The sequence below is a fragment of the Hemiscyllium ocellatum genome, chromosome 3, assembly GCF_020745735.1.
Source record: "Hemiscyllium ocellatum isolate sHemOce1 chromosome 3, sHemOce1.pat.X.cur, whole genome shotgun sequence".
Classification (NCBI taxonomy): domain Eukaryota; kingdom Metazoa; phylum Chordata; class Chondrichthyes; order Orectolobiformes; family Hemiscylliidae; genus Hemiscyllium; species Hemiscyllium ocellatum.
Window position 1 is genome coordinate 138,665,342 of NC_083403.1, and position 144,179 is coordinate 138,809,520.

The following is a 144,179-nucleotide window of genomic DNA, read 5'->3' on the forward strand; positions in this document are numbered from 1 at the left end:
GCCTGAAGGGTGGAGAGATAAGTGAGAGGAGGGTGGGGGTGGGGAGAAAGTAGCATAGAGTACAATAGGTGAGTGGGGGAGGGGATGAAGGTGATAGGTCGGGGAGGGGGAGGATGGAGTGGATCAGTGGAAAAGAAGATAGGCAGGTAGGACAAGTCATGGGGACAGTGCTGAGCTGGAAGTTTGGAACTGGAGTGAGGTGGGGGAAAGGGAAATGAGGAAACTGTTGAAGTCCACATCGATGCCCTGAGGTTGAAGTGCTCCGAGGCGGAAGATGAGGCGTTCTTCCTCCAGGCGTCTGGTGGTGAGGCCACCAGGGATATATTTCCCTCCCCACCTCTTTCCGCCTTCCGCAAAGACCGTTCCCTCCGTGACTACCTGGTCAGGTCCACGCCCCCTTTACCCGTCCTGGCACCTTCCCCTGCCACTGCAGGAATTACAAAACCTGTGCCCACACCTCATCCCTCACCTCCATCCAAGGCCCTAAAGGAGCCTTTCACATCCATCAAAGTTTTACCTGCACATCCACCAATATCATTTATTGTATCCGTTGCTCCCGATGCGGTCTCCTCTATGTTGGAGAGACTGGACGCCTCCTAGCAGAGCGCTTTAGGGAACATCTCTGGGACACCCGCACCAATCAACCACACCACCCTGTGGCCCAACATTTCAACTCCCCCTCCCACTCTGCCGAGGGCATGGAGGTTATGGGCCTCCTTCACCGCCGCTCCCTCACCACCAGATGCCTGGAGGAAGAACACCCCATCTTCCGCCTCAGAACACGGTGGCACAGTGGTTAGCACTGCTGCCTCACAGCGCCAGGGACCTGGGTTCAATTCCCACCTCAGGCGACTGACTGTGTGGAGTTTGCACGTTCTCCCTGTGTCTGCGTGGGTTTCCTCCGGGTGCTCCGGTTTCCTCCCACATTCCAAAGATGTGCGGGTCAGGTGAATTGGCCATGCTAAATTGCCCGTAGTGTTAGGTAAGGGGTATATGTAGGAGTATGGGTGGGTTGCGCTTCGGCGGGTCGGTGTGGACTTGTTGGGCCAAAGGGCCTGTTTCCACACTGTAAGTAATCTAATCTAATCTAAACACTTCAAGCCCAGGGCATCAATGTGGACTTCAACAGTTTCCTCATTTCCTCTTCCCTCACCCCAGCTCCAACCTTCCAGCTCAGCACTGTCCCCATGACTTGTCCGGACTTGTCCTACCTGCCTATCTCCTTTTCCACTGATTCACTCCACCCTTCCCCTGACCTATCACCTTCATCCCCTCCCCTACTCACCCATTGTACTCTATGCTACTTTTACCCCACTCCCACCCTCCTCTCACTTATCTCTCCACCCTTCAGGCTCTCTGCCTATATTCCTGATGAAGGGCTTTTGCCCGAAACATCGATTTTACTGCTCCTCGGATGCTGCCTGAACTGCTGTGCTCTTCCAGCACCACTGATCCAGAATCTGGTTTCCAGCATCTGCAGTCATTGTTTTTACCTAGTAGATTTGAATCTAAATTGCTGTTATGTCTTTGATCACTTAGAATGGGTTGCAAGTTTTGATTGATTAATACGTAAATCCCAGAATTTCTTTCATCATTGTTCCATGAAAACTTAAGGTTTTATATAAACAAAGGTGACATCTCAGCTCAGACAATGCATTAAAGGTGTGAGATTAGAGTCTGTTTGTATCCAACCTTGACTCAGACTGGTTCTATTTCCAAAGTATAAATTTATAACATGTCATATTGACTGACTGCCTCCAGATTGTGTGCTTTTTGAACAAAATAGAATGTATTTGCAAATACAAATGTAAATTCACCCCATAGACTTAACTGTGTGTGTGAGGAAGAGGGAAAGTGTGTATGTGTGAGTCTGTGTGTAAGGGAGGGAGTGTGTGTGCGTGTATGAGAGACTCTGTGTGAGTGTGACCATGTGCGTGTGTGAGAGAGTGTATACTATAGTGGGGATACCTGTAGTGTGAATGTGTTGCTGGTCAAAGCACAGCAGGCCAGGCAGCATCTCAGGAAGATGCTGCCTGGCCTGCTGTGCTTTGACCAGCAACACATTTGCAGCTGTGATCTCCAGCATCTGCAGACCTCATTTTTTACTCGATACCTGTAGTGTGACATGAACCCAAGGTCCCGGTTGAGGCCATCCTCATGGGTACCTTGGCTTTCAGCCTCTGCTTGGCCACTCTGCGTTGTTATGTATCCCAAAGTTTGCCTTGGTGGATGGTCACCCGAAGATCCAAGGCTGAATTTCCTTGTCTGCTGAAGTGTTCCCCCACTTTATGAGGAGAGTAGGTTGGGCTTAATATGTAGAAGAATAAGAGGTGATTTTATAGGAACATACAAGGTTCCTAGGGTGATACAGTGTAGATATTTGAGAGTCTAGAACCAGTGATAATACCACTAGGCCACTGCTTCCCTTTTATTCCGTGATATGATTTCTGAGTCTACAGCTAAATAAAAAAGGCACCATACTGCTCATCTCTATCAACAATCACATGTTGTCTTTGAACTTCATTTCGACAAAGTTACAGTGGCTTGACCAGAATTAACTGCACAACTTTTCTGAAAGATACAACCAAAATTAAGGCGCTCCTAATAAAAAAAATTCAAAACAAAAAGCTAGCAGATTTGAATGATAACACCAGCAGTATACATGCAAAAGATGACTTTGTTATTTGTTTAAAGCAATGCAAATTGCTAGGTAGAATTTAACAAAAAAAGGAATGAACAATTTAAACTTCCTTCTCCAGGTGACTAATGCACTCCGCCAGGTTTGCTGGAGGCTAGAGCAGTGCAGAACTTGTCTCCTTCTGTGTGGTGTGGGCGGTAAAGTGTTGGCTCGGCTGTGACGCTCGAAGCTGGGAACTACATTAGTCGGGAGTTCTGTGAGATCCACTCAGTTAGAGGCGGCTTCACAAATTGTCAAAGAGGCTTTCGTTTGCGGGGAGTAAAAGATCAGGCAAAATGAAGACGCCAAGTTTCAGTCTGAAGTTTCTTTTGGCGATGGGATTGCCTTTTGCCCTTTTGGTAAGTGAAATTCTGTATTCAGACACTTGTAGAAAAAATGTCATTAAAGTCGAAAGTGATTACACTCGCATAGGCTAGAAACATAGAGTACATACTTGAATACTTTCCCCTCTAGTTCGATTGTAAAAATGGTGGCTGATAGTATTTAACTCGCCAAAAGGAATGTTTATTTGAATAGGCTTCCACGGGATAAAAGAGGATTAGGTTCCGAGCTCAGTTCATTTCGAGTCTGTAAAGCATTGTGCCTGAGCCTGTACTCTCAGCTCTGTCTGAGAACCGCGGAGCTGCAGTTGGCCAGAGTTACCTGGATATCTCAGTATGGCTCGAAAGAGTGCACTAGACAGCTTATTTCATACAACAACAGAAACATGCAGTCAGCCAGAGCAGACCCCTAAACAGAGGTACACAGCCCAAGGAATACTGTGCATAGAACGGAACTCGAAACAACCACGTCCTGTAACCGCAGACACTCGCAGTAAAGACAGACTTGTGAATTCGGTGAGGCAGGAGTTGATTTGGTGTTAAAGATGGACAGAACATGCTCACTTATCAGAATGATAAATCCCAGATTCCATCTCATAAGTGATTCCATTTTACAAGGAACGTGAAATGCTGTTCAATGTCAGTGAGAACACACCTTGCTTTCCAATTGGCTTTCCTGCTGCTATATTAATATTCACTTGTTGGGCTACACTGATCTACATCACTTTGGGCAACTCTAAACCCCACATTCGGTGAAAGCACACGCCTTATAGCCTGTGTGAGACATGAGTGGAGATTTTACCTGGGACATGATTCAAATCTTAATCTGAGTGGGACTCTGCTGAGGTGTCAGATAGACAATTGTCATTGAAAGCCGTGCTGTCTAAATAGGAACAAATAAAAGAATTTCAACTTGTTTCTATTTGCTAACAGTTTAAGAATTCACAATGTTACAGTAGTGTCAGACAACTCTGTCAGAAATGCGGGAATATGATTACAATAATATAAATGATATTAAAGTGTTTAACTATGTACTTTATTAAAGTGTTTAACTATATACTGTACTCTGATGAGATCACCATTTTCAAAGGCAAATTCAACAAGACATCATATCAATAAGCCTCAAGAGTTAAGCTGAAGGAAATTGGCACTATCTGCATTCTTTCAAAAGACCTCTGAATCCAAGCAGCATTTATTGAAGTGTTTTCTGATTTCAAAATGCTAACAATGTATTATCCCTTTTCAGCTGCTCTAAGTTGCCAGATCAATGTGGGTGTGGAGTGTGCAGGTATCAATTAGCCACCCACTATACGTTCTAGTTTACTCCACCAATGTGAACGCCACTGTACATATATGTTCATATATACCACTGTAAATATAGGGGCTATACATGGGCTAGGGTTGCATATAGAAAGCAGAATTTGGATTGCTAGACTGAGCAGAGAAAGTGTGAGGAGGAGGAGGAGCGATCAGCCATACTTTTTAGCCACTTGGTGGGAAGGAGAAAGAGCTGGGAAATAGGAAATGCTGGAATACCTGGTCTGAAGGCTGCACCTGGAGGGGGCCGGAGAAGCAAGAGATTCTAATGGTTAAAACAGAGCTGAATCCTGCAATGCCACATTGACTGGCTTGGGAATGTGGTGCTGGTGGTGTGCACAGAGGCAGAGTGTTTGGTTTTGAATGTCATTGACCTCTCAGGCTCTGACACTTTGTGCAGCTATGTTTGGGTAGCACACACTGCCCAGCCCTGCCTGCACATGCAGGAGCATTGCAAGTTCTGGAAAAAGCCAGAGTATTATTTTATGAGATCATATACCTGTAATGAGAGTATACGTGTCCTAACCTTTCAAAGTATAGAATGTTCAGACGTGTCTTACTGTACAGAATGTTTTAATTTGTTTTGAGGACCTGCCAAATATTTTATCCTCAGATTACTGTTTCTAAGTATTATAGTAAATTAGCTAAACCATCCAAATTGATATTATTGGATATGATATGGGAGGTTACTAAAAATATGTACTTATGTTATAGGATTGGGTTCTGTAGTTTGAAACATTTCTCGCTATCTCGGATTATTCATTAATATCCCTTGTTTTCCTATATTATATTCTGTGCAAGGACTATCATTGAAAATGCACAACCTAAATTCAGTTAATTGGCTTAATTATTAACCTGAGCTGGCCATAGATTATAGTGGATCTATACCGAGGGGATATATTTCAGAAATCCCGAAGGAAAAGCATGAGGGAAATGGATGTGAAATGCTGTTCAATGTCAAAGGTGGCTGACAGAATGGTTAGGTGGGGTTTTCTCCTTTGTCACACTCTTATACCAAATAATCGGTTATGGACTTTATGAATTTAATTTAGTTTAATGCTCCTGTTTGTGTGATGTCTTGGTGTCCTTCCTTTTTGAATGTTGAGTGTTTAAATGAATCTGCATGAGAGTTTGTTGGACAGTATATGTTGTGGCAACAATGTTTTAACCTTGAATTCTGGAAATGGAAGGAAGTAGAACTACCTGTTCGGAAGGATTGAAGTTGTCCCCAGTCAGTTCCACATGGGAACATACTAAAGTACAGACATGAATAAGACATTGCAAGTCATCTATCTAGTCCCAAATATAGTGTTGAGCGATTGAAAATACATTAAAATTACTTTTTGTAAAAAAAGTTTTCATTTTTCCAATTAAAATGTGCGATATCATTTAGTTCATAAAATATATCAAGCATGTTCCACATTTTAATAGCAACAACTTTGAAGTAAAATGATTCTGAATACACTTGGAGCTGTAACAACAATGTGAAGCAAATTACCACTAATTTTACAGTGTGAATTCCATCTAAGACTGCACTCAGCTCCATAAATTGTGCTGCACCAGCTATAGATATGTACACACTTGGCATCTGGTACTTACTAAACTTGGGAATATGAACTAGAAAGTTGTCATTGAGTCATAGAGCTGCATAGTATGGAAACAGATCATTTGGCCCACTAAATTAATTATGGAGCATTTCTGTCTTTCTTATAAAAGTCTAAATACTGTAACAAACTCAGAGCCTAACAACAGTTCTCTTCAGTTGATAGGTCTTTGCTTATTTTACTTTTCAGATTATCACTCTTGTAATATTTTGCTGCAGTGGTGTTATACTTACATGCTAATGTTATTGACCAATTTGCAATTGTTATTTTCAAACACATCATTTAATGCAATTCTAAAGAGTTTAAGGTTGCTGACTTGGGGGGAAGAAATTGAAACATATAGGTGGTTTGAATCAATTTTACATTATGCATGTTTAAAGAGAGGAGAAGCAATAATCTCATTGGAGTCACTTATGTGATTCTGACTCTGAGTATCTGTGGGAAAATAACAAATGTTTTTGTAAATCTACCACTAGGTGGCAAGCCTTGTGATAATGATCAACGTGTTGTCATAATTTTGAAGCCAGGTGTGGGTGGGTGGTTGGGTGTCTGTGTGTGTTTTGATGGGAAAGAAACATATTTTTTCACTTACTTTGAACCCCAGTACTTCCTGGTGCTAATTATTTTCAGTGAGATTTGGCATCTATTTCAGCAGAAAACTAAGCTAATTCCAAATTGCTCCTAATGCTCTTTCATCTGCTAATGTAGATTATTGTAGGCTGAGAGTATTAATCGGCTTTTCTATTAAATCTTTCTCACAAGTGAAAAACAAATTCATGCACATTCAACTAGGTCTTGAACAGTTGAATCTGCTCATTTATTCAGCAGCATTGATAAGTGAAGCAACTTAGGTGAATGCTGATCTTTCAAACTGTTTCTTATTAGTGATGGCTGACAGCAACTTTTATTCTTTCATACATCAATCTTTTTTAAGGGTGTGGTGCTTAATCCACACAAAAACTATTCTCCAATCAAGAAAGTATTTGGTTTATTGCAATAGGCAAAATGAAAATCCTGATTGGTTGACTTAAGAATGGTGAAAAGAAAAAGTACATTTGATGAAAGGAAAACCAAATTAGATTAATCTAAACTTGTCTCAGAATCACTAATCTTCACAGGCATACTCTATTTGAATATGTCAATAATATGTGGCTATTTATGCTTTGTATCCCTAGTTGACAGTTTTAGGGAAGGGACATACTAGCCATGATCTGAAAGGACATTTTACTATGGTTCTGAATTATTTTCTTTTCTCTTGGCTTACATATAAAAGTAAAAAGTGAAGTCTGCAGATGCTGGAGATCAGAGCTGAAAATGTGTTGCTGGTTAAAGCACAGCAGGTCAGGCAGCATCCAAGGAACAGGAATTCGACGTTTCGGGCCAGAGCCCTTCATCAGGAGTCACAGCCTTTCCTGATGAAGGGCTCTGGTCTGAAACGTTGAATTTCCTGTTCCTTGGATGCTGCCTGACCTGCTGTGCTTTAACCAGCAACACATCTTCAGCATTTCATATAAAAGTTCCATGTTTTATCAAACTTTCTATTAAAGCTGGCAAAACTTATTTAAGGGGATGAAGTGTCCTCAGAATGGGGTTTTCCAAATTAACAGGCCTTGCAGAGCACCTTGCTTGAAAGGAGATCAAATCAAACGACTTAGATTAATAGCCAGTTCAATTTAATTTCAGATTCTGGGCTTTTAACAATATTAACAGTACTATGAGTTGTTTGCTACTTGTTGTTAAGGTCACAAATAGGGGAGGTGATGGCCTAGTGGTGTTGTTGTTGGACATTAGGCCAGAGCTCCAGGTAATCTTCTGTGAACCCAGGATTGAATCCTGCCGCAGCAGATGGTAGCATTTGAATTCAATAAAAATCTGGAATTAAGAGTCTAATGATGCGGGAAAAAACCATCTGGTTCATTTATGCCATCATGTGACTCCAGACCCACAGCAATATGATTCAATGCCCTTGGGAAATTAGGAATGGGCATTACCTGAATGTTGACCTAGCCAGTAATGTCCTCATTCTGTGAATAAATAGAGGGGGAAATAAAAAGCAATTTAATAACTCAAGTTTTATGTCAAACAGCACAGAAACAAACATCGGTCCGACTTCAAGCCAGCTAACTTTCCCAAACTAAACCTGCCCAATTCCCTCTAAATCTTTCCTGTTCATGCACTGTCTAAATATCTTTTACATGTTGTAATGGTACCTGTATCTACCACTTTTCCTGGCAGCTCATTCCATTTATGAATCATCCTCCTTTGTGAATAAGTGGCCCCTCAGGTCCTTTTTAAATCTTTCTCCTCTCACTTAAAAATATGCCCCTTAGTTTTAAACTCACCAACTGTATCCACCTTTTCTATGCCCCTCATGATTTTATAAACCTCTGTAAAGTCATCTCTCAACCTCCTACGTTCCAGTGAAAAATGTTCCAGCCTATTCAATCTATTTTTATAATTCCAACCCTCCATTCCCAAAAACATTGAGGTAAGCCTTTTATGAACCTTCTCCAGTTTAATAATATCCTTCCTATAACAGGGCAATCAGAACTGCACACAAACCTCCATAAGAGGCCTCACCAACATCCTGTACAACTTCAACATGACATCCCATCCCCTATACTCAATGGTGTGAGCAATGAAGGCAAGCGTGCTAAACACCTTCTTAAGCACCCTGTCTACCTGTGATGGAACTTTCAAAGAATTATGAATCTGAACTCCTAGGTCTCTCTGTTCAACAACATTACCCAGGGTCCTACTATTAACTGTAAAAGTCCTGCCCTTACTTTTTATTTCCAAAATGCAATATCTCACGTGTATCCAACTTAAACTCCATCTGCCACTCCTCAGCCTATTGACCCAATTAATCAAGATGACCAACAAGGTTTTTGGCACAAGCCATTCTTTAAGGGCCTCCAAGTCAAATTGCCGAGAAATTCACACAAGACGTTTTCTGTTTGGCCTAACATTGAGTATTTAGCCATTCCCAAATTACTTGACATCCATAACTTCAAAAGCTAAGGGTTGGGACCACCCAATAATGAGTGAGAGTAAAGCTAGAATTCACCCAGTTAAAAAAAACTTACAAATTATTCATGACTGAACTATTCATTACAGAATTCATTGCCATTACTTGTTCAGAAATAGTTCACTCATTGTGATATTGATTTGCAAAAGCTTTCCAAAGCTTTGTGATTAGCTCTGAGCTGTGTTGACCAGGTCATTCCAAGTATTATCAATGAACAGGTTAGCTGGTCAACAATCTAATGTCTGAAGTTCCTTAGACTTGGTTGTGTCAGGCAGTGGCACACTGAATGGACCACACAGGATTCATTTCAACTTAATTTTCCATTGAGAATTTTATCATATTGAGTTAACTCAACACTCTCAAGAACCTTACTTTTCTATTGTCACTCATATCTGCAAGTTTGCCTTTGCATGCAGAACTCCATGCAACGGATGGATGTTCGTCATATGAGAAAACCTGAGAGTGTTAATCAATATAATTCCAGATAGAACAATTTAAACATTTTAGTATTCTCTTCAGCAGCTTGCATTAAGCCTTCTACATTTGAGCAGCTGTGTTATCAGTCACACTCATATTAAAGAATGAAACTGTAGAAATATTTAAGTAATCTTGTTGTTTGCTCAACCTGGGTAGAATTCATATTTTTATGGAGTCCATCCAATTTATTTCAAGAGAGTGAATAATTGTAGGTGAAACCATTTCCTTTCCATACCTCATTTCTAAGAATACTCAAGCAAAATCTCAGCATATTATTGACGTGAAATCCAAATCTTCAGTACAGTCTTCAAAATTGATCAGAAAAGATTCCCGATTGACTGAGAACCACTAATTACCACAGGCAGTATAGCATCTTTAAACTTAACAATTGAGTTGGATCTTTGTCACTTTGGTTTGAAAGGGCTGTTTATGTTTAAAAGCTACAGGACAGCATCTAAAATTTGGACAGGATTCAGCGTAACTTTAACTGACTGTTAAATTGTTTATTCATATTTTCCAGGAACTGAACACATTTTGAGCAATTAGTTTTGGGCTAATGTGCGCAAAAAGCTGCTGATCCAAAAAATAACCTTGAAATGCGTTTTTTTTATCTGTAGCAATATAGATTAGTGTCTTCAGTGTGCACATAATGGAACCAGAACACTGTGAACTGTCAAATGTTTTCGGCAACAGAAGAATATTATCCCTAAGTGCTGACAGTAAGCCCTGTAGCTCAGACAGTAGGCCCTGTAGCTCAGACAGTAGGCCCTGTAGCTCAGACTTTGCAAGTTTACCACTTTAACAAGATACATTAGTTCCTATCCATTCCTTCTTTCTGCTCACTGTATTGGACTATATTTGTTCTATGCAATGTTTGTGAGGAAATTTCCCAGTATTAATGAACTCTCGTGATTTTCTGTTATATTTCCTCACAGGTACTTCTTATATCTTGAAGTTATGATAGTTTGTATTTTTTTGTCTGCTGTGATTTTATTTTAGAAATGTCATGGAGTGTCCAAGTCATGCAGCATGGAAAGTAGACCTTCGGTACAACTTGTCCATGCCAACCAGTTATCTCAATCTGACCTAGTTCCAGTTGACAGCATTTGGCCCATATCCCTCTAAATTCTTCACATACCCATCTAGATGCCTTGTAACTATTGTAAATGTACCCATCTTCACCACTTCCTCTGGAAATTTATTTCACATAGAGGCACCACCCTCTATGTGAAAATGCTACTCCTTAGGTCCTTTTTAAATCTTTCCCCTCTCACCTCTTGTTTTGGACTCCCCTCACAATGGGAAAAAGACATTGGCTATTCATCCAATCCCTGCCCCTCGTGATTTTATACCAGCCGCTGACTCTCCAGAGAAAGAAGTCCCAGCCTATTCAGTCTCTCCTTGTAGCTCAAACCCTCCAGTCCCAGCAACATCCTTGTAAATCTTTTCTGCACCCTTTCAATTTTCACAACAGTCTTCCTGTGGTAGGGATAGTAGAATTGTATGTAGTATTATAAAAGTGGCTTCACCAATGTCCTCTATAGCTGCAACATCACATGGCTGGCACAGTGACACAGTGGTCAGCACTGCTGCATCATAGCACCAGAGACCCGGGTTCCCACCTCAGTCTGTGTGGAGTTTGCACATTATCCCCGTGTTTGCGTAGGTTTTCTTCAGGTGCTCAGGTTTCCTCCCACAGTCCAAAAATGTGCAGGTTAGGTGAATTGGCAATGCCACATTGCCCTTAGTGTTAGGTGAAGGGGTAAATGCAGGGGAATGGGTCTGGGTGGGTTGCTCTTTGGAGGGTTGGTGTGGACTTGTTGGGCTGAAGGGCCTGTTTCCACACTGTAAGTAATCTAATTCCAACTCCTATACTCAATGTCTTCGATATGTAATGACTTTAGTTCTTTATGGATAGTGATTATTAAAAGCAACCAAACTAAAATTAGTATCATCTCACTTGTGTCTGTGAGATTATTTTCATTGGTCATTGTTATAAATCAGGAGTAATATAGTGCCAATATAATCCAGTTAGAAGCAAAGATGGTGGTAGTGTTCCAACCTCTAATCCAGGAGGCCAGGGTTCAAGGCCCACCTGCTTCAGAAGTGTGTCATAACATCTATGAACTGGTTGATTAAAAATGCCTATTAATTCAGTTGCCTGTGTGAGGTGGCCAGAAAAAAAATCATTGATGTCAGCTTGGAAAGGAATGATGATGGAATTTTATCAAAGTGGAATAGGAGGCAAGAAAAGGATTGTACTGTAAAATAGTGATATTTAAACAGTGTCCTGATTGCTTTAGATATAAAATATAAGGGTTTTAGCAACTAGCAATTTTGAATTAGAGCAAGGGATGTGTTTTCTTAACCATCATTGAAAATGTATGATTTAGATTGATCCATTAGTTGTGAACCATCAATATCTCCTTGGTGAAGGGTAAATGTTATAACTTCATGTATATAATGGCATGGAAATTGCAGTGGTAATGATGGCAAGTCTGTCAATGTTAGCTGGTATGTTGACTGAAGCTGAACATGTGTGAAATATAATGTAGAACTCCAGAAGCTGCTGTTAGTGATTCTACACTTCTCCAGAGAATATTTTATTGAAACACCCCAAGGCTGAAAAAAATTGGAAAATCTTATGATCTGACAAGAACTTTCATTTTTACACTAATAATCTCACTGCAAAAAAAAACCCTTGAAAAGATTACATCTTGTTGATTGAAATGTGACTGAGCTCTTAAAAGCACATTAAGTTAATAATTACTGCTAACAACTCTCACTGATCATGAGAAGCTAATTATTTATTTGTGGAATGTCAGGTTCGGTGTTGTGCTGGTGGAAATGATAAATGGGCAGGGGAAGCTGATTGAATACTCAATGTGATTCAATCTTTGCCAGTTTTTTTCTGCAATCACAGTTGCTGCTTATCAAAAACATTGCCTTCAGTGACTGCAAGTTTAAACTTACATCAGAGAAAGGGAAAACCATGCTACAGTGGGCAGTTCTCCTCCAGGTCTGCAGAGATGCACTTAGAGTCATAGAGATGTACAGCATGGAAACAGACCCTTTGGGCCTATACTTGTTACACTTGTTTTTTTTTAATGCTAATGATTTGAAATAAAAACCAAAGGTGTTGTGGAAACCCAACCAGGACTGGCAGCATCTATGGAGAGAGAAACAGTGTAAATGAGAGTTAATGAGCCCAACAAAACTTCTCTGGAACCAGGTCAATGTTAACTCTGTTATGTTTTCCACAGATGCTGCCACATCTGTTGATTTTATCCAATACTTTCTGTTTTAAGTTTTTCTCAACTTATTTGTCTGACTTTGAGGAAATTTTTCAGATCAATCTGTATTGCCAGCATTTAGAAATGATCTTCTTTCACTAAGTACATTTTTTCAGTTTTGTTTTGTCCCCTTTTACTTTTTCGACCTTTAGTTCTACCAACATCGCTCCCTAGAACTCATTTCTCATGTCTAAACCTTGGTAAGAGTTTGTAAACAATTCAGTTATGGTAAGAATCACAACTCAGATGTTCCCTACAAATGGGGGCATTCACTTTCACTTTTCAGGTAGCCCTGATTAGATTAGATGGCAAGCCCTGGCTCTTTGTTCTTCAGGTCCATGATATCCCAAAAGGTGGTGCTGACTCAAAATCAATGAACTGTGTGCAAACCTTCAGTATCACGAATGACGTTCTTTCATAGTAGAGTATTTGGTATTGTAAAAGTGAGGCATATTGTACTACATTACCTAAGTTAATTTTTAAAAATGCTTTTAAGACTTCTTCTTTATATCAAGTTAAAAATCACACAACGCCGGGTTATAATCAACAGGTTTATTTGGAAGCACTAGCTTTCAAAGCGCTGCTCCTTCATCAGATAGTTGTGGAGTATGAGATTGTATGACACAGAATTTGTCTCCTGTTCTAAAGTGGCTGCATCAACCCTGAGTCAGTTTGCTTCTTGTGTATGTTGGCTACTGTAGGGGCAAGATCATTTTGTCAGCAATCATTTAGCAGGTTGTTTTTTTGCAGTTCTTTTTCTTGACCTTATCTTTATCCTCATTTTTGAAGATAGGAGCATTGGACCGAGGTGAAGGAACAGGTCGTTCAGCTCTTTGAGCCTGCAACACATTCAATGAGATCTTGATTTATCTGGCTGGGTCTCAATTCCACTTTTTTGTTAACCACCCTTCAGTACTGATGTCCTTATAGAAAATGTTGGGATTTCCTTTTATTTAACAAGACTGGACCAAGCAAGAGCAAGCAGACCAAGCAGATTTGGAGATGCTGGTATTGGACTGGGGTGTACGAACTTAAAAATCACGCAACACCAGGTTATAGTCCAACAGGTTTATTTGGAAGCACTAACTTTCAGAGTGCTGCTCCGCAACCACTTGAGGAAGGAGTGGCGCTCCGAAAGCTAGTGCTTCCAATTAAATGTGTTGGACTATAACTTGATGTTGTGTGATTTTTAACTTTGTACTCAGACCGGCAGTTTCTAAATTAAACTCCGCCTGACTGTCAAACAAGTGCAACTTTAACAGTTAGAAATGATTGAATTAAAATTAAGCTTTATAGTGGGCGGTTTCAAAAAATACAGTTGTGAACTCTAGGCGATGAAGTGATTTTTGAGGAGGAATAAAATGCAAGAAACCTCATCACTGTAGAAATGTGGTGAATAATTGCTTATTAATTAATTGCTCTCTTGAGCCAACTTCCCTTCTCTACTTTGAGGTGTTTGCGTATGTGGACAGGAGAAGGAAGAAGTGATGTGTGGAGGTTGCTGGATAGGTGGGTGAAGAAGGAATAGTTCCAGGAGTTTTGATACACACTGCTTAATTACATTATTCGCCAATAATACATATCGAATTGTTACTGGGATCACAATACATTCAGCAGGTTGGTATCCATGGAACATGCAGAGTGAAGATGAAGTTGGATGAATGCCTAGAGGAACAAGATGAGCTGCTGCCAATTAATTGCACTGACTATCATGATGGGAAAGGCTCCATCTAGTTTCTTGGGAAAGAACTGGAGAATTAGAAGTGAGATATGGAAGTTGTGAGTTGGGCTAATGATGGAGTGCAATGCATTAAAGTACGCTAATAATGGGATTCTGAAGTCACTGTGTAAAACTCAAAACAAATAAATTGGAAAGCAGTTTCTTGGCATTGAGAATTCAATGTTTTCATTCTGTCATATTTTGCCAACTGTCTCGCTGCTGCCCCACTGATCAAGAACTGAAAATTCCACCCAATACTTTTCACTTCTGTAAGGGAGCCATCTGTGATTTGAAACAAAATGTTTGATCTTATGTGATTTAAGCATGTTAGTCTAATAGAATCAGGTCAACTTAAATGAGCTGAAAGATTATATGTATGAATAAAGGCAGATACTCAAACTTAAAACGTAAAATCAGTCCCAGTTAGTGAAACACAATTATCCTTTGTTCACATTTTATTATGCACAGTTGAAGAGCACTTAATTAAATGCTTTTTGTATTCAGAAGTGATTGAAGGGTGACATAGAATCATAGAATCTCTACAGTGTGTAAACGGGCCATTCAACACATCAAGTCTACATCAACTCTCCAAAGAGCATCTCACCCAGTCCCACATCCCTACCCTATCCCTGTAACCCTGCACTTCCCATTGGCTAAACCACCTAGCCTGCACATCCCTGGACACTACAAGAGATTTACCCTGGCCAATCCACCTAACCTGCACATCCCTGGCCACTACATGTGATTTACCATGACCAATCCACCTAATATCTTCATACCGCAGATTCACAGAACAGCTGTGTTGCCTCAATTTTTTTTTATTTAACTTATTTTTCTAATTAACCTGTTCAGCGATATTATTAGACACCTCTGGAGTAGAGGGGACTTGAATCTGGGTCTCTCAATCTTGGGGTAGGGACACTACCACTGCAGCACAAGAGGGGCCTTACATGTTGCCTCAAAGGCTCCTAATACAAATAATTTGAACTGTTGAATAATACAATTTATATTAAAATGCGACATCAGTAATTCAGCAGTGCTGAAGTGAAACCCTGATGTTGTGGTTCTCTCCTTAGAAGGAAATGTGCACATTTTTGTAATTTTGCAATTCCCAATCTCTGGCTAGAGCACAAACTCTTAACAGCTAACTGATTGCTGAGCTTTTTCCCTTTATCTCAATGAAAGACTATAATAAAGTATTTAAGATGTACAATGTTCAGATTTATTAAAAGCATGTGCTTATATATGCACTTTTGACTTGTGAACCTTGGTCATAATTTTTGGACTTTTAGAAAATCAAGAATTTTGGCTATGGGAAAGCAATAGCAAATACATAATTAATACATTTTGCACTGTTCCAGTTGATGAAGGCAATCAGTTATGAGTCTTAATTTTATAGTTATAAAGTTCACTGGCTTTATTAAAGAATAGTTCAGCTTGTCTTTCTCTCCCTGCCAAACCTTTTCCTTGTAGCCTGGTAAATCTCTCCTCTTCAGGTAATTATCTAATTCCCTTTTGAAAATCACAGTTGAACTTGTTTTCACCACATTGTCGGTGGGAACAGTTTATCCCTGTCTACTCTGACTGGAATACTTCTGATTTTGGATATCAAATCTCCTCTTTTCTAAGGTAAACAGCTCCAGTTTATTCACATAACTGAAGTTCTCACCCTGGAACTGTAAATCTTTTCTGCACCCTCTCACTAATTTTAGTTTTGTACTCCTTGACTCTATTTATGAAGCTTAGGAATCTGTATGTCTTAGTAGCTGCTTTCTCAACCTGTCCAACCACCTTCAGTGATATTTCCACTAATCCCTCTGTTCCTGAACTCCCTTCAGAATCGTAATCTTAATTTTATATTCCCTTCTTTGTAATTTCTACCAAAACGTACCACTTCGTACTTTCCTGCATGAAGTTTCATGGTTGCATATATTCCATCGGCCTATCTATATACTCATGAAGTTAATCACTACCCTTGTTACAATTCATAATCTTTCCAAGTTTTGTGTCACCTGCAATTTTCATAATTCTGTCTGTCATGCCTAATTCTAAGTTCTTAATTATATATCAAGAAATGCAGGTGTCCTAATAATGAGCCCCAGTGTATCCCTTCCCACAATCTGAAAAACAATGCAACTAGTCCCTGTTTCCTATTATTTAAGCAACTTCCTGTCTGTGCTGCTCTTTATTCTGTGGAGCTGAACTTTTCTGAAAGATCTGTAGATTACTTTGTCTCAAATGTCTATTGGAAGTCCATGTCCACCACATCACCCCCACTATCATCTGTTACCTCATCAAAAACAATCAAGTTAGTCAGACATGATTTGCTGTTAACATGTTGTTTTTCCTTAATTCATTTATATTTGTACAGTGACTGTTAATTTTGTCCCAGATTATTGCTATCGAAGCTTTCCCAACACTAAGATTGTATTTGTTGGACCTATTCTTACAACGTTTTTCGAACACATATGGAACATTGATAATACCTCAAGATTCTGGCTCCACAACAGTTTCTGAGGAATATTTTAAGATCACAATCTGGGCTTCTGCAGTTTTTACCCTTAATTTCCTCAATATCCCTGAATGCATCTCATCAACTTTATATGCAACTTACCTATCTGGCACTACTTAGCCCATCCTGTGTCACATATGTATCAGAGTAAGATCCTAAGTCTATCAATATATTTGATTGTATTATTGTATTCATAACTGCTATAGTGATTTTTGAAAGTAAAGAATGTGATCTTGATTGGATCAATTTTCTCAGGAGTAAAAGCAGAAGAGGCTGGTATTTTGTTGGGCAGGTTTAATGATGTGTGGCCATTCTAGTTTTCTTTCATTCACTTGGAGTTGAAAATTAATCACTTTTTTTTATTTAGGTGACAGATCCTTAGATGTCAGGTTTTTTTTGTCTGGGTTCAGCTGATGTGATTATTCTAGAAGACACATTCTAAATTTTTTTGGAATTAGCAGGGATTGCATTTAGTCGATTTAGCTCCCTTGCAGGGTGGATGGTCACAGTGTACTCCCATATCATGTAACTTTGTGCTGTTCACCTGCCTGCATGGGGGTTCAAATGTAAACTTCTCAGTTGTGCAAGTGATAAGCGATTATCTTCAAGGGCAATCATTTGGCATCTGCTGTGTTTACATGGTTCCAAGATAACCCACATGATAGAGGAAGCGAGGAACCATTTTAAGCAAATTTGCAATATTCCTCAACAATGATAAATATTGATCCTCCAGTCAAGCAGAACCTCGAGAGTGAAGGCTGATACTGGGATTGAAACATAGAAACATAGTTGTTGGGAGCAGGAATAGGCAATTTGGTCTCTTGAGTCTGCTCTGTCATTCAATATGATTTTGGATGATCATCAAGCTTAATGCCCTAATCCCACCCTCCCCTCATATCCCTAGATCCCTTTAGCCACAAGGGCTTTATCTACCTCCTTCTTGAAAATACAGAATATTTTGGCCTTGACTACTTTCTGTGGTAGTGAATTCCACAAGCTCACCACTCTCTGGGTGAAGAAATGCTTCCTCATCTCAGTCCTAAAAGATTTACCCTTTATCCTTCACCCTTGGTTCTGGACTCCCCCACCATCGAGAACATCCTTCCTCTAGCTAACCTGTTTAATCCTGTCTGAATTTTGTAGGTTTCTATGAGATCTCCCTCTTTCTTCTAAACTCCTGTGAATCCAATCCTAACAGACTCAATCTCTCCTGATATATCAGACCTGCCCTCCCAGGAATCAATTAGGAACGAGGCTGTTTTCTCATAGCTTTAAGCCAAAGGGTGGATAGATTAGGTCTTTCCTTTGGGAAACCTCCCAATGCTCTGCTCAATCAAGCTGTATGACTCTAGCTGGCTCTCATCCAGCATAAGTTCATAAGATATATGAGCAGCATTAGGCCATTCAGCCCATCAATTCTGCTCCACCATTCCATCATGGCTGATATGTGCCCCCATTGTCCTGCCTTCTCTCCATATCCCTTCAACCCATTACCAATTAAAAATCTGTCTAATTCTGCCTTAAATTTACTCACTGTCCCAGCATCCACCACACACTGGGGTAGCAAATTCCACTGATGAAAGGATATTTGTATCTCCTCTATCAACCAGGGCTTCAGTTTGGCTTGAAGACATTAGATTCTGTCAGTGAAGAGCCAGACCTCATCCATCCAAAGGAAAGACCTCATCCATTCAACCTTTGGCTTAAAGCTATTGAGCCCAAAGAAACTCTGCATTGGGTGGGGTCCAGATTCAACAACAGATGATATTAGACCTAAATTCTGTGAAAAGTTTGGGAAAACTCAGGTGAACATCACTTACACCATGCCTAGATTTACCTGATCATTATGCTTAATTCTGTGGATTCAGAATTTCCAGTGAAGTCATCTGCCACTTAGCAAACTTAGGCAAGCTGACCTTCAACCCACATTGCATCTTCAAAACATTCCTGAACTTGTGCCAGGTTTGAATGGGTTAAAGGAATCAACTTCATATTTCTGGTCTGTGGTGCCCATATTCAGAAACTTAAATATATTTCCAATAGGTTTGTATCATGACAATGTCAGAAACTTGCATGCAAGATGAAAAAAAGCATTACATTTTTTGTAACAAAAACAGAAATTGCTGGAAAAACTCTGCAGATCAGGCATCATCTCTGTGGAGAGAAAGCAGAGTTAACATTTTGGATCCAGTGACCATTCTTCAGAACTGATGGTAGCTCGGGGAAGGTTGTACTTATGCAGAAGATAGGGTGGAGAGGAAGTGAGAGAAGACACAACTGGTGGAGATAGAGCCCAAAGAGAGAGATAAACAGTTGGGCAGACACAAGAGTGGGTAAAGGTCAGCCTGGGAGAATGAATAGCTGCTAATGGGGACCATTAGTGGCTGACCATGAGTTAATTCCTAGGATGATGATATCTGCTTGTACAAAGGGGCATAGCTGCAAATTGAGGGGTGATAGATTTAAGACAGATGTCAGAGGCAGGTTCTTCACTCAGAGAGTGGTAAAGGCGTGGAATGCCCTGCCTGCCAACGCAGTTAACTCAGCCACATTAGGCGCATTTAAAGAGGGCTTGGATTAGCATATGGATGACTATGGGATAGTATAGGGGGATGGGCTTAGATTAGTTCATAGATCGGCATAACGTTGAGGGCCGAAGGGCCTGTTCTGCGCTCTATTGTTCTATGTTCTATGCTATGGTAGCAGCCCATGTGATGACAGGACCTGGTGTGTGGGGCTTGGGGTAAAAGAACTGGGTGGGGTTGGAGGGGTGGTGGGTGGGTGGGGTGCGGCAGTGTTAAAGCTCTAAAATTGTTGAACTTACATCGAAAGTTGTAAACATTTCTGGACCTGTTGTGTATAATTGATAATTTGATTGATTTAGACTTCAATTTTCATGCATAATGTGGGGCATGATGAAGGAATATGACATAGATTTGGCACTTTCTTTGGACATCGTATATTCACAATGATTTCCACTTGATTTGTGCCAGGTTTTTTTTCTCATGTACGATCATGTACCCAGGTGGTTTTCATGACATTTTGACTTGCAGACACAAGCAGCTTGCTGAGTTAGGTATTATCACAAAATATGGGGCTGCAGTGTAGATTTCCATCAGTTTGAATTAGTTGTTCTGTTTAAACATGCTTTGAGTTATGTTTCCATGTGAGGCAGCTGACCAAAGAGAAATGTGAACAGTGCAAGAAAGTGTTTCTTTATCAAACAGTCATTAAAGGTTACATTCTGAGTCATACCTTAAATCATCTTGTCTCTCTCATAATTTTAGGATTATTTCAACTGCACCCAACAGTGAATTCCCATTCTAAAAAATATCTTAGTTAAGGCAACCTTAATTAAAACCAAAATACATTGTCTAGTTATTGAATAGATTTTACATTTTGTAATTTGATATTGGATTGTAAAGCATGCAAATGCCATCAGAGGGAATTAATGTTCATCCAAAGCTATTGACCTTTTGAAATGGCAGCACCTGAAGCAGTTGTGTTGGCAAAACATCACTTTAATGTATCATTTTAGATGCATGTTGCAATGGAAAAAGTTATTTTAATCCATCTGTGAAAAGCTGATGAACTGAAAGGAGCCATTTAACTCAACAAACATTTAAGCGGTTACTTGCTGCATTTGGGGCTCCTAATCTAATGCTGCCTGCAAATGATTCGCCTTTTCAAACAACTATCCTTTCCTTTCTTTGAAAAAAACCTTAGTTCTGCTTTGACGTTATTTTTATTCTTTCACTGGACACGGGTGCTACTGGAAGGTCTGTAGACCATCCCCATCTGTCCTTGAACTGAGGGGATTGCTGGGGCATTTCAGAGGGCAGTTGAAAGTCAACCCCTTCACTGTGGGTCTGGAGTCACATATGGGACAGAGCAGATATGTTGGGCAGATTATAATAAAGTAAAAAACTGCAGATGCTGGAAGTCTGAAACAAAAACAAAATTTGCTAGAGAAACTCAACAGGCCTGACAGTATCTGCAGGAAGAAAGCAGAATTAACGTTTCAGATCCAGTTAACCCCTGGCCAGAACTGATAGTAGCCAGGATAAGGTGCCATGTAAGCTGAAGATAGGGGTTGGGGTGGGGCAGTAGGTGAAAAGGTAAGCAGATAGTTGGAGATTGAGCCCAGAGAGAGAGGGAATGATGGTTAGGCAGTCAAAAGGAAGGATGATTGTCAGCCTGTGGGGAAGAAAAGCTAATAACGGGGACCGTGAGTGGGTGAAAATGGGTTGGTTGTGCTGAAAGGACCTGGAGTGTGGAGGTGAGTAAAAGACATGGAAGAAAGTGTTCAGGCTCTCAAATTATTGAACTGGGGCAGCACAGTGGCTCAATGGTTAGAACTGCTGCCATGCAACACCAGGGACCTGGGTTTTATTCCAGCCTCGGCGACCGTATAGTGTTTGTACATTCTCCCTGTGTCTGTGTGGGTTTCCTCCCACAGTCCAAAGATGTACAGGGTGTGGGGTCACAGGGATAGGGTAAGGGAGTATGTCTGGGTGGGATGCTCTTTGGAGGAGTGGTATGGGCTAATGGCCTGCTTCCACTCTGTAGTGATTTTATGATTATACTGACGGCTGCAGAGTCCCCGAACAGAAAATAGGATGTTGTTATTGAGACAAATTTCCATCTCTGTAGGGCACTAGAAATGTACAGTTTTTTGCCATAAGCTACTGTACCCAGCCTTTTTTGTGATGATTAACTTGAATCCCTGTTTTCCTTTGAATAGTAATTCAGAAAAAATGCAGTGTTTAGATCTTATAAATGTTAAGCTTTCATGGAGTTAAGAAACCTGGTCTCAGTGACTGATGTACGGACAGGAAGTGATACAAGTATATTCAAGCTTCAGCGAGTCAGAACATGGGTTTTTGAACCATTGGGTGGTGGCAGCTGGAGTGTTATTGTGAAACAGAAATGGATCATTGCAGGTTATTAAGTACTGTAACAACAATCCACCCATCTTAGTTGTTTGACGATCAAAATGTTAGTCAGCAGTGAGATTTACATATTACTAATGTTGCTAGGCATCCTGAACAACAGAGGATATTGTGACAGGCCTTGGCTTGTGAATATAGGTGTAGTTTTGTACTAAGGGCAGGTGCATTTAGGGTACAAATGCAATGCATTTACAGGAGGATCAGGTAACTGTTTGTCGAGCCTTATACACTTGTAGCTGCATGCCCTGAATTTCTGTGGTAAACTGTAATCATGTATACATGCAGCATAATTCTTTCTTGAATCTTTGCAATGGAAAACGTAACTAGGGTTATACCCTGCAATGATATGGCTGAATGAAATCTTCAGATGACCACTGCTGTCACCATCATATGGTGCTGTGGTCATTGGTCAGAACAATTTGGGATGCCTTTGATTGATTCACCAGTCCTTCTGGGTTTAGTCTGAGGTACCAAAACCAAATGAGGAAGAATGAGCTGACAAGGTCTTCAGCAGAAGATAGACTCAGGAGAAAGTGAGTACGGCAGATGCTGGAGATCAGAGTCAAGAGTGTGATGCTGGAAAAGCACAGCAGGTCAGGCAGCAGTCGAGGAGCAGGTGAATCAGTGTTGCAGGCATAAGCCCAACAGTCTCTAGATCCCTGATGAAGGGCTTACGCTCGAAATGTCGATTCTCCTGCTGCCTGACCTGCTATGCTTTTCCAGTGCCACACTCTCAACAGAAGATAGACTCAGTCTTGATGAACAGAATTATTTTATTACATGCTAATTAATAGCTAGTTGCATTACACCTGAGGTGGTCTCACAAGACATCAGGCTCAATTTAAGAGTAAGTACACATTACTGCTATGTAACATTAAAATTTGGAGAATCTGAACAGCAACAATTCTGGTTAGCTATGCACGTGGACAGTCCTTTATATCTGATAGGTTAAATATAAAGTCACCATAATCCTACTGGACCATTACAGAATGAGATGCCTGATGGTCACCACGTTTCTCTGTCAAGTAGAGTGTTTGAGCAGCAGAGTTCTTCATTTTATCCTCAGGCAAAGTGAGAATTAAACCCACACTGTTGGCCTTATTTTACATTGTGAACCAGACACTTAAGCTAACACACCAATTCAGCTCACAATGTCAGTTAACTCTTTTGGGCACTAACTGACTTACACAACAATATGACCATGAAGCTACTGGACTTGACAATTTCAAAAATCATCCTAAAACACTTTGGAGAGCGCACGGTCCCCAACTAATTTAGCAAATAGTCATCAGTGAAGTTCTGGTTCATCTCTTTTACAAATGTACAGCTGGCATTGCAATGGGCTTCCCTCTATAAGTGTAATTTAGTTCATGATAACATCTAATTACAACCCCACCTCATCAACTCAAAATGTAAGGCAACAAAACCAGAGAACTATATTCGATTGAAAAGGATCAAGTATGGCAATGAGTTTATCTGAGTTTAGGAACAATGCATTCTATAGACAATGGAGGGAGTGAACATTAAAGGTGCCAATCAAGCCGGCCATTTTATTCTGGATAATTTGGAGCTCCTTGATCATTGTTAGAGCAGCACTCTGCCATAGACAAGCAGAGTATTTTCTCACATCCCTAACTTGTAGAAGGTGGAGAATCTTTGAGGAATCAGGAGATTGGTTGCTTGCTGTAGAAATCCAGCCTTGGACCTTTCTTTTATTTCAAAATTAAAGGCAAGCAATAGATAAACATATGAGAGAGAATAGAATAGAATAAGATAATATGTTAATATTGTGAGGTGAACTAAAATGGTAGGAGGAGTCTTGTGTTGGGCATAAACACTGTCACAGACCTGTTACAATAGACAAACTATTTCTGTGCTGTAAATTCTACATAATTTAAAATACTCTTTAATTTGAGAATGGCAGACTAATGTTTTAATTAGGGTGTAACATTCAACAACAACAACCTGTAATTATGTGGTGCCTTTTACATAGTGAAATATCCCAGGTCATTGCACCATGAACAAAAGATGGATATTCAGCCGTGGGAAAATAAGGAGAAATGAATTAAAGTGGTGAGTTTTAAAAGGGTGGAAAAATTAGGGAAGGGAATTCCAGAATCAAGAGCCCAATGGCTGAAGGCAATGGGTAAGATGGCAAACCAGAGAACCTGAGAGTTTGAGGGACCTGGATGATAAGAAATTAGAGTGGGCAAGGTCAGGAACGTAAAGGGTTTGGTATTAAATGTAGTAAATCTCCATGAAATTCCTTGATTATGTTCTGTTGCTCAGGTGTCTAAATTAAATAATTTGTATACTACTGGTTAACTTCAGCAGCAAATTCACTTTTCGAAAGTACATGTTATACTTGGATAACCATGACACTGGCTGACAATTTTTCATTTTCCTCCTGAATTCTTCTAAGTTTATTTTGGTAGTTTTCAAGCAGACATCTGCTCAGGAAGAAGAATGCTAACATGGCTAGTCTCACAGAATCTTTTTAACATTGATCCTCCCCTGACAGGAAAAACTTACCACTGAGAGGCACTGGTTTAATGAGAGGACTGTGAAGTTGCATGATTAACTTGAAAGAAAAGGAAGTATAATGTGAATGGGAGGGTACATTTGAATTTTTTTGATAAGTGGAGACGATGGTCTAGTGTTGTTATTGCTCGGCTCTTTATTCAGAGACCCAGGTAATGTTCATGGCTGATGGTGGAATTTGAATTCCAGAAAAATATGGAAGTACAAGTCCACTGATGAACATGAAACCATTGTTCATTGTCAGAAAGTCCGTTGGGTTTACTATTGTCCTTTAGGGATGGAAACGTTAATCCACACCTGGTCTGACCTACACATGACTCCAGATCGATAGAAATATGGTTGATTCTTATCTGCCCTCTGGCTAATTAAGGATAGCGATAACTGCTGGTCTTGCTAGCAATGTTCATATTGCCGAAACAATTTTTTAAAACGACTCACATGCTTGGTTTGTATCACATGGGTCTGTAATTTGCCTGCTTGGAGCAGTGTTTTTCAAACAGAGGGTTGAATACAGTTCCTACAAAGTGGAAGCAAGCCATTGGACCCATCGAGACCACACCTACCTTCCAAAGAGCATCCCACCCAGACCCTACATTTGCCATGACTAATCCACCTAACCTGCACATCTTTGGACTGTGGGAGGAAACCAGAGCACCCAGTAGAAGCTCATGCAGACACAGGGAGAATGTGCAGACTTCACACAGACAGTCACCTGAGGCTGGAATCAAACCCAGATCCCTGGTACTGTGAGGCAGCAGTGCTAACCACTGAGCCACAGTGTCGCCCTGTGTGGGTTATAAAGGTCATCACCCAGGTGGGACCCCAAGAATTGACGTGCTTGCCTAAGATCTGCAAGCACAGGCTTCTCACTAATAACTGCATCTTTTCTTTATAATTTATACTAAAGCTTATTTGTAGAAAGATAATTTTAATTTTTAAGGCTCTTAAAACTTCCCATTAATCATTAATCCAATGCTAAAATGAATGTAAATGTAAAATAAATTTCTTGGTAAAAGTGGAGTTATATTTTAATCCGAGTGGGACCAGGGCTTTTCAACAAAATCATGAGTGGCATGTAAGATGTGAAAAGTTGAGAGCTGCTGATGTAGAAGATTTGAAGAACCAGATGTTGAACGAGCGCAGTTTCTGCTACAGAATTATATTGTTTCAAAGTCTGAGTTCGTGCTTCAAAGCTTTTTTTGGATACAAGGTTGAGAATATAGAGCAAGCTGATGCTTTCAAAGGAATGCTGAATGCGACAAGCCTAGACTTATTTAGTGTGTTCTAACTATGCCCCATCATCAGTGACATAAGTTTCCTTGCTGAGATTTCTTCCTTGCCTTCCATATTAGATCAGCACTCTGTCCTGGATTAATTCCAAGGAAGCTTTATAATGTGCACTGGAACAGGGTGAGGAGGGATGGAATGAAAGAAACTGATATCCAATCATAATGCAGATAACCATGTTAACAGCTGGGTCATTTTTGGAACAGCTATTGCTCAGTTGTAGTTGAATATGACTTCATTCCACGATGAGATAGGATTACACATAGGAATGAGCATTGTTATGGCCAGGTAAATGTGGGTGGTCAACCCCCTTATTTTACACCCCTCTCAGTCAGCATAAATATTTTGATTTCATTTCTAGCTTGGAAGCAACACATTTCAATTAAATGGTCATTAACTAAATCAAACAAATGAGCCAAATTATAAGATTTCCTTGAGTGAAAGAAAGCGCAAGTTTATTACTAATTATCCCGAAAAAGAGAGCCAATGTGGGATGTAAGTTTAAAGTGGGGGGGGTGTCTAATACTGACAGGATGTTAAAAGCAATTATATTTCAAGGTTTATTATTATTTAAATGGTGAAAAATCACAGCACGCTGCTGTGCAGAGGGACCCGGGCATTCTTGTGCACGAATCATAAAAAGTTGGCTTGCAGATGCAGCAGGTAATTATGAAGGCAAATGGAATATTGTCGTTCATTGTTAGAGGGATGGAGTTTAAAAACCGGGAGGTTATGTTGCAGCTGTGTAGGGTGCTGGTGAGGCCACACCTGGAATATTGTGTGCGGTTTTGGTCTCCTTACTTCAGCAAGGATGTACTGGCAGTGGAGGGGGTGCAGAGGAGGTTCACTAGGTTGATTGCAGAGTTGAGAAGGTTGATTTATGAGGACAGATTGAGGATACTGGGGCTGTACTCATTAGAATTGATAAGAATGAGGAGGGTCTTATAAAACATATAAAATTATGAAGGGAACAGATAAAATTGAAGCAGGGAGGTTGTATCCACCAGGGGTTGAAGCTCGAACTGGGGTGGGGGGTTTGGGGTGGGCATAGCGTCAATAAGGGGGAGCAGATTTAGGACTGAGTTGAGGAGGAAACTTATTCACCCAAAGGATTGTGAATCTGTGGAATTCCCTGCCCAGTGAAGCAGCTGAGGCTTCCTCATTGAATGTTTTTAATGCCATGATAGATAGATTGCTGAACAGTAACGGAATGAAGGGTTATGGTGAGTGGGTGGGTATGTTGAGCTGAATCCATGAAACAATCAGCCAGGATCTTATTGAATGGCAGAGTAGGCTCAAGGGGCCAGATGGCCTACTCCTGCTCCTATTTCCTGGGTCCTTAAGTTACCACCTCATATTTCTTTTTCACTCTCCCTCACTGCTCAAAGCAGCTGTTGCAGTGAATCCTTTTGTGTATTCTTAAGTGTGTTCTATTAACCTTCCAAATAGACAGTCATGGGTAACTCTTTGATGTCCAATGTGTGCAACATATCATACAGTATGGATTAAACAGGGGATGCATGTTTTTTTTAAGCTAACCTGGCTGACTGGTTTCACTTTCTAGATATCGTGATAATATTAAAAATCACACAACACCAGGTTATAGTCCAACAGGCTTAATTAGAAGCACACTAGCTTTTGGAGTGACACTCCTTCATTAGGTAATAGTGGAGGGCTCAATTGTAACACAGAATTTATAGCAAAAATTTGCAGTGTGATGAAACTGAAATTATACATTGTAAAATTGATTGTCTGTTAAGCCTTTCATCTGTTAGAATACAGTGATGGTTTCACTTCTTTCATGTGTACATCACAAGACCTTTTTTTGAAAGTTGCATTCTCGGGTTAGCTGTTAACAATGGTGATAGCTAGACAATACGTTGAAGGTGTTAGCCCCCTGTGTTCTCAATGTATAATTTCAGTTACATCACACTGCAAATTTTTGCTATAAATTCTGTGTTACGATCGAGCCCTCCACTATCACCTGATGAAGGAACGTCGCTCCGAAAGCTAGCGTGCTTCCAATTAAACCTGTTGGACTATAACCTGTTGTGTGATTTTTAACTATGTACACCCCAGTCCAACACCGGCATCTCCAAATCGTGATAATATTAGTGTAGCTTGTTTTGTTTGTTTCACTTGGGCCCCCAGAACTTGGCTCAGTGTGTGGCCAAATGATCACAGCTGCCATTTTAGGTCAGTATTTGTCCTAAAGATCATTTTAGGTCATGAAGGTCTCAGCTATTAAAACCATATGATTGAAGTTGAATATTGATAGTCTACTATAAATCATTCCATTTCCCCACTGTGCTTGTTCATTACAAAAGGGATAGGTAAATGTTGTGCATATGCCTCCATACCTTCTGTACTATTTCTTCCAACTGAAAGCTGGAGCCCCCAGGGGATCTATGCAGCCTAATTGAGCAGACCATGTGATCTCAATAATGCATCTTCCTATAGAAGGTATAGAACTAAGAAGCATCCTAAGGTCCATTGGAAATGTAAGGAAAACAGACATAGAGCTAGAAGAAGAAAGATTAAGAGCTGTGACCAAAGGCTTGATCAAAATAATGGCTGTTAAAGTGAGTGAGAAACTGAATGAGATTGTAGATGCTGAAAGGTCAGAGTGAATAGAGTGTGGATCTGGAAAAAGCACAGCAAGTCAAGCAGCATCTGAGGAACAGGAGAGTCAATGTTTTGGGCAGGATCCTTAGAGGATGCCCACTTGAGGAGTTTTCCTCCTCCCTCTGCAAAGATCTCAGTGGGTCTGCCTCCCACTGCAACCCCCTGGTCATCCCCTCCACTCTGAAGCTCTTCCACCACCCAGTCCTGTTAAAGGGTCCTGCTGAAATGTTGACTCTCCTGCTCCTCAGATGTTGCTTGACCTGCTGTGCTTTTTCCAGCCCCACACTTTATTGACTAAAACAGAGTATGAATTTAGGTAGGGAATTCAAGATGAAATTAGATGACAAATTTCACACATGCTGACAATTGGGTGAAAGTGTAGAACAGCTACACAAGGATGGATGTTTGTACTGGTATAAAATATCAGAGATTATTCAGATGATTTATTTATTACCTAGCTTAGACAAAATGAAAACCGAGAATTAGGCCATCACTTGCCAGTAAATTAGTATTTTGTGTATCAGTTGAAGCATATGGCATAAACTAATATCTGTGGGTTTCTTTGCAGTATTGGTCACTGCATATCAGACCACTTCCTAAAATAATACAATGCAGAAGGAGCTCAGTTGGCCCAATCTGCTTACATTTTCTCTTTGATAAAACTGTCCAATTAGTTCCCAAGAGCTTTGTTAATATTTTCACTTTTAAGTATATATTTAATTTCCTTTTGAAAGTTGCTATGGAAGTTGACCACCCTTTCAGGCAATGCATTCCAGATTATGAAACCTCACATAAGAAATTCTCCTCATCTGTAATCCATCAGGCAGCTTGGCTGACAGTAATGGATGGATCTTAACATCCTGCAGCTAAACTATTGAGAAGATCAAAGCTGTTGTCTTTGATTCCTTCTGTTGACTGACTCCAGTCTCCTTCTTCAGCAACTTGCTTATGCCATAGCAAGCTGTTCATGATTTCAGCATCCATTTCAGTCCTAGCATGAAAATGGTTGAATATTAGCAGCACATTAGTTGACCCCACAAATACCAATGAAAGTAATCAGCCAGAAGAATTGTGCAAAGTGACATTATGTTGCATGTATATTCTCCTTCAAGTACTATTGACCTTGTGGTCAGACTGTACTCACCGACTTTGAATCTTGTGAAAACATGGCTCAATTAATTGCTCAGGCATGGACAAATGAGATAATAAATTTAAATTTCTGCGTATTATCTGCAAATCAGTTAGGATTTCAGAGTTAGTGCAAAAGACCAAGGGCCAAATCTTCTGGAAACAGCAATGACTGGGTCACATAGTTATTGGGGAAGTTGGTAAATTGATAGGGTGGTAAGTGAGTGTTGTATAATGCATTGATTCTGAAAGAGTTAGTGTTGAGGCTGCCTTAAACTGTGCCGAAACAATCAGATTTACTTAATATTGTCACTTGTACCCAGGTAGTGTGAAATGTAGATAATGTTGCCATTTTCTGGCACCCATCTCGGATTGCAGAGTAATTTACTGAATAAATTGTACAAATGGCTAAAAAAAAGGAATAAATTAATATTAAATTGATATTATTTAGGTGGAAACAGCTTCAAATGTTCAAGCAATAGAACCTGTAGCTGTTGCTATCATACAATTAACTATAATGAAAATAGAAGTTGCTGGAGAAATTTGGCAGGTCTAGCAGCATCTGTACAGAGAAAGCAGAGTTAACATTTTGGTTCCAGTTACCCTTCTTCAAACTAATGGTAGCTAGGAAAAGCTGGTAGAAAAGATAAAGACAAGGAAGTGGTGGTGGTGGGAGGGGAGGTGCTGGGTAGGAATGAGCAGATAGATGGAGATGGAGCCCAAGAGAGAGAGAATGACAGTTCAGGAAACAAGGAAAAGGATGACAGTAAACCAGAGGAAAAAAATAAAAAGCTGATAATGGACATCACAAGTAGATGAAAATGGGTTGGCTGTGCTAAAAGGTACCTAGGGCCTGGATTTTGGGGGTGGAAAGGACATGGAAGGAGTTGTTCAGGTTCTAAAATTATTGAACTCAATATTGAATCCTAAAGGCTGTAAGGTCTCCAAGCAGAAAATGAGATGCTGTTCTTCCAGCTTGCATTGAGCTTCACTGGAGCACTGCAGCAAACCCGAGACAGTGATATTGGCCAGGGAATACATGGTGTGTTAAAGTGGTAGGCAGCTACATTGAAGTATATCTTCTCATGCAAGACAAGTGCCTCTGTCCATTAAATTCAAGTGTGATTTATCCCTCACTATTGCTAATTGAAAATGCCCTTTGGTTCAGTACACAAGTATCCCCAGCTTTTTGAACATTTGCTTTACACAATTTCACTTTTACAAAAAAGCTACATTAATACCTGTTTTTGCAAATTCGAAGAGGATTTCTGCTTTTACGGATACATTTTCCCATATAAATCACTCACCTTCACTTTACGTCATTTTTGGCTTACAAAAGGCTTCGGATAGCGGGAATTACCTGTATAAAGGAGAAATGTTGGATAAAATGACCACGAGCAGGTCCAGGAGAAAGTGAGGACTGCAGGTGCTGGAGAGTTAAAAGGTGTGGCACTGGATAAGCACAACAGGTCAGGCATCTTCAAACTGATGGTAGCTAGGAAAAGGAGTTGGAGAAGATAAAGACAGGAAGTGGTAGTGGTGGGAGGGGAAGTGATGAAGAGCTTATGCCCAAAACATCAACATTTCTGCTGCTTGGATGCTGCCTGACCTGCTGTACTTTTCGACATTAGTAGGTCCAGGCAGCCAGCAGTGGAGGGAATCATATTGCCTAACTCTCAGCTCCTCTTATGCAGTTATGTCCATGCTCAGGTGTGCCCTGGCAATGATAGAGAACTTGAGAAGCAATGGGCAACAAAGGGATTGGGATGAATCATCACCCCAGACAGCATTATGTTGGTGCGGTGATAATGCCATTGGACTCTATTTGCCATTGAGGGAGTGCAGCAGAGATTCACTACGCTGATACCAGGGAAATCAGGAGTACTCCATGAGGAGAGACTGGTTTGACTGAACCTGCATTCAGTAGAACTTGGAATGATGAGAGTGGACCTGATTGAAACATATAAAATTCTAACAGGGTTAGGCAAACTAGATGTGGGGAGGATGTTTACCCTGGCTGGGGATGTCCAGAACGAGGAGTCACTGTCTCAAGGTATGGGGCAGACCATTTAGGACTGAGATGAGGAAAGGTAATGAACAGATAATGAGCCTGTTGAATACTGTACCACAGAAGACTGTGGAGGCCAAGTCAGTGAATATATTCACGAAAAAGATTTTAAAGTCGTCAAGAAGTATGGAGTGAAAGTGGGAATATAGTTGAGGTAGAGAATCAGCCATGCTCCTACTGAATTGTAGAGCATATTCAAATTGATGAATGGTCTGCTCCTAGTTTCTCAGTTTCCCCTCCTAGCTGCACACTAGCCTGACTTCTAACTATATCCCTGTTCCTTCATTGTCATTGGGTTAATGATCTAAAGCTCCCTAACTAACGGTGCTGCAGACTACAGCTAGACCACATGGACTGCAATGATTCTATAAATACCTAACATCACCTTTTAAGGACAGTTAGGGATAGGCACCAAATGGTATTCTTTCCAACAACACATGGATCTTGAACAAACAGCAAAACATTCAATTCACTGGTTACTAATCACTGTATATGAGCATGACAGGTTGTGAATTTGTAATGGAACTAAGTTATAATGTAGTTGATCAGTTTGACAATAAAGCATGTAACTCTATTTTAGATGGCAACTGAGCATGCTTAAGTTTTGATATGTATTGATTCCACTTTGGTAATACCTTAGGGGAGCTGGAGTTACATTTGAATAATTTGCAAAATGCTTTAAAACCACCAACTGTTTTATGAAGCTTTAACGGTTTTTGATTCAATAATATCGACTTGAATCAACTAAAGATTCCAGAAACTGAAGTGTATCTTCCTGTTTCTTTACCTAGCAAACAGGAGGTTCAATTCATGTATAATTTATTCAACAGAGTCTCTAAAATCTGAACTTTGCGATAAATAGCAGAGCAGTGAAAAATAGGGACTAAGGTGTAAATTGTCATTTGGTTGGATTGCATAATCTTTCTGCCAAACATTTCGCTGCTTTTTAATTTATGCTTGTAGTTCACAATTATTGAAACAATACCAAACCTTCGATAATGGAGTAACCTGGTAATCCAGGAAATAATAGCATACTTCTGTTGTGCCATTTGTAGGTGGTGTCAGTTTAGTGGTTATGTTACTGGACTGTTAATCCAGAACCTCAGGCTCATTTTTCTGGAGATTTGAATAGATTTGAATCCCACAATGGCAGATAATGAAATTTGAATTCAATAATAAAAAGCCTGGAATTAAATTTTGCCCCACAGTGACCAGGTGTTCATTGTTGAAAAGACCCCTCTGCTTCGTTAATGGCATTTAGGGAAGGAGATCTGCTGTCCTTATCTGTTCTGGCCTAATGTGACTCTAGACCCAGAGCAATATGGTTGGTTTTTGTTCACATTTACATTCTATGAATAAATTTTTTAAAATGCAGCATGTCAGTGAACAGAAGTTCTAACGTTACAGCACAAACCTTCATTTGTCTACTGTCCATCTCTTTCATTGACTAACTAATTTAAACCCGGAATTTATATTTCAAATGCTTATGCACTTCTTTTTATCTTTTATAGTGTAATTTACTTCTGCTTTACGCTGGCCACAATTTTTATTGTTTTTTTTTGGTAGTTGGGGAATTGTTTTGAGGGGTTGCAGTATCTATTGCTCTCTGAACGTCATTTACTTAATTTGTGACTCACTGAGCATGTTGATCTTGCAAGTAACTGCGATTAATCCATGAAGGTGAATTTAGGTTGAAGCTTTTGTTTAGTGGGCGGCACGGTGGCACAGTGGTTAGCACTGCTGCCTCACAGCGCCTGAGACCCGGGTTCAATTCCCGATTCAGGCGACTGTCTGTGTGGAGTTTGCACGTTCTCCCCGTGTCTGCATGGGTTTCCTCCGGGTGCTCCGGTTTCCTCCCACAGTCCAAAGATGTGCGCGTCAGGTGAATTGGCCATGCTAAATTGCCCGTAGTGTTAGGTAAGGGATAAATTTTTTTTTAGATTAGACTTACAGTGTGGAAACAGGCCCTTCGGCCCAACAAGTCCACACCGACCCGCCGAAGCGCAACCCACCCATACCCCTACATTTACCCCTTACCTAACACTACGGGCAATTTAGCATGGTCAATTCACCTGACCCGCACATCTTTGGACTGTGGGAGGAAACCGGAGCACCCGGAGGAAACCCACGCAGACACGGGGAGAACGTGCAAACTCCACACAGTCAGTCGCCTGAGTCGGGAATTGAACCCGGGTCTACAGGCGCTGTGAGGCAGCAGTGCTAACCACTGTGCCACCGTGCCACCCATCAGGGTAGGGGTATGGGTGGGTTGCGCTTTGGCAGGTCGGTGTGGACGTGTTGGGCCGAAGGGCCTGTTTCCACACTGTAAGTCTAATCTAATCTAAATTTGGGAATGGCGATAGATCGAAGAGAAGGGTGGAGTGGATAAGTGGGAAGGAAGATGGACAGGTCAGGCAGGTCATGAGGGCAGTGCTGAGTTGGAAGGTTGGATCTGGGATAAGGTGGGGGAGGTGCAATGAGGAAACTGGTGAAATCCACATTAATCCCTTTGGTTGGAGGATCCCAAGGTGGAAGATGAGGCGTTCAATGCAATTAGGGAGGGAATTCCAGGATTTTGACTCAGCAACAGAGAAGGAATTGTGCTTTATTTCCAATTCAGGAAGATGAGTGGTTTGGAGGGGAACATGAAGGTTGTGTTCCCATGTATCCGTTTCTCAATATGTAAAGAAGGCAGTCCACATTATCAGAAGTCACACAACACCAGGTTACAGTCCAAAAGGTTTATTTGAAATCACAAGCTTTTGGAGCGCTGCTCCTACATCAGGTGAGGTGTCCACCCCAGTGCAACACTGGTATCTTCACATTCAGAACAAGAGCAATCATTGGCAACAATTCTCCAGTCCCTCCTCTTTTATTTACCTCATGCCGGGACTCGAGACTCATGTGAGCACTATTCTGTTGGACCTTCTTTTATTTTAAATAGGAAGCTGCTGGATAAGGTCTCTCTCTCTCTCTCTCTCTCAAAAAGGCCTTTACAAACCTTAATGGAGTATGGCCTTGGGATGTGCCCTTCTTTCTTTTCATGACCCTGACCTCAGGCTAGGTCCTTCCTGATTGTAACTGTAGAGGGTAATAATTCTGACATGAGTTAATGTTGGAGATTGTATTAACCTTCATTTAATCTGATGATGTGTCATGGTCATGATGTGAGAATCAAACTGTCTAGCATGAGGTTACACTGGAGACAGACGCATTATCTCTGGTTACTGGTAGTATACATGCTTCTGCTCATTAAGCCTTAATAGTAGTTTATTGTCTACCACTGATAATTAGGTAGGCACTTGGACTCAGCAGAGAATTTTAGTTAGAACAAGCTGAAGCATCAAATAATTTAACAAGGGCCATTCTGACACAATGGTAATGTCCCCACCTCTTAGTCAGGGTGCCTTGGTTCAAGTTTGTCCTGCTCCAGAGGTGTGTTATAACATCACTTACAAGTTAATGAAAAATATCTAGAACGTTAATTTATTCATCATTTCAGCTTGTTGTATTTAATAAGGGCATTTGTGGCAAAATGATAGTGCACCTCTCTCTGGACCAGGTGGCCTGGGTTCAGGTTTTTTACAGTGTGAAATAAAACCTGTGAACACGTTGATTAAGCATTACTATAAATTGAGAGATTAGTGTCAGTTATAAGATGATCTTGCGGTGCAGTGGTAGTGTCTCTGTCTTTGGGCCAGGAGGCCTGGTTTCAAGTCCCACTTGCTTCAGAGGTATTCGTTACATCTCTGAACAGTTATGACCCTGATAAATAGGAACAAGTATAGGTCATTCAGCCTGTCAAGCCTGCACCGCCATTCAATGGGATCATGGCTGATCCAACGTTCCTTATGCCAACTTCACTGTCCTCTCCCAGTAACCCTTGATTCCACAATTAATCAAGAACCTATCCATCTCAGCCTTAAATGTAGAGAAGGGCTCTGTCCCCATAGCTGTCTGTGGCAAGGAGTTCCAAAGATTCACAACCTACTGAGAATATGGGGTGACACAATGGCTCAGTGGTTAGCATTGTTGCCTCACAGCGCTAGGGACCTGGGTTCAATTCCAGACTTGGGTGTCTGTGTGGAGTTTGTACATTCTCCCTGTGTCTGAGTGAGTTTCCTCTGGGTAATCTGGTTTCCTCTCACAGACTGAAGATGTACAGGTTAGGTAAATTGGCCATGCTAAATTGTCCTATAGTATCCACAGTTGTGCAGGTTCTGTGGACTAGACATGGGAAATGCTGGTAATGAGGATGGTTGGCGGGTGTGTGAACCCTCTTCAGATGGTTGATGCAGTCTTGATTGGCTGGATGACCTCTATCTGCATAATAGGGATTCTATGAAAAATTCCTCTTCATCACAGTCTTAAATTGGTATCCCTTTATTTTGAGACTATGCCCTATGGTCTAGACTCTACCAGGAGGGGAACTAATATCGCAACATCTACCCTGTCAAGCCCTTAAGAATCCAATATGTTTCAATGAGATTGCTGTTCAATCTTCTAAATTCCAGTGAGTTGGTCCCAACCTGTTGAACCTTTACTCATAAGACAACTTCTCCATTCCAGGGATCATCCTAGTGAACCTTCCCTGAACTGCCTCCAATGAAATGATGTTGTTCCATAATTAAGAGACTAAAACTGCTCACTGTACTCCAGATGTGATCTCTGTACAGCCTCATGTACAGTTGTAGTAAGACTTCCCTACTCTTGTACTCCAAACTCCTTGAAATAAAGGCCAACATTCCATTCGCCTTCCTGATTTCCTACTGCACCTGTGTACTAGCTTTCTGTGGTTTTGTATTGCAGATTTCTGCAGCTTCTCTCCATTTGAATAAATACACTGTTCTTTTGTTCTCTCCAAAATGAACAACTTCATATTTTCCAATATCATACTTCACTTAACAATTACTTGTCCACATACATAATCTATCATCATCTCTCTATAAACTGTTTGAGTCCTTTCTACCTGTTTTCGTGCAATCTTCAAAATTTTTTTGTTTTGAGATTAGATTATATTCCGTACAGTTTAGAAACAGGCCCTTTGGCTCAACCAGTCCACATCGACCCTCCGAAGAGTAACCTATCCTGACTAATGCACCTAACACTCAGGGCAATTTAGTATGGCCAATTCACCTGACCTGCACATCTTTGGACTGTGGGAGGAAACCAGAGCAAACCCACGCAGACACGGGGAGAACGTGTAAACTTCACACAGACAGTCGTCCGAGGCTGGATTCGAACCTGGGGCCCTCGTGCTGTAAGGCAGCAGTACTAATCACTGAGACACCTTTATGAATGGGGAATGGTTTTCAGTCAATCAATTTGAATGTTAGGAGCTATAATTAAGTTAGCTAAAGGAGAATCTGCAGGTTAATGTATTTGTTGCAATACCTTCACTTCCTTCCTCCAAGTCATCAATATGTATTGTTAACAGTTGTGGGCCCAGCAATGATCCCTATGGAGGCCACTGGTTGCAAGTTACCAACCTGTTTCCTACCCATTAGCCAATTCTCTATCCATGCCATTGTACTATCTCTAATACCATGGGCTCTTATCTAATGACTTAATGTTTTGTGCACTGCCTTGTCTATTGTTGCCAGGAAGTCTAAATACAACACGACTACTCGTTCCCCTCTATCCATTCTGTTCAGAAGTCTAGATGACTCTTCATCAGAGCTCTGAGTCATCCAGACTCTAAGCGTTAGCTTGCTCTCTCTCCATGGATGCAGTCTGACCTCCTGTGATCTTGAGTATTTCCTCTTGTAGCTTTGTGTAAGTTTTGTTTGCTTACACTAGTGTGATATTATGTCACACTAAAGGTTCTTATATAAACACAAATTAATGTTGTACACACATAATTGAAATTCTGTGATAGGCTGACAACGGAACATGTGTTAGAATAAATAGGTATCCTTAAGCATTGTCCATTCATCTCTAGAACTCAACTTTGGATTACTGAAATTCAGCTTGTTTGTATTGGCTGCTAACTTTGGCCAGATGTTTTTAATGTGAGAGTTTTATAATCTAAATTTAGGTGTGTCCTTGTTTCTGCAGGTAGAAGGCAGGAATTTTGTATGTTACGTGTACTAAAGTATGGTACTAGAAATGTTTGTAAGAAATTAATTCCTTCCCTTTCTGTACAGAAATTAATAATTTGATAATATCTCATTATTAATATGTGGCTTTTAAAACTTTGATGTTGTGTAACTTATTATGAGCTGAAAATGTGTTGCTGGAAAAGCGCAGCAGGTCAGTCAGCATCCAAGGAGCAGGAGAATTGACGTTTCGGGCATGAGCCCTTCTTCAGGAATTAGGAGAGTGTGCCAAGCAGACTAAGATAAAAGGTAGGGAGGAGGGACTTGGGGGAGAGGCTTTGGAAATGCGATAGGTGGAAGGAGGTTAAGGTGAGGGTGATAGGCCGGAGTGGGGTGGGGGCGGAGAGGTCAGGAAGAGGATTGCAGGTTAGGAGGGCGGTGCTGAGTTCGAGGGTTGGGACTGAGACAAGGTGGGGGGAGGGGAAATGAGGAAACTGGAGAAATCTGAGTTCATCCCTTGTGGTTGGAGGGTTCATAGGCGGAAGATGAGGCGCTCTTCCTCGTGTTGCTATGGTCTGGCGAAGGAGGAGTCCAAGGACTTGCATGTCATTGGTGGAGTGGGAGGGGGTGTTGAAGTGTTGAGCCACCCACCCCCGCCCCCACCCCCACTCCGACCTATCACCCTCACCTTAACCTCCTTCCACCTATCGCATTTCCAACGCCCCTCCACCAAGTCCCTCCTCCCTACCTTTTATCTTAGCCTGCTTGGCACGCTCTCCTCATTCCTGAAGGACTCATGCCCGAAATGTCGATTCTCCTGCTCCTTGGATGCTGCCTGACCTGCTGCGCTTTTCCAGCAACACATTTTCAGCTCTGATCTCCAGCATCTGCAGACCTCACTTTCTCCTAACTTATTATGAGGCATGCCAATATTTTGGTTTCCAAATCCATCAGACACATTTAGATTATTAAATTCTGTAGCCATTTTGTGGTCACATTTTGAAATCTAATTAAAGATGCTGAGTGCTACCTTAAAAATATGTCAGATTTTTATCTGTCATTTTATTTCAGAAACTAAAATGTTGATTTTAGAGTGGTGCTCACACTGGCTTTTAAAAAACAGATTGCATACTCTGAAAAGAGATTCCACAATCATTGGCATTGTGACTTTGAGGGAACATTTCAACATTGTAGCCTTAATTTTCACTTGAGGAGATGGCCTCATGATATTGCTGCTAGGCTGTTAGTCCCGAAGCTGAGATGATATTCTGCAGAGCTGGATTCAAATCCTGTCCATGGTACATGGTGGAATATGAATTCAATGCACATCTGGAGTTAAGAGTATAATGATGACTATGACTAGATTGTCAGGGAAAGCTCGTCTGATTTACTAATATCTACTAGGGAAGGGAACTGCCATCCTTACCTAGTCTGGTCTATATGTGATCCAGATCCACAGTAAAGTGGCTGACTCTTAACAATTAGCAATGGGCAATAAATTCTGACCTAGCTAGCAATGCCCTCATCCTGTGAATGATTTAAAAAATCAGATACCTTTATTGTGTTCTAGATAGAGAAATGTAAGTTTGTAGGAGTAAAATACTTTCTTCAAAAGGTACGTCACAATTAAATAAATTAATCTTTGGCTGCATTTAGCTAGTTTTCCTGTATGACCTTACCTCAGTAACCTTTACACAGATCCAATTTTCTGAAGCCTTATTGAGGTATCGTTTGATTGTTAGTCTGAAGTCCATTGCCACTCCTTGCTTGGCACAATGTATTTACCATTAAACTGTTTCTGATAGTGTTTGCAGAAAGAGAATGTTTGAAGTACAAAGTTTATTTACTGTTAAATGGTAAATATTAACACTATGTATTTCAATTTAACCTTTCCATAGAATTTGGGTTGTAGTCTTTTACTGTAGACTTACATCTTCAACTTCCAGGAGTTTTTTATACATTTCACAATTTTGGAATTCTGTGGTTCCGTGTTGAGTCTTCTGAAGAACCAACATCATTAAAAATGCTAATTTTCTGAACATTGCCTCTTTAATGTTCATAGGACCTTGTGGTTAACATTGGTTACTGCATTTCCTACATCAAAACAGCAAGAATGTTTCAAAGTAATTAACTGGCTGCGAAGCATTTTGGGACCTCCCATGTTCTAAAAAGATGCTGAACAATTTTAAGTCCTTTCTTCATAAAACCTGCAAAGCAGTTTACTGGGAATGTGTGTTGTACTAACATGAATGTGTTTGGGAACTGACAGTGCACAGAAAATTTAAATCCTGCAACCCCATGTTCAGAATTAATTTTAAAGTTTTAGCTCTTTAAATTCTGTTTTTAACAAAAGCAGCCTAAGCCTTGCCTGGTATTAGTCTGTGATAGCTTGCCCTCTGAATGTAATAACCCAGTGCATAAAACTTTTTTGATATTTAGTGCTGCCAAAATATGTGTGCTGCTTTATAATTGCAAGGTTTTATCAAATATTCATAACTCCCTCTTTGTGATAGTATTTGTGTGCAATACTTTATTTATGCCATGCAAAATGCAGATATGCAAATGAGATGGCAATAAGATGCTTCAAAGTCCCTATAATACTGCCTGCAATCTGATCATCACATTGATGTTAATGCTTTAAATACATTTATTTATCTGAGCTTCTATTTCTGGATTGGGTGGGACAGTGATTAACACTGTTGCCTCATAGCATCAGGGACCCATGGGTGACTGTCTGTGTGGAGTTTGCACATTCTCTCCATGTCTGCATAGTTTTCTCTGGGTGCTCTGGTTTCCTCCCACAGTCCAAAGATGTGCAGGTTAGGTGGATTGGCCATGCTAAATTGCCTCAAAGTGTCCAGAGATGGGCAGGCTAGGTGGATTAGCTGTGGGAAATGCAGGGTTATAGGGTTGATGTGGAGGAGCTGGTGTTGGACTGGGGTGGACAAAGTTACAAAGCACACAACACCAGGTTTTAGTCCAACAGGTTTATTTGGAAGCACTAACTTTCAAAGCACTGCTCCTTCATCAGGTGGTTGTCACCTAATCCTTTCACAACCCCTCTGAAAGCTACTGCTTCCAAATAAACCTGGTATTGTGTGGATTATAGGGTGTGTGGACTTCAGAGGGTCAGTGTGGACTCTGTGGGCTGAATGGCCTGCTTCCACACTGTAGGGATTCTATGATTTAGCAGATAAATGTCTTGATTCTGGAAGTGGGCTTCACAAATTAGAAAACTGCTAAGTTCAGGATCTGCTTGTGTTGGGTTAACGATAATAATGTTGCTTTAGTTGACTTCAATGCCTCTCGGCATTGATACACAAAGTTACCCCAGGCACTACACCTGGCAGAAAATATGTGTATGTTTGCAGTTTTGTGACAAGGCATCTCGACACAGTATTGGGTATGATCTAGATGAGATGAAGATCATTAGTTTCCTATCTCTACTATTATTTAGGAAGTGAATAGGTGACAGCAATAAACAGGATGTTAATTCCAATAATATTCTTCTAGCAGAAATAGAAACCTCTTAAACTATAGTCTGACAATTTTAATTTTTGTCACACATTAGGATAGAGAAGTGTCCTGTGAATTAAGCTATTTTAAAGAGAGTTGAAGAGATTTGTTCTGAAGCTTTAGGTAAAAGCACCAAAATATTATGAAATACTCAAACTGGCAGCCAGATGCTTGTATACACTGGTGAATTCTGAAGGAGTACATCACTGTAGCCTTCCTGTGTGTACCGTGCTCTCTGTACAAGTGGGTCAAAGTTATTTTAAGTCTAAAATAAATAAAAGACAATTTTAAAGCTAAAGGCTGTTTTGTAAGGATATTGCAAACAATTTAACATTTTCTCAAAACTTTTTTAAAGGATGATTGGTTAAAATGTTGTGCAGGGAGTGAAAAATACAAAGATACAAAAGAAGATGCTGCAGCAGTCTGAAGCTGTATACAACATCTGGCCGGTTGTATTTGATTGGATTGGTTGAAACTTGTATCTTATGGCAAAAATAATGTTTGGTCCATTCCCTCCTGCTAGTGGCCCTTTGGAAGACCTAACCCCTTAGTCCACTTTCCAATCCCAGGGATCTTATTATAAATACTTACTCACTTCTTTTGTTAGAGCAGATGAATCTACGCCGAAGAATTGTACATCAAACTAAAAACTAACCAATATCAGACTTTATTCCCTCCCTTTTTCCCTGAAAAGAGCCCCATAAAAGTGATTAGCCGATGTAGCATCTTGTGTGTTTTGGGAGCAGAAGGGAAAATGACTCAGTAAACAGGAAGAGATACTAGTTTTGAAGTGAAACCACATATATTGCATGATTAGTCAGTATGATTTTAATTACCATTACTTTGTCTGAAATGGTTTATTTAATGTCTGCAACTGAGCTGTGGTAAGTACTGTGGAACAGATTAGCTTATTGTATTTCATTTAGGCTTGTTCCGATGTAGAACCACAAAAAGAGATTTAACCACTTCAAGTCCCTTATCTCACTGAAATGGAGATTTTCGGTCACAATCTCCCATTCAAAAATGATTTTACCCTTTTTATTCATTGCTGCATAATGCTTTAATATTATCAAAAATAAGACATAACAAGGTGTTTTGGACAACTTTTCCTTTGTTACGTCCAGGCCTGAGTGTAGGTATAAAGATTGTAAACACTGTGAAACTAAGGTTCAATTGGGAAGATTAAAAATTCCTTTATTTTTAATTTCACAATATTAATATAATCTTCTTTGAAATAGGCAATGTCTTCAACAAAGGTGCCAGAAAGCCTAGGTGACTATGAAATAGATGGATCTGGCATCGAGTCTGAAGATGATGACATCTATTCTGGCTCTGGCTCTGGTGGTAAGTGATTTTTTTTTGTCTCAAATAATGTTCCTGGATGTTTGACTTAAAGTTTTACATTTAGATGCAGATAAAGTTTAGCCATAATCATTTTTTTATAAAATGATCAGGTGTGGCACAATGTTTGATTGGATGCTATAATCCATAAAGAATTGTTTTTATCACCGTTTGCACATTCTTGCCCTCTACCCATCGCCATCTCTAAAGCAACACAAATATTTAAAACCTTTTCAAAATGTAACTATTTCTGTTAGGAAGTAGGGAAAATTGAGTACTGTTCAGCCAACTATTTCGATGTGCATAGTGCTGTTTGTATACCTCTTTGACTGAGCCTCCAATATTTGGGATACACCAAGAAAAATGTGCTGTTATGAGTCATTGAATCCGTATGATGTGGAAGCAGGTCATTCTGCCCATCTAATCCCTCTAAAGAGCATCCCATCTATCCCAGTAACTCAGTATTTCCATGTCTAATCCACCTAGCCTGCACATCATTTAGCATGGCCAATCCACCTAACCTGCATATCTTTAGACTGTGGGAGGAAACCAGAGCATCTGGGCAAAATCTGCACAGACACAGGGAGAATGTGCAAACTCCACACAGGCAATCTCCCAAGGCTGGAATCGAACCCGGGTACCTGGTGCTGTAAGGCGGCAGGGTGAGCCAGTATTGCCACCCCTAAATTTAGTGAGTGTTTTGTAAGCAATAACAAAGAAAACAGAAAACAAATAATTGCAAGAAAAGGATTTCCCAACTTCTTGTGGGATCTTCCCATTCTGTGACATCTGGTTACAAATCCCTGGACATCCACAAAGATTTCTAAGGTATGTAATCACCCCGGTCATGTGATGTTGTTACCCTGATCATGATGCAACGTGTAAAGAAACCAATGTACAACATTCATTCCCATTCTCAGTGAGGAACAAAACTCCATTGGTGACTGTTCTGTCTGACCTATCACCTTCACCCCAACGCCATCCACCTATTGCACTCTCAGCTAGGTCCCCCCAGCCCCATCCCTTCCCGTTACCTCTCCACCCCATTAGCCTCATTCCTGATGAAGGGCTTTTGTCGATTTTCCTGCTCTTGGATGCTGCCTGACATGCTGTGCTTTTCCAGCGCCACGTTTTTGACCCTGATTGTATGATAATGCTGAGCAACAGCAACCAAAACCAAAACAACCAAATTGTCAGTCAAAAATAACTTATGTTCTGATCCAGATAGGTATCCAATCACCAAATCAGAATGAGTTGTCAAATCTCCAAAACAGTGTGGAGTCATACAGGCATGCAGCACATAATCTGGCCCTTTGGCCCAACATGTCTATGCTGCCCAACAAATAATAAACTACACTAATCCCATTTACCTGCCATTTTAAGTACTTATCCGGATGCTTCTTAAATGCTACAAGAGTGTCTGCCTCCATGACCCTCTCAGATAGCATGTTCCAGAGTCTACCACTCTCTGAGCGAGAAGCTCTTTCTTCAGATCCCCTTTAAACCACTAACTCGTCACCTCAAAAATTTATGCTCTCTGGTCTTGAATACTCCTGCTAGGGGGAAAAGATTCTCACAATTTACTTTGTCTCTACTTCTCATTATTTTGTATATCTCAGCCAGATTCCCCCTATAGCCTCCTGTGCTCCAGAGAAAGCAAACCTAATGTATCATGTCTTTCCTCATAACAGAGACTGTTCAAACCCAGGCTACATCCTGTGCACCCTCTCCAGTGCAACCATGTCCTTCCGATAGTGTGCAACCTGAACTACATGCAGTGTTCCATCGGTGGCCTAACCATGTTTTATAAAGTTGTAACTCACCCTCGTGGCTGCTACTTTCTACCCCTGCCACCCACCCCCCCATACCCCCCGGTTAATGAAAGCAAGCATCCCAGATGCCTTCTTCCCCATCCTGTCCACCTGTGCTGATACCTTCAGGGATCTATGCACTCGTGCACCAAGGTCCCTTTGTTCCTCAGTGCTCTGTTGGAACCTAACATTCATTGTGTATGTCCTTCCCTTTTTAGATTCTCAAAATGCATTGCCTCACACATATCAGGATTAAATTCTACCTGTCATTGGTGTATCCAATTTACCAGCTGATTAGACTGTCATTCTCACTATCAACAACACTAATTTTCATGTCATTTGCAAATTTACTAATTGTTCCTTTTACATTCACATCTAAGTCATTAATGTAGATAACAAACAACAGGAATCCCACCACCACTAGTCATAGGGTTCCAGTCACAAAAATGGACCTCCACCTTTGCCTCCTATTTGCAAGCTAAGTTTGGATCCAGTTTGCCAGCTTGCATTGCTAGGGTCATGATTATGATGTCATCACAATAATCATATATAGTTATCAGTCTCCACCGTACTGAGCTCTGTCATCTTGCAGCATGACATGCTACAGTACATCCAAATGGCTTAGATATAACCCAGACATACAAGTATCTGTTATTACAATCTATACATGTGTATATCAGGCACTGTGACGAAAGTTCATTGATTCAGTACCATATGACTCTCATTTCATCCTTATGTTACAGGAGCTAATGTGTATTACAGCATAATAGTTGCAGATCATCCATCTTTAATGGCCCATCAAGTCAGTTCCTGTAACATTTATGACAGATAAGAGCTTCTCAGTGCACTAGGCTTCTGAAAGTATCACTAAATCATTATTTGTCATACAGTTAATTGCAGAAGTATTTTGTCCAAGTAAAAATCTAAACACTGGGAAACATAGGATATTTTGCCATGCACACTGGATAGTTTTGGTGCATGAATTGTTCACCAAAGTTGATTTGCTGCAGCACAGGTTTAGATGACAATGTAATCCAGTGGTCACAGAATTTATGATTTAGTGCTACCTCTACACAGCAGTACCCATTTCAATAGCCTTCATATGAGTATCAAATCCTGATTTATATAGAACAAATGTTTAGCTACGTGATAGTTGAGCAGGATTTCCTGACTTGATCAAAGAGTTAGTTTCTCGTTGTTTTCATTGTTATTCGACTCTGGCATGATAGCAATGCCTTGATAGAAGGTGAAATTCTTTCAGAGACACTAATTTAATATCGAATATGAGTTTAGAATATTGCAACAGAAATGGATGTTCCTCTAAGTGTTCCATTTTTTTTCCCCTGTAGATGGCTTTATGCTAAGAAATTTTGATGTGGAGCATACAACGACTTTTCGCACACTTCCTTCAACAACTTCAAGTAATTTCCATTCATCAAGCCAAGTAGCCATGACAAGTGATATGATCACAGAAGCAGATGTGAATATTTTACTGGTGCATCATGACTTACCAGTAGTTGATACAACTATTGGAGCCACAGTGACGAGTAGTAAATCTGCAACTTTTATTCCACAAGGCACTGATATTCATCTTGTTCCTGAAAACAACACTAAAAGTTTTCTGGCACGTGGAGTTGGATCCAAACATGATGTTACTGAAGTGAGCAGTGCCAAGCCTACTGTTTATGCCACATTACCAGAGAATGCAGTTACTGTTGTCGATGATGAATCCTTAGCTGTCACAAAGATGTTTGCAGCAAATGAAATGACAACCATGGTGGGTCAAAATTCTGAACAATCTGAAAAGGTGAGTTTGAAAATAAAATCCAATTTTTACTGTGAAGTTAGTTCTCAGATCAAGCAATACATGCAAGTTCAGTTTGTTAAAGGAATAGACTAAATAAAAATGACTACTCACATATTAATCATCACAGAATGAAATTTCAAGACCAATTATATTTTATAAAAATTAAACATCAGGCACTCAGTGCCTTAATAGGTTTTCCTTAAATTCTTTGAAATTTTAATTGAATTTTTAATCTGAAAGCGTTAAAAAGTGCAAATCTGCTAAGTTTCAAGTGTACTTTTAAGACCATTACTGCATCAAACATTGTGATGTCAAAATATCCTAACTGGGTTTTGTCCGGCAAGGTAAAATGTGAAGTGTTTTTAATTTTCCCCTCCGCACAAAGCACTAACTTAAGTGTTGCTAGATCTCATAGAGTCATAGATGTTTATGCCATGGAAACAGGCCCTTCAGCCCAACTTGTCCATGCCGCCCAGTTTTCTCAATTAAACTAATCCCATTTGCCTGCATTTGGTCCGTATCCCTGCATACCCATCCCATTCACGTAACTGTCCAAATTTATTTCTTAAATGACAAAATTGTACTCACGTCCACCATTACCCTCGGCAGCCTGTTCCAGACATTCACCACCATCTGTGTGAAAACATTCCCCTGTGGACCCTTTTGTATCTCTCGCCTATCACTCTAAACCTATTCCCTCTAGCTTTAGACTTCCCTACCATTTCTGGAGTATTAGCCAAACAATCACTTGATGTGTCAGCATGTAGTTGAAGGAATCAGAATTAGATTTGATACTGCCGACAAGTACATTCTTTGGCATGCGTTAATTAGGACAAACGGCCTTTCTCCCCCGACCAACTGAAGTGTCTTACTGCTCCCTTGATGAAATCATGCTGAACATCTTCCAGGGCTACACACCTGTATATCCCAATGTGAATTTATCCATTCAGTAATCTTCTTCAATTGGATTTGCAGAGTGAAATCCAACTTTGGTCTACAAGGGTGGATGTGCCACAATGGTAATACAATAAACCAGTAATCCACAGACGCAGCTGCGGGCACAGCTTCAAGTCCCACCAACTGATTAATTAATAAATCAGGAATGTAAATCTAGTTTCAATGATGGTGACTGTGGCAACTGTCAACAAAAAAAGAATCTTGTTCATCAATGTCCATTAAGGAAGGATTACCCCTATGTGTAACCAATGTGGTTGATTCTTATCCAACCTCTGAAACAACCCCAGCGAATCACTCAATTCGAAAGCAGAAATGGGCAACAAAATCCTGACCTTAATAAAAACTGAAAGATCTGCTGATGCTATAAATCAGAAACAAAAACAGAAATTGTGGAATTTTTTATTTTGAAGCTTCTGTCTGCAATTTGCAATAACTCGAATTTAATAAAACTTTGATTATTCCTAAAATTTTTGCCTGATTTCTGTGAGGAGCTCACAGCACCAGGGTCCTAGGTTCGATTCCAGCCTTGGGTGACTATCTGTGTGGAGTTTGCACATTCTCCCCGTGTCTGCGTGGGTTTCCTCCGGGTGTTCCGATTTCCTCCCACGGTCACAAAGATGTGCAGGTCAGGTGAATTGGCCATGCTAAATTGCCCATAGTGTTAGGTGCATTGTCAGAGGGAAATGGGTCTGGATGGGTTACTCTTCGGAGGGTCGGTGTGGACTTGTTGGGCCGAAGGGCCTGTTTCCACACTGTAGAGAATCTAATCAAATCTAATCTAAGTGGAGAGTGAGATAGTTGATGAAATGCAAAAGAACAATGCAAATGAGATTGATATATATACTTCACAGATTTAAAAGAAAGTAGAACTGTTCTAAATTAGTGCTCAACATATCAGGCAGCATCTGTGAAGAGGAATCAGAGTTACTGTTTCGGGTCTGGTGACCCTTCCTCAGAATAGTTGTGAGGAAGGGTCTCTGGACCCACAATATAAACTCTGATTTCTCTTCACAGGTGCTGCCAAAATATTGGCCTTATCAGTGATGGTCACAACCCAAGAAAATAATTTTAATAAGTATGTACATTTACAAAAACAGGTAGTTTTACTGCTTTAAATGATTCGTACACAAATTGGGCCCATTTTAGCAAAGATGTTTTTCCTCCAAGTATCAACTCCCAGTCATTTGCAATTACGCAGATACAAAATTTGTCATGAATCAGTACAACATAATTTAATTGTAATTTTAAATGTACTTTAGAAAAGGTTTTTCACATTTAAGTGCGATACCTTGCTAAAGTTTGAAACAACTGAATCATTAATAATTTAATCGAGCACCTAATTTTAAATTAATAAAAATGCATTTTAATAAGTTAGAGTTATTTTCTAATAAAAACATAAAGTACTGGAGATGCAGAAAATCTAAAATGAAATAAAAGTTGACGGAGAATTTGATCAGGTCTGACAGCTTCTTTGGAGAGAGAAGCAGAGTGAATATTTTGAGTCTGGAATGACTCTTCTTCAGAACTGATGCTGGCTGGAAAGTTATGGGCTGTTTTGCTGCTGCACTTGGCCCTCCTTCTCCTTTGTCAACAGCATAAAGTCTATTATTTTCCCTGAAAAAGATTGATTTTGGTCTCAAAACATTAACTCTAGTTTTCCTCCCTGCAGATGTTGCTGAGATTCTCTTGCGCTTCTGTTCTTATAAAATTTAGTTTCTAGCTAAATTGGAAAACAGTCGTGTATACCTGAGTTTAAAAAAATTTAAAATGTTTAACTTTGTGATTTCGTGCCCAAAAGATCCTGTTTAATTTTAAAATCTTCACGAACATTTGAACAAGCAGTTAATGGAAATTCCTAGCGGCGATAAATTCATCCTGGAGTAGCAGTTTTATGGGAAGTGTCTGTTTTGAGTGTGATGTGTTGAAAACTAACTCAAAAGAACACAGACACTTTACTTGAGCATCAGTTACATAGATTTTGACTGAATTGTATCATAAATAAACACTATTATGCTGAAACTTAAGGCTTTACAATTTTCACATAAAGGGATTCTTTGTTTGTTGATGTAGGGGTACATGCACTGAAAAACACCGTTACCTATACTCAAAAATTGCAGATCAGGAAGATGATTTTCACTTTCAGCAAATATTGATACACATTATAAATACCGTACTAAAAAGCCCTTGTGGAATCTTTATTTTGAAGTATCTGTGTACTATTTGCAATAACTTGAATTTAATAAAACTTTGATCATTCCTAAACTTTTTGACTGGTTCCTTTTAGGAAGTGAAGAACGAGATATTTGATGATTTACAACTGAACAATGCAATCACTGAGAGTGATATATACTTCACAGATATAATAGAAAGTAGAACTGTTCTGAATCAAAACCACATTCTAGATACAAAAACATCTATTGAGCCACCGCAGGAGAGATACTCTCATGAAGCCAGTGCATCTGGGAGCTTTCTGGAACGAAGGGAATTGTTGGCAGGTACGCATGTTACATTTTTTTGTGCATCCATTGTTTCTCACGCAATGCACACATACAGAAACTGCTGCAAATACATTAGTACGTGTAAAGGGAAAAGATACTTTTGCATTTTCGGATGTAAGGTATTGATCTGAGCAAATCTTCCAAGTACTCCACATGACAAACATCAAACTTTTGCTGACAAACCTACTTTGTTTCTGTCATTTAATCACAGATTTCACAAAATATTTTGTGTGCTGATTGAATGTCTAACATTTCTGTATAACACAAATCTTAGTTTAACAAGCATTTCTGCCAAAGACTGCATTCTATGAAACCAACAATTAAGTAAATTACGCAGACCCTTTTAAAAGGAGTGATAGCACCAAAAATGCAATATGTATCACTGGAGGCATTCACTGCAGCAAGGAGTGAAATGGGAAGCCCTATTTGATGATGCTGGGAACTATGGGCTGCCTTATGTTGGGGCAGGAAGGCAGTGAGATGGCGAGAGGGACAAAGAGTGGCAGATAAACGTTTAAAGAGGCAATTATTGTCTCATTCAACCGAGTTTGCTGATTTTCTTGAGAATTGAATGTCAGGTGCATTGTCAGTTTCCCAAAAATTCAAAAGATGGTGGCATTCTGATGAAGCTTCCCATCCAAAGAAGGAAGTTAGCTATTCAGGAGCTGTCTTCCATTGGTGTGGAAATGTTTCCAGAAGAGGAGGGAAGGCCATCACTGAGATGAGGGGCAGATCAAATGATCTGATGGACAGCTTAAAAAAATTGTCTGGTGGTTACCTTGCAGTGAAAGAGGAAGGGACAAACTGACATAGGTGGGATCAGGAAGGCCTGGGTCACATTGGGTAACATCTCCTACAAAGGCAGCAACCGGTAAAGTGGAGAGTGGGATTAAATTATTCCTGAGATTCATTCATTCAGTTCTCCTGGACAGCAAAGCCAAAGAGGAGAGATGCAGAGGGAGAATGGACTAGCTACTGGGGGCACCAACAATGGAGATGTAGCAGCAATTAGGGGTGGGCATTAAATGATGATTTAGCCCCCAGGAATGTGTGAAAGGATGCCAAATGCAGCAGGAGTGAGTACCAGGAGAGGGCACATTGCATCTCCAAAGCTTTCAGTTGACCTTTTCATAAGATGACACCTATGCATATCGGTAAATCCCAACATTGCTGATTTCTACTGCTGAATCTGTCCAGATTTCTTTAATCAGGCTGAAGGTCCTCTTCCTTTCATGGGTGATTTGTGTTTCCTTCTAGTCTTGTGCAACCTTTAAAAAAATTGAGATGTTAAAACACGTGGAAATATTTAAAGGGACAAAAACATGTTGGCATATGGTCCCTTTTTATTTGCTATTTCAGATGGACTCCCCATTTGCACTAAGATGAACAGTCCTGTTATCAGTACTTTCAAACATTCTAATCCCAATTCCCACACTAAATTGTTTGTGTGGTTATTAGTTTTCTGCCTGCCTGGTTTCTTCCTGATGAAACAGATTCTGAGGACCAGTCAAATAAGAAACATTGGGAACATTGACTGTCCAGTGGTGCATCTATTGGTATTTAGTATGCACTAAACTGCATGTATAGTTGTTGAAACATGATCTCATTGTGTTTCCTTTTGGGGGAAGTGATTGTGTCTTTGCAAGTTCGGAGAGATTTGGGATTTGCAAACTATCTTCTTCCCGATAGAAACCTCTCAGGTGTGAATATTTTAGGTTTTTTTCTAACATTTGATTTTGTTTCATTTCATATTCCAGCAACTGTTGCTTCAGGATTTGTGGGACTTGTACTTGCTGTTCTACTTGTTGCGGTGCTCGTGTATCGAATGAAGAAAAAGGATGAAGGAAGTTATACGTTGGATGAATCCAAGCAACTACCAAATGGAGGCTACCAGAAACCACAAAAGCAAGAGGAGTTCTATGCATAAATGTATTTCTAAAAATGTTATCTATCAATCTTTTATGCAAAATGAACACTTTTTTTTCTCTTGCCTGGATTAGAAAGTGAATCTGAAAAAAACCCGCCAGTCTAGCCTCTATTACCATGCCACAATGATTGTATTTTTTGACAGTTCTGATACAGACAGAGGTAGCACGTTTGTCCTGCAACGAGATGTCTTGCCATTTGGCTTCATGGGTGAGGAGACTTGGTTAAATTTTCACTGCAATTTTTAAGTTGTAGAATACAGCTGCCTTTTGAAATGGTGGGATAAAATAGCTTGGCTTTAAAAAAAAACACTTAGGATAAAAAACCCAGCTGGGAATGCACAGTACAATATTGTAAAGCCACAAACTGCCTAAATCTTGTAAATGTTATTATTGTAAAAGGATCAGCCAAATGAGAGGGGTAAAAATGACATGGGTTCTTGTACTATTGTGATTTCAAGTTGTATGGAAGTTGACCCTATGTACCTATTGAGATAGGTTTACATTAGAGATTCCTAGTGAACTTGGTCATGCATTGTTTTTAGTTGTGTGTTACAATTCATAGAAAAAGATGCATTTAAATTTTTAAAGAGGTTAACTAAATTCAGGCATTCCTTCAGTTCAATTGGAATTGAAGGACTAATTGGTAAAATGTAGTCCATTCTAAATACAGTAAACTTTGTGTTATCTGGCACTCTTCCCTTTCGTTCACCTTAATTTCTGACAGGTCCACGTTTTAAAAGCTACTCAATGTCCAGTTTATGCATATTAACAACAACAATGGATTGTAAACCTGAAGAAATCGTTCTTCATCTTTACATTGAAATGATTAATGTTTTGCGTCTGTTTTGGTTATTCACCATTTGGAGTAACCGATGGTGAAGCTGATTTCTTTACAATAGCTGGTCTGAAAGTCATGCTGTCAGTTGTAGTGATTCCACTATGCGGCAGCCCCGTAACAGCCACCCTTCATCTGCTGTCTCCTCTCAACTCTTCAAAGACAACTCAGCACTTTGCCCTGAACCTGGAATAACGTAGCACCCCATTAACTAACATTTTAGATGAAATGGCACCGACCATTCCCCTAGAGTGCCAGATAACCTGCATTTTACTGTTGTTTAATTGATCAAAGTGTGGGGACGGCCGAGGCGGGAAGGAGTAGTTGAATGTTGCTTTGTGAGTTAAGTATACTTTTGGTCCTGAAACTTTCAGTTAATTCCTGCAGTCGATATGCTTTTATACTGTAGCAAGTCATTGGAGCGTCTAAACCCTTTTAAAGAGCTGGGCCTCTGAAATTAAATGAGGGGATGGGGTGGGCGGGTGGTGTGTTGGGGAGAAAGGTTGGAAGTTCCATGGTCTTACATTGACAGGGTTCATACATGGGTGTTGGGGGCTCAAACAAGGTGAAGTGTGAGTTGGCTGCTGCCTACTTGCCTGTCCTGACCTGGCTCCCATTTCCCAGGCGGCAAAGGAGTTGCCAGGCAACCAGCCTGCACTTGGACCTGACGAATAGCTGGTTAAGTGGCTCATCTTGTCTTTGCTGCTGTTCCACCGACAGCAGAGGAGGTCCTTGCCAAGTGGATGGCAAGGCAGCTGTTGTAGGGTAAAGATGGGGAAAACCCATTTAGGGGTCCAATGTCTATTGGATGAACAATCCTCAAGATCATTGCCCTGAATCATCTTCATTGGTTTTACAATCCTCACCCCCACCCTCCTACTGTCACCTCTCTCCCCCTTCCCAAGTGGATTCTTCCAGCCAAGCCCTGGATGTACTTGAGGTCCCTTCCATGAGCTCATCTTCCTCAGGGAATGCTTGTAGACCCAAAAGTGGCCACTATTTGGAACTGGCAGTGCCGAGACTGTTTGGGCGATTGGATTGGGCCCTCAGCTTTCCCGGGGTAGGCCTTGCTCCCTGGGTTAAGGTGACATCTCACCTTTACCCAATTACCATGATGCTTTGGGGCAGCCAGTATTGGTGGGAATACAAGCTCCATGAAATGTCAGGTGATGTGGCAGGAAATCCCACCATCTCAACCATCCTGCCCTCAGTAATGTTCAGTGTTCATCCACCCCAATTCTTTTTTTTGCACAGACGAGTATTTTTGTTCTTCTTGATATTCAGTGGTGTTGATCTTTAATTTAAATAATTGAAATTGATCATTTTCAGGCATACCTCTGTTTTCTCCCTGAAAGCATAACGCAATTACTCCATCTAATCTATCCAAAACACTATGTTGAGACACTATAAGGTCCACATATGAAATACAGTCACCATTTATACAGTCAAATACAGCCAAGTGAAATGTCTTGCACCTTTTATACATATTGTGTTAAAAAAAAGAGCTGGGATTTGAACTAGCAGTCAGTGATATGGTTCTTTCTCAGCTGCTGCACAGTTCCTCCTATACGTTTCTGCATTCCTGATTTATATTTCTAACAATGGAACAACTTAACGCGGTTTTAAACTTATGAACAAATGGGTGTATAAAGGAGACAACTGTATATGCCTCCCACTGTTTTTGAATCACTGCCATTTTGAAGAGTTGGGTAAATGGAATTTTGTAAAGTTGAACTGTAATTGCAATTTCATGACTCAGCAGTTGAAGATCTGCATTTTCTAAAGTTAACAAAAGAATAAACCAAATATAATTATTTTTGTATGATAGAGCTAGTCATTAATCTTTGTTTAGAATCATTTATGACTAGCAAACTGGCTAGATGTCAAAGGATTTGGTTAAATGGTGTTTGTGACTTTGTGACTCTTATCATGACTGTTGAACTTTATTCTGACCTTTCATTCATGCTTTCTATTTATTAACTGTGTTGTTTCGATATGTATCAGACAATAAAAGAACACAGAAACAATTCATTGTCAATAATTTATGAAAACATTTAACTTAAACCTGAAAATTAAGTTATTTGAGAGCTCCTTTAAGGTTGCGTACATATATTTCAGGATTTTCAGTTGTAAGTTTCCAAAGAAGTGCAAAATAAACTATCAGACTAAATAGGTTTATATTGCTTAGCAAGATTTATGTCACTGGTTAAATGCACAAAGGTAAGACACAACAAGCGACTTAACCAAATACAGAAGTATACATCTGTACAGTTGTTTCCTGTAATCTGAGATACAGCAAGAGTTTAAGTGAAGCAATCAGACCCTTACTGTCTTGGAGACTTCCACATTAAGATGCAGTATGTGCAAAACTGTAATCCAAAAAATCCTTTGTGCAATATCAGAGCCATCAGGCACATGATATAAACTGTGAACTGTTTTTCCTGCTGTTGCCCATCTTTTAATTAAGCTTTAGAGATTGTGCAGTGAAGTATTAATATCCCTGACATGGTTGTTGTCCTGCATATTTTACCCAACGCCTCACATTGAGAGATTGCAATGATTTATTCCCCTTTTTTCTGACAATCTGTATGAACATATCAAACAAGTCATTCTAATTCTCAAGTAATTGTTGACTTTAGTTTCTCAACAAAGCACTCAAAACACAAAGAGTTTAATTTTCAAACATACACTTGCAACACAATGTGATAACTAGATCAAGCTGCATGTAGCTGAATATCTGAATAATTTGCTTACCACATGAAAGCTCAACTAAAAGTGGGATCATATCTTGAACTCTCAGCAATCCTGTTTGAAGCTGTTCCTTTCATTGATGCAAATACACGCACACACACACACTCCCTATTTATAGAGTCATAGAGATGTACAGCACGGAAACATACCCTTCGGTCCAATTCATCCATACTGACCAGATATCCCAACCCAACCTGCCAGCACCAGGCCCATATCCTTCCAATCCCTTCCTATTCATATACCCATCCAAATGCCTCTTAAATGTTGCAATTGCACCAGTCTCCACCAGTTTCTCTGACAGCTCATTCTATGCATGTACCACCCTCTGAGAAAACTTGCCCCTTTGGTCTCTTTTATATTATTCCCCTCTCGCCCTAAACCTATGCCCTCTAGTTCTGGACTCCCCCATCCAGGGAAAAGACTTTGTCTATTTATCCTATCCATGCCCCTCATGATTTTATAAACCTCTATAAGGTCACCCCTCAGCCTCTGCTGCTCCAGGGAAAATAGCCCGAGCCTATTCAACCTCTCCCTATAGCTCAAATCCTCCAACCCAGGCAACATCCTTGGAAATCTTTTCTGAACCCTGTCAAGTTTCACAACATCTTTCCGATAGGAAGGGGACCAGAATTGCACACAATATTCCAACAGTGGCCTAACCAATGACCTGTACAGCCACAACATGACCTCCCAACTCCTGTACTCAATACTCTGACCAATAAAGGAAAGCATACCAAACACCTTCTTCACTATCCTATCTATCTGCGACTCCACTTTCAAGGAGCTATGAATCTGCACTCCAAAGTCTTATAAAAATTGCAACTTAAGTAGATGTGGTAGAAACGGAAGAGCATAGTCCTGCTAAAATTGTTGGGTCTAAAGATGCGATAGGTGAACCCATTGTATCAGTTGACGAATTGGAGTTTAGATCTTTTTAGATCAGGCATTTCAATGCCCTAGTAGTTAACATTTCTGCCCTCGGAAAAAGACTCCAATTATCCATTCTATTCACACCTCTCATAATTTTGTACCCAATATTCCAACAGTGGCCTACAGCGCCTGTACACCTGCAACATGACCTCCCAATTCCAATAGTCAATTCTCTGACTAATAAAGGAAAGTGTACCAAATACCTTCTTCACTATCCTATCTACCTGCGACTCTACTTTCAAGGAGCTATGAGCCTGCACTCCAAGGTCTCTTTGTTCAGCAACACTCCCTAGGACCTTACCATTAAGTGTATAAATTCAACTAAGATTTATTTTCCCAAAATGCAGCACCTTGCATTTATTTAAATTAAACTCCATCTGCCATGCCTCAGCTCATTGGCCCATCTGATCAAGATCCTGTTGTAATCTGAGGTAACCTTCTTCGCTGCCCACTACACCTCCAATTTTGGTGTCATCTGCAAACCTACTAACTACACCTCCTATGCTCACATTCAAACCATTTATACAAATGGAAAAAAGTAGAGGACCCAGCTCCAATCCTTATGGCACTCCACTGGTCACAGGCCTCCAGTCTGAAAAATAACCTTCCACCACCACCTTCTATCTTCTACCTTTGAGCCAAATGGCTAGTTCTCCTTGTATTCCATGAGATCTAACCTTGCTAACCAGTCTCCCTAGTTCAACACCTTACTGAAGTCCATATAGATCGCATCCACCTCTACCCTCATCAATCCTCTTTGTTACTTCTTCAAAGGTCTGAATCAAGTTTGTGAGACATGATTTCCCATGCACAAAGCCATGTTGACTATCCCCAATCAGTCCTTGCATTTCCAAATACATGTAAATCCTATCCATCAGGATTCCCTCCAGCAACTTGCCCACCACCGACATCAGGCTCACCAGTTTAGAGTTTGCTCTTACCACCTTACTTAAGTAATGGTTCCACGTTAGCCAACCTCCAGTCTGCTGGGCCCTCACCTTTGACTATCGCTGATGCAAGTATCTCAGCAAGGGGTTTGGTAATCGCTTCCCTAGCTTCCCAAGAATTTTAGGATACACTTGACCAGGTCCAAGGGACTTATCAAGCTGAATTGAATTGAATGGAATTGAATTGAATTTATTGTCACGTGTACCGAGGCACAGTGAAAAGCTTTGTCTTGGTGAGCAATACAGGCAGATCACAGAGTTAAGTAGCACAGATATAAATAATAGGCAAACAGCAGCAAAAGTGAAAATTCAGTTACAGGCAAATGTTAAGAGTTTGTGAGTTCATTCAGTATTCTAAAAACAGTAGGATAGAAACTGATATGAAACCGACTGGTGCGTATGTTCAGGCACCTTTATGTGTTTCAAGATGTCCAACCTTTCCTCCTCTGTATTACGGATATTTTTCAAGATGTCACCATCTATTTCCCCATGTTCTATATCTTCCATGTCCTTCTCCACAATAAACACTGATGCAAAATACTCATTTAGTATCTCCCCATATCCTGCGGCTCCACACAAAATTGTTCTTACATTGAATGGGTTTTCTTTTTCCTGCTCTATGCGTGTGTTGGCAGGCAGGGAGGGGATTGAGCTTGGCAGGATGAGTGCAGATTAGATTAAGTCTGGGGCAGGAAGGAGTTAGGTTGACTTTTTTTTGCCCCATCTACAATGGAAGGTCTTCAGTGATAATTAACAGGCCTCCTCCTACTGTGGCCGGTATTGATCTCATTGCAGTTGGAACTGTCACCATATGATATGTTCAACAAGTAAACTGGAGTGGGCAACTTGTCATCGCCCTGGGGGTGTAGACAGATTCTTGATGCTGAAGGAGATGCAGGAATGTAGAGTCGAGGTTAAATCACATTAGCCGCGATCTATTCGGATGGAAGGGCTGAGTGGCCTAATGTGTTCCTTGCTTGTATGTTCATTTTAATTATTTATCAGAATTCTATTTATTGGATCTCTTTCCGCCAGTATGTTGGAATTCAGGAACAGGTGCTCGACTGAAAAGCCTGTACAAATGATTGATAATAGCTTTTTAATATTTCTGACATAAACATATGAAATCAGGTCAAAATTGTAATCTGCTGAAGAACATCCAGCCTCGATATTGAATCTAATAACTTCAGAACTCAACTGCATGATGCCTGTCCTCTATTTCTCTTACATTCTCTCCTGCTCTACCCACCACAACCCATCCAGCCTTGCCTTGTTTACTTTGAACTCCTAGAATCCCTACAGTGTGAAATAGGCTACTTGGGCCAACAAATCCACACTGATCATCTGAAGAGTATCCCACCCACACCCATTACCCTTTCCTAAATACTCTACATTTCCCCTGACTAATGTACCTAACCCACCCCTGGAGACTATGGGGTACTTGGCATGGCCAACTCACCTAACCTGCACATCTTTGGAGTGTGGGAGGAAACTGGAGCACCCGGAGGAAACCCATGCAGACACGGGGAGAATGTGCAAACTCCACACAAATAGTCACCTGAGGCTGGAATCAAACTCGGGTCCCTGGCACTGTGAGGCAGCAATGCTAGCCACTGAGCCACCGTGCCACCCTACTTAGCAGGGAAGGTCAATTCCTGTCCTTTCACACTTTAATATACACCCTTTTCAATCTTATATCCTCCACTAGTAACAGTCCCTTTTGTCTTTTACACTGGGCTTCTGTTTCAATGACAAGACTAAAAATAAGGCGAAAGTGAGGACTGCAGATGCTGGAGATCAGAGTCGAGGTTAGAGTGGTGCTGGAAAAGCACAGCAGGTCAGGCAGCATCCGAGGAGCAGGAAAATCCTGATGAAGGGCTTTTTGTCTAAAAATAACGTTGTCCAACTCCTTTCAGTTCTGAAGGAAAGTCATATCGGATTCTAAACTTTAACACATCATCTCTCTCTACATGTCGCCAGAACTGCTGAATTTCTTCTGCACTTCCTGTTTTTATTTCCGATTTCCAGTTTTCTCAATATGTCATCTTTAAACTCAGCTCTCATCAGTTTTAGCTTTTTCTCTGTGCAGTGGATCTGCACAGATCCACTTCCAAGGCCAATGTTGGTGGTGAATGCCTATCTCCCAGAGAGTCCCATGTTCTCCCAGGCCCTACAACCCTGTTCCTGATGTATCACCTTTCCCTTCTTTATCATCCTTTACCCTCTGCTGTCAATTAGTTCCACATTGATTCCCTCCATCTATCTACTCCATAGCATCCCCCCAATACACCCCAAGATGTGCATTCCACTGATCTCCAATGCTGACCAAGGCCCATGTCCTAATGGTACTGAGATATATCCCACCAGTTCAAGCAGGATGACTGGCCATACCCAGGCCCCAGGACCGTTAGCACAAGTTAACTTTCTCTCATTGTACTGGGACTCTAACTGGCAGCAACTCCCCATTGTTTTGACGGAGGCTGACTCCATCTTGGTATTTGAAATGTGGTCGTATAAACTGCTGGCAGTTGAGTTTGACTTGCACAGTGCTAGACAGCACATGTCCACCCTTAACTGATGAGCGCTGAGTTTAAAGGCAATGGGGTGGAGGGGCAGGGGGCGGACAGTGGTGAGAATATCACAGTCAGGCCTTGCCTGTTATTTGTTGTGTCCAGCATTTCTCTCAATGGCCTGTCAATAGCTAAACATCGCCTGCAGATGGAAAATAGTTGGGGCCGCAACTGGACTGGGGCAGTGTCAAACAGGCACAATCCATTAATGGAGATTCTTCATGGGGCAATTAGATTAGATTACTTACAATGTGGAAACAGGCCCTTCGGCCCAAGAAGTCCACACCGTCCCTCTGAAGAGCAATCCACCCAAACCCATTCCCCTATACCATGTGCAATTTAGCATGGCCAATTCACCTAACCTGCACATCTTTGGACTGTGGGAGGAAACCCACGCAGACACAGGGAGAACGTGCAAACTCCACACAGTCACCCGAGGCAGGAGTTGAACCCGGGTCTCTGGTGCTGTGAGGCAGCAGTGCTAACCACTGTGCCACTGTGCTGCCCATGCATCATGCATGTGCAGATTGCATGTTCACATCATTTGCAATCATGTCATCATGAAAGGCATACAGTGTGTAAGTACCGGACATGGGCAATGTCAATGTGTGCCTTTGGTCATGCAGTTAGACTTCTCTGAAGGCATCACAGAGGCACCACCAGGTCACAATGCACACAGCTAACACAAAGCCATTTCGGGTGCACTGGGGAATGAAACTGGTTCCCTTTCTGCCTGAAATGTAAATACAACACAAGTCACAAAGGCGTCTTACATGGGTGCTGTGGAGAAAGTGAGGACTACAGATGCTGGAGATCAGAGTGGAAAAGTGTGGCACTGGAAAAGCACAGCAGGTCAGGCAGCATCCGAGGAGCGGGGGGGGGGGGCACAGGGGGAGAACAGTTTGTGGTATTGCTATCTATTTGTCACATGACTGATGGCGCATTCATTGAGGTCCAATGTCAAAGCGTCAAGATGAGTCAATACATGGCCTTCCTTCCCAAATGTTCCATCTCTCAGTCTATGGAGGAATATGCTCAATTGGCATAAGTTACATGGAGAGATTACACCAATTAGGTTGGTTTTGTCCATTCTTTAAAAGACTAAGAGGTGATCTGATTAAATATTAACAGGAAAAGACAGGTAAAGATAAAACTATTTCCACTGATGGGGGATTCCAGAACTAAGGGGCATAGTCTGAAAATTAGGGTCAGATCATTCCAGAAAGATATTAGGAAGCAATGCTACACACAAAGGGTGATAGATGTTTGAAACTCTCTTCCAGAAATGATAAGATGCTGGATCACTTGTTAATTCTAAACTTAAAATAGATAGTCTTGTTCATCAAAGGTATGAAGGGTGTTGGGCCAAAGGCAATACAGCCATCTATCAGCCATGATCTCATTGAATGGTGGACCAGACTCAAGGGGCTGAGTGGCCTGCTCCTATTTCTATGGTCCTATTTGTCCTCAACGCTATGAACCTGTTGTGTTCCTAATGTTTCCACCATGGATTTATTGTGAATGAGACTGATGGCTCCAGCCACAACAGGGTTATTGTTACTGTTGTTGCAGGGAGATGGAGGCCGAACCAACGTGCCAACCAGCTCTAGGCCAATGCCAACCTGCCATTGAAGGCAAACACACTCCATCACATGAAGAGTTTGCAGTTGAGGGTCCCTTCAGGATATACAGGAGAATCCAAATCTTTCATCCTTGATGCCATTTTCTTGGTGTGTCAGTTCAGGCTGTGGATGTCTCAGGACAAGTGTGGCTGAACTGTATCAACTATTGGAGTAGGACCTGTGTCCTGAAGGAGTTGGTAGCCATTCTATCCCAGTGTCCATCAGGTGACTGCTACACGGCCAAGTCACACATCTCACCAGTCCTTAGTCACATCCCATCTTTTGGCTCTCTAATTTGAGGTTACTCTTTCCCTAGTGCCCACCGTAATCTCTCGATTGTCCCTCAACAAATGCATTAAGACTGTGACTGATGCGATTTGTGCCTGATGACATCACTTCCTGGTGTTTCGTTGTGACCAAGTGCAGTCTGGGTGGTAGGACTTTGGCAATTCCCCATGGTCAGGACAAGGTCAACTGTATTCACATCGTGCTGAGAGGGTCATATCATAGGTGGTCAGTAGAAAAAGATTCCATTACATCAATGTGCAAGTGATCACTTAGAGTCATAGAATAAAACAGCATGGAAACAGACCCTTCGGCCCAAACTGGTCCTTGCTGACCATGGTGCCCACTCAACTAATTCCAATTGCCCACATTTGGTCCATCTCCCTCTAAACCCTTCCCATCAATGTACCTACCCCAATATTTTTCAATGTTGTTATTGTACCCGCCTCAACCACTTTCTCTGTCAGTTTATGCCATATACACACCGCTGTCTGTGTGAAGAAGTTGCCCTTCATACCTCCCAACTGAGGTGGAGTGTATGTATGATACATCCCCCTGTTCTCCCAGGATTGTGGTGGGACTGCCTGCTGAGACTGCCTGCTGAGGCCCTCGGGTGAACTCTGACACAATCCTTGCATATTGTTCTCACACAACTGGAGCACTTGTTGGAGTCTGATGTTGCTGCACCCTGTTATGTAAAATTGCACAAAGCAGAACATTTAATGCAAGCTGTGTGACACTTTCCCTGTTTGTCTGTCTGGTACACCTTGTGAAATCGCAATTATCTTTCCCAGGTACTTTGTTGCACATGTGTCTATTACAGCAACTGCAGGCAGATAACGCATTGCTGTAAGGAGGCTTTGTGGTTATGCAGCAATGTTCTGTAATGTTTTTCTTTACCTTTTGTTTGGGGGGGAATGGCTTCATATATATTACCACACCATGGCCACACCAACTGAGTGAAACACATGAGAGATCAACAAACAATGATGTCATGCTGCTTAGCTCTTAGTTTCTGTGTTTCTAAGAGGAAGTAATTTCTTAATAATAAAATAAAGTTTGAATTTTGGTAACAAGTGTCATGGACAAGAGAGGGATGGGGTGAAATAAAATGATGCTTGCTTTTCCTGTTAACTCTGATACATAAATAAACCAACAACAAATCCTTTAAGATCATTGAAGCCATACATTATGGTAGCAGGCCATTTAGCCCATCGAGTTCACACTGACCATCCAAAGGGTCCAAATCCAAACCCACTCCATCCCTGCATTTCCTATGGCCAAGCCACCTAACCTGCATATCTTTGGACTGTGGGAAGAAACCGGAACACCCGGAGGAAACCCACACAGACATGGGGAGAATGTGCAAACTCCACACAGAGAGTCACCAAGGATGGAATCGAACCTGAGTCCCTGTAAGGTAGCAGTGCTAACCACTGAGCCACCACGTCATCTGATGAAATCAAAGATGCTTGTACTAATAAAGCATTCAAAATGCAGAGGAATTGCTTCGCTAATCCATCCACACACACACTCAGGAAATTATTATAAACAGGATAGGAAAGGTGATAAGATTTTTCATCCAGTAGATTTTCTACTTGCAGATAAAGTTTGTTTCTCATTCCAGCAAGGAGCTTGGAGACAGTGACGGAGGATGCACAGTGGGCAACTAAAACTCAGCCTGGAGTACTGATCCCAAACCCCATCCCCTAAAGGTCAAATGCAACTGCCTTGGAATCCAAGAGTTGTATATTTCAGTATCTCAGTCAACTCAGAATTCAGTCATGTGAGAAAGACTGGTATTTCAGGTGCTGTGGGGCAATTGTGGTGGGCGGATTTAAAGAATATGAGGTGATGAGGAAGGTATAAAAATATTAAGACTATCATTTTACGGTAGTTGGTCTTGATGCTTTCCTTGGTCAGCTCATCTCTGAGTCTTTTTGTCATCTTTACCTGGAATTCCAGACAATGCAGGGGGATCTTAAGCTTCTGGAAATGCAATCATGTGATTACTTTGGCCATTTTCAGCCCAGCTGATCGTTTTTAAAAGAAACAGCATTTAAAGATGAAAGACAATACAGGTTTCTTTGAGAGTTTTCTTTGTACTTTGTGGCCACGACATGTGCTTTTCCCGAAACTTGTGAACTGGCCCACCACCAGTGGAATATACAGATTTGGCCTGTAATAATTCAACTGGCAACTTCTAAGATTTCACAACCTTTCATACTGCACAGTGCAATGAAGTGGGTGATTTTACCAGTAAATTGTTGTCTTCCAGAGGTGCAAACAGCTACACATATAACAGCATTTTTCACAATGATGACTCCTGATTGGAAGGCCTCTCCAACAGATTTGTGAGGAGGTTCTTGGACAATTGTATCATATCATATTGAACTGTCATCTGACCCAACAAGTTCTTTAACTTGTTATGGACCAGACCAGACCAGACACCACCCACCAGAAAATGTTTTAAGAAGGTGGCCTAGACTTTAACTGTTTCTTATTTTAAAGGTAGATGTGAAGTGTCAGTTCCAGCTGTGCTGTGACTGGTCAAACTGCTCAATGCTAAGGAAAACACAATTTGTTTAAATATTGTAGCTAAAATAAAAACAAAAGAAAAAGTAATTTAGAATAACAATTATTGGGAAACTTAACAGAATAATAGATACAGCACCTGTTCTGTACCAAAATAATAACATCCCATAAACACATCCTTTGGCAAAAAGGCAAACTCAGACACAGATACTTGCATGCAGTTCTCCAATCCAGGAGGAAATAACAACAGGAGAGATTTCAGGGGGACAAAGAAGCAGCTAGCAATCATTCACTGAAGCTTCCAACTCTTCTGAGACCCCAAACAGTTTCTGATGCTCAAGCTAAAATAAACAAAAACCTGGTCTCTGAGAGCTGGCCATACCCATTCACTGCTTCCATTGTTTCAACTTTTTAAAAAACCTAAAGACCTCACACATTGTTTACTTAAGCTGCCTTCAGTCACCAGTTATGCACCTCTGCCTTTACAAACTCGATTAAAAAAAGCAGGACAAAATAATATTTTAAAGTGACAGCATTGTCACAAACTAAATGTACTGTAGAGATTCGAGACCTTAAAAAAGCAGTTGAATGGACAGAACTGACCTTGCTTCATAAGAACATAGGAATTAGGAGCAGGAGTAGGCAATTCAGCCTTTTGAGCTCACTGAGCCATTTAACATGATCATGGCTGACCTTACCCTGGTCTCAACTCCACTTTCCTGCCTGCTCCCCATAGTCCTGTATCCGGCTTTTCATCAATCACTGAATTAAGTGTAGGTCCCCTCATGTGAAAGAGATTATGACACATTTGGAAAATAATGCCTGATATCATTGCAAAGTTATGTTGTCCTAAGTGCTGTTTTTATGGTTGGCAAGAAGGGATCTAGAGATATTCACTAGAAAATAAAACAATGCCCTAATTGCAAAAATGATATACATTAGTTTCAGTATCTTTGATTGTGAGCTGAAGTGGGGGAAAAAACTGGTTTAAAGACCAAGACTTGTTGGAGGTTTGGTGCACTTGTTAAAAGCTGGTTACCTAAGCCTATAGAGATAGGAGCAGAAATTAGGCCATTCAGCCCATCGAGTCTGTTCTGCCATTCAGTCATTACTCAACCCCATTCTCCCACTTTCTCCCTGTGACCCTTGATCCCCTTGATACTCAAGAACCGGTCCATTTCAGTTGTAAATGCACTCAATGAAATACCTGACACTCATTGTAACTACTGTTTACACTGTTGTGTGCTCAAGCTGTGGCAGGTGGAGGTGGAAGGTTTTCCGCAAATTGCACCATAAGACTAAAAGAGATAAGAACAGAATTAAGCCATTTGTCCTATCGAACTTGCTCCACTACTTTATCATTAGCTAAGGGGCATGTACAAATGGAGCTTTGGTCTGCAACACATAGCTGATTGGTCTGTGCATTAGTGATACGCCATCAATAATAATTGACAGCTAAACAACTTGACAGCATGGATGTTTGGGAGAAGCCATTGGATCTCCACAAGGACAGGATCTGTCTCTTTTCACTGCAGTAAAAGCCACCTCAAGCCTGAAGAATGCCAACTTACAGTTGTGGTGAGCAATATCTCCTAACCAATAACCCGGAGGCTTTATAAGTGTGAACCCACCATGCTGTACCTTCTGCAATCAAGTAAAAATATCTGGAGAAGATGGATCAAGGACAGCATGACCTGACAAGCGAAAAGTACAATCTCAGTGAACCCTGTGAACTGGGACCATTCCACTACCTTCCCAGACCTTCATTCTGCTTATCGCACCTGACTTGTTTTCCTGCCAGTGCCTGTGGGTTTGAATGTGTAGGGAGAGTCTATAAGGGGGTTAGAATTTTCACTTGTAGGGTTATAGGTTGATGGTTCATGATTAGGAACAAAGGAAAAGGAATAGGCCATTCAGCTCCACAGGCCTGTTCCACCATTTAATGAGCCAGCAGCTGATCTGTGGCCTAACTACCATATAGCTGTCTCTAACTCATACCTCATAATTCCTCTGCTTAGCAAAAGTGTATCTCTCTCAAACTTAATTTTAGCAACCGATCCAGCATCCACAGCCATTTGTGAAAGAGTGTTCCAACTATCTTCGAGTAAAAAGTGAGGTCTGCAGATGCTGGAGATCAGAGCTGAAAATGTGTTGCTGGTTAAAGCACAGCAGGTCAGGCAGCATCCAAGGGATAGGAAATTTGACGTTTCGGGCCAGAGCCCTTCATCAGGAAATGATGAAGGGCTCTGGCCCGAAACGTCGAATTTCCTGTTCCTTGGATGCTGCCTGACCTGCTGTGCTTTAACCAGCAACACATTTTCAGCGCTGTTCCAAATATCTACCACCTTGTGTGTGTAGAAGTGTTTCTGAACATCTCCCCTGAATGGTCTGGCTCTAATTCTCAGACCATGCCCCTTAGTTCTTAATTGTCCAAACAGTGGAAATAGTTTATCTTCATCTATCTTGGCTTTTACCGTTAATATGTTGAAATCTTTGATCAGATCACCCCTAAACCTTCTAAATTCTAAAACTTGCCTAATTTGTATAGTCTCTTCTCATAACTTAAAGGTGCCATTCTTGCAAACCTATGTTGTACTCCCTCCAAGGCTAATTTGTCCTTCCTAAGGTGTAGTGCCTTGATCTGCTCACTGTACTTCAAGTGGGCTCTATCAGTTGATGTTTTGTGTTAGTGCAGCATGCCTACTCTGTCCTTATACTCTAGTCCTCTAGATATAAAGGCACCTGTTTGTGAAATTTTAAAGACTTATGCCTGAACCCCAACTCTCTTTGGACATCCACTTCCTACCATCTAGAAAGTGCCCTGATCTATCCTTTATTGTTTACCTGTAGTTAGAATCTATTTATTCATAATAAATAACGATTCTTGTTTAGTACAAAAACCTTGTCTGTGTTTTCTGTCATTCTGGTTTTGCACATCAGGAAGTCTTTTGTGTACTTGTAAAATGCTTAATTGCTGTGAAGACTCTGGTAATAGTGGGATTGGACTTCCAGTACTGTCTTATTGAGGTGCAGCATAATTTGATCCATATCCATAGTTTTAGATCCATACATTACCAACTTCAGAATGGACATAGTCTGCGGGAATCACACTGAGAAGGGCCAATGTGCATTTTGGTCTTTCACATTCAATTCAATGACAAGAATCCAACACAAACTACTGACTTCAAGACATGCTAAAAATTATTTTTCACAGTTTCGAATTAAGCGTGAAAATAAAAGGCTTCCTCCAGCTCCTGTTCAAGATCTGAAAAGGAACAATGGGGTGAATTAGTGCCATAAAAAGAGTCAATATGGGACAGTTTAGGTTTATATTATCATGCCACTGAATAATCTCGAGGGACACTCAGTCCGAAAACAGGCTGGCCATTCTGCAAAAGTGCCTCAAATGCATTAAAATAATGATTATGATGATGAGTAAAAATAATAAACAATAGGGTAGATGTTGGCCTAGTTGTATTATTGCAAGACTATTAATCCAGATATCTAGGTAATGTTCCAGAAATCTATATTCAAATCCTGCCATGGCAGATGGTGGAATTTAGTTTTAATAAAAATCTGACTCCTAGAATGAGGTGACCTTTGAGACTCCTGTTTATATCTGTCAGCCAGGACTCCTTAATTGGACCAGGTTAAATTCCCCGGTCAGGGAACTCGTATTTTATGATATCCACCAGGCTAACCTTGTTGCAATCATTGCATGCACAGATTGGTGGTGGTGAGGGGCACTTTGGGGAAAGGGAGGGATAAGTGTTGGTAGGGAACATGATGAAGGTAACCACCCTTCTCTCCTCACAAAGCATCGTTATGAACAGTGGAACCTCCCTTCACATCTGGACAGACTAAATTGATCCAACGTTTCACACTCCTGCCACTCTCAGCAGGAAATATTGCTGCTGCATCCTGCCATTATTGTACAGGAGCCAGTCTGGAGCAATATAGATTTGATGTTAGCATCTGTCAAGTCTCATGCTGCAGCTCCTCATAGAGATGGAATAACTTCCTGTTTGTCTTAGAGCCTGCCAGTCAGATTGTGTCTGAGTGAAAAATCTGAGCTGATATTTTTAATGCAATCATTTAACCTGCAATATTATTATCAAAATTAATATAATTGGGGTACATAAAAATATTCAACACAATGCATCAAGAAAATAACTCAAACAACCACATTTTTGTCATGTGTGACTTCTAGCTACAGATAGTTAGCCCTTTGACTTTATCAGACAACATTCAAGCTGTTGCAGTGAAAAGTCGAGTTTCTATCTTCTGGAAGGTACAATGCTAATGTTTCAAATGTGTCTGCTTAAATTTGACATAGTTTCTGCTGTGGAACTGAAACATTCAAACTCTTAAAATGTTTCACAACATCTGCCATTGGATTTGGTTAGTAACAAATGTCTACTAATCTCAAAGGTGTATATAATTGCTCTGTTTCATAACACAGTGGTGAGCAAAGTTCGAAACTAAGATAAGGTGTGCACCATCCTTGCTCGACTTGCTGCTAGGCTGAAGTAATTGTTGAAAGTATGAACAATATCCCATTCATTGTGAGCTCTGCTAAGAAATGTTTAACTACTGTATGAATACATTAATTAATATGACTTGGGTATATGGTGATGCATACCCTATTTAACCTGTTCTCCAATTTGCCAAACCTTTGGCTCAGTGTTACTGATATATTAATCGTGCATACGTGACCAATCGCCTTGTTCTCTATTATTTTCCACTAACAGCAGTGAAAGTGAGACGTTATTTTGACCTGCACTTAAAGGGCATATGTAAGAATGCTGTGTGAGAACTAAGAAATATGATGACACAAACCCATAACTGAATCATTTTATTGAGCTCATATAGTTTTCATTGTGATATAATTTTGTAGTATTATAATTTTTCATTAAAATGGTTTTCATTTTAAATTGATGGTTCAAAATAGTTTCCTCTCATGTCTTCGAGTGCAATTTCAATTTCAAACAGGCATGACCCTAATATAATAATAATGAAGTGTACTTCCATGAAATGCAGCTTTATAATTTATCTTAGCATTTAGGTTTAGAATTTTACTAAATTGAAGGGTTTCCAAAAAGGCTGTCAGAAAGAAAATATTCATTTGTAACTTTCCACAAATGTAAACATTGCAAAAAAAATCCAAAAAGATTTTAACACCATTCATTTTGCAGCAAAGGTTTCTTGCAATATTTTTAAATGCTTGCTTTGAATGTAAGAATCATTTCAAAACACACAGTGGTGTCATTTCTGATATAATGTTCTAACACTGGAGACCATTCAAGTCATAGAATCATAGAGATGTACAGCATGGAAACAGATCCTGCGGTCTAACCCGTCCATGCTGACCAGATATCCCAACCCAATCTAGTCCCACCTGCCAGCACCCGGCCCATATCCCTCCAAATCCTTCCTATTCATATACCCATCCAAATGCCTCTTAAATATTGCAATTGTACCAGCCTCCACCACTTTCTCTGGCAGCTCATTCCATACACGTACCACCCTCTGTGTGAAAACGTTGCCCCCTTAGGTCTCTTTTATATCTTCCAACTCTCAACCTAAACCTAAGCTTAAAAATGTGTTGCTGGAAAACTTGGTTGATGATGCTCTCCACCACATCTCCTCCACTTCCCTCTCCTCCGCCCTTGAACCCCACCCCTCCAATTGCCACCAGGACAGAACCCCACTAGTCCTCACCTACCACCCCACCAACCTCCAGATACATTGGATCATCCTTCGTCATTTCCGCCACCTCCAAATGGACCCCACCAACAAGGATATATTTCTCTCCCCACCCCAATCAGAGTTCCGGAAAGACCACTCCCTTTGCGACTCCCTTGTCAGATCCACACCTCCCACCAACCCTACCTCCACTCCTGGCACCTTCCCCTGCAACCACAAAAAATGCAAAACTTGCACCCACACCTCCCCCCTCACTTCCCTCCAAGGTCCCAAGGGATCCTTCAATATCCATCAGAAATATACCTGCACCTCCACACACATCACTTACTGCATCCGCTGCACCCGATGTGGCCTCCTATATATTGGGGAGACAGGCCGCATACTTGCAGAATGTTTCAGAGAACACCTCTGGGAGACCCGCACCAACCAACCCAACCGCCCCGTGGCTGAACACTTTAACACCCCCTCCCACTCCGCCAAGGACGTGCAGGTCCTTGGCCTCCTCCATCGCCAGACCATGGCAACATAACGCCTGGAGGAAGAGCGACTCATCTTCCACCTAGGAACCCTCCAACCACAAGGGATGAATGCAGATTTCTCCAGCTTCCTCATTTCCCCTCCCCCCACCTTTTCTCAGTCCCAAACCTCGGACTCAGCACCGCCTTCTTGACCTGCAATCTTCTTCCCGACCTCTCCGCCCCCACCCCCTCTCCGGCCTATCACCCTCACCTTAACCTCTTTCCACCTATCGCATTCCGAACGCCCCTCCCCCAAGTCCCTCCTCCCTACCTTTTATCCTAGCCTGGTTGGCACACCCTCCTCATTCCTGAAGAAGGGCTTATGCCCAAAATGTCGATTCTCCTGCTCCTTTGATGCTGCCTGACCTGCTGCACTTTTCCAGCAACTCATTCTCAAGCTCTAAACCTACGCCCTCTAGTTCTGGACTCCAACCCCAGGGAAAAGACTTTTTCTATTTACCCTAACCGTGACCCTAATAATTTCGTAAACCTCTATAAGGTCACCTCCAGCCTGTTCAGCCTCTCCCTATAGATCAAATCCTCCAACCCTGGCAACATCCTTGTAAATCTTTTCTGAATCCTTTCAAGTTTCACAACATGTTTCTGACAGGAACAAGACCAGAATTGCATGCAATATTCCAAGAGTAGCCTAACCAATGTCCTGTACAGCTGCAACATGACCTCCCAACTCCTGTACTCAATCATCTGACCAATAAAGGAAAGCATACAAAATGCCTTCTTCACAATCCTATCTACCTGCGACTCCACTTGCAAGGAGCTATGAACCTGCACTCCAATGTCTTTTTGTTCAGCAACACTCCCTAGGACCTGACCATTAAGTGTATAGGTCCTGCGAGGATTTGCTTTCCCAAAATGCAACATCTCGCATTTATCTGAATTAAACTCCATTTGCCACTTCTCAGCCCATTGGCCCATCTGGTCAAGATCCTGTTGTAATCTGAGGTAACTCTCTTCGCTGTACACTACACCTCTAATTTTGGTGTCATCTCCAAACTTTCTAACTGTACCTCTTATGCTCGCATCCAAATCATTTATATAAATGACAAAAAGTAGAGGACCCAGCACTGATCCTTGTGGCACTCCACTGGCCATGGGCCTCCAGACTGAAAAACAACCCTCCACCACCACCCTCTGTCTCCTACCTTTAGGCCAGTTCTGCATCCAAATGGTTAGTTCTCCCTGTATTCCATGAGATCTAACCTTACTAATCAGTCTCCCACGGGGAACCTTGTCGAATGCCTTACTGAAGTCCATATAGATCACATCTACTGCTCTACCCTCATCAATCCTCTTTGTTACTTCTTCATAAAACTCAATCCAGTTTATGAGACATGATTTCTCACGCACAAAACCATGTTGACTATCCTAATCAGTCCTTGCTTTTCCAAATACATGTACATCCTGTCCCTCAGAATTCCCTCCAACAACTTGTCCACCACCAACATCAGACTCACTGGTCTACAGTTCCCTGGCTTCTCCTTACCACACTTCTTAAACAGTGGCACCACATTAGCCAACACCCAGTCTTCCGGCACCTCACCTGTGACTCTCGATGATACAAATATCTCAGCAAGAGGCCCAGCAACCACTTCTCTAGCTTCCCACAGACTTCTAGCATATACCTGATCAGGTCCTGGAGTTTTATCCACCTTTACCTGTTTCAAGACATCTAGCACTTCCTCCTCTGTCATATGGACAATTTTTAAGATGTCACCATCTATTTCCCAACACTCTATATCTTCCATATACTTTTCCACAGTAAATACTGATGCAAAGTATGCATTTATTATCTCTCCCATTTTCTGTGGCCCCACACAAAGGCCGCCTTGCTGATCTTTGAGGGGCCCTATTCTCTCCCTAGTTACCCTTTTGTCCTTAATATATTTATAAAAATTGCTTTTTCTTAACCAAACCCTCAATTTCTTTAGTCACCCAGTATTCCCTATACCTACCAGCCTTCCCTTTCTCTCTGACAGGAATATACTTTCTCTGGATTCTCGTTATCTCATTTCTGAAGGCTTCCCATTTTCCAGCTGTCCTTTTACCTACGAACATCTGTCCCCAATCAGCTTTTGAAAATTCTTGCCTAATACTGTCAAAATTGGCCTTTCTCCAATTTAGAACTTCAACTTTGAGATCTGATCTATCCTTTTCCATCATTATTTTAAATCTAATAGAATTATGGCCGCTGGCCCCAAAGTGCTCCCCCACTGACACCTCAGTCACATGCCCTGCCTTATTTCCCAAGAGTAGGTCAAGTTTTGCACCTTCTCTTGTAGGTACATCCACATGCTGAATCAGAAATTGTCTTGCACACACTTAAGAAATTCCTCTCCATCTAAACCCTTAACACTATGGCAGTCCCAGTCGATGTTTGGAAAGTTAAAATCCCCAACCATAACCACCCTATTATTCTTACAGATAGCTGAGATCTCATTACAAGTTTGTTTCTCAATTTCCCTCTGACTATTAGGAGGTCTATAATACAATCCCAATAAGGTGATCATCCCTTTCTTATTTCTCAGTTCAACTCAAATAACTTCCCTGGATGTATTTCCGGGAATATACTCCCTCTGCACAGCAGTAATGCTATCCCTTATCAAAAATGTCACTCCCCCTCCTCTCTTGCCTCCCTTTCTATCCTTCCTGTAGCATTTGTACCCTGGAACATTAAGCTGCCAAGTCCTGCCCATCCCTGAGCCATGTTTCCGTAATTGCTATGATATCCCAGTCCCTTGTTCCTAACCATGCCCTGAGTTCATCTCCATTCCCTATTAGGCCCCTTGCATTAAAATAAATGCAGTTTAATTTATCAGTCCTACCTTGTCCCTGCCTGCCCTGACTGTTTGATTCACTTCTGTTCTCAACTGTACCAGTCTCAGATTGATCTCTTTCCTCACTATCTCCCTGGGTCCCACCCCCCACCTTACTAGTTTAAATCCTTCCGAGCAACTCTAGTGAATTTCCCTGCCAGTATATTAGTCCCCTTCCAATTAGGTGCAATCCGTCCTTCTTGTACAGGTCACTTCTACCCCAAAAGAGATTCCAATGATCCAAAAATGTGAATCCTTCTCCCATAAACCAGCTCTTCAGCCATGCATTCATCTGCTCTATCCTCCTATTCCTGCCCTCACTAGCTCGTAGCACCAGGAGTAATCCAGAGGACCTCCTTTTTAAATTTCGGCCTAACTCCCTGCAATCTCCCTTCAAATGTCAACCTTTTCCCTTCCTATGTCGTTGGTTCCAATGTGGACAATGACTTCTTGCTGGCCCCTCTCCCCCGTGAGAACATTCTGCACCCTTTCTGAGACACCCTTGATCCTGGCACCAGGGAAACAACACACCATTCTGCTCTTTCACTGTTGGCCACAGAAACGTCTGTCTGTACCTCTGACTAAAGACTCCCCTAACATAATTGATCTTTTGGAAGCCAACATACCCCTCGTTGCATTAGAGCCAGTCTCAATACCAGAAACTTGGGTGTTCCTGCTACATTCCCCTGAGAATCCATCATCCCCTACATTTTCCCAAACAGCATACCTGCCTGAAATGGATATATCCACAAAAGACTCCTGCGCTAGGTGCCTACCTCTCTTACCTTTCCTGGAGTTAACCCATCTATGTGACTGTATCTGAGACTTTCCCCCTTCCTATAACTGCCATCCATCACATACTGTTGCTGTTGCAATTTCCTCATTGCTTCTAACTGTCTCCAACCGATCTATTCAATCTGATAAGATTCGCAGTCAACAGCATTTGTGGCAGATATAATCCGCAGAAACCCTTAAACCCTCTTTAAACTCCCACATCTGACAAGAAGTACATATCACAATATTAAAGGTCATTGTTTCTCCTTCACAATCTATAGACCCAGAAAATAACATCATCTTATTCCTCTATAAACACTGCCCCGGGTTAAATTAATAGTTATGGCTTATATTTTAAGTTTAATCAAGAGACATGTCTCCAAAAACATATAATCAAGAAAGAACCCACTCTACTCACTACTGCAGATTCTCTGTAGGCCACACTTAGAACAACGATTAACTGATCTGATTCTGTGCTGTGAACTTCACCCAACAGTTCCTCCAAGATTAGTTGTGAATTTCACTGTTTGTTAATTTTCACAGATGCACTCCGATGTCCAACGATGCATGAATTCAAACAGCAAAGGCAGTAACTGTGCAGGTTCTCTCTCTCTCTCTCTCCTGCAATGACCTCATCATGTGCATCCTTTGTCTGTTCTTCTCCCTTTTAAAACTGCAGGTGTTTTGGCATTTTTTTTCTTTTATTTCTTCCTCTTCAATAAAGAAACACAACATTAATTCAAATGTATCCACTGAAATGCATATATTCATGTGTTAAATTTCATCTCACATGCCACTTGGATTGTGGAATAGCTTGGTATTTAGAGGAAAATGATGACACCTCAGAAGAGGTTTTCTTGACAGGAAAATCACAAATTATGGTTAATTCATGGTCACGACTGGGACATTCACAGTTTGCTGCAATAATAGGATGAATTCAAACAGAAAGGGAGCAGTCTAACAAGCAGCATAAACACTGTTGGGTAAGAAGACCTGTTAGTGTGGTATACGCTCCACATAATTCCAACTAATTAACTGACCTTAAGTTGAAATAGGTTCAAACTGCACCTATTTGTTTGGTGTAAGTTCCTGTTAGGTTAATGATGTGTACAAATTTGGCAAAAATGGAAGATTTGGGTTACAGTAAAAATTCAAGTAGAATAGCTTTGCATAGTTACTGTTAATTCAAAATTAAGTTTTCAAATCAGTACAAAGAGCACTTTGTTTAAAATTCATCTTTATTTATAGAGAGTGATTTATATGATAATGGGCAGTTTAAACATTAATTTACACTTCAATGTTGTTTTGTGTGGGTGAGTGAAAAAGAATTCAACCTTTGCAAAAATCCCAGGTGAATCATTCTCAGTTTGTTTTGTGAGTAACCAGTTGACCTGCATGTTACTTGAATCAGAATGAATTCACGGATTATGATTTACTTGGGCAACGTTGAAAAGAAAGTGAATGTTTATCTTAAAGCAAGTTAATGGGGCAAAAGAACTAAATACAGGGGCTTTTGAAAGGAATCCTGACAGGAACCACTGAAACTACAGGACATTTGAAAATCATTAAACAAAGAAGTGGATGTTGTTTAAAATATATAGCTCTCACTTTCTCCCAGTTCTTCAAAATACACTGATCTTGTTATGTAATACAATGAGCAGCAATACCATAAAGTTAGTGCCTTTTCTTTCAATGATTTTAATATGTTGTTATCCTATTTCAAGTGCTCACCTCATAGACTGTAGACTATAGACATTGAAGCAGAAACAGATCATTCAACCAATGCGAATTCTCAGCCATTCAATGAGATCTTGGCTGATCTGATAGTCCTCAATTCCAATTTCCTGCCTCTTCCCCATAACTCATGATTCCCCTACTGATTAAAAACCTGTCCAACTCAAAGCCTTAAATATTCTTAATGACCCAACATCCAGAGCCCTCTGCAGTAAATAATGGCACAGATTTGCTACCCTTTGAGAGAAGAAGTTCTTCATCTCTGTCTTAAATGGGTGACCCCTTACTCTGAGATTGTGATCACTGGTCCTGGACTCACCCACATGGGGAAGCTTCCTCTATATATTGATCCTGTCAAGCCTCATAAGGATTTTGTATGTTTCATTCAGGACTCCTCTCATTCTTCTAAACACCAATATAAGAAAATCTCTCCATACTCCCATTCACGGTCTTATCTTTCAACCAAATCATTCTTCTAAACTTCAATGGAAATGCTCAGCTTGTTCCACCTAACCTCATAATATTCCTAACCATTACAGATGATTACAACTGCTCAAACACATTGGCATCCTTTCTTGAATAAGCAGACCAAAACTGCCCCCAATTGCTCATCTCAAATGCCTGGATTCAATCTCCACCTCAGCCTTCTCTCCACTGGTCCCAGCTTCTCTCAGTCTCTCTGTACAAACTGCAAACCTTTGGGGAGAGAGAACAGAGCTTTACAATGATTGGATTGTCGTCAGATACAGTTTTTCGATGTTTACACCGGCTAAAAGGTGCATTATTATGGAAAGGGCATGATGGATTTCCTCTCTGCTTTTGGGTTCCTGCTGACACGTCATTATATGATGTTCAGGCACTCTCTGTGATCTTACTCAAGAGATGCACGTTATATTTAATATAATTAAATATAATTATGTTTATGTCTGAACCTTGACATTGAATCAAGGATACAGAAATGTCACTAAGTCTTGAAAAAGTTTTGAGTTCACAAAGTCAAAACCATGCTTGACTCCATCATAAACAAATGTCAACTGAGAAACATTTGGAATAATGTTTGGCTTTGTCCTCAGTCATGCACTTCCCGAGAAGTTGTTTAAGAGGCTGCATACAATTTCTTTCATTTTAAAACAAGAATGCTGAAGCTATCCTGTCAGAAATCTGTTAATTCAACACAAACTGAGAATCAATACCAAGGACCTTCTGGGCTAAACTATTCATTGCAAAAATACATTGAACTCACCAAACAAGTTGAAGGTGCATTTGTATATTCTACATGGCTTCATAATTTGAAGCCATAAAATGATACAACCCAAAGGAATCCATTCAGCCTATTGTGTCAGAGAGTCATAGTCAGAGTGATGTACAGCACAGAAACAGACCCTTCGGTCCAACTCTTCCATGCCAACCAGATATACGGACCTAATCTAGTCCCATTTGACAGCATTTGTCCAATATCCCTCCAAACCCTTCCTATTCATATACCCGTCCAGATGCCTTTTAAATGTTGCAGTTGTACAAGCCTCCACCACTTCCTCTGGCAATACACATACCATCCTCTGCGTGAAAAAGTTGCCACTTAGGTCTCTTTTATATCATTCCACTCTCACCCTAAACCTATGCCCTCTAGTTCTGAACTCCCCCACCCCAGGGAAAAGACTTTATCTATTTATCCCATCCATGCCCCTCATGATTCTATAAATCTCTATATGGCCACCCTCAGCCTCTGATGCTCCAGCCCCAGTGTGTTCAGCCTCTCCCTATAGCTCAAATCCTCCAACCATGGCAACATCCTTGTAAATCTTTTCTGAACCCTTTCAAGTTTCATGACATCCTTCTGATAGGAGGGAGTCAAGAATTACACACAATATTTCAAAAATGGTCTAACCAATGCCCTGTACAGCTGTAGCACAACCTTCCAATTTCTGTACTCAATGCTCTGACCAATATAAGAAAACATACCTTCTTCACTATTCTATGCAGCTGTGACTCCAATTTCAAGGAACCATGAACCTGCACTCTAAGGTCTCCTTATTCAGCAACACTCCCCAGAGCCTTATTATTAAATGTATAAGTGCTCCCCTGATTTATTTTTCCAAAATGCAGCATCTCACATTTATCTAAATTAAGCTCCATCTGCCACTCCTCAGCCCACTGGCCCATCTGATCAAGATCCCATTGTACTCTGAGGTAACCTTCTTTGCTGTCCACTACAGCTCCAATTTTGGTTTCATCTGCAAATTTCCTAACTATACCACCTATGTTCACATCCAAATTATTTACATAAATAGTGAAAAGCAGTAGACACAGCACCGATCCTTGTGGCACACCACTAGTCTCAGGCCTCCAGTCTGAAATGCAACCCTTCACCACCACCCTCTGTATTCTACCTTTGAGCCAATTCTGTCTCCAAATGGCTAGTTTTCCCTGTATTCCATGTGATCTAACCTTGCTAACCAGTCTACCATGAGGAACCTTGTGGAGTGCGATACTGAAGTCTATATTGATCACATCTACCACTCTGTCCTTATCAATCCTCTTTGTTACTTCTTCAAAAAGCTCAATCAGGTCCGTAAGACATGATTTCCCACATGCAAAGCCATGTTGACTATCCGTAATCAGTGTTTGCCTTTCCAAATACACGGAAATCTTGTCCCTCAGGATTCCTTCCAACAACTTGTCCACCACTAATATCAGTATCACTAGTCTATAGTTCCCTAGCTTTTCTTCACCATCTTTCTTAAATAATGGCACCACGGTAGCCAACCTCCAGTCTTCCAGCACCTGATGATACAAATATTTCAGCAAAGGGCCCAGCAATCACTTCCCTAGCTTCCCACAGAGTTCTAGGGTACAGCTGGCCAGGTCCTGGGGATTTATCCAACCTCATGTGTTTTAAGACAGTATCAGTGATGTCCTTTTTAAAAAAATGGTACTACACCCCTGTTCATTCCCCTTGTATGAAAAAAGGAGAAGCATGATGGAAGATGTTGCGTATGTGATTGAAAGGGGTAATACTGAGGGATGGCATACGCATTATCCGTTATGATGACCCCATATGGAACTTGTCAGCAGAACAACTTAGGATCTCGAAAGTGTGAAACCTAACATCTGGTCCTCATTAAAGTCAACTAGTTGTAACTAGTTGTGAACATGTAATAAATTTAATTTTGACAATAAAGCGACGGATGATACAATGTATCTGGAGGTTGGTGGGGTGGTAGGTGAGGACCAGTGGGGTTCTGTCCTGGTGGCGATTGGAGGGGCAGGGCTCAAGGGCGGAGGAGCGGGAAGTGGAGGAGATGTGGTGGAGAGCATCGTCGATCACGTATCGGGGGAAATTGCAGTCTTTGAAGAAGGAGGCCATCTGGGTTGTTCGGTATTGGAACTGGTCCTCCTGGGAGCAGATGCGGCCGAGACGAAGGAGTTGGGAAAATGGGATGGCGTTTATACAGGGGGCAGGGTGGGAGGAGGTGTAGTCTAGGTAACTGTGGGAGTCGGTCGGTTTATAGTAAATGTCCATGTTGATTCGGTCGCCCGAGATAGAAATGGAGAGGTTTAGGAAGGGGAGGGAGGAGTCTGAGACGGTCCAGGTAAATTTGAGGTCAGGGTGGAAGATGTTGGTAAAGTGGATGAACTGTTCAACCTCCTTGTGGAAGCACGAGGCAGCACCGATACAGTCATCGATGTAGCGGAGGAAAAGGTGGGGGGTGGTGCCAGTGTAGTTGCGGAAGATGGACTGTTCCACATATCCTATGAAGAGACAGGCACAGCTGGGGCCCATGCAGGTGCCCATGGCTACTCCTTTGGTTTGGAGGAAGTGGGAGGATTGGAAAGAGAAGTTGTTCAGAGTGAGGACCCTCAAAGACCGAAATTTCCCTGCAGATGTGATCGACAATGCTCTCCACCGCATCTCCTCCACTTTACACTCCTCCACCCTTGAGCCCAGCCCCTCCAATCGCCACCAGGACAGAACCCCACTGGTCCTCACCTACCACCCCACCATAAGACCATAAGACGATAAGATATAGGAGTGGAAGTAAGGCCATTTGGCCCATCGAGTTCACTCCACCATTCAATTATGGCTGATGGGTATTTCAACTCCACTTACCCGCACTGTCCCCGTAGCCCTTAATTCCTTGTGACATCAAGAATTGATCAATCTCTGCCTTGAAGACACTTAGTGTCCCGGCCTCCACTGCAATCTGCGGCAATGAATTCCACAGGCCCACCACTCTCTGGCTGAAGAAATGTCTCTGCATTTCTGTTCTGAATTTACCCCCTCTAATTCTAAGGCTGTGCCCACGGTCATAGTCTCCTCGCCTAACGGAAACAATTTCCTAGCTTCCACCCTTTCCAAGCCATGTATTATCTTGTAAGTTTCTGTTAGATCTCTCCTTAATCTTCTAAACTCCAATGAATACAATCCCAGGATCCTCAGCTGTTCTTCGTATGTTAGACTAACCATTCCAGGGATCATCTGTGTGAATCTCCGCTGGATAAGCTCCAGTGCCAGTATGCACTTCCTGAGGTGTGGGGACCAAAACTGGACACAGTACTCCAAATGGGGCCTAACCAGAGCTTTATTAAGTCTCAGTAGCACAACGGTGCTTTTATATTCCAACCCTCTTGAGATAAATGACAACATTGCATTCGCTTTCTTAATCACGGACTCAACCTGCATGTTAACCTTTAGAGAATCCTCGACTAGCATTCTGAGATCCCTTTGTACTTTGGCTTTCTGAATTTTCTCACCGTTGAGAAAGTAGTCCATGCTTGTATTCTTTTTTTCCAAAGTGCAAGACCTCACATTGAATTCCATCAGCCATTTCCTGGACCACTCTCCCAAACTGTCTAGATCCTTCTACAGCCTCCCCACTTCCTCAGTACTACCTGCCTGTCCACCTAACTTTGTACCATCGGCAAATTTCGCTAGAATGCCCCCAGTCCCTTCATCCAGATCATTAATATATAACGTGAACAGCTGCGGCCCCAACACTGAACCTGTGGGACACCACTTGTCACCGGCTGCCATTCTCTGCCTTCTGTCAGACAGCCAATCCTCAATCCATACCAGTAGCTCACCTCGAACACCATGGGCCCTCACCTTGCTCAGCAGCCTCCCGTGTGGCACCTTATCAAAGGCCTTTTGGAAGTCTAGATAGACCACATCCACTGGGTTTCCCTGGTCTAACCTACTTGTCACCTCTTCAAAGAATTCCAACAGGTTTGTCAGGCACGGCCTCCCCTTACTAAATCCATGTTGACTTGTTCTAATCCGACTCTGCTCTTCCAAGAATTTAGAAACCTCATCCTTAATGATGGATTCTAGAGTTTTACCAACAACCGAGGTTAGGCTAATTGACCTATAATTTTCCATCTTTTGTCTAGATCCTTTCTTGAACAAGGGGGTTACAACAGCAGTCTTCCAATCATCCAGGACTTTCCCTGACTCCAGTGACTTTTGAAAGATCTCAACCAATGCCTATGCTATTTCCTCAACCACCTCCCTCAGAACTCTAGGATGTATCCCATCGGGGCCAGGAGATTTGTCAATTTTAAGACCTTTTAGCTTTTCTAGCACTTTCTCTTTTGTAATGGCAACCATACTCAACTCAGCCCCCTGACTCCCTTTAATTGTTGGGATATTACTCATGTCTTCCATTATGAAGACTGACGTAAAGTACTTGTTAAGTTCTCCTGCTATTTCCTTATCTCTCATCACTAGGCTTCCAGCATCAGTTTGAAGTGGCCCAATGTCTACTTTTGCCTGTCATTTGTTTCTTATGTATTGAAAGAAACTTTTACTATCATTTCTAATATTACTGGCTAGCCTACCTTCATATTTGATCCTCTCCTACTTATTTCTCTCTTTGTTATCCTCTGTTTGTTTTGTAGCCTTCCCAATCTTCTGATTTCCCAGTGCTCTTGGCCACTTTATAAGATCTCTCTTTTTCTTTAATACATTTCCTGACTTCCTTTGTCAGCCATGGCTGTCTAATCCCTCCCCGGATAATCTTTCTTTTCTTGGGAATGAACCTCTGTACAGTGTCCTCAATTATACCCACAAACTCCTGCCATTTTTGCTCTACTGTCTTCCCCGCTAGGCTCTGTTTCCAGCCTATTTTCGTCAGTTCCTCTCTCATGCCCTCATAATTACCTCCATATATATCGTATCGTCCGTCATCATTTTCGCCACCTCCAATTGGACCCCACCACCAGGGATATATTTCCCTCCCCTCCCCTATCAGCATTGCAAAAAGACCACTCCCTCCGTGACTCTCTTGTCAGGTTCACACCCCCCACCAACCCAACCTCCACTCCTGGCACCTTCCCCTGCAATCGCAAGAAATGCAAAACTTGCGCCCACACCTCCTCCCTCATCTCCCTCCAAGGCCTCAAGGGATCCTTCCATATCTGCCACAAATTCACCTGCACCTCCACACACATCATTTACTGCATCCGCTGCACCTGATGTGGCCTCCTCTATATTGGGGAGACAAGCCGTCTACTTGTGGAACATTTCAGAGAACACCTCTGGGATACCCGGACCAACCAACCCAACCACCCGTGGCTCAACACTTCAACTCCCCCTCCTACTCCACCAAGGACATGCAAGTCCTTGGACTCCTCCATCGCCAGACCATAGCAACACCACGGCTGGAGGAAGAGTGCCTCATCTTCCGCCCTGGAACCCTCCAACCACAAGGGATGAATTCAGATTTCTCCAGTTTCCTCATTTCCCCTCCCCCCACCTTGTCTCAGTCCCAACGCTCGAGCTCAGCACCACCTTCCTAACTTGCAATCTTCTTCCTGACCTCTCCGCCCCCACCCCACTCCGGCCTATCACCCTCACCTTAACCTCCTTCCGCCTATCGCATTTCCAACGCCCCTCCCCCAAGTCCCTCCTCCCTACCTTTTATCTTAGCCTGCTTGGCACACTTTCCTCATTCCAAAGAAGGGCTCATGCCCGAAACATCGATTCTCCTGCTCCTTGGATGCTGCCTGACCTGCTGCGCTTTTCCAGCAACACATTTTCAGCTCTGATCTCCAGCATCTGCAGTCCTCACTTTCTCTGGCATTTTAAAACTTCCAGCACCTCCTCTTCTGTCATGTGGAGCCATCACTATTTATTTCTCCAATTTAGCTAGCTTCCATGTTTTTCTCCATGGTAAATACTGAGGGGAAATAATCATTTAGTATCTCTCCATTTCCTGTGGTTCCACACATTGACGGCCATGTTGATCTTTATGAAGCTCCATTCCCTCCCTATGTACTCTTTTGCCTTTAATGTACTTGTAGAATCTCAGGAAAATTATCATGAATGCACATACTGTTTCATGGAAATTCTTTTGAAGTTAACAAATAAAATAGATAGGGCCAGAATTTTAACAAGGTTCCATTACTGTGCTTGGGGATCATGGTGTGTCATTATCTGACACCTGATTGAAGTAATATATGCTGCCTGTCCACCTACATGATTGCAGCATGCTGCACTGTGCTGCTCAAAGCTGAGTACTTCAAGCCTATGCTTCTTAAAGGGAGCTGCACATGCTGACTGCAGCAGTGACTGGAAGCTAATTGTGAGCAGGGTAAAGTCAGAGTGATGGAGCAAGAGATCAGACAGAAGACTCAGATGGTCACTGATGCAGCCAATGTGACATAAAATTGAAGGTACATTAACTTTGACAGGGCTGTCTTGGTCTTGCTCTTTGGCTTTAAGTTCAGTTGGAGGGATTGGCACAGTTGACTGAAAACAGTAAAACCAGAACAAACTGTGTTGAGGAGAGGCAAGGACAAATGCTCTTTTCTCCTCCACCCTCTGTCACCTCGGTTCCATCTTTAGAGCTCCGATGACTGAGAGCAAACTGCTTGCTCGAGGTCCTTGAAATTCACTCATTCCTTCCAAAATTTCAGCAGCTCTCCAGTTGGACTAAAGAGGCTCCTGTTACCTCCCTCAGGAATGCACTAATTCCATTAGCTCTGCAACAGTGAAAGACAGGCAGAATGGCCTCAATTAAACACTGAACTCTGATGCCTTAAAATAGCACTTGCAAGGAAGTGTAGAGGAGGGAGAGCAGGGAGCGATGGGTGAGTTCCTTATGCAGATCTTTTCATTTTCAGTTGCAAATTTCAAACAATGTTAACAGGTTCTGTAAAGTCTAAAATGACAGGGGAGGTGTCAAGTCAATATGAGATACTGGCTACCTATCACACAACACCAGGTTAGAGTCCAACAGGTTTAATTGGAAGCACACTAGTTTTCGGAGCGTCGCTCCTTCATCAGGTTCTCCAAATCATATCTGTAAAATGCGCAGCATGCTTGTGCAAGTGGCTTTAGACAGTGTGGTCATCCTGTGCCATGCTAGCAGTCACTGGGAGCAAGGTCCCATCATTCTGTTCACTTTTGGACCCCACAAATGCTGAACCCAGTGAAACTACAGAAACATATTTTACAATAGCCCACAATGCTTTAACACATCAGAGTTAAAGGTAAATTTAATTCTCCAGCTCTTATTTTCTATTTTGCTATGAATCTAATCTCTGATTTATACTGCAACAAAATTGGCTGTCAGTGTTTTCCCATGCAGAATTACCTGGCTATATTTGTACATAATTATTACATTCCTCAGAAATCTTTTGCATGCTCTAACATATTTGACTCAGCTCTGTAATAAGAAACCTGGTCATTTGCTGGAGTTGAACATCTGAGAAGTTCAATTGTAGTTTAGAAAAATCCTGCCACAAAAATAAAGCCATTACAAAGAGTGGATTCATGCTGATTATCATCTGATGGCCTGTGCAATTTATGAGATGTATTTTACAGCACCTTGAGAGAATCAATTTAAAGACAACACAAAAGGCACTGTATGGATCTTTTCTATTAACATCCTGAATAAAAATGCCCCTTGCCGTATCAGTTTTACAGTATCAGAGCTATCAAGGTCCAACAATCTGTTCTGTAAGTTACGACCAAGAAGCATATTAGAGAAGGAAACTATTCAAACCACAAGAGCATGTTTGAGTGAAAAAAACTTGTCTTTCTGTGACATTAATTTTATTCCAATATGGAGCAACTTTTCACTGTTGCTTTTCATTAAGTACTTAGATAATTCTGATGTGATACATACTAGTGTACAGAATTCACCACTGTCTTCAATAATGTTCACAATTTGTATGATGTTCATTTTGTGCTGATTAGATTATCAAATCTTGACTTTCATATTTCCCAAACAGAGCCTTGCACAACTTATTCCAATTAATATATTGTTCTGAGATTGTGACAAAGCTAAATAAAAGTGCATTTTTTTACAATGAGGAATACTTCATCTTAATGAACCTATGTAGAGCAGCTATGTTATGGTAAAGTGGAGAGAATTCTTTCTTAACCTTCTAGCTACCCAGTTGTACCTGAATATTGAATTTTTGAGCCCACAATAGATATTACAATAATATCGATTAATGCTGTTGGATTTCTTGAGAGGACCATTTACTTTTCTTTCTAATTGTCCCTCTAAGTAAACAAGTCTAATTTGTTAGTTCTACTGTTTGTTAAGAGAATGTTAAGAAATGATTGAATGTAATTTCTACCTAAATCTCTGTGACCAGATTCTTAAAGGAGCAACAATTTTTAATGTTCTTCAGAGCTGACATTACAATGACAGGCACATAAAGTCATACAAAACAGACAAAAAGACACACTTGCCCCTTTTCTGTTGCTTGTAATGTAAGATAGTGACAAATTTACAACAGTATGTAACTGAGTGAGTTAAATATATGATGCTAAGTAACTAGTTGGATCAAAAATAAACAAATAATATGCCAGAAATACAAAGTGGATCTGTTATCAACAATAAAAGCAGCAATATCCACAACTTGCCTTTATATAGCAGCTTCAATGAGATAAACCATTCCAAGACACTTCGCGGGAACATTATCAAACAAAATTTGACACTGAACCAGATAAGGAGATAAAAGGGCAGATCAGACGAATTGGGTGCAGGATGTTTTGAGCCATATCCACCATCTTAGTCCAAGAGGGAGCTACTAAGGAATGCATTAAAGGACGAATGCAAGGTGGAGGCTTGTAGGGAAGGAACTGTCGTACTGAGGGTCTTAGCAGGCATTGGCATGGTTACCAACAGTGGAGTGATTAAAAGTAGGATGCCCCAGAAGTCAGTATTGGAAGAGCAATTTTATCTCAGAAGATTGTAATGCTGAAGATACAACAATTCTTTGGAAGAAGATGGCTGGCATAGACCAGAGTTCCTGAGAAGGACACTGTGAAGGATCCCTACCTAGAATTATGCTGTTCATTTTATACTGCATTTCCGATATATGACGCACAAGGATGTGACACGTTGATCCTCGTACTGCTGGGTTTTATGATATTTCATCCTGCTGTATTACTTCTGGAATGTTGCATACAATTCTGGTCTCCCTCCTATAGGAAGGATGTTGTGAAACATGAAAGGGTTCAGAAAAGATTTACAAGGATGTGGCCAGGGTTGGAGGATTTGAGCTACAGCGAAAGGGTGAAAAAGGCTGGGGCTGTTTTCCCTGGAGTGTGGCAGACTGAGGGGTGACCTTATAGAGGTTTATAAAATCATGAGTGGCATGGATAGGGTAAATAGACAAGGTCAATTTCCTGGTGTGATGGAGTCCAGAACTGGAGGGCATAGAGTTCAGGTGAGAGTGGAAAGATTTTAAAAAAGACCTAAGGAGCAACTTTTTCACGCAGAGTGAGGTGTGCGTATGGAATGACCTGCCAGAGGAAGTGGTGGAGGCTGGTACAATTAGAGCATTTAACAGGTATCTGGATGAATATATGATCAGGAAGGGGTTGGAGGGATATGAGCCAAATGCTGGTAAATGGGACTAGATTAGGTTAGGATATCTGATCGGCGTGGACAAGTTAGACTGCAGGGTCTGTTTCCATGCTGTATGTCTTTATGACTGTTTGATTCTATGGTTCTCTGCCCAGATGTTGAGCATTTCCAGCAGTTTCTGTTTTATTTCACCTTCCCAGCGTCTGCTATATTTTGTTGTCATATTAGGGACATATGTTACAAAGGGATGGTTTGCGAAAGAGATATTTTTTTGGTCTGCCGCCTGCATTATTGAGCTTTCGCCTAACCTGAATAAACCAAGGCGTTTGGTGTGCTTTATGGAGAGTTGCTCTGCAGGTTTCGGTAAAGTACATCCAGCTGCCTGGAGCAGTGATCTGCTCATTAGGAACCATTGTTCTTATTATCTGTCATCAAGATGTTGTGGCACTTTGGGTGTGGTGGATCCTGGAGTCAATTCCATTGTGGTTTTTAAACTAATTGCAAGTTATGCAAGAAAAGGAACAGAAATTAATGTTTCCCACAATAAGTCTTTCAACCTAAGATTCTATTTCATCAGAATAGAAAGACATTGACATTGTAGACCAGGGCTGATTGCTGCATACCTTGAATTTCCTGCTGGAAAACATGAAGCACAGAAGAGTAGTTCTCTTGGAAGCAGAGGTCCTTTTTCTCCTTTAACTGGACGTGGATTGAAGGCTGCTTCTGCAGTTCAATGCAGTCATGTTTGTAGCTAATAACAGCTATGTAAAAAGTATATATTTCTTTCCAAAGGTAATGCCCACAATGTTTTCAGCACTGCTACAATGGTAGGAAATTCAGGAACCCCAGGAGGAATGGAAAGTTGGACAAGGCTTGCAATTGTTGGATGTGGCCTCCCCCTCCCCCTGAAAAGCTTCTAGAGCAATCAATCAATTCTGAGCCCAGATAAAGCTCTTAAGGTTAGAAAAAACAAGGTTGGAGAGAGAATTCTCCCACATTCGAAGGCCTATGAATTCCATCTCCTTTTAATGCAGCAGTCCGGATGACAGGAAGAATACTGCATTGAGGTCAGTCTCAGGGGAACGTAGCACAAACAGCCAAGTTTCTGGTATTGAGATTGGCTCTAATGCAACGAGGGGTATGTCGGCTTCCAAGAGATCAATTGTGTTAGGGGATTCTGTAGTCAGACGTAGAGACAGACGTTTCTGTGGCCAGCAGAGAAAAAGCAGAATGGTGTGTTGTTTCCCTGGTGCCAGGATCAAGAATGTCTCAGAGAGGGTGCAGAATGTTCTCACGGGGGAGAGGGGCCAGTAGGAGGTCATTGTCCACATTGGAAGCAACGACATAGGAAGGGAAAAGGTTGAGACTCTGAAGGGAGATTACAGAGAGTGAGACAGGAATTTAAAAATGGAGGTCCTCAAGGGTAGTAATATTTGCATTACTCCCAGTGCTACAAGCTAGTGAGGACAGGAAAAGGAGGATAGAGCAGATGAATGCATGGCTGAGGAGCTGGTGTATGGGAGAAGGATTCACATTTTTGGATCATTGGAATCTCTTTTGGGGTAGAAGTGACCTGTACAAGAAGGACAGATTGCACCTAAATTGGAAGGGGACTAATATACTGGCAGGGAAATTTGCTAGAACTGCTTGGGAGGATTTAAACTAGTAAGGTGGAGGTGGGGGGTGGGAGGGGGTGGGACCCAGGGTGATAGTGAGGAAAGAGATCGAACTGAGACGGGTACAGCTGAGAACAGGAGTGAGTCAAACAGTTAGGGCAGGCAGGGACAAGGTAGAACGAATAAATTAAACTGCATTTATTTCAATGCAAGGGGCCTAACAGGGAAGGCAGATGAACTCAGGGCATGGTTAGGAACATTGGACTGGGATATCATAGCAATTACGGAAACATGACTCAGGGATGGGCAGGACTGGCAGCTGAATGTTCTAGGATGCACATGCTACAGGAAGGATAGAAAGGGAGGCAAGAGAGGAGGGGGAGTGGCATTTTTGATAAGGGATAGCATTACAGCTGTGCAGAGGGAGGATATTCTTGGAAATACATCCAGGGAAGTTATTTGAGTTGAACTGAAAATAAGAAAGGGATAATCACCTTATTGGGATTGTATTATAGACCCCCCAATAGTCAGAGAGAAATTGAAAAACAAACTTGTAAGGAGATCTCAGCTATCTGTAAGAATAATGGGGTAGCTATGGTAGGGGATTTTAATTTCCAAACATCGACTGGGATTGCCAGTGTTAAAGGTTTAGATGGAGAGGAATTTGTTAAGTGTGTACAAGACAGTTTTCTGATTCAGTATGTGGATGTACCTACTAGAGAAGGTGCAAAACTTGACCTACTCTTGGGAAATAAGGCAGGGCAGGTGACTGAGGTGTCACTTTGGGGCCAGCGACCATAATTCTATTCGTTTTAAAATAGTGATGGAAAAGGATAGACCAGATCTAAAAGTTGAAGTTCTAAATTGGAGAAAGGCCAATTTTGACAGTATTAGGCAAGAACTTTCAAAAGCTGATTGGAGGCAGATGTTCGCAGGTAAAAGGACAGCTGGAAAATGGGAAGCCTTCAGAAATGAGATAACGAGAATCCAGAGAAAGTATATTTCTGTCAGGGTGAAAGGAAAGGCTGGTAGCTATAGGGAATACTGGATGACTAAAGAAATTGAGGGTTTGATTAAGAAAAAGAAGGAAACATATGTCAGTTATAAACAGGATAGCTCGAGTGAATCCTTAGAAGAGTATAAAGAAAGTAGGAGTATACTTAAGAGGGAAATCAGGAGGACAAAACGGGGACATGAAATAACTTTGGCAAATAGAATTAAGGAGAATCCAAAGGGGTTTTACAAATATATTAAGGACAAAAGGGTAATTAGGGAGAGAATAGGGCCCCTCAAAGATCAGCAAAGTGGTCTTTGTGTGGAGCCACAGAAAATGGGGGAGATACTAAATGAATATTTTGCATCAGTATTTACTGTGGAAAAGGAGATGGAAGATATAGACTGTAGGGAAATAGATAGTGACATCTTGCATAACAGTTGAAAATGCGTTGCTGTTTAAAGCACAGCAGGTCATGCAGCATCCAAGGAATAGGAAATTCGATGTTTCGGGCATAAGCCCTTCTCCAGCATCTGCAGACATCTTGCATAACGTCCAGATTACAGAGACGGAAGTGCTGGATGTCTTGAAACAGTTAAAGGTGAATAAATCCCCAGGACCTGATCTGGTGTACCTGAGAACTCTGTGGGAAGCTAGAGAAGTGATTGCTGGGCCTCTTGCTGAGATATTTGTATCATCGATATTTCGTGACAACATTGAATCCAGACTTCCAGATGTAGGGATAGTTCCATTATACACAGTATAATGGTCTTCGGATCTGCCTGACCTGCTGTGCTTTTCTAGCACCACTCTAATTTAGACTCTGATCTCCACCATCTGCAGTCCTCACTTTTGCCTCATTCATAAAAGTGTAAATCTTATCCCTTAGATAAGATCAAATTCTTCAGACATGTTATGATACAATTCAAGGACAAATGGGACCTAAAGGTTTATAAATATTCTCTGGTAAACCTGTTCCAAAATGGTACTATATACCTCTGGTGCAGCTGGAACTTGACTCTAAGCCTTTTAGTCTGAGACAAAAACAGAAATTGCTGGAAAAGCTCAGCAGGTCTGGCAGCATATCTAGAGAGAAATCAGAATTAACGTTTTAGGACCAGCGACCTTCCTCAGAACAGATTCAAAGATCAAGAAATTCCTCCTCATCTCTGTCCTAAATGCACCTCTCTCCTCCTGGTCAGGAGGTAGGGAATAATTATTTTTAGGTGAAAGTGAGGTCTGCAGATGCTGGAGATCAGAGCTGAAAATGTGTTGCTGGAAAAGTGCAGCAGGTCAGGCAGCATCCAAGGAGCAGGAGATTCAACATTTCGGGCATAAGCCCTTCTTCAGGAAGGCCTTCAATAATTATTTTTAATCAAATATGTTAGGAAATATTTACAGGGCAGATGGGACTTACACCTTGTCCTTCTGGCTCAGAAAAAGGGACATTACCACTGTGCCACAAGGGCCCTTGGCTAAGATTATGTCTTGAAAGCAGTATCACAAGTCCCAAAAACTGCAAGTAAGACAAAATGAAGTGTTAAGTTTTGTCTCAATATCATTGACAATGATGAGGTTTTTATTGAAAGCTTAGAAAGAGTGAGGAGAAAGAGGAATAGATCAGATTGTGTTTAAGATTTACACTTTTATGAATGAGGTAAAAGTGAGGACTGCAGATGGTGGAGATCAGAGTCTAGATTAGAGTGGTGCTAGAAAAGCACAGCAGGTCAGGCAGCATGCAAGGGGCAGGAAAATCGACATTTTGGGCAAAAGCCCTTCATCATGATGAAGGGCTTTTGCCTGAAATATCAATTTTCCTGCTCTTCGGATGCTGCCTGACCTGCTGTGCTTTTCCAACACCACTCTAATCTAGACTTTTATGAATGAGTCTGATCGGCAAGTTAATAAGAGCATTTGGCAATGCTGACCCAACATAGGGAAGAAAACATCAAAATTATTGCCAGATCTAAAAGATTGTTTGGATGGGGTGAAATGCTATAAAGAAGTTAGAGACAGTAGACCATTTATAGACTTTTATGAATGAATGTTGTTCAGCTCATGCATTCCTTCAAAAAATGTATCTATCCAAGTACAAGCAGAAGGCTTCGAATTAAAAGGTTATATAAAAGGTTAAACACCTGAAAAATGAGAGCACAGTGAGGACTGGAACATGCATTAACAGAAGAGGAGATTTCCACTGTCATTAATGAACAGTCACGTGCAACTTTCTTTTCATTGTTCATGAAGAAGAAATTGGCTCCAGGGTATTTGGCTGCAAGGGCTTCAGGTTTCTCAACAAGTAACTAAGACAATTAATAATTGAATTTTCAACAGGGTGGCATATTACTGCAAGTGCTCAGCTTTCAAGATTTTGGAAGTAGTAAATATATTAAAGTATTATTTTCGGTGTATATTGTCCTCCCACAAAAACAGTACAGAAGGGACTGTCATAGAGTCATAAAGTTGTACACCACGGAAACGGACCCTTCAGTTCAACTTATTTGTGCCGCCCAGATATCCTAAATAAATCTACTCCCATTTGCGAGCATTTGGCCCAATTACCTCTAAACTCTTCCTATCCATGTATCCATCCAGATGTCTTTTAAATTTTGTGATTGTACCAGCCTCCACTACTTCCCCTGGCAGCCCTGATCAAAAATTGATAACTTTTTATCCAGCATCCTCACTCAGACACAATTATAGAATCATTAGGATGTATATTTAATGAGAATAAGAATCTTAACTTTGCATTGCAAAAAATAAAAACAGTACATTTTGTGTATAAATTAAGCTAAATGAACAGTAGATGGATTTTTCCCAGCCCTTAGTGAAAAATTTGGGAAATTTGGTGAAACTGAAAAATCTGATTGCCGCTGTCGATTTTGATGCATTCCCATCTCATCAATAGCTAATGTTGTCTTATTTCCTTGCAGCTCATAGTTCTCTAAAACATCGTGAGAAAGGGAACTCTTGTGATGCAAAGCAAGTGCCCCTACCTCTGAGGCAAGAGACCAGGATACAAGTCCTGCCTGTTCTGCATGTGAGTCATAATGTTTTGAGCACAATGATTACAAATAACCAAGCTGTGAAATACTGGCTGGCCAATTTAAATGTCAGTCCCTTTACCCTGGCTGGTGCAGCTCTCTCCTTGCTTCATCAGAAATCAGTGTTGACATTCATTTCCTGAACATTCGGAGGGTGCTCTGTGGGCGGTGACTACCTCCATTCTTTATCCACACGTGTAGATATTAGCAAAGCTCCAGTCACACTATATCATCATTACCAATCTCAGGCAATCTGAGAAGACACTTCAGAATTTTATTACCTCAGTTTAGAACTCACACCTGACCTCGCTATGCTCTTGCCAATTTGCTGTGTGTACCTCATGCATCTGCGCAGAGTGCATTTTGTTGATTTTAATTTGCTTTTTTGATGCCCACTGACTTTGTACTTGGATGAACGCAGCATCCCTGGCTTGTCTTGTGTTCTAACACTTTGCCAATTCAATAAGAACAGATTCACTGCTTCTCAGAGCTGCCTTGCTTATAGTGTTGACAAAAAGACAGGCAGCTTATCACTAACAGTCAAGGGTGTGGTCATCTCACTCTACAGCACTGTGCTACATCAATGTCCCACCAACATGTGTCAACAACTTATTCAGCAAATACACTGCATTTGTTTAAACCAAATGGTCATATGTGGAGATGTACAGCATGAAACAGGCCCTTCTGTTCAACTCATCCATGCTGACCAGAAATCCTAAATTAATCTAGTCCCATTTGCCACCATTTAACCTGTATTCCTCTAAACCCTTCCTTTTCATATCTCCAATCAGATGCCTTTTAAATGTTGTAATTGTACCAGCCTTCACCACTTCCTCTGGCAGCTCTTTACACACACGCACCCACCTACTGCATGAAAAAGTTGCCCCTTTGGTCCCTTTTAAATCTTTCCCCTTGCACCTTAAACCTACGCCCTTTAGTTCTGGATTTCACCAAATCAGGGAAAAGACTTTGTCTATTTATCCTATCCATGCCCCTCATGATTTTATAAACCTTTGTAAGGTCACCCCACTAAAGGGGACCAAGTTCTTAATGGAGTCAAGAGTCACTCAGAAGGTGCTGCTGTAGTCAATCAAGGACATTGTCCAGTCTCAGTCCAGAGATTTGGCCATGGTGAGTCCTGCAGAAATGTCAAACAGTAGCAGGGTCACAGGCAAGCTACAGGATATCTGAAGATATCAGTACAATTGCTAGTCCATGCTTAGTTGGTGCCATATACACAGGTCTGTCCTTAGGCTGTGTCCTGGTCATTCCTGGTAGTTTGGGCAGTAAATGTCCAGGCATCATGCCAGTCCGTGATGTGTTGGGAAAAGGGAGAAACTCAAGTATAGAACGAATTATTCGTCTTTGATGGTGAGATAATAAGGACAGTTGGCAGGGGGTGGGGTAGCTCCAAAAATCTTAATAGGATGTTACACAGTGATAAAAGGTGTGTGATTTATGTATACATTAAAATCACTGTATTTAAGAGTTCTGATATCCACTAGTGGCATAGGGATGTTGCTTTAATTTTGTGAAGGCGTTTGAAGATTAGGTAGCTCAGCCTTTTCCAGAACCATGACTTTAAATCAATTTGTCCCAGAGATCAGGTGACTGCAAGCCTCCTGGAGCATTATTGGCGATTCATGGTGGGCAGGGGGGGGATTATGACAGAGGAGAGAATCTAAGAGAATCTAGAGTGAGCAATTTTCTTTCAATTTACTTCAAACACTTTTGGGTACAGTTCAAAGGAAACCTGTCTGAAGTTAGACGTGGTCAAAAAAAAAGAAAGCCTTTTCAGGATACAGAGCTGACAGAATGACATTGTACACAGATCTCACATCTGTAAACATGGGCACTGTGAATCCTCACTTGTATCGATGTCATTTTAACTGTCAGACCAAGTAAAGTGCGGACCATTTATATATTCCAAGGAGGATAGAAGTTATACTGGCGGAGCATTGCTTAGCTCCTAAAACATCCTAGATAGTTTCAGATTTCACAATCCTTTAAAACCTTGCGAAAAATGTCTGCAGGCATGAACTAGTGCTCTGCTGAGGAGATTCTGATTGCAGTCTTAATGCTTTTTATAGGTCTTTTCCATTCATGCTCCACACTCTACAAAATAAAAAGATGCTGGAAATCAGAAACAAAAGCAAAAACAAGAATTGCTGGAGAAACTCAGCAGGTCTGGTAGCATCTGTAGAGAGAAAGCAGAGTTAACCTTTCAGGTTCACACTTGCTGTTTGCGTTTCTGTTCCACACTTAGTTCACTTTGTGTGTGTGAGCAAGTGCTCCTTGTGGCTGCACACTACTCAGCGTGAGTACGTTCATTCTACCAAGGTTTCTTACAGAGTCCACGCACTCATTTAACAAAAGCAGAAACAGCTGGAGAAACTCAGTAGGCCTGGCAGCATCTGTGGGGTGAAAGCAGAGTCAATGTTTCAGAACCAGTGACCTTTCCTCAGAATGCACTCATTTGGAGAAGGGTGATATCCAATACCTCTTAACTCTAACTCTGAATACATTGTTCTTGCTGTTTGTGATGGAAAAGAGTTTGTCAGCCCCAAATGTGGAAACTTAGACATTGAAGTGAACTGTGTTAGAGCATTGCATGCTCATTTAGCAGTGTATATGAATTCATTGATCCTGAAGGCTGAACTGCGATGGGTGGGTGAGAAGGGTCTACCTCAGGATGACTCTCAGACTGATAATGGTGACGGCAGAACTCACTGCACAGCTCTCAAATCCCTGACCATGAAGGAAGTCTCAGAAGCAACTTCCCAGGAGGAAATAGTAGTTCGTTCTCCACCTTCTAAACCATCATCAGATTTCTCAGTGAGGAAGGAGATGGGGGAGGTTTAATGCTGGAACCCTGTCTGAATGAGTGTTAATCTTTCCCTAATGCCTGACAGAATGTTGTTGTTTTTGAAGTGGGAGCAGCAGATATTGTGAAGCGTTGAAATAGCTGATAATGAGAGCTTTGATTGCATAACAGGAAAAGCATAGGAGAAGTAACAAATAAGTTGCTTTTGTTTCTGTATGTGAACAGGGACTGCTTGGCCATGCGACAAAACAAAATCACCATCCAGTAAAAAATATGTCCTCCCAATTTCTATTCACCTGGAAGTGGGATCCAATTAACTTCTGAAACAAAAACAGAAATAGCAGGAGAAATTCAGCAGATCCAGCAGCATCTGTGGAGAGAAAACAGAGTTAATGTTCCAGGTCCAGGAAGCCTCGTTCAGAGCAGCTGTTAAAGACGGTATTCAGTAGATGGTGAAATCAGGGAGTGTGGGGCAAGGGTATAAAGGAGTGAGGGAATAGGAGAAGGCAGAGCCCAGAGAGAGAGAGAGAGAGAGACAGACAGACAGAGACAGAGACAGAGAGAGAGAGAGATAAGAAAATCAAAAGAACTGGGAATGCTGGAAATCAGAAACAAAATCAGAAATTGCTGGAAAAGCTCAGCAGGCCTTGCAGCATCTGTGGAGTGAGTTAACATTTCAGATCCAGTGACACTTCTTCAGTTCTGAATAATCAATTTCTATTTTTGTAGAGAGAAAGAAAGAATAGATAATGGAAAGCTAGGGAGAAAGATAACCTGATAATGGGGACCATTCTAGGAAGTTCTGTGTAGTTTATTGTGCTCAACAGAAGTTCATGGTGAATATGATGCTCCTCCCATTCATTGTCCTTATCTTCCTCTTTGGAAGACAGCTGCTGCTCTCCCAAGTCCTCAGCCCCTGTGACAACCCAGCTTTACCTGTTCCAGGTGTGCTGAGCACAGCGTTGCCAGGATTATGTAATACATTCTTCCTGGAGAATGCAGCAAGGCCCCACCAGATCAATCCATGCAATTGACCCTTATGCTTGAGGAGTCCTAGTCTCTTTTCCATTATCACCCTGGTTGAACATTGGGAAGAAATATCAGAAATCTAGGTATCATAGCAACTTTCACAATACATAACCCTGATCTCTAACATGGGATAACGTTGATTGCAGATAACTTGGATATCGATTGATTGGAAGCCTTTCGTGTGTTATAATATGGTGCTCTTGACACCATAGCATCCTGCACCCTTGGGAAGCCAATGATAGCTGAAATCCTGCTGTAGCGATGTGGTACGGACCTTATTGTGGGGAACAGAGACAAGAAGATTGAATTTGCGCAAATTGCATCTGTAGCATCCTTGTGACATTTGTCTGTTAAGGTTTGGAAGAATCCATAAACGGATGCTAGGAATCAGCCAGTCACAGAAACATGAAGTGCTGTTGTCATACCACTGCAGTGAGATGGTCACAAACCCCTTTAGATAGTAAGTCCTGTTCAAGTACATGATGTGGTTGTGATATAGTGCCCTGGATATCGCCAGCCTGCACCTATACAGCTTCACAGTCACCTGGAGGAAATAGTAGTTCGTTCTCCACCTTCTAAGCCATCATCAGATTTCTCAGTGGGGAAAGAGATGGGGGAGGTTTAATCTCTGCTTCTTAACACAAGGGCATTCAACATCCACTGGAGGTTGCTGCCGTTCTTGGTATTGCTAATGCCTTTGAACCTCCTCAAGTTGTCTAAGTCGTTGTTTGTCTGGATTCATTCAGGAAGGAAATGCAATAGTTTCTCAGGTTTTCTATTCCTGAATGGTCATATCAAACACAAGTAAGGCTTTAACACAGGCTGCTCTAGAGTTGGACACGGAATCCTCCTGGGAGGAAGGCAATGAAATACCTCCAGATGGGCATCTGCGGTATTACTCCTCACACAGATGTATGCGTCACAAACTGTCTTACACAAATACCTCGAGATGTTGTAACATTGAAAGGGGAACTACTTCATGGTCATTCCCACCCACAGCATGAACAAAACACAACTCTGAATGTAAAGGCCCTTTTAAGGGTCCTCATAAAATTACTCTCCCTTTTGGGAAGAAAGCAGCACTGTACCTTCTTGCAGCCGTGATATTTTCAAAATGTGCTTGGGAATTAGAGAATGCAATGGCACACTGAGATTGGCCTGTAATCACTTCTGCTTTCACAAAGCTTAGTGAGGGGCTGAACAGGCTGGGGCTGTTTTTCCTGGAGTGTCGGAAGCTGAGGGGTGACCTTACGGAGGTTTATAAAATCACGAGGAGCATGGACAGGGTGAATAGACAAGGTCATTCCCCCAGGATGGATGAGTTCAAAACTAGAGGGCATGGGTGTAGGGTGAGAGGGGAGAGATTTTAAAGGGATCTAGGGGGCAAATGTTCACACAGAGTTGGTGCATCTATAGAAGGAGCTGTGAGAGGAAGTGGAAGAGGCTGGTACAATTACAACATTTAAAAGACATCTGGGTGGGTATATGAATAGGAAGGGTTTGGAGAGATATAGGCCAAGTGCTGGCAAATGGGACTAGATTAATTTAGATTATCTGGTTGGCATGGGACAGATGGACCAAAGGTTCTGTTTCCCTGCTATACCTCTCAATGACGCTGTGACCCTGTGGTCATGAACAATGACATTGCCATGAACTTTGTGTTCATAATTTGTAAAATGCCTTGTTGGTCACTCCATGAGCTGCATGAAGAGAGTACTTCGACACCAGATGTGTGTCACCATTGAAGCAAGGGATGCCTGATTAGCACAGGTGCTCCTCGAATGGCCTCACAGCACAAGCAATTGTACCTCACTCCCACAGAGAAAACAAAACAAATTTACTCCATCAAAGTGAGTACGCGGGCAGCTATTTCTCATCCTCATAACACGAGCTGTAGTCTGTCAGGTAACTCCTCTGACTTTCAAGTCAGGAATTGACATCATCTAGTTTCTGGTATATGTAGTTCTGCTATTATGCGATAGTTGTGTTTTTGTGTGACCCCGCATTATATAAAATCGTGCAAAAAAAACACTTAAAGTGTTGGCAATGCAATTGCATTAAGAGCCAACATACATTTTAAAAATTCATGCTTTACAAACAGCAATCGCATTATAGCCAATTTGCGTTGATGGAACGCATGTTATAGGAGAATGACCTGTATTGGTAGAACTATGAACTGTAGAGAAATGGGACGGGATTAATAATGAGATATTAATGTGTGCAAATGCGTCTTTCCAGTTACTGGTGAGATTTTTAATCTCATTTTTAATCTCAAGGGGAGAAAAAAAATCTCTGTTTCTCAATGTTGAGAATCTGACCTCACCCTCACCATGTTCTTCCTAATTCTTCACTTTTGCCCACACTGCTCAAGAGCTGGGAAAATTCTATCCTTTAACTCTGTCTCTCTCCACAGACGCTGCTCAACTTGCTGGGTTTTCTAGTTTTTGTGAAGTTATTATTTTGGAATTCCAGCACCCACCTGCTGGTGAAGTACAATTATTTTAATAACCAGTTCGACGTATTGTGACACATCTCCAGGGCAGGTCGCTCAGTAGGAACCCTAGCACTGTACCAGGAAGCCTCTAGAACACAGATGCTTTTGAAAAAAAATACTTGTTCATGGGATATGATCATCACTGGTTAGGCCAGCATTTATTACCCATCCTTTATTGTTCAGAGCGCAGTTAAGAGTCAACAATGCTGCTGTAGGTCTGCAGTCACTTGCAGATCAGACCAGGTAAGGACAGACGAATTCATGCCCTGAAGAACATGAGTGAGCCAGATGGGATGTTACACTGATCAGTGGTTGCTATTGGGCAGTTATATTTTGTAGATTTTCATTTAACTTCAATTTCACCATTTGCTAAGGTGTGACTCAAACTCATGTCCCCAGGATATGAGCCTTGCGTTTTGAATTACTCAGCTTCAGTGGCCTTTCCATTATACCAACACCTCCCCCAACACAGACCATGTCCATGACAAATACTTGATATTGCAAGATTAAGTCATGACTCTTGCTAAAGTACCACACCTCCCGATTACACTTTCTTGGGATATTGCATTGTTGTTTGCATCACCCAACCCTGAGTTAGTCCTGGCGAAGAATCTGCTGTGACTGGTAAATTCAGTTGAGCTGTCTAAAGGGAGTGCCATAATCTTGCTTAAATCAGAGAGACAACATGGAAACTGAGTCAAGAGGCGTTGCTTGCTGATGACTAATGTCTGAAGAAGGAGTAGCAAGATACAATTACAGATCGATTATTGTCTTGAAAATATTTTTAAACCTCAGTACATTGAAAGATAGGAATAGGAATAAGCCATTCAACCCCATAGTGCCCCTTCTGCCATCGAACTGTATAAATGTTGAAATGTATCTTAATTCCATTGACTTTAATTGATACTGTAACATTGAATTCTTTTATGTAACAGATATTTATTAATCTCCGCTTTGAAATTGTCAACTGATACTGTTTTAGCTGCCTTTAGCTGGAGGTAGTTCAATATTTCTCTTAGATATTGCCCAAAGAAACGCTTCCTGATGTCATCCCTGAATAACCCTGCTCTAATTTTACTGTTATGTTCCAATTTTACTGTTATGTTCCTTTTCTAGATGAACCAGCAGAGGAAAGGTCTTCCTTCCACCCAACCCCTTTCAAATTTTTGATCACCTTAAACTCACTGAAGGAAGTACCACCATTCTCAATTACAGGGGAGCCCAGCATTCCATTTGTCATCAAGAAATGGGTGAAGGCACTGAATAGTACAAAGGTTATGGGCTCTGACAACATTTAGTACTAAATATTTGTGTGGCCGTAACTATGCTGTTCCAGTAGAGTTATAGTGATGACATCTACCTGACAGTATGGAAAATTGCTACAGGGAGAAGTAGCCATTTGGATACAGAACTGGCTCAAAGGTAGGAGACAGAGGGTGGTGGTGGAAGGTTGATTTTCAGACCGGAGGCCTATGACCAGTGGAGTGCCACAAGGATCGGTGCTGGGCCCTCTACTTTTTGTCATTTACATAAATGACAAAGAAACATAAGAGGTACAGTTAGTAAGTTTGCAGATGACACCAAAATTGGAGGTGTAGTGGACAGCGAAGAGGGTTACCTCAGATTACAACAGGATCTTGACCAGATGGGCCAATGGGCTGAGAAGTGGCAGATGGAGTTTAATTCAGATAACTGCGAGGTGCTGCATTTTGGGAAAGCAAATCTTAGCAGGACATATACACTTAATGGTCAGGTCCTAGGGAGTGTTGCTGAACAAAGAGATCTTGGAGTGCAGGTTCCTCGCTCCTTGAAAGTGGAGTCACAGGTAGATAGGATAGTGAAGAAGGCATGTGGTATGCTTTCCTTTATTGGTCAGAGTATTGAGTACAGGAGTTGGGAGGTCATGTTGCGGCTGTACAGGACATTGATTCGGCCACTGTTGGAATATTGTGTGCAATTCTGGTCTCCTACTTATCGGAAAGATGTTGTGAAACTTGAAAGGGTTCAGAAAAGATTTCCAAGGATGTTGCCAGAGTTGGAGGATTTGAGCTATAGGAAGAGGCTGAACAGGCTGGGGCTGTTTTCCATGGAGTGTCGGAGGCTGAGAGGTGACCTTATAGCTGTTTATAAAATTATGAGTGGCATGGATAGAGTAAATAGGCAAAGTCTTTTCTCTGGGGTCCAGAACTAGAGGGTATAGATTTAGGGTGAGAGGGGAAAGATATAAAGAGACCTAAAGGGCAACATTTTCACGCAGAGGGTGGTACATGTATGGAATGAGCTGCCAGAGGACATGGTGGAGGCTGGTACAATTACGACATTTAAGAGGCATTTGGATGAGTATATGAATGGGAAGGGTTTGGAGGGATATGGGCCGGGTGCTGGCAGGTGGGACTAGATTGGGTTGGGATATCTGGTCGGCATGGACGGGTTGGACTGAAGGGTCTGTTTCCATGCTGTACATCTCTATGACTCTAGGGCTCTATGAACGTCCTACACACTAAATGCAGAAAAAAATCCAACCTAGCCAATCACTGCCCCATTATTCTGCTTTTGATCATCAGTAAAGTGATGAAAGCTGTCATCAATAAGTAGCAATAACCTGCTCTCTAACGCTCATTTAGGGCCACTCAGGGCGAATTCAGGGCCACTCTGCTCTTGACTTCACTGAACCTTGGCTCAGACACGAAAGAGCCGAATTCCAAAGGTGACCTGAGAGTGCCTGCTCTTGACATCAAAGCAACATTTGATCGAGTGTGGCATCAAGGAGTCCTTAAAATAAAAAGATTCAATGGGAATCAGGGAGTAAATTCTCTGCTGGTGGTGTCATTCCTAACACCAAGAAAGATGGCTATGGTTGTTGGAGTCAGTCATCTCAGCTCCAGGACATCTCTGCAGGAGTTCATCAGGGTAGTGTCCCAGGCCCAATCATCTTCAGCTGCTTCATCAATGGCCTTCCCTTCATCATAAAGTCAGAAGTGGGCATGTTCGCTGATGATTGCACAATGTCCAGCACCATTCACATTTCCTCAGATACTGAAGCAGTCAATGTTCATGTGCAGCAAGACCTGCACGATGTCCAAGTTTGCGCTGACAAGTTGCAAGGGAACATTTACATGACACAAATGCCATCTCCAATAATAAAAAATCAAACCATCACCCTTTGATCTTCAATAGCATTACTATCACTAAATCCTACTAGCAACATCACTGGGAGTTTTCACTGACCAGAAATTGAACTGGATGAGTGTTACAAATGCTTTGGTTACAAGAGCAGGTGAGAGGTTGGGAATGCTGCAAACATATTTCACTTTTCGACTGTCTAAAGCCTGTCCACCATCTGCAAGGCACAAGTCAGGAGTGTGATAGAATACTTCCCACTTACCTGGATGTGTGCGGCTCCAAAAGCACTCAGAAATCTCAGCAACCCAGGACAAAACAATTCATCTGATTGGCACCTCATCTACTCACTCCATCATTGACGCTCAGTAACAGCAGTGTGTATCATTTACAAAGTGCCAAGCTGAAATTCCCCAAAGATCCTTAGGCAACAGACCTGAAATCCACAATGACTATCATTTAGAAAGACAAGGATGATAAATAAATGAGAACACAATGATTTCAAATTTCCCTCCAAACCATTTGTTAATCTGATTTAGAAATATGTCACTATCCCTTCAGTGTTGCAGTGTCAAAATCATGGAACATCTGCACTAGCAGCACTGTAAGTGTACCAGCATTAAATAAACTGTAGTGGTTCAAGAGGGCAGCTCACCACAACTGCATCAAGGTCAACTAAGGATGGCAATCAATTTTGGACTAGACACTATAGCCCACATCCCATGAATTTATAACAAAAACTAAATTCAATGAGGTCGAACATTCGTGATCTATGTACAAAGAAATGCAAGTCTGGTTTATGCTATTTGCCATCATAATACAACTCTTTAGCACCGGTATGATTGTGGTGAATGTCATTTTGAGAAGGAGATCTTCCATCCATACCTGGCCTGAACTACATGTGACACCAGGCCTATGGTGGTTGATTCTTCACTGTTTTCTGCAAAAGCCTATCAAGCCATGCAGTTCAAGACCAACTACAAATGGACAACTAATACTGGCCTTGTCAGGGACACCTGCATTCCTTGAAAGACTGATTAAAAAAAAAATCCTCTGCATTGCCTAGAAGGCTAATATCTCCCCCCAGATTGGGTGTTGTGACCAAGACTGAATGCAATATCCTAGGTATGGTTTAACCATACGTCTGTACAACTGCAGCTCAACTTCCACTCCAACCTATTCTGGTGGATTGAGGTAAAGGATAGCATTCCATCAGCCTTTTCAATTCTTTCTTGTATTTGTAGACTTTATATAAATGATTTTGTAACATGGACCATAAGATCTCTCTGCTTATCTCAGCGGACTACATTCTCATTTTTCTGAAAATACTTTGGTCCATCTTTCTTGAGGTGTCTCTCCAGTCAGCAATGATAATGACAATAATTGCGCACAGAGGCAGTGTCCCATACAAGGTTTTAGTCTGTAAAACATTTGGTGAATTGGTGAGATGGCAGATTGTAAGACTGCAGTTGATGGGTGCTCCACTGTATGTATAAGTGACCTTTCTACTTCTTGCAGGATAGACAAAGGACCATACTAGATGATAGTATTCACTTTTAGTGATAACTTCAAGTACCTATAAGAATCAAAGAATATTAGAAACATGAAAAGAGCATGCTAATAGACTGAGTGCATTAATATACACAGAATTATCGTCCCCAACTAAGACGATAAATCCAAAATTGAATGTTTAAGCCAAATTCATCTCACAGCTTACGTCTGACATCCCATGATTAGAGTAAGTTTTAATGCATGTGAGCTCTTCTATCAGAAACAAAGAAAGTATGGTTTTAAGATTATGGGTGTAGCCTAGTAAATGTGCTAACAACGTGCGAGTTATGACACTGTCTAGACTGATTCTTGTTTACCATCATCCAGTATTTCCAACCACAAAACAGTGCGAAGGCAAAAAAAATCAGACATCATGATTGCGTACAATATTTATCAGTATTTATATTTCATTGAGAACAGAATACATCATCTATGAATTTGTCTCTTTCTCATGAACCGCAATCCCATCCAAAACAATTCTTGATTCATCATGGACAGAGACAGGCCATTTCTTAGTCAGCATGAACTGTGCCTTGACATAAAAACATTACAATCACAAGGAATCACTGTGCCTTGGTCAAATTATCATTTGGTCAACTCTTAATGTAATTACAATACACACTTTCCTACCCCATCTAATTTGAGATTAGTTATTTAACTTTTAGTGTTGAAATTTTGAATAATTTTTTTATCTGTTAATTTTAAAAATCCACAAAGAAAACAAAGCCAATTTCCAGAAATTGAGCAGTATTCTTATCGCTAAAACTTTCAAGCCGTTTCTACATCTGCGAACCTTTTGTCTGGTATTGTTTGTCTGAAGTTTTCAACCCTCGTTTGAATGCATTGCAACAACACCACTAAAGATGGAGGAAACTTTATTTCCAAAAGCATTGCTTATTTGCATTAAACAGGGCTGCATTAAGAATTCCTGAGGCCAATAAAAGGTAAAAATTCTGAAAAATACTCGGCAGTCCATTTGTGAAGAGAGAATCAGAGTTGAGCCGGACTTTTGTGAAGGAGTCAGGAAGGGAATAGCTCACCACCATTAAAGTTGTGAGTGTGGTGCTGGAAAAGCGCAGCAAGTTAGGCAGCATCCGAGGAGCAGGAGAATCGAAGTTTCAGGCAAAAGCCCTTCATCAGGAATGAGGCTGTGAGCTGAGGGCCGGAGAGATAAATGGGAGGGGGAGAGATAAATGGAGAGGGAGGTGGGACTGGGGGGAAGGTAGTTGAGAGTGATATGGGTAGATAAAGGTGGGGGTAATGGTCAGAGAGAAGGGTGGAGCCGATAGGTGGGAAGGAAAATGGACAGGTAGGACAGGTCAGGAGGGTGATGCTGAGTTGAAAGGTTGGAACTGGGATAAGGTAGTCCTGATGAAGGGCTTATACCCAAAGCGTTGATACTCCTCTCCTCAGGTGCTGCCTGACCTATGGATCTTTTTCCAGTGCCACATTCTATCAACTCTTTGGATATTGAAGGCCAGCATTCCCCCATTAGCCTTCTTGGCTTTTTTCTGCTTCTTTTTACAGCATTTTAAAGAACTATGTGCCCGAAATCCTGCTGGACAACCACTATATTTAACTTTGTGCCTTCTAAAAAACACCTTGATTTTTCTTTTCTCATTTCGAAATGATTAAACGCACATTTGTATGTAATAAAATCCACCTGCCGCAGCTTTGTCCATTCAGCTAATCTATCAATATCTTTCTTGTAATTTTATGCTATTGTTAATACTGTCTGCTCACTGGGTTTGAGCAGTGAGTTTTTGCTCACTGAGTTACGGTTTGCTCACTGAGCTGGAAGGTTCATTTTCAGATGTTTTGTCACCATACTAGGTAACATCTTCAGTGAGCCTCCGGATGAAGCACTGCTGATGATTCTTGCTTTCTATTTATATGTTTGGGTTTCTTTGGGTTGGTGATATCATTTCCTGTAGTGACATAATTTCCTGATCTTTTTCTCAGCGGGGTGGTAAATCGAGTTCAAGTCAATGTGTTTCTTGATAGAGTTCTGGTTGGAATACCATGCTTCTAGGAATTCTCATGCGTGTTACTGTTTGGCTTGTCTAACTGGGATGGATGTATTGTTCCAGTTGAAGTGGTGTCCTTCCTCATCTGTATGTAAGGATATTAGTGAGAGAGGGTCATGTTGTTTTGTGGCTAGTTGGTGTTCATGTATCCTGGTGGCTAGTTTTCTGCCTGTTTGTTCAATGTAGTGTTTGTTACAGTCCTTGCACGGTATTTTGTAAATGTCATTAGTTTTGCTTGTTGTCTGTATAGTGTCTTTCAAGTTCATTAGTTGCTGTTTTAGTGTGTTGGTGGGTTTGTGGGCTACCATGATGCCAAGGGGTCTGAGTAGTCTGGTGGCCATTTCAGAGATGTCTTTGATGTAGGGGAGAGTGGCTATGATTTCTGGACGTGTTTTGTCTGCTTGTTTGGGTTTTTGCTGAGAAATCTGTGGACTGTGTTCATTGGGTGCCCGTTCTTTTTGAATACATGGTACAGGTGATTTTCCTCTGCTTTGCATAGTTCCTCTGTGCTGCAGTATGTGTTGGCTCATTGGAATAATGTTCTGATGCAGCTTCGTTTGTGTGTGCCCGGGCGATTGCTTCTGTAGTTCAATATTTGGTCCGTATGTGTTATTTTCCTGTAGACACTGGTTTAGAGTTCCCCATTGGCTGTTCACTCTATGACATCTAAGACTGGCAGTGTGTTGTTGTTTTCCTCCTCTTTAGTGAGTTTTATGCCAGCAAGGGTATTATTGGTGGTCTTGAAGGTTTCCTCTAATTTGTTTTGTTTAGTTATCCACGTAACGGACCCAAAGTTTGGGTTGGATGGTTAGCAGAGCTATTTTTTCATCAGAGCCACCACACACTGCAGCACATAGGAACAATGCAGAGCTGAGGAAAATCACCTGTACCGTGTATTCAAAAAGAATGGGTACCCAATGAACACAGTCTGCAGATTTCTCAGCCATCTCGAACAAAACATCGTAAGGCACAGAATTTATAGCAAAAGTTTACAGTGTGATGCAACAGAAATTATATATTGAAAAAGTTCTGGATTATTTATTAAGTCTCTCATCTTTTAGAATGACGATGGTGGTTTCAGTTCTTTCATATGTAAATCCCAGACCTTGTTTTTTAAAAGTTACATTCTCAAGTGAACTTTAACAATAGGTACCATGTCAGCTCAGATAATGCATTGAAGGTGTGTGATGCCCACTGTGAGGCTGTCTGTGCCCCAACGTTCAGACTGATTCTATTCCTAAAAAAGGGATTTACAGAATCTTACATGGATTCATGCAGATTTTGAGCAAAATAAAATGTAATTCACCCCTAAGTACAAATTCACCCCACAAACTGATACGTGTGTTTGTGCATGTGTGTGCATGTGTGTGTGTGTGTGTGTGTGTGGGCTATGTAGTATGAGTGTCTGTGAGAAAGTATGTGTATGTGTGTCAATGTGAGTGTGAGTGTAAAGGGGTGTAAGTGTGAGAGGGTGCATGTGTGGGTGTGTATGGGTGAGCGTCTGAGAGAGCACCTGTGTACGACTGAGGGTCTGCATGAGTGCATGGGTCTGTAGGAGTGTGTGTGTGTGTGTGTGTGTGTGTGTGTGTGTGTGTGTGTGTGTGTGTGTGTGTGTGTGTGTGTGTGTGTGTGTGTGTGTCTAGTGCACTGGGATCATCTGCCTTGGAGGATGGTCACCTGCTGGTCCAAGATCAAATGTCCCTGACCGCTGAAGTGTTCTCTGACCAGGTGTTCTGTCCCCAGGCTGGTGATTGTTGTGTGGTGTCCATTCATCTATTGCTGTAGCCTCTGCTTGGTCTTGCCAACATACCAACTTTAAGGACAGCACCATTCAACCCTAGCATACTTGCCTGTAGCGTATGAGACAGTCAACATTGGCCGAATCACAAGAGCATCTGCCACGTACGCAGTGGGAGATGTCCCCACGTATAATTGTGGTGTCTGTGTCGACCCTCTGCCACGTCTTGCAGTGTCTGCTATGACAGGGTTGAATGGTGTTGTCCTCAAAGTTGGGCAGTTTGCTGCGAACAATGATCTGTTTGAGGCTTGGTAGTTGTTTAAAGGTGAGAAGTGGAGGTGTGGGGAAGGTCTTGGCAAAGTGCTCATCTTCATTGATAATGTGTTACACACTGCGAAGAACATGGCGTAGTTTTTCAGCTCCTGGGAAGCCAGGAGACAAACAAAGAGTATCCTCTTGGTTGCAGCTCATGTCTGTCTCCTGAGGAGGTCATTACTGCTTCTCACTGTGGCACCTCAGGATTGGCTGTCGATGAGTTGAGCATCGTATCCTGTTCTTATGAGGGCATCCCTGAGTACTTCCAAGTTCATTTCTCAGTTAGCAGTGAACAGATCAGGAAGGTATTCACTTTTGATTCAACTACAGGAAAATCAGACACAAGGCAAGCAATTTGATATAATAGGCTATTTTACTTATATATATTTTGGATCAGAAGCTTTTATGTTTAAAATATTCAGTGATGGAAGGGATTGGTGATTGTGTAATTTTACATCCTGGATTGTAAAGATATCGTCATTCCTTCACTGTCACTGGGTCAAAATCCTGGAATTCCCTCCCTAAGGGTATTGTGCATCAACCTACAGCAGATAGATAGTAGCAGTTCAAGAAGGCAGCTCACCACCACTTCTCAAGGGCAACTAGGGACAGGAAAGACATGATGGCCAGCCAGTGATGCCCACATCCCACGAGCAATTAAAAAAAAATGTAAGCACATCGTTAAGCCACAGTGCAGGAAATGTAACCTTGTCTAGCCTAAGGCCCCAGGGTGCTGCAAGACCAGTCATTTTCTACTGGAATTTAAGGTTATGGACACGTGACTTCTGAATTCTGTTCACAGGACCTCAAATGTGACCTTCTTGCTTGACTGTAAATCCATGCATCAGTACAGCCCTGGTTTCAATCTGCAAATGAAAAGGGGAAGTGATTAAAACAAGAAACTTAACACTGTAAACAAACATCTACTGACACTCTTAAATCTTGAAAACTGAACCAGCAGCCACAACAATTTAAGAGAGAACTGCTCGCTTACCACCACTCTGCAAACAGAGGCTCTTTATCTCACTTTTCACTTTTAATTTGACTTTAATTTTAAGATTATAGCCCCATGTTCTTGAGTCCCACCAGAGGAAAAGTTTCTCTGCATCAACTCTGTCAAATCTTTTACGGTATTTTAAGCACCTAGATTAAAACTGCATTAAATTAAAGTAAAAATACCTTCCAACCCTTTAAATTCAAAAGAATAAAATCTAATTTAATGAAAACTGTCCTCATAATTTAACACATTAAACACTGATATTATTCTGGTTCAATCATTGTTGCTCACTCCATTAGATCGATTAAATCTTCCTGAATTGCAGTGTCCAGCACTGAATACTGTACATCCAATATCGCCTGAGCAAGGTTCGATACAACTGAAATATCACTTTCTGCACTTCGTTTTCCCCTGGAAGTAAGAGGTTATAGATTTGATATCGCCCCTTTTAGTTACTGGCTGTGCTAGTTCATTGGCATTAATTAATTTTGTACATGGACACCAAAAGCCATTGGGAAAATACTCTAATTTGTCTTTCCAGGATAAAAATGAAGTACGCAAGCTGCCCTACACTGAATGCTCCCTGACATAGTTTGTCCACTTCTGCAAAATCTTGAATTATGGAGCACAGAGGTCATTTGTTCCATCATATTCACATCAGCTCCATGATAAGCTGTTTGATCGATCATTGCCAATCCGATACCCTTTCTTCGCCACTCTGCAAACTTTTCACCTTCAGTTAGTATTCACTTGATTGTCTTTTGAAAGTTGTTGTTGAATCTTCTTCAGTCACCTTTGCTTAAGAACTTGTGTAAAACAATGTTTTCTTCATCTACCCACTGATTCATTTTTGCCTATTATCATAAATCTATGTTAACATTTTGGGTCAAAAATGACTTTTTATCAGAATCCCTGATTCTGATCAACTTTGTTTCTCTCCACAAATACTGCCTGATCTGCTGAGTATTTCCAACCATTCTTTGATTTTCTTTCAGTTTTACAGCTTCTGCAATATTTTGATCTTGCACCATAACTCTGTGTCCCCTGACAACCTAATCTGTTACTGATGCATTTTCTCCTTGTTTCCTCCACCAGAAATATCATGATTTGAAAACCTTTAACAATGCTCACTTTAACCTTCTCAGGTCTTCAGACATTAGCCACGATCCTATTGATTGGTTAAACAGGATAAAGGGCTGAATGGCCTCCTCCTGTTCCCATTTCTTAAGGTCTAACACCGGCTTTTTTAATTTCCTCCAGGTAACTGAAGTTCCACATCCTAGAGTCATCCTAATAAAATTCCTTCCAACTCTTCAATGTTGCACTACATTCTTCCTGAAGTGTTGTTCCCAGGATTGGATCCAATACTGTAAGCTGGGACCTAACAGGTGGACCTACAATAGTTTAACGTTATTTCCTTCCTTTTGAACTTTATGGCCTGGGTTACCATTATAACAAAAATAGTGGATGAGCCTAGAAATCACAAATTCTGACCGCAAATATAACACTTCCTATTTTCCTGGGGAGGGAAGGAGGATTTTGTGCATAGGTGGTTCACAAAAGCAGCTGTAATTTAAACCTTCAGTTTCCCCACTAAGATCAGGTATTTAGCCCAAGAATGTGTACAGTAGACCTTGTAAAAATGCAAGTCAGAAATTTGTTCAATTCATTGGGTGGGCAGGACACTCCTCTGGAGAGTTAAGGTACCCTTTGGATGAGTCCTGAAACAGCTTTGCAGGTAGTCAAGTGTCCTTTGGATGAAGTAAGCTGTCCTTTGGAATTGTTAAAAGTGACAATGAATGTGCTTAAGAAGTGCATGCCCTCATTAACATTCAGGTTCACTGGAACTGTCAACAGGCCTTTCAAAATCAACTGCCAAGACTGTGAACAGCAACTGAGAATTCAATCTGTCTGAAGTGTCAAGAGAACATGTGAAAATGTGTTGAAGAACTGTCAAAATGATTTATCAAAGGATGCTATCAAGATGCCAAAACATTTAAAAGACATGGGGTTTTAAATTTTGAATGAAAGCACAAATTATTTTAAATTATTCTTGTACAAAGATTGTTTACTATTTCCATCATTACTTTACTGCTGCAGACTGATTTCTCAATCTTCTATTATTGCAGCAGGGTGCCAGCCATTTCACCGTTTGATTGACGGCTCCAAGTGGTTATAGACTACTTCAAGTGAGAATACAAAGTCAAATGCTTAATATTTTTAGGAATTATGTGTTGGAATGAAATGCTTGTTCTTATGAGGCATCATATAGAAGGAATGCACCATGTTGTTGATTAATTTTGACAAATGTGTTTGTTTTTTCAATGTATTGGTCTTCCACAGGCATTTTGAATGTTATTTTTTAAATTTTTATTTAACTGCAATCTGCTAGGTCCTGAGGTCTGTCTGAGATGAATGCTTGGGAGCTTGTGTGATAGGTGTAAGGCAAAATGGTGGCATGGGGTGGGCATGGTTTGGCAAGAGTCAGCATTAAGTTGTGAGACAGCTATAGAGCATGCAGGCTGGATACAGGATATAGGTTGTCTTGGAGAGTACAGATGTAAACATACCTACAAACCAATGGAGTAGGAGCAAACCAATGAATTAGAAGCAGGAGGTAGGCTGTTCAGCTCTTCAAGCCTGCTGTGCCATTCAATAAAATCATGGCTGACTGATTGTAACCACTGATTGTCATGCCTGGCTACCCCAGATAACCCTTCACTGCCTTGCTAAACAAGAATCATCTACTGCTGCTTCAAAGCTGTTCAAGGACTCTGTTTCCATCACCTTTCACAAAGAGGGCTCCAAAGACTCACAACGCTGTGACAGAATTATTTTCATGTTATCTCTGTTCAAATGGGTGATCACTGATTTTCAAACAGTGATTCCTGGTTCGAGCTTCTCCCAGAAGAGAACATAGAACAAAGAAAATTACAGCACAGGAACAGGCCCTTCGGCCCTCCAGGTCTGCGTGAATCCAGATCCTCTATCCAAACCTGCCGCCTATTTTCTAAGGACTTGTATCCCTCTGCTCCCTGCCCATTCATGTATCTGCCTAAATACATCTTAAGTGACGCTATCGTGCCTGTCTCTGTCATCTCCACTGGCAACATGTTCCAGGTACCCACCACCCTCTGCATAAAGAACTTTCTCCCCTAAACATATCTCCCCTAAACCTATCTCCCCTAAACCTTTCCCCTCTCCCTTTGAACTCGTGGCCCCTAGTACTGAGTCCCCCACTCTTGGAAAAGGCTTCTTGCTATCCACTCTGTCTCTATCTCTCTTGATTTTGTTGACCTCAATCAGGTCCCCCCTCAACCTTCATCTTTCTAATGAAAATAATCCTAATCTACTCAACCTCTCTTTGTAGCTAGCACCGTCCATATCAGGCAACATCCCAGTTAACCTCCTCTGCATCCTCTCCAAAGCATCCTCATCCTTTTGGTAATGTGGTGACCAGAACTGTATGTAGTATTCCAAATGTGGCCGAATCGAAGTCCTATAGAATTGTAACATAACTGCCAACTCTTGTACTCAATACCCCACCCGATGAAGGAAAGCATGCCGTAAACCTTCTTGACCACTCTATTGACCTGCCTTGACCTGCCATTGGACCTGAACACCCAAATCTCTCTGTACATCAATTTTCCCCAGGAATTTTCCATTTACTATATAGTTCGCTCTTGAATTGGATCTTCCAAAACACATTACCTCACATTTGCCTGGATTGAACTCCATCTGCCATTTCTCTGCCCATTTCTCCAATCTATCTATATTCTGATGCATTCTCTGACAGTCCTCTTCACTATCTGCTACTCCACCAATCTTAGTGTCATCTACAAAATTGCTAATCAGACCACCCATACCTTCCTCCAGATCATTTATTTCTATCACAAACAACAGTGGTCCCAACACGGGTCCCTTTGGAACACCACTGGTCACAGCTGTCCATTTTGAGAAACTCCCTTCCACTACTACTCTCTCTCCTGTTGCCCAGCCAGTCCTCTATCCATCTAGCTAGTACTCCCTGGACCCTATGTGACTTCACTTTCTCCATCAGCTTACCATGGGGAACCTTATCAAACACCTTACTGCTGTCCACGTACATGACATCTACAGCCATTCCCTCATCAATCAACTTTGTCACCTCTTCAAAGAAAATAAACCATCCTCTCTACAAATACTTTGTTAAGAATGCTCAACATCCAATATGTTTTAATCTTGCTCTTCTAACTTACAACCCTAGCTTAGGCAATAAACAACATAACATAGGAGCAAAGGTAGGCCATTCAACTCATCAAGCCTGCTATACCATTCAATACAATCATGATTTATCTGATAATCCTCTACTCCATTTTCTTGCCTTTTCTCCATAAGCCTTGGTTTCCTTTAATGATTAAAGATTTATCAATCAAAAAAGAACTTAATTCAAGCTTTATATCTTGTTGTGGTGAGATTTGAAACCATATCCACCCAACAAGTCGCAAAGTTACTCGCCAAGTGATGTTACCACTATGACAACACTGCCTGATTTGTTGAACATTTCCTGATGAGATAAATGCCCACTGGGGGTGTTATTCCCATAAACTTTCTGCATTTGCATCCTTCTTCTGGTGTTTGTGATTTTCCTCAGGTCCTCCTTCCCTTCTATTTCTTCATTTATCATTGCTTCTTCGGACATTAGATATATCTTCTATATAGATGCAAAATACCTGTTCAATGCATCTCCTATTTTCACATTTTCCATTGCTAATTCTCCAGTTTTCATTTCTTTAGGATGAATACCCACTTTGTTAACTCTTTTCTTCTTTAAATATTTATCAGGAACTCTTACTGATTTATATTTCTGGTGAGCTTTCTGTCACACTCTAATACTTCTCAGTTTATCATTCTTTTCTTGTTTTATATGCTGTCCAGTTTTCTAAACACCACTTGTCTATACACAATTGTATATCTTTTCTTTTCATTTGATACAATCTTCCACATTTCTAGTTAAACTTGACCTGTGAGTCTGTCCTTCAAATTTCTCTTATTATCAGGATATACCTATTCTGTATACTCTGAGATATCATCTTATCCTTTAACTTAATTTGCTAATTTACGTTATTCAATTCCACTTTTATGGCCTCATAATTGTCTTTAATTGTATCTTTAAAATAATTGTTTCCACTTTCTACTCAGAGAGTTGTAGGGGTGTGGGATGCCCTGCCTGCAACAGTAGTCAACTCGTCAACTTCAAGGGCATTTAAATGGTCATTGGATAGGCATATGGACATGAATGGAATAGAGTAGGTTAGATTGGTTCAGATTGGTTTCACAGGTTGGCGCAACATTGAGGGCCAAAGGTCCAGTACTGCGCTGTAATGTTCTCTGTTCTCTCTCCTTGAAACTGAATATAAAATTCAATTAAATTATGATCAGGGCTACCTAAGAGTGTCTTCAGTATGGGATGTTTAATTCATTTCATCTCATTGCACAAAACCAAGTCTGGTCTCTAGAACGTGCTGTTGGAATGATAGAATCCTCACAGCGTTGAAGCAGGCTATTCAGCCCATTGAGTCCACACTAACCCACCAATGAGCATCCCACCCCAGACCCATGCCCCACCCACCCAACTGTCACATCTTTGGACTGTGGGAGAACATTGGAGCACCAAGAGAAAACCCACCCAGACACAGGGAGAATGTGCAAACTCTACACAGCCAGTCGCCCTGAGGCTGGAATTGAACCCAGTTCCCTGGCATGATGAGGCAGCATTGTCAGAAACTATCCCAAAATCATTCTATGAACTGCTCATTTAAGCTATCTATGTCTATCTGACTCTGCCAGTCAATTTCTAGATTTAAATCTTGCATGCCTTTCTGACTAGCTTCATTATTTCTTCCTTTATGTAAATCCTACCACTCTGTTATTGTTAGGGACCCCTACACCAATCCCACATAGGTGGTATGGAGTCAGGAAGGGTGTTGGGGAAATGGGAACAGACAATGAGGTGGCATTGGGAATGTAACTGGCTATGAAAGATGGGTGAGGGTTTGGTGGTGATTGGGTCCCCATTGATGGGGCATGGGAGAGTATACAGAAGGATTGAGTATGTGAAAAGGCTGAAGGATGGGGGGGATATTTCAAGTTTTTTTTGGAGACATTTTAAGAATACAAATATTAACAAAGTGAGTATTGATCCAATAGAAAGGAAAAAAGAAGAATTAAGAATGGAGAATGTGAAAATGGGAGATGCATTGAACATATATTTTGCATCATTCTTCTGTACAGAGGATATATGTAACATCCCAAGAAGCAATGATAAATGAAAAATAGAAGGGAGGGAGGAACTCAGGGAAATCACCATCATCATAGGAAGGATGTAAAGGCATCGGTGTCAGTTCAGAGAAGGTTGATGAGACTAATACCTCAAATATTGCCTGCGTCCCTATACTGGAGGTCTGACCTCCAGGTAGCAACTTATCAACATCATATCCACGGTGCTAGAAATTCTCCCACATCTGTGCACCTAACTCATGGACAAATATCGCAGCTTATGTTCCTATTTATAAAGCCAAGGATCCTGTATGCCTGAAGTATACTGAATATATTGGAGCAAATTACTGCAGATACTGGAATCTAAACTGGAAACAACAAGTGCTGGAGATTACAGCAGGTCAGGCAGCATCTAAGGAGAGAGAGCAAGCTAATATTTCAAGTCTAGATAACTCTTCATCAGAATCATCCAGTCTCAAAACATTAGCTTGCTTTCTCTCCAATGGATGCTACACTGAATGTGTCCTTTGGTTATTTCACGTTTCTAACTATATAACTTAATTCTTCACCCAGAGAGTGGTAGGCCTGTAGATTTCATTACCACAAAGAGCAGTCAAAGCCAGAACATCGTATGATTTCAAGAAGGCGATGGATATAGGACTTGGGGCTAAAGGAATCAAAGGATAGAGGGGACAAACAGGAATAGACTATTGAGTGGGTGATCAGCCATGATTATTATGAATGATGGAGAAGGCTCAAAGGGCTGAATGGTCTACTCCAGTTCCAGTTTTCTATATTTCTCTTAAATTAGTGCCATCCACAATTTTGTGCTCCTTAACCTATCATACAGCGAAAGGTTGAGATACTAGTTCAAATCTTTGCATGTGGAACATAACATATCACATTCCATGAGAATTTGCTGCCTTGATCACTTGCCTCTTCTGGTCAGACCACATCATGAGTATTGTGCATAATTTTGGGTCCCATATCTCAGGGAGGTTGTACAAGTCCTGGAGAGTGTTCAGAGCAGGTTCACGAGAATGTCCCCAGGAATGAATAGCTTAACATATGAGGAACATTTGAGGACTCTAGGCCCATACTGGGCCATCAGACTTTAGAAGGATGAAATACTAATGGCCTAGATAGAGTCAATGTTGGGAAGATGTTGCCATTGGTAGGAGAGACTAGAACCAGAGGGCACAGCCTTAGAGTAAAGGGAAGACCTTTTAGAACAGAAATATGGAGAAATTTCATCAGCCAGAGAGTGATGAATTCATGGAATTCATTCCCACAGAAGGCTGTGGAGGCTAGGTCATTGAGTATATTTAAGACTGAAATAGATAGGTTCTTGAGTATCAAGGGGATTAAGAGTTACAGGGAAAAAGCGGGAGAAGGGGTTGAGAAACGTATCAGCCATGATTGAAAGGCAGAGTGGACTCGATGGGCGGAATGGACTCACTTCTGCTCCTGTGCCTTATGGTCTTACGGTCTTCAAGTCAATGACCACCCACATGTCCCAAGGTCAGTTTCAATCAGTAATAATATGTTTTTATGGTAGTTTGCAACGAAACCTTTATTCGGAACTTGTTCAAATGTTTTTTGAAAGTCATCATGGGCAAAGACTGCAGATGTGTAGATATCAACCCGCCAAGTTAACTTTGTTTCTCTCGTCAAAGATGCTGCTTGACATGCTGAAATTTCAAGTGTTTCCTGCTGGTATTTCTGCTTTCTGAAATCTGCAGTATTTTGTTTTGGTATCCATAACACTCTGTCACTCATCACATTAGTAACCTCTACAAAACATTCAACTGGAATAGTCAGACTTGACTTACCTTTCAAAAATTCACACTGATTCACTCTGATCAGCTTATACTTGTCCAACTCACTCTCAAACATTCTTGATGTGGAGGTGCCAGTGTTGGGACTGAAGTGGACTGAAGTTAGACGACACCAGGTTATAGTCCAACAGGTTTATTTGAAATCACAACCTTCTGGAGCGTTGTACCTTCACCTGACTTCTGACCTTAAACATTCCTACACTTGATGTTGAAGGGTTAGGAAAAGAAAACATTAAAACCCACATTAACTTTGTACAAAAGGGTTGATTCTAAAAGCAATAAAACAGGTCCTTAAGATGGGGAAACTATAAGCACAAGAAATTTAAACAAAAGATTCACATTTATTCAGAAATGTTCAGGAAAGATTGCTTTGAACAGCTCATACTTAAATACAAAGTGCAATATAAATACTTTCCTGCTTCTATGATTTCTACAGAACTGATTCCCATGAAACAATTTCTAGTTATATATGTTGGTAAGTGCTACAAGTAAATTTTCAATGTAACTATTCAGCTATACTTACATTAGCCTTTATATAAACCTACACAATTAACATGACTTTCATAACATTTCATCAGAATTTTAGTTCATATTGACAAATATCACAGTGAGAAGTGGTCATTTCTTGGGTTGTGTTAAATATCTGATGTAAGAATGAGTCAATTAAGATTCGCCTCATCAAACACGAACAGCTTCTCTTTATCCTCAAAGAATGAAAGAGTCATTGTTACAAAACCACTTTTCTGCTGAACTGTTTCCCGTAGGAATTTTATCCAAAAACATAAACTGCTGGTCTCATCGAGAGATGGGAGTTGACTTATGAAGCATGCCCTTGCTCACTGATTTTAAATAGTCCACATGCTTCTGCTATCTTAAAGAATCCTTCAATATCTTTTTCAAGATGTATCCTTGAAACAGTAGCTGAAGGGACCGCATACGGTGGATCAAGGATTAGCACTAGGGACCTGGGTTGAATTCCAACCTCAGGCGATGGTCTGTGTGATGTTTGCCTATTCTCCCCATGTCCTCAGTGTGCTCCGGTTTCTTCCCACAATCCAAAGATGCGCAGGTTAGGTGGATTGGCCATGCTAAATTGCCCGTTGTGTCCAGGGATGTGCGGGTTAGGTGAATTAGCCATGGGGAATGAAGTGCTACAGGGATAGGGTAGGGGAGTGGGTCTGGGTGGGTCGCTCTTCAGAGGGTCAGTGTGGACTCAATGGGCCAAATGGTCTCCTTCCACACTGTAGGGAATCTATGATTTTACCTCAGAAGTGTCATAATTCAGGGCATCACATTGCTAAAGTGTCACATATTTTAGAACAAGAAAATCCCACTTAACTCAGATAACATCTTTTATCTGTTACATTTTCAAACATAGAGTCATAGAGATGTACAGCATGGAAACAGACCCTTCGGTCCAACCCGTCCATGCCGACCAGATATCCCAACCCAATCTAGTCCCACCTGCCAGCATCCGGCCCATATCCATCCAAACCCTTCCTATTCATGTACCCATCCAAATGCTTTTTAAATGTTGTAATTGTACCAGCCTCCACCACAGCCCTTGGCAGCTCATTCCATACACATACCACCCTCTGTGTGAAAAAGTTGTCCCTTAGGTCTGTTTTATATCTTTCCCCTCTCACCCTAAACCTATGCCCTGTAGTTCTCGACTCCCCAACCCCAGGGAAAAGACTTTGTCTATTTATTCTATCCATGCCCCACATGATTTTGTAAACCTCTATAAGGTCACCCCTCAGCCGGACCCAGCACCAATCCTTGCGGCACTCCACTGGTCACAGGCCTCGAGTCTGAAAAATAACCCTTCACCACTACCCTCTGTCTTCTACCTTTGAACCAATTTGGGAACAAAGTAAACGTTAAGCAAAACAAGTAAGGAGCAAAAATAATTAATCAAGAACCTCAATTTGTTTCCAAGTTACCATTCATGAATTGCACTCTGACCACAAAAATCAATCATTGTCAATTAAATCATTCTAATAATATTTTCACTCCTTTTTGGCTTTATTTTCCTTATTTATAAACCACAAAATTAGCACCAGCTAACCCGCACCCACAATAAACTTACAACTTGTGGTTGACACATGAGCAAAATAAGTACATGTTAGATTCCCCCAAAGGAGTTCCCCTTCACCTTCTCCCTTGTCTGTCTAGGTGGGACAGGCCACAGGTTGGGGATGTGCTGTCCAAGAAGCATAATCAAATGACATACAGTATTGGAATGATCATGGAAAAGGAATAAAAATTTGTTGTTTTTGTTTCTGAAATATTGTTAGCAATCCCTACACATCTACCACACTGTAATATCCTGAAGACTTTCCGTACCCATCAATCCCTTGGGATCAATAGATGTGGAGCTGGAAAAACATAGCAGGTCAGACAACATCTAAGGAGTAGGGAAGTCAATGTTTCTTGCTCCTCGAGTGCTGTCTGACCTGTTGTGCTTTTCCAGTTCCACATCGCTTGACTCTAGCTTTCAGCATCTGCAGTCCTTACTGTCTTCAATTCCTTTGGGATCTTCTCTTCACCCTTTCAATATTGATTGCCTGGCAGTGTTAGATTCAGGTGGTAGTGATATCTGCAGTGAGATTCCTGCATTCACACTCCATATGAAGGTTTTTCAGTTCTGGTCATTTTCTGTTCTCCACCTGAAGTTTCTGTTAATATAAACATTTGTGTTGATAAGTGCTACCAAAGCTTAATCAGCAATAATTTATAAAATGTTTCACTACACTCTGAAACAGTTTGAACAGACATCACCTGATCATTTGGCCTCCCACTTTCGAGGGAAAAAAGAAAATTGAAAATACAATGGATGAAGTTACACAGAATATTACTGTGTTTGACCAGGACTTTCTTAGTATCCTGAGTGTGATAGAAACAAGAGTAGAGAGATTCAAATAGAGATGAATTAGATGGAAAAGAAAGAAGTTGAGATGATGAGAAATTTTAAACATTTAATGCAGGTGTCAACAGTGATGTTGGAAGGACTGAGCAAGAAGCCATATTTAAAATGGAAAAAGAAGTTTGGGGTCATCAATGTTTTCTAAGAATAATAGGAGATTTTTACTTCAAAGAGATATTTATAAAGTAGTCGGTTAATTGATGCTTTTGTGAACCAGTGCACAGCATAACACTTCAACACTTTAACAGAGCTCATTTTCTTTCACAAGTAGCTCCAAAATTTGACAGATCCATCAGTGCATGTGACAATCAAAGAATATATTTCACCAGAGGAAAAATGGAATTAATGCACAATCTTGCCTGCCTGTCCTCTTATGGTCAAAACATGATGTCACCCAGAGGAAGGCACTAAATTACAATTACTTTAAAAAATACAATGAATCAACAGAACCAGAATCATTCAAAATTGATTAAAAATGAAATGAAAAATTGAACATCATAATTAAAGCTGAGTAAACATTAATTAATCATGGGTCATAAATCTGCTAATGACATTACGCTAGCCTTCATAATAACTAATAGCTTCAAACATGAAAACATTATTACAAATCAGGTTCAAGTGTCTGCATGTTATTCAGAGTGACTATGAAATTAAACAAAACTTCTATTCTGTAATTAACTTTAGTTGTATAATAAACCTTTTATGACAGATTTGCTTAATACACCAGCGAAATAATTACCTGATGTTGCAATCCTCTCCGAACTGTAAAAACAATCTGAATGTGACTGTAGTACCATTTCGTAACTAGGATACATAGATCTTTCATGATTGTTTTTACTCCTCGTGAAAGCATTCAACCACACAAAAAACAGAATACCTCTATTTCAGAAAAGGAAGAACTGTGAATGCTGGAAAACAGAAATTAAATTACATTCTGATTGCCGCATTCTTGGCAAATGTTTCTAAAAGGATGATAGGCCATTGTTAAGACTAAATGTGAGCTTCTCCCTTTTACTGTCTGCAGTAAGGCTGTCTCATGCCTTTTCTCTTTTCGTTGTGATCTGTGTTGCCCTTCTTGACATAGCTAGCTTTGGTGCAATTGCACATGAAGGTGAAATGTGAAATATGAAAGTTTCGAAATGTTCAGTGCATCCATTAGGGTTTTCAAAGAGAAAATGGAGGCAATGGCAAAGCCCTTAGGAATGCACTGGAATTTGTTTCAGGCAAGAGCTCCTAAGATTAAAATGTCACCCAGATAGACTACCACTCTGGGTATGCCTTGGAGAATATTCACCCTTTGAAAGATGGTGCCAGCTGAAGATACCTCAAAGGACAAGCGGATGTATTCATACATTCCTTTGTGAGTATTTATCGTAATATAATTCCTGGATGACCCGTTCAGCCCCTAATGGAGGTAGGCATGCTTCATATTCAATTTAGAAAGCATGTAACATTTCTCCCCCTCCATCAGAATTCCTAAAAGTTTGTTCCGTAATGATAGATACAGCAGCTCTTGTACTTACCTCCATATTTAGGGGGTAACCATTTACCTGAACTTTTGTCTTTCTTGGGGCCCCTTTGGGAGCCGTAATGTAAATTAGCTGTATCAATTCCTCATTCTCAGACTGATTTATTTATGAATCCCTGTCTTGAGGTGATGTCACTCTTCAGCCTGAGCAGTACACGTTTTGTCAAGTTTCAGTCACTTTGTCTGGGCCGATCCTACGACCACAAATGCAGCATGGATATTCTTGCTCCTCATAATGTTGAGGAAAAACTTCCCGTCCAGTTTTGGAATTTTGTAGCCCCCAACCCCAATTGTCATCCTTGGCAACCAATGGGAGCTATGAGTATGCTCCGCTGGGTCTTGTTGTGTGGGATGGGGTAGCCCAAGGCTGAGGACAGTATCGTCTATTGTCCCTGAAGCCTTTTTCCATATTTTTGTGGGAAAAAGCCAGTTCTGTGAATTTTTTGAGGACCAGATCTGGTTCAACCAGTGGCTTCCTTTTGGTCACAAGATTATTAATTTCTGCAAACGAAGCAATCCTTTAACATTTCCTGAAATGCTGACCCACACTCAGTGTTCTGACAATTTCTGCATTTCATCAAGAAATCAGTAACTGGTTCCCCAGGAAGTCTATTTGCTGTGTTAACCCTGAAATGGTGCAATATAACAGATGGTTTGAGTTCACAGTGCTCCACCATTGGGACTGCCGGGTAGGCTGAAAGTTGGGACCCAACAATTGGTCAGGAGAATGACTTTCTGTCAGTGATTCTCTTCTGTCCTGTAGCTTATTCTTTTGATGTTTGGAGGGGGCCAATCCTCCACACCCTTATCATAAGAACATAGAACATAGAAAAATACAGGGCAGTACAGGCCCTTCGGCCCTCGATGTTGCGCCGATTCAAGCCCACCTAACCTACACTAGCCCAATTTCCTCCATATGCCTATCCAATGCCCGTTTAAATGCCCATAAAGAGGGAGAGTCCACCACTGTTACTGGCAGGGCATTCCATGAACTCATGACTCGCTGAGTAAAGAATCTACCCCTAACATCTGTCCTATACCTACCACCCCTTAATTTAAAGCTATGCCCCCTCGTAATCTCTGACTCCATACGTGGAAAAAGGTTCTCATGGTCAACCCTATCTAAACCCCTAATCATCTTGTACACCTCAATCAAGTCACCCCTAAACCTTCTTTTCTCCAATGAAAACAACCCCAAGTGCCTCAGCCTCTCCTCATACGATCTTCCTACCATACCAGGCAACATCCTGGTAAACCTCCTCTGCACCCATTCCAGTGCCTCCACATCCTTCCTATAGTATGGTGACCAAAACTGCACACAACTGCCAGCTTTCACTTTCCGAAAGAGTGACACTTCCATTATTTCTTTGTCACGGTCTTCCCAGGTCTTTTGAAAGGCAAGGTTGTCTGATACGTTTTTCCACGCTCATTGTCAATGTAATAACTCAGCATGCATGACTGGAAAGGAAAATCATTTATCGCTGAACACCAAAATAGCGTACCTACTTGTGGTGTTCAGCCCAGCCTGGGATAGACAGTTCTGCAGACCCATCCTTGGGTCAACTTTATAAGGTGCACAGATGAGGCATGATTACTGAGATTACTGACACCAAAATTGGTGGCTTGGTAGATAGTGAAAAAGGTTTTCTAAGATTACAAAGGGATCTTGATCAAATGTGTCAATAGGTTGAGAAATGGTGGATGGAGTTCAATTTGGATAAATGCAAGCTATTGCATTTTGACACAACAAACAGGGTAGGTTTTATACAATTCATGGTTAGGGCCTTTGTAATGTTGGAAAACAGAAGAATCTAGGAGTTCAAGTACATAATTCTTTGAAGTTTTCCTCACACAGACAGGGTGATCCCAATTCCTCCGCCTCCGCCGTATCTGCTCCCAGGAGCACCAGTTCCACCATAGAACACACCAGATGGCCTCCACCTTGAGAGACAGCAATTTCCCTTCCCACGTGGTTTAAGATGCCCTCCAACGCAACTCGTCCACTTCCCGCACCTCTGCCCTCAGACCACACCCCTCCAACCGTAACAAGGACAGAATGCCCCTGGTGCTCACCTTCCACCCTACCAACCTTCGCATAAACCAAATCATCCGCCGACATTTCCGCCACCTCCAAAAAGACCCACCACCAGGGATATATTTCCCTCCCCACCCCTTTCCGCCTTCCGCAAATACCGTTCCCTCTGTGACTACCTGGTCAGGTCCACACCCCCCTACGACCCACCCTCCCATCCTGGCACTTTCCCCTGCCACCGCAGGAACTGTAAAACCTGTGCCCATACCTCCTCCTTCACCTCTATTCAAGGCCCTAAAGGAGCCTTCCACATCCATCAAAGTTTTACCTGCACATCCACTAATATCATTTATTGTATCTGTTTCTCCCGATGCGGTCTCCTCTACATTGGGGAGACTGGGCACCTCCTAGCAGAGCGCTTTAGGGAACATCTCCGAGACACCCGCACCAATCAACCACACCGCCCTGTGGCCCAACATTTCAACTCCCCCTCCCACTCTGCCGAGGACATGGAGGTCCTGGGCCTCCTTCACCGCCGCTCCCTCACCACCAGACGCCTGGAGGAAGAACGCTTCATCTTTAGCCTCGGAACACTTCAACCCCAGGGCATCATTGTGGACTTCAACAGCTTCCTCATTTCCCCTTCCCCCACCTCATCCTAGTTTCAAACTTCCAGCTCAGCGCTGTCCCCATGACTTGTCTGGACTTGTCCGACCTGCCTATCTTCTTTCCCACCTACCCACTCCACCCTCTCCTCCCTGACCTATCACCTTCATCTCTTCCCCCACTCACCCATTGTACTCTATGCTACTCTCTCCCCACCCCCACCCTCCTCTAGCTTATCTCTCCATGCTTCCAGCTCACTGCCTTTATTCCTGATGAAGGGCTTTTGCCCGAAACGTTGATTTCGCTGCTCGTTGGATGCTGCCTGAACTGCTGTGCTCTTCCAGCACCACTGATCCAGAATCTGGTTTCCAGCATCTGCAGTCATTGTCTTTACCTACCTGATTAAAAAGGCGTTTAGCACATTTGCGTTCATTGCTCTGTCCTTTGCATATAGGAGTTGGGAAGTCACGTTGAGGTTGTACAAGACATTGGTGAGGCCTCTTCTGGAGAACTGTGTCCAGTTCGGGTCACCCTTTTAAAGTAAGGATATTATTAAACTGGAGAGGGTTCAAAGGGATTTACCAGGATGTTGCCGGGGATAAAGGTTTGAGTTATAAAGAAAGGCTGGAGAGGCTGGGACTTTTTTCACTGGAGTGTAGGAAGTTGAGGGGTAGCCTTATAGAGGTTTATAAAATCAGATGTGGCATAAATAGGGTTATAGGATGAATGGCAGGTGTTTTTTTTCCCCCCTCAAATAGCGCATTTCTAGACTTGAGGACAAATTTTTAAGGTGAGAGGGGAAATATTTAAAAAAAGAGATGAGAGGCAAGTTTTTTCCACAGCAGGTAGTTCACATGGAATGAACTCGCTGAGGAAATGGTGAATATCGACACAGTTACAACGTTTAGAAGACTCTTAGAGAAGTACATGGGTAGGAAAAGGTTAGAGGGATATGGGCCGGGTGGGACTAGTTTGGTTTGGGATTATTTTTGGCATGGACTGGTAGGACCGAAGGGTCTGTTTCCACGCTGTATGATTCTATCGCTCTATGATCTGTAGGAACTTTGTTCAGGCTGTAAAAGAAAATTATCTCCATCAAATGGCTGTAAATATTGATGGAATTCCTCCTAATTAACACTACATTGACAATCCATCCTGTAAATGTCACAGCTATTGTGGCGAACAGTGAAGTATTAAACCTGGTTCAACATGAGTGCTCCAAGGGCTCTTGTGGTGTGGTATTAGTGTCCCTATCTCTGAGCCAGGAGGCTGGCTTCAAGCTGAAACTTCTCTAGAGGTGTGTCATAATATTTCTGAATGGGTTAGCCACGAAAATGCCAATGAGTGCTCCAGCTAACCTTGGAACACTTGTGATAACACTGGATGCAGGCAATAAACCTGCAGTAACGATACCCCTAAAGTTCAGTAAAAAGTTGTGTGTGCTGGTCCTTGTTTCTATATAATTCTAAAGATATTTTTACCTAATCTTACACATAAGGGATATCACAGCAAACACAGAGAGAGAGAGAGAGAAGGAAATCATACTTTCAGTCTTAATGCAAACTAGAATTGAAAAGCTAACTGATCCATTGTTCCATCTGGTACCTTCATCTGTTCTGAACAAAGTTCTACTAATGCTTCTTTGAAGGCAATAAATATGATTTGAAATGAAATAAAATTAAAATGAAATAGGCTTGTGACCCACATACACATATGCACCAGGTCACAGCACTTTACAGAAAATAAATCAGTAAGTGGTATGAGCGGTTTAATTATTCAGCTGTAGCTGTCTTTGTTCTTTTTAAATCCCCGCAGCTAGACATTGCTGCATTAGCAAATGTTTGGTTCTTCATTCAAGTAGACACTTTTCAGGCATGAGTCGAAACACTAAGTATCAAGGGCCTATTAAAACATGGGACCTTACAATAGAATACAATCTTCTCTCCATTTGACATACGTTCATCTGCATTCAAGCAGAATTCAATCAGTGTCGACAGTGTGGTGCTGGAAAAGCACAGCAGGTCAGGTAGCATCCGAGGAGCAGGAGCATCGATGTTTCGGGCGTACACCCTTCATCTGGAGTGAATCAAAACTTCCTGATGAAAGGCTCATGCCTGAAACTCCTGTCAATTCTCTTGCTCCTTGGATGCTGCCTGACTTGCTGTGCCTTTCCAGCATCACGCTCTCAACTCTGATTTCCAGTATCCGCGTTCCTCACTTTCTCCTGGAATTCATTCAATGTTAAAGACAAAGCTTTCCTCATTCTTTGATTCTTACATGGGTATTGCTGGGAAGGTTGACCACCATAATTGCCCTGAAGCCGATTGGCTCTCGAGCACATTTTGGAGTGCAGTTAAGAACCAAGCATGTTTCCGTAGAGTTGGATTCAGATAAGGACAACAGCATTCTAAATGACATTACTGAACCAGATCAGCTTTTATGATAATCAACAGCAGTTACATGAGATTGAAAAAAAACCTACACAAGAGATAGTTAACTAAGGTAGAAATCCACAGAATTGAGGGCAAGTTACTGACATGGGCAGGAAATTGGCTGGGTAGCACGAAACAGATTTGGAATAATGAGTAAATATTCAAGTTGACAGGGCGTGATATGTGGTGTCCCACAGGGATCTGTGTTGGGATCTCAATAATTCGCAATTTTCATTAACAACTTGGGTAATGGCGCAAAAAGCCTAAAATCCAAATTTGCTGACAACAAAAAAAAAGGCAGCATTGTAGACCATGTTGACAACAGCATAATCTTACAATAGGAGATGGGAGTGATGAATTTTGAGGGCTACGGGGATAATTCTGGAGAATGGGACTAGCTCTTTTGGGAACCGGTACAGCCATGATGGACCGAATGGCCTCATTCGGTACTTTGATTCTGTATTGATAAAATACTTGAAATGGGCAAAGCTGTGACAGATAGATTTTACGATAAACAAGTGTGTGGTTATCCAGTTTGGACCGAAAAAGGATTGATCAGGGTTTTTTATTTAGATGGCATAAAGTTAAACACAGTGGACGTCCAATGAGATTTGAGAGTTCAGGTGCAAAGGTCTTTCAAATGCCATGAACAGGAGCAGAACATGGTCAAGTAGGCTAATGGAATAAGTAGGCTAACAGGCTAATGGATCTTCGTATCTGAAGAGCTGGAATTGTGATGCACAGTTATGTTACAATTGTACAAAACCCTAGTTAAACCCTATTGAGAGTATGGTGAGGAGATCTGGGCACCACATCTTATAATGATTAGATTAGACTTACAGTGTGGAAACAGGCCCTTCGGCCCAACAAGTCCACACCGACCCGCCGAAGCGCAACCCACCCATACCCCTACATTTACCCCTTACCTAACACTATGGGCAATTTAGCTTGGCCAATTCACCTGACCCGCACATCTTTGGACTGTGGGAGGAAACCGGAGCACCCGGAGGAAACCCACGCAGACACGGGGAGAACGTGCAAACTCCACACAGTCAGTCGCCTGAGTCGGGAATTGAACCCGGGTCTACAGGCACTGTGAGGCAGCAGTGCTAACCACTGTGCCACCGTGCTGCCCATAATGTGTTGGTCCTGGAGGGAGTTCATTGTTAGGATTATATCCAGACTTCAGGGCTTAAGTTGTGAATTATTAGACAAATTGGGACATTATTCTCTCGAATTTAGAAAGGTAAGAGATGATTTAATCAAGGTTTTCAGGATATTAATAGGGAAAGACATGTTAGATAAAAATAAACTATTCCTACTGGTTGTAGTTTCTAAAACCAGGGGCCATTCAGGAGAGATGTTAGAAAGCACTTCTACACACACAGAGGAGCGGATGTTTGGAATTCTCTTTCCCAAACAGTGGTTGATGCTTATTCAGTTGTTAAATTAAAATCTGAGCCGGACAAATTTTTATTAAGCAAGGATATTAAGGGATATGGGCCTAAGATAGATATATGGAATTAGACCACGAATGAGCCATAATCTCACTGAATGGCAGTGCAGGCTCAAGCGGCTGAATGGCCTGCACCTGTTCCTATGTTCCTTGGTAACATGGGCAATGATATTGGGAAAATATAGCGAGATCAGAAAAATGAAATTCTTGACCTCAAGAAAGAGCAGTCTAATTCTTTAACCAAGTTTTGAATGGCAAAATGAGAATCTGGCCACAGAGTTTATTTGCATGCATTTACAAGTAATTAGTACCTAATCTTGCCTCATTGATATGCTGTTTCCTGTTCTCCCACATCTTGAATAGAAATGAATTCCTGATATGAAAGTCAAAGTCAGTATCTGGTAGCTTCAGCTCACCACTTGCTCCTCCAGTACTCTACCTTAGATAGCATTCCCAGAGCAGTGATAGGCAAGCAGGAGGCTGGAATAACATAGCTGCCTGGCCTGCTGTGTTCTTCCAGCCTCCTGCTTGTCTACCTTGGATTCCAGCATCTGCAGTTTTTCTAACTCTAACCCAGTGTAATGGTGGCAGATTCCATGGACACACCCTATCAATATTGGTATTGAACACGGCCAACATCACTATTAGAAGTCAGTTCCCCACTTTAATGCTGTACTTTGGAGTACACCAGCACTGTTCATTAAAACTCTGCTGCAGAACACTTTCTGCACAGGGACAAGCATGGATGGACCATGGTGTATGTCAGAACCCCTTGGCAGTCACTGATTTTGTACCTAAATGGAAACTCACAGCATCTGTGTCCTGTCTTCTACCTCATTCAGAACTTAAAGGTTCATAGTCTTTCTGCTTTGCTTTCCTAATAGCACAGGCACAAATCCAGGAAATTTGTCATGGTTGTTAGCCGCATTCCCGATGAAGAGCTTTTGCCCGAAATGTCGATTTTCCTGCTCCTCAGATGCTGACTGACCTGCTGTGCTTTTCAAGCACCACTCTAATCTAGACTCTGATTTCTAGCGTCTGCAGTACCCACTTTTGCCTTGTTGGCCGCAATCAGTCAAGGAGGTAGTTGTGTTGCTGCACAGCACCATATAGCAATGTCGCAGTTGCACACTGAAATATGCTTGACCCAAATGCCATGTCTCCACACCTCAGTCAAGTCAAGGAGGACTCATGTCAGTCAGGGGGTGCTGGCACTGTCAGCACAGTTCGTTCTCAGTCCAGGGACATGGATACAGTCATTCAGTCCGGGGTCCCGTCTTTCAGCACTCAGGGTCTGTCTGAACACGTAGGTCCAGGTTTTGTGCTATTGTCCATCCCAGGGATCTGCACAATGAAAATCAAGACAGTGTGTTCACCTAAGGCTACCTCTGTGGTCGTGAAGCTGGAGAGGTCAGTTATGGGGATTGGATGCAGCATGCTGGGATGTGGCGGGTGGGTGCAATAATTGCAAAGGGAAATCAACTCAATATATACAGTCGGGTAAGCAACAGTGCATTAAATTCCCTTCTTAAGGGCATTATGGATCAACCCACAGTGGGTGGACTGCAGCAGTTCAAGAAGGAAGCTCACCTCCACCTTCTCAATGGCAACTAGGGATGGACAATAGCTGCTGGACCAGCCAAAAATGCCCACATCCCACAAATGAATTAAAAGAAATTAGAGGAGATGGGTTCCTGCAGGAAGGGGTGCTATCAATGGTCACTGTCCTGATGTTCATTGTTGCTCAGCTGTACGCTTGGTTCAAGATGTAACAGGCCAATGTGAAGCTGGAAAAACACAGCAGGTCAGACAGCTTGGAAGGAGCAGAAAAGTCAACATTTCGGGTCAGGACCCTTCATCAGGATAATGTTGGCTAATGATGATGTATGTGATCGAGCTGGGCTGGGAACGTGTAGGAGCTCAGTACTGAGAGGATTAATAAGGACTGCAAGGAAAAAAGGAACATGGAGACCTTTTGATTACCAGGCTGACTCTGTACCTCATTTTGTCAAACACGATCCTCCAGCATCCTCATATGAATCATAAACATGCACAGAAATGGAAAACAGCTGCAACCACAAAGAGAGCGGGCAGAGGAAGAACACTTTTTCTGACTGAGCGCAGAGTCTCTATTTGGTAGCAATATGAGGCCCATCTAAGGGGAAATTACATTAATCAGACACTTCCCCAGGACAGATTGATGATATCAGTAATCATAGCATCCTCATGTGAAAAGAGGGACTCTTATGTCTCTACCTCAGAACCTGGAGGTCTAGGCTCAAGTCCCATATACTCCAAAAGTTTGTCATAACATCTCTGAACAGGTTGACTAGAAAATATCTCCTGCATGTAAAATGCGCGTAGTGTCCAACTGTATGGGACATGCATCCGCTCACAAACATTCTTGACCGTCATTGGTTATTGCAAACTGAATGTCGCCACCTTGTTGAAGCAGAAGTAATTGTACGTGATTGTGGGCTACAATCCAAAATCGCATAGGCTGCAACAACAGAAGTTGCTGGAAAAGCTCAGCAGGTCTGGGTCACCGTGCACTAGTATGAATAAATGTTATAGAGCCATGGTATGTAAATAATGAGGGAAAATGCAGAGAATAGTGTGAGCAAACTCACCAGAGCGCACAGGCAGAAACAATCCTGACACTCCCCAAAATTGACACTAAATCGATTTCTGGTCAAATTTAGCCCACTGTCACCATTAGATGAATTGTTACCCATCAAAGAGAACCTGAAATCAGCATCCTCAATAATGAATGAGCTAATTCAACACAGACGACTTATTGAATCAGGAGTCTGGCTAGGCTGGATGAGACAGTGCTGCACCATAAGGCAAAGTGCCCAAAAACCTTTGATCAGATATGCACAATGAGATTTGAACATGTAGAAGGCCCAAAGATCATGAATCATTATTCCACTGACACAAACTGAATACAAAGGGAAACCATGGATAAATAAGGGACTGTTTGCAGTACATGCATGGACCAAAGCCTGTGACATATATGAGGCTGGGGGACACTTTGTCTGCCTGCTCCCATCTCACATCAGTCTTCTTCCACCATCAAGAATCCTCCTGACTGTTCCAGCTGTCCTCCTTCACCATCAGGTGTGTAATAACTTCTCTGGACAAGTTAATTAGGAAAATAGTTGAGGAGAAAGTGAGGTCTGCAGATGCTGGAGATCAGAGCTGAAAATGTGTTTCTGGAAAAGCGCAGCAGGTCAGGCAGCATCCAAGGAACAGGAGATTCGACGTTTCGGGCATAAGCCCTTCTTCAGGAAAGAAGGGCTTATGCCCAAAATGTCGAATCTCCTGTTCTTTGGATGCTGCCTGACCTGCTGCGCTTTTCCAGCAACACATTTTCAGCAATTAGGAAAATAGTTCATGAGTTACTGATGTGAAGAGCTTCTTTTACCGGTAAATCACTTGGAGCTAACATGGGCTTTGAATAATATCCTTGCTTCCTGCTCAGCACTGTAGGTCAATTCAGCAACCCCAGGGTCCCACCAGCTACAGGGCAGGAATATCACTTTGGTGATTTAAATTGCCCACTTACAATTATGTGGGGAGAGTTAATGAGCTTAGTTTACAACACAGAAGGAAACAATTCATCCTGTAAAGGTGGTAGATGCAGAAAACTTACTAAACTTTAAGAAGTGTTTAGATGTGTATTCGTAATGCCAAAGTATACAAGGCTATGGACCAAGTGCTGGAAAATGGGATTAGAATAGTTAGATGGCTGTTTTTGACCGACATGGGAATGGTGGGCCAAATGCTACAGATCTCTATAACTTAATTGAGTTTTTTGAAGAAGTAATGAAGAGTAATGATGAGGGCAGAGCAGTGGACGTGGTCTCTATGGACTTCAGTAAGGCATTCAACACAGTTCCTCATGGTAGACTGGTTAGCAAGGTCAGATCACATGGAACACACAGAGAACTAGCCAGTTTGATTCAGATCTGGCTTGAAGATAGAAGACAGAGGGTGGTGGTGGAAGGTTGTTTTTCAGACTGAAGGTCTATGACCAGTGGTGTGCTACAAAGATCAGTGTTGAGTCCGCTACTTTTCATCATTTATATTAATGATTTGGATGTGAACTTAGGAGGTATGGTTAGTAAGTTTGCTGATGACACCAAAATTGGAGGTGCAGTGGACAGCAAGGAAGATTACCTCAGAGTATAACAGGATCTTGATCAGATGGGCTAGTGGGCCAAGGAGTGGCAGACAGAGTGTAATTTAGATAAATGCGAGGTGCTGCATTTTGGAAAGACAAATAAGGGCAGGACTTATACACTTAATGGTAAGGTCCTGGGGAGTGTTGCTGAATAAAAGCAACCTTGGAGTGCAGGTTCATAGCTCCTTGAAAGTAGAGTCACAGATAGACAGGATAGTGAAGAAAGCATTTGGTATGCTTTCCTTTATTGGTCAGACTATTGGTCAGAGTTGGGAGGTCATGTTGCGGCTGTACAGGATGTTGTTAAGGCCACTTTGGAAGATAGTATGCAACCCTTGTTTCCCTGCTATAGGAAGGATGCTGTGAAATTTGAAAGGGTTTAGAAAAGGTTTACAAGGATGTTGCCAGATTTGGAGGGTTTGAGCTATATGGAGAGGCTGAACAGGCTGGAGCTGTTTTCTCTGGAGTGTCGGAGGCTGAGGGGTGACCTTATACAGATTTATAAAATCATGAGGTGCATGGATAGGGTAAATAGACAAGGGTGTTTCCCTGGAGTGGGGGAAATCCAAAACTAGAGGGTATAGGTTTAAGGTGAGAGATGAAAGATTTACAAGGGACCTAGGAGTAACTTTTTTACACAGAGGATGCTGCATGTGTTGAGTGAGTTGCCAGAGGAACTGGTGGATGCTGATATAATTACAATGTTTAAAAATTGCCTGGATGGGCATATGAATCGGGTGGGTTTAGAGAGATATAGGTCAAACACTGGCAAATGGGATGAGATTAATTTCCGATATTGGGTTGGCATGGATGAGTTAGACCTAAGGGTCTGCTTTAATGCTGTACAGCTCTATGATTATATAACTATGAATAGAGCATTATATCTGTGTTGGTTTTATGAAAGACCTAGCCATTTAATCTTATTTGCCTCCACGTTTTCTATATCATTTTATATCATTTTAACAAGATTGTCTAGATGCCATTAGAGTGTAATGTGGACTGATGCCAATGCCAGAGGCTCAAATCCCATACCCATTATAGTGACTCATGGAGGCCTCAACCTTGCAAACTTGAGCTCACTCGAAACTGTACTGTCTCTATCCTAACGGCTCATTCATCTATTTCTTCTGAGCATACTGACTGATTGTGACTCTGAATCAGACAATATTTCTTTGAATCTCTTATCTTTACTCCTCTTTAATGGCCTTCAGAGCTGTCACCCTTTGTGATCTTTACGCTGTTCAAATATCGGCCTCAGGAACTTCCCCTGTTTCAATTGTTTCATGATTGAAACTGTGACTAAGTTCCAAACTCTGGAATTGCCTCTCTGAATCTTTCGGCTTTTCCATTCTTCTCTCCTTTTAAAATGCACCTTTTAAAAAATGTAGCCAAGCCCTTTCTTACTTGGTCCAACATTTCTGTAAGTGACTGGTGTCAAATTTCAATCAATATTGTTCATATGAGGTACCTTATGGCACTGAGATGTTGAGGTGCCGGTGTTGGATAAGGGCAGAAGTCACATGACACCAGGTCATAGTCCAACAGGTTTATTTGAAATCATGAGCTTTTGGAGTGCTGCTCCTTTGTCACGATGACGGAGTAAAACTCCAAATGTTTTGTGATTTTAAATAAACCTAATGGACTATAACCTGGTGTCGTGTGATTTCTGACCTTATGGTGTTAACAACACTACGGAAATGCGAGTTGTTGGTATTGCTCAACCTGTTTAAGAATGAGCAAGTTGTAAAGGAAACATTGTGAAATCAAGAGCTAAAACCTTCCATGGGACTGTCCTACTTTCACTTATTACAATAAACCAATTAGTTCCCGAACTCCTTTGCAGCATATTTTTTTTGTGATTACTTTGCTTTTGTGTACAATAAACAAAATAAAATTCCTTGTTTGATTGGTGTTTTGAAATCAGCCAAAAGTATTGCGCCTTAAATACCAGTTTTAATATTAAAAGTTACCTAATACCTCTATTTCCACTTTGCACTCTAACAACTACAACACAGAGAGGAAGAGTGCTTCATGTACTGTTGGGAACTTTTCTGCTTAATAAAACAAACACAGCAAAAGAAGAATAACCTATTCAGCAACATTGATAACCGAAAGTGGAAGAAAGCTGCTTATAGTTCATGACAGTAAAAAATGAGGTCTGCAGATGCTGGAGATCACAGCTGAAAATGTGTTGCTGGTTAAAGTACAGCAGGTCAGGCAGCATCCAAGGAACAGGAAATTCGACGTTTCGGGCCAGAGCCCTTCATCAGGAATTGATGAAGGGCTCTGGCCCGAAACGTCGAATTTCCTGTTCCTTGGATGCTGCCTGACCTGCTGTACTTTAACCAGCAACACATTTTCAGTATAGTTCATGACAGTTGGCCCTCCCTAATTTGGTCAGATAAACTTGTGCGAGTTGCAGAAATAAACATTGAAATTATTCAGCAGATAAAGATAAAAGAGGTCCTGTATATCAGGATAGCAACCTTTAAAAATGACACACACACTGTCTGCTTTGACATTATTTTTAAAGACACCAATTTTATTAATGCAACTATACATAGATTAAAGGGAGAATGTCTACCTTTCATCAAATATGAACATAAATAGGCTTTGATAGAAATGATGTTTTTATTGTTGATTTATATTTTTATGATAGCTGAAGAGCTGGAACAACGGTGGATATTACTTATAAATTATTTAAACAAATGGCTTTTGATTTTTTAGTAATGTTCATCAAAGTCCTGCTTTTTGCATGTCTGCCCTGGATGTAATACTTACTGTACACCTTTCCTCCCATTGCAAATCTAATATTTTGTGTTTCATAATGAAGAAAAAAATTTACTTCCCAGGACAAAACTGCACATGCATCATATACAGCACATGAATATTTTGCCATGCTTATCATTTACAAAAATCATCAACCATTGCAACTTCAAATTAAGATAAAGTTACCTTAATAGAACATCACACTAGAGTGTTCGTAGAATCCCTACAGCGGGAAAGCAGGCCATTTGGCCAACCAAGTCCAAACCACCCCTCCGAAGAGCAAACCACCAAGACCCATACCCTTTCCCTATCACCCTGTATTGCCAATAGCTAATCCATTTAACCTGCACATCTCTGGACATTATGGGCAATTTAGATTGGCCAATCCACCAAACCTGCATATTTAAGGACAGTGGAAAGAAACGGGAGCACCTGGCAGAAACTTACGCAGAGATGGGAAGAATATGCAAGCCCCACACAGACAGTCGCCTGAGGGTGGAATCAAACCCAGGTCCCTGGTGCTGTGAGACAGTACTAACCACTGAGCCACCATGTCACCCATGGTGTTTTCATTTACTGTCACACAACAAAAGAAGCAATTTATTCTCAGTCCAGAAGCCCAGCTGCTATAACCTAATTCCATCACAGAAATCATGTATTGAATTTTCATCCATTGTCTGTCCTTCTCTCAATGTCATGCTGTCTATCTTTGATTGCTTTTTGCTCTTGTTTGATTTCCAGCCTGCAAAATGTTTCCTGTTGATCATTTGGGGAGCCTTCAAATTCTCAGTCTACTCGCCATTTTGGGCATTATTTGGATGTTCTGTGATGCCTTGAAAATATAAGCCATATCTAACTTTAATTTCAATGAATATAAAAATGAATGGAATATTTTGCGCCAAACACTAAAGAAGAAATCTTAAACATAAACTGATATGGACGTCAAAGAAAATAGTAATAAGTATTGATAATAGTTTGCCTATTAATTTAATCACATGTTCAATATTTTTGCCCACATAGCATACAAAAGAAAGTCAATTGAATTTGTTTTTGCTGTTGTGTGATCACCCTTTGTGTTTTTGCTGACAGCTCACAATGATGTGCTGGTGGCCAGTGGGAATTTGATTTCTCCTGCGTTTCCATTCCATGATGCAGAAACCATCAGTGACATTCAAATTTATTACGTTTAATAATATGACAATGCAATATCACATTACAAAATCTCCTATTGTCAGAGTTTTATGACACCAGAGCCTTTGAATTTAATGAAATGATTAAAGTTTAAATCTCTATTATATTTCTTCGAAGAAGGATTGTCTTAAATTATGAAGAAATGAAAGAGAGGTCCCAATGAACTGTAATTTATCACAGCTGGACGGCATATCATCTTCCAAAATTCATCGTGTTATATCCATGCATCTGGAAAACTACAAAAGCTGATTAAATAGATTTATTGGAAATGTAGTTGACAATTCACTGCAATCTTTCCTTACCAAATTCCAGACAGATGTTCCTTCCGAGCTGATTAAGCCAGAATGGAACAAGTTTATGTCCATTATATGCAAATCAAAATTATAAATATTACAACATACACCAAAGGTTTTTTGGACAGTGAATAAGAAAGTTGATATGGCACTTAAACTGCTGATATTAACAGATAACTTTCTATTCTCACTGAACACAATCACATTCAGAAAAAGCACAGTCCATGTGTGCCTGGGACATGAAATGGAAATGAATATATTGGTGGTGTTCTAAAAATTAATGGCATATTGTGAGAATAGAATAGAGAGTACTTATCTATCTTTTATTTTATTATGTTTGGCTTGATATCAGCAACAGAGGTCCAAAACAGATGTTTTACTTCTACTGAGTTTAATGATTAACCAAAGAAAAATAATCAAAGAAAATTTGAGGAAGAAAAACAATTCAGTGGTGCCCAAGACTGTCCTTCACACTAAAGGACATAGACTAAAACGTTATTCCCAATATTCTGTTCACTTGTTCCTAATGAAACTTACTCTTCAGAAATGTCAACTTTTTTTTCTTTATCACCCTCACAGGGTGTGGGCATCATTGGCTGAGCCAGTGTTTATTGTCCAAAGGTCAGTTAAGAATTAACAACATTGCTGTGGGTCTGGAGTCACATGTAGGCCAGACCAGGTAGGGATGGCAGTTTCCTTCCCTAAAGAACATTTATGAACCAGGTGGGTTTTTTCCAACAATGGATTCACAGTCAACATTAGACTCAGACTTTTATGGAATTGAAGTTTGATGATTTGCTGTGGTGGGATTTGAAGCCATATGTCCAAAGCATTGCTGAGATTACAGGATTTATAGTCCAATGATAACACCGCTAAGCTATTGCCTCTACATGCCCCTCATGATTTTGTAAACCTCTATAAGGTCACCCCTCAGCCTCTGACACTCCAGGGAAAACAGCCCCAGCCTGTTCAACCTCTCCCTACAGCTCAAATCTTCTAACCCTGGCAACATCCTTGGAAATCTTTTCTGAACCCTTTCAAGTTTCACAACATCTTTCCAATAGGAGGGAGACCAGAATTGCATGCAATGTTCCAAAAGTGGCCTAACCAGTGTTCTGTACAGCCACAACATGACCTCCCAACTCCTGTACTCAATACTCTGACCAATAAAGGAAAGCATACCAAACACCTTCTTCACTATCTTATCTACTTGCGACTCCACTGTCAAGGAGCTGTGAACCTGCACTCCAAGGTCTCTTTGTTCAGCAACACTCCCTAGGACCTTACCATTGAGTGTATTAGTCCTGCTGAGATTTGCTTTCCCAAAACGCAGCACCTCGCATTTATCTGAATTAAACTACATCTGCCACTTCTCAGCCTACTGGCCCATCCAATCAAGTTTGCATTGTAACCTGAGGTAACCTACTTCACTGTCCACTGCACCTCCAATTTTGGTGTTATCTGCAAACTTACTAACTAAAGGTCCTATGTTCATATTCAAATCATTTATATAAATGACAAAAAGTAGAGGAAAAAGTGAGGTCTGCAGATGCTGGAGATCAGAGCTGAAAATGTGTTGCTGGTTAAAGCACAGCAGGTCAGGCAGCATCCAAGGAACAGGAAATTCGACGTTTCGGGCCAGAGCCCTTCATCAGGAAACAGTAGAGGACCCAACACCGATCCTTGTGGCACTCCATTGGTCATAGGCCTCCAGTCTGAAAAACAACCTTCCACCACCACGCTCTGTCTTCTACCTTTGAGCCAGTTCTGTATCCAAATGGCTAGTTCTCCCTGTATTCCATGAAATCTAACCTCGCTAATCAGTCTCCCATGGGGAGCCTTGTTGAATGCCTTACTGAAGTCCATATAGATCATATCTACCACTCTGCCCTCATCAATCCTCTTTGTCATTTCTTCAAAAAACTTCATCAAGTTTGTGAGACATGAATTCCCACGCACAAAGCCATGTTGACTATCCCTAATCAGTCCTTGCCTTTCTAAATACATGTACATCCTGTCCCTCATGATTCCCTCCAACAATTTGCCTGGTACCAACATCAGGCTCACTGGTCTATAGTTCCCTGGATTGTCCTTACCTCCTTCCTTAAACAGTGGCACCACATTAGCAAACCTCCAGTTTTCCGGTACCACATCTATGACTACCAATGATAGAAATATCTCAGCAAGAGGCCCAGCAATCACTTCCTTAGGTTCACACAGAGTTATAGTGTACACCTGATCAAGTCGTGGGGATTTATCTACCTTTATGCATTTAAAGACATCCAGCACTGCCAGCATTTGGACTCATATTGCTCCAAACCCTTCCTATTCATATATCCATCCAGATGCCTTTTAAATGCTGTAATTGTACCAGCCTCCACCACTTCCTCTGGCAGCTCATTGCATACATGCACCACTCTCTGTGTGAAAAAGGTGCCCCTGAGGTCCCTTTTATATTTTTTCCCTCTCACTCCAAACTTACTCTCTAGTTCTGTACTCCCCCACCCTAGGGAAAAGACCTTGTCTATTTATCCTATCCATGCCTCCTCAAGCTTTTATAAATCTCTATAAGGTCACCCTTTAGCCTCCGAAGCTCCAGGGGAAACAACCCTAGCCTATTCATACTCAGCAAAGATCCACTGTCTCTCAGGAGAACATATTTTTAGCAAGGATGCAGCAAATCCAAAAAGAGAAGGGCAGATCTGGACATATTTAGGAGATGAAGCTGAACAGTTAGAAGAGGTTTCTGTGAGAGAGTATTTTAATGGTGGTGATCATAATTCAGTTTGAATTAGAGTTGCTGCGGAAGTAAATTATGATTGACCAATAGTAAAAGCCTTATATTCAGAAAAGACTAATCTTATCAAGATTAGATTACTTACAGTATGGAAACAGGCCCTTCAGCCCAACAAGTCCACACCGACCCGCAACCCACGCATACCCCTTACCTAACACTACGGGCAATTTAGCATGGCCAATACACCTGACCCGCAAATCTTTGGACTGTGGGAGGAAACCGGAGCACCCGGAGGAAACCCACGCAGACACGGGGAGAACGTGCAAACTCCACACAGTCGCCTGAGTCGGAAATTGAACCTGGGTCTCAGGCGCTGTGAGGCAGCAGTGCTAACCACTGTGCCACCGTGCCACCCACGAAGCTATGATGTGATTCAGCAAAAAAGGACTGTAACGACTGTGAAGATAAAATACTGTCAGTACAGTGGGACACAGTAAAGGAGGTTACAGAGGCGTTTTGGAACAAATTTGTTGCAGTAAAGACAAAGGTAGTACCTTTACACCTACTAAATACACTTCTGCCCCACTCAATGTTAAGAAGAATATAGAGATAAGATAATGAAAAAATCAGGAAGCTTAAGCACACATCAACAGCTCAATACCACAGAAAACTGAGAAAAATATAAACAGTTGAAATTGAAATAAAAATCTGAAAATAAAACAGAGGGCGTGAAAAAATACTAGCTAATGAAAGCAAGAAAAAGCAGTAGATGCTTTAAAAAATATAAAGAGCAAAAGGATAAGTAAAGTAAGGCTACAGCCAATTAGAGACTATAAAAACTGCAAGGAGACATGGACATGGTTTGTAACGATACTTTTATTTAATTTTCACGGAAATGAGCGGAAAAGCAGACACTGTGGTTAAGAGAGTATGGAATATCAGAATTTAGAATTTATTGTCATGTGTACTTTTACAAGAAAACTACAATGAAAAGTGTATTTTTAAAAATTAGATTCCCTACAGTGTGGGAACAGGCCCTTCGGCCCAATCAGTCCACACCGACCCTCCGAAGGGTAACCCACCCAGACCCATTTCCCTCTGCCTAACGCACCTAACTCTATGGGCAATTTAGCGTGGCCAATTCACTCTGACCGGCACATCTTTGGATTGTGGGAAGAAACTGGAGCACCCGGAGGAAACTCGCGCAGACACAGGAAGAATGTGCAAACTCCACACAGACAGTCACCTGAGGCTGGAATCAAACCTGGGACCCTGGTGCTGTGAGGCAGCAGTGCTAACCACTGAGCTAATGAAAGCAAGGAAAAGCAGTAGATTCTTTAAAAATATAAAGAGCAATTGGATAAGTAAAGTAAAGGTACAGCCAATTAGAGACTACAAAAACTGCATGAAGACACAGGCGTGGTTTGTAACGAATACTTTTATTTAATTTTCACGGAAATGAGGGGAAAAGCAGACACTGTGGTTAAAAGAGTACGGAATATCAGAATTAGAATTTATTGTGGTGTGTACTTTTACAAGAAAAATACAATGAAGAGTGTTATTATGTCGGATAAACATTGAAAAGATTAGGTCTTTAGCATCCTTGGAAGTGGATAAATTGCCAAATTGACTTAAAATTTATCCCAGGCTGGTCAGTGAGGTAAAGGAAGAATTGGTTTTTCAATTCTGCCTTGTAATATACTTGCTACCAGGGGATTATTAACATTAGTGTAGTTTTAAGGAAGGGAGTAAGGAATTAACTAGTCTGAAATGAAAATGTCTGAAAGACAATACAAAGCATCATTTAGAAAGGCATGATTAGAAGAAGAGCAATTATAATTATGAGAGACCTAAGTAGAGGGGCTAGAAAGGATCTATCTCTGTTAGCATGGAGGGCAGTAACCAAAGACATGTTCGGAAAGTAATTGGTTGAAGAATTATATAGGAGTTGAGGAATAATCACTTTCACACAGATGTGGATGGTCTGGAACTTCACTTTCAGTTTAAAAACATAGAGGAAGCTTTATTCTCTAACAAACCCAGTGCTATCCCTCTCCTGGGATTGTTTGTTGTGGACAGCGTAGAGAGCTTTACTTCCTGCTTCAAAGTGTAGAGGAAGTTTTACACTGTATCTAACCCCATGTTCACCTTCCCTAGAAGTGTTTGACGAGGACAGTGAACAGAGAGCTTTACCTCCCATTTAGAAGAGAGGCTGGATAGACTGAGACTTTTTTCATTGGAGGTTGAAGGGTGACCTTATAGAGGTTTATAAAATCATGAGCGGCATAGCTACAGGTGAGTAGCAAAGGTCATTTCCATAGGATTGGCGAGTTCAAAACTAGACGGCATAATTTTTAAGGTGAGAGGAGAAAGAATTAAAAGGGACCTGAGGCACTCCGTTTTCACACAAAGGGTGGCTTGTGTGTGGAAAGAACTGCGAGAGGAAGCGGTGGATGCAGGTACAGTTGCAACTTTTAAGAGATATTTTGGACAGGTACATGAATAAGACAAGTTTTGAGGGATATGGGCACAACACAGGCAATTGGGACTAGATTAATTTGGGTCACTTGGTAAGCTTGGACAAGTTGGATCAAACTTTCCATGCTGTATGACTACATGACTCTTAAATCTGCTTAATTTAGCAAGCTTACATTAAGCTTCACTAGAACATTGAAGCAGCTAAGAAGGAACAAAACATGAACATGAGAGAAAGATGACATATTAGAATGGAAAGCGACTGGTAGGTGAGGGTCACTCTGTGTGGACTGAACAGTGGTGCCCTTCAGAGTGGTCACTCAGTCTGCAGCTGGTCTCGCCAAATGTAGAGGACACCAGATTGTGAGCAGTGAATACACTTAACTAGATTGCAAGACGTATTGCTTTACCTGGAGGGAGTGCTTGGGTTCCTGGAAGGAGAAAGTAAAACAACAAACATAACACTTCCAGTGATTGCCTGGGAAAGTGCTAGGAAAGAGAGTTGGGGATGGCACAGTGGCTCAGTGGTTAGCGCTGCTGCCACACAGTGCCAGGGACCCAGGTTCAATTCCAGCCTTGGGCAACTGTCTATGTGGGGTTTGCACATTCTCCCCGTGTCTGCGTGGGATTCCTTTGGGTGCTCCAGTTTCCTACCACAATCCAAAGATGTGCAGATCAGGTGAATCGGTCATGCTAAATTGCCCATAGTGTCAGGTGCATTAGTCAGAGGGAAATGGGTCTGAGTGGGTGACTCTTCAGAGGGTCAGTGTGGACTTGTTGGGCCAAATGGCCTGACCCACACTGTAGGGAATCTATTCAGATGTTGGGGATGATAGAAGGCACCACAAATGGAACAGTCCTGCAAGAGGGAATGAAAATTAGCCTTATAAAATTTGAATAACAAGGCATTAAACCCACTTAGCTGAACAAAAATGTTGCTGTTTTACATGGCAAAGAAAAATAATATTTTTCTGGGAAAAAGTTAGTAAAACCTTTCAAAATAAATTTGCATCCTTGTGGTTACTGCAACTGTGATGATGACTTAGCAGTGAATCATTTCATGTTAGTATTCCATTGTTTACTTTTAATAATAAACCAAACTTGACATTTATATGAGTGACTGTAATTAATTCTGCATGAAATTATGCCTCAGGCCAGGTGAAGTCATGTTAATTTTTAACCATTGCAACTTACCAAAGCAGAGTTGTCATTTTATTGGATAGTCTGAGCTATCTATGCACAAATCTATTGGATAGTCTGAGCTATCTATGCACAAATCTATTGGATAGTCTGAGCTATCTATGCACAAATCTATGCAGTACAGAAATTTTCAAGGGTCCACAGCATGTTCAAATTTCTGTTTCGTTCAAGCAAAGACCTGGGAAGAATTTTCCCAGGTCTGGGCAATGGCGAACAACTTAGGCAAATATAATGAGAATAACATAAACATTTTGACTGATCTTCCGCAAACATCTGGTAAGTGTCGATTTCAAGGATTTACTGGCGGCTTTCTCTAGAGAATTATCTCACACAGTTTCTGCTCACCTCAGTAATTATAGAACAGGAGATTCGACGTTTCGGGCATAAGCCCTGAAGAAGGGCTTATGCCCAAAACGTCGATTCTCCTGTTCCTTGGATGCTGCCTGACCTGCTGCGCTTTTCCAGCAACACATTTTCAGCTCTGATCTCCAGCATCTGCAGTCCCCACTTTCTCCTCATACATCACAAAAACAGATACTTTGATCCAATCAATCCATGTCAACCATAATCTCAAAGTAAACTAGTCCAATTTGCCTGAACTTGACTCAAAGCATTTCTTACTCATGTCCTCATCCAAATGTCTTTTAAATGTTCTAACTGTGCCTGCATGCAAGACTTCCTCTGGCAGTTCATTCTACGCATGAACCATTCTCTGTGTAAGAAAATGCCCCTCGTGTCTTTTTTAAATCTTTCTGCTCTCATCTTAAAAATATGCTCTCTGGTTTTGAAATCTTCCATTCTAAAAAAAAACACTTGCAATTCACCTTATCTATATCTCTCATGATTTTATAAACCATGGTCACCCCTCAGTACCCTATGCTCCAGTGAAAAAAGTCCCAGTCTATCCAGCTTTTCCGTATAAATCAAACCTCCATTCCCAGTAAATCTTTTCTGAACGTTCACCATCTTAATAATATCCTTCCTATACCAGGGCAATCACAACTGGACACAATATTCCAAAGAGGCCTCACCAAACTCCTGAACAACCTCAACATGATGTCCTAACTCCTACTCTCAAAGGTCTGAGCAATGAAGGTAAGCATGCTAAATGCCTTCCGAATTATCCTGAACCAGCCACAGGGCTGGCCATGCACTATCATGCTCTCACCAACCCACTCACTAGGTTTCACACTGCCTGTACCATCTTTAAAGTCAAGCCATCCACCAGTTTAAATGCTGCTGGCCAGCAATTGCCTCTCAATGTTCCAGCAGGTGAAGAATTAGCCCTGAGTTGGCCAATAGAGACAATTTGCAGGCCCCTTCCCCATTCCCTCGCTTTGCCAATAAGGACCAGGAGGTCCTTGTGAATGGAGTGTTGGAGAGAATGGACTGCTTCTTTAAGACTACCAAAGAAGACCACATCACCTGATCCCATCAGCATGGTGTGAGGTGGCTGGTCATCCAGACCAGTGTGCTGTGAATGGTCTGGAGAAACGACCAGCAGGCCAGGAAGAAGGTTAGTGACCTTCGATACTCTGTAGGTGTCAACATTGTTCTTTGCTACTTCTACTCATTTTAACTCTATCATGGCACCGACCTCCCACCAGGCTCACTTTCATGATGACTCATGGCACTTTCCTTCAATGGCTGTCATTCACACCCCAAAGCTATGAACCCCATCTGCCCTCTGAACTTCCTATTCACTCAGTCAGAACATTCACTTTCCCCAATCAGGACCTACACTAAAGCTGCAACAGCCACTGCCTCTGAGGAACATTAGACCATAAGAACATAACAGTTTGGAACAGTAGGTCATTCAGTCCCGAGGAGCTGGAGAATTGATGTTTCAGGCATAAGCCCTTCATCAGGAATTCTCAACTCTTGTCTTTTAAGTTAGTAAATATTAGTAAAAATGCTAGTTTTACACACTATAAATAAGTTTAAATTGTATTTATTCTTAATAAAAGAATAAAGGACATTAAACTAATTACTGCAGCTGCATTGAGTGTCATTTAGTCATGCAATTTCATGGAAGCACTGTTTCATCAGTTAGTTTCTTAAACGGATAATGGCCCACTTAAAAGATATTTTAACAGGTACTTAATCTATTCAGGTCCAGGAGATGATTGGTAAGAGCTGATTAATATTATAATGTTTCAAGGAGACT

General features: G+C 41.3%; 1 protein-coding gene across 1 annotated transcript; it reads left to right on the forward strand.

Moving 5' to 3' along the window:
• The first annotated feature begins 2,841 nt into the window (after positions 1-2,841).
• LOC132834804 (syndecan-1-like) lies at positions 2,842-54,328 on the forward strand. The gene is made up of 5 exons (XM_060853851.1): positions 2,842-3,036; positions 42,363-42,468; positions 45,626-46,083; positions 49,325-49,535; positions 51,296-54,328. The coding sequence occupies exons 1-5, from the start codon at positions 2,974-2,976 to the stop codon at positions 51,463-51,465; spliced, it is 1,008 nt and encodes a 335-aa protein (XP_060709834.1). The 5' UTR covers positions 2,842-2,973; the 3' UTR covers positions 51,466-54,328.
• Positions 54,329-144,179: the final 89,851 nt, after the last annotated feature.

Bases quoted from the DNA above. Each gene is read 5' to 3' on its own strand.
- LOC132834804 (XM_060853851.1), top strand. From the start codon at position 2,974: ATGAAGACGCCAAGTTTCAGTCTGAAGTTTCTTTTGGCGATGGGATTG. The intron at 3,037-42,362 runs GTAAGTGAAATT...TCTTTGAAATAG, and splicing joins GATTGCCTTTTGCCCTTTTG to GCAATGTCTTCAACAAAGGT. The intron at 42,469-45,625 runs GTAAGTGATTTT...TTTCCCCTGTAG, and splicing joins TTCTGGCTCTGGCTCTGGTG to ATGGCTTTATGCTAAGAAAT.